The sequence below is a fragment of the Styela clava genome, chromosome 9, assembly GCF_964204865.1.
Source record: "Styela clava chromosome 9, kaStyClav1.hap1.2, whole genome shotgun sequence".
In the NCBI taxonomy this organism is placed as follows: domain Eukaryota; kingdom Metazoa; phylum Chordata; class Ascidiacea; order Stolidobranchia; family Styelidae; genus Styela; species Styela clava.
In genome coordinates this window covers 8,412,012-8,540,456 of record NC_135258.1, presented here as the reverse complement: position 1 = coordinate 8,540,456, position 128,445 = coordinate 8,412,012, and the positions used below count along the sequence as shown (strand labels likewise).

Here is a 128,445-nt window from a genome sequence, read left to right as displayed (position 1 = left end):
AATATCAAATGACTTTTCAATGTAAGTCTTGGTCATTATCTGAAAGAAAAAACGAGACCAAATAAAAATATGAAAAATCAAAAACCAAATTCTTCACTGAGAAATAACGAACTGATGGGAAATCACGATGGCTCTGATCCCAGTGCTATATCTGTATTTCAGTATATTCAAACTTTGGCTCTGGCGCCATTAACAGAATATTGTTTTCTAGTATGACTGCTACTATAAAACATCAGCTAAAATGCAGTTTTGTGAATGCGGGACATGCAACTACAATATACTGATAAAGTCATCAAATTTCAAAATTGGAATTACACTTTAAAATAAATTAAAATCTATATATAAAGCTGTAAGGTGAAAAGGATTGATTCTGAGATTTGGATGAAGTATTGGAAAATTATAGATCAGGAAACTTAAATAAATGGTTAGGAGCAGGAACTGAAAACACAAAAATTTTTGATAGCTTCTAACATCAGAACATGATGAGCTTGGTTCAAGATCAAACGAAACTGCAAAACGTCACTACTCCAGTTACTCCTTGGGCCAGACTGGATTCCATGGCAGATGCATGCCCGAGGACGCTAGCGCTCCACAAAAATGCACGCGAGCGAATTCAATTTTGCACGCCGAAAATTTGCAATTGCTCACCAATGTAAATCGGTTTAAATAGTTTTTAAATCAATAATCTAGTAATATAAAGATGCCAAAAAAATCACAATTGTCGACTAATACTAGCTTGCAAGATTTGGCCTGATCGAAAAATGCAAAGCAAAAGACACCATATCGTGTTGAATGATAGGAATCCCGTGAGAAGGATCGCCGACGCTGGCCAGTTATGGCTCTGATTCAGCGTATTTTTCATACAATAATTTTGCACGGATGTACTGAACAGTACCGGTATCTAAAGTCGCACAAAAACTCTCAAAATTAGTGACAAAATATAGAAATAATGTTTGGGGTCAAAGGTCAAACGTCCATTTTTGCTTTGACGTATTTTTCATTTAATAATTTTACGCGAATGTACTGAACTGTACTGGTAACCAAAGTCGCACAAACACTCTCAAAATTTGCAACAAACTGTAGAAAAATGTTTGGGGGTCAAAGGTCAAACGTCCATTTTTGCTATGATTCAACATATTTTTTATCCAATACCGGTAATTTTATGCAGATGTAGTCTATTGAGGTATCTTAGGTCGAAGTCAGTTTCACGCGGGCGCAGTTGTTTTGCACGCCGTGAGCTATAATTGCACGCCAGAAATTCTTATTGATTGCACGCCCGATTTCTCAATCAAAAAGGCCATGAAATCCAGACTGGTCCTTGGGTTCAACTACAAGTTGTTAACCTTGATTTCAACACAATTTTTAAACCCGGCTGCGGGATGAAAAAGCGAAGCATTGATAACCATTAGGAAGAAAATGAAAATGATGATCTGCACTGTTGTGACTGGTCTATTAGTGTCAGACTGTATTAGGATAAAAAAAGGTTCTTCAATAATACTAAAGTAAATAGTAAAGCTAGACTATGTTTACTGAAATTTTATAGATGAGCTGACTAAAATGAAGCGAACAATGAATGTGTTTTCATTGCCACACTCTTAAAATGAAATTTTTGTAGAAAACCAGGCTCACCGCTTCATGAAAATCATTGAAACACCTGTAATACAGCAACGCTTGACCGTTGACCACTGTAAATCTATCAGAAAATTATTCTACAGTTTTCAATTGATTTCCACGCGGAAGTGATTAATCCTACGCAGAATTAATTTTCCAAAATAATAAAACTCAAGCTTAAAAATATACAGTATTTGATCTCATTAAGCTGATACTGGTAAATGATTATCAGTACACATGTAATTAACATAATGTAGACGCTCGAAAGGATATAAGAATAGATCTGCACGATGTGGAAAATAAAAATACCCTATTACGGGGGAACACCCATGTCACTGAAAAAATACTTTTAGGACGGTAGTTATAGAATGTATATGTCCAATAGAAACCTACTGAAATGGCTATGTCCCTTCTAAAATCGCGATCCCGATATGTTTCCACTAAAACGACCATGTCCACACAAAAACAGCGATGTCCCTATTAATATGTCTTTACTAAAATGACTATGTCCGCTATGTCCCTACTAAAATGGCTATGTCTGATATGTCCTTACTAAAATATCTATGTCCCTTCTAAAATGGCGATCCCGATATGTTCTTACCAAAACGACTATGTCCGCTATGGCACTACTAAAAAGGTTATGTCCTTCTAAAATCGCGAACCTGATATGTTCCTACTAAAATAGCTATATCCCCACTGAAATAGCTATGCCACTACAAAGTACAAAAATGTTTTTGTCCGTATTAAAATGGCGATGTTCCAACTAAAATGACTATGTTCATACTAAAATGGCTATGTCCTTACTAAAATCGCGATCCCGAGTTGTCCCTTCTGAAAGGGCTATGTCCTTACTAAAATGACTATGTCCCTTCCAAAATCGCGATCCCCAATATGTTCCTACCTAAATGGCTATGTCCGTTATGTCACTGCTAAAATGGGACATAGCAACCATCGCTGGTTTAGTATGAGCATAACGGTCACGGCCATTTTATTAGCAACATATCAGTTTCCCGATTTTAAAAGAGACGTAGCCAATTTAATAGGGACATAGCCATTTTAGTAGGGACATAGCCATTTTAGTAGGAACATAGCCATTTTAGTAGGGACATAACCAATTCAGAAGGGATATATATAGCCATTTTCTAACTACCCTTTTTAAGATAGGACAGGATTTACATATTTATCCCGTGGTAGAGGAAAGTCGCTAAAACAGCTCATTCATATGATGAACCACGACCTCTCGTCCGGTTACCAGTTCATGTCAGGTGAGGAATTAGTTAGTCAGTTATTTGTTTTCGGAAGCATAGACTTGCTGGTGGAGGAAGCCGTATTATATTACCATATTATATTCACACTCGGAGGTTTGAGATGAAATTCATTCCGAATATGATCCGCAATGTGCCGACAACTTTTGACAATAGTTCTAATATGAACCTTCATATATCGATGAAAAATCAGATTTTCTCATATTTGATGTGAACTCAATGATTCGAGGCCAAATTGGAATATGATCCGCAAAATGCCGACCAATTTTATTAGTAATACTGAATAGTATTTGCAGCTGAAAGTCTCATATATAAGAATGGCAGGTAACAAAGCGAGTTTCTTATATTTGGTGCGAACTCGAGAATCAAAAGCCTTAGTCATGGCCAAGTTTATTTTTTCCGTCCAATAAAAAATTGCATACCAAATTGAGGGGAAAAAAATAAAATTCGACGCACTGTTCACTGGGGAGGGAAGCAGCGGGCATTCAAATCTGGCTAAAAATATTTGCGCTTGAGCCGTAGCGATAAGCCAAATAGATAACGTTGGTAATCTTTACAGCCCAAGTAGTGACTTCTACAACCCAGTGTCCAAAGCGGGGGCCTCCACCGGGATAATTTTACCATGTGGTGTAAAATTCATTCCACCAATTAACAAAAAGTTTTCACAGTAATTCTGATTAGTATACTTAGTCACGAGTGTGTTTTTATAAGTTATATATATTTTATTTGAATGGCCCTAGAATCAAAAGTCTTATTCATAGTCAAGTTTATTTTTTCCGTCCTGTAAAAATTTGCATACAAAATTGTGGAAAACTAAATAAAATTCAAAGCATACTATCATTAGGGAAGAAAACAGAAGGAAATCAAGCCTAGTTTAAAAAAATACCCGCGCTCAAGCCGTATCGATAAGCCAAATAATAACGTTGGTAATCTTTACAGTAGAAGTAGGACTTCTGGAGACTAGTATCTAAAGCAATGCCCTAGAGATAAATTGACCATATATATGGTGTAAATTTCATTCCCGTACATGACTGAATGTGGCCGTTAACCACATAGCGGATTGTGTCGTCACTGTCGTGCATTATATATATTGGTTATGCAATGGTAGGCCACAAATTTTTTAATATATATTGGATATATAGGAATGAATGATTTCAAATTCTATATTCAATCGCTTCAAACTATCGGAAAACTAAATCTAGATTAATCGTGTCTTGTAGGTAGAGTACGTTAGGGATTGCTCAGGTGAATTATGGAAAAAGTAAGTTTGCTGAAGTCTTATCGAAGAATTCTGAACTGCGCAAAAATACATGTTGCGAAATGGTCGTTTTGTTTTCAGACAAAACTAAAAATATGAAATTGAATCATGTCCGGACTTTAATTTCGATTTTTTAACTCTATGTCCTACATGACAAGGCATTTTATGATGAAATAACAATGAAGTCGATGATTCGTAAGATCGAGTTTGTGGCAATTAAAGCTAAAAATAGTTCATTGTTTCCGTAAATTGTCTTGTCATTATGAAAAAATGTCTTTCCTACCATAAAATCACGCAGCTCTATACTATATCGGGGACAACGTGAAATTATTCGCGTTTATAAAGCCTTTTTATTTTATTTATTTAGTACGCGTGTCCTGTTGTCACAAACCCGCAGTTGCTCTGTGCCTCTGATCTCATATGAGAAATATGCTACTTGAGATTCGGGGAGTGACCAAGCACTTTTAGAAACCAATTGAGTATCTGTGTACGAAAGCAATATGCTTTAAGTTCACGTTATTTCGATGATGATTCGAAGACGGAACAAAAAAAAAATTGCTAAAAAACGAAACTATGTAGTAGCTATTTGAGGTTATTTTCTGAAACATTCTAAGAAAAATTACTAGATTTAATAGATATTACTTACTACATAAATAATTTGATGAATGCATTTAATAAGTAATAAATTAGTTGTGATTTGGTAGAAATGCATTTTTTCCGAAACATTGCAACCAAATTTTGAATACAGAAATCGATTTCGTATCGTTGTTCAATGAAAAAGTAGATTTAAAAAAAAATCTTAGTATTGAAAAAAGTCAATGTTTTCAGACTTTAATCAAGATTTCCTGTAGGTGAAGTGTTCCCAATAATTTCCGAACTTGCTTTAAATTTTTGAGTGATGTCGAAAATGGAATAGAAATTGAAGTTTTGAATAAAAAATATGAAAACATATTTTGAATGACGTTAAAAAGGTGCATTAATTGAACGTCATATAAGTAGTTAAGAAAGAAAGACTGTTTGCAGTATTGTAGTTATCACACAAAGTAAAATAGCTCTACTTTAGCTGTTAGGCCATATTTTATCTTTTTTCACTATTACCAATGACTTCTTCTTGACGATAAAGCATCCTTTGGGTTAAGAAGTTGGTTTTGTGTAAATAAAAATGGTTTAATATCAATTAATACTAAACATAATACAAATATTTAAAAATTATAATATCCATTACTTGGGATATTCACCATCGCATTGTTTAACTTTCCACATGGCTAACGACTTTCGCTATGGAACCTATCTATACTGATAAAGAAATTTTTTAAATTTTTTGCTTAAACGTCACAAATGATGGCGTATGGTTAATTAATATCTTAAAAATTAGAAACCTGAGATAATGAGTTTGTAACATCAGTGGGACATTTTTATCTGTTATTTGCTTCAAGCATCAAGATGGGATCAATCAATCTAGACGCTGCATATTTGACAAGTTACAAATTCTTGTAAAAATATTTCCATTCAGCAAAATCTACGAATTTCGGCCACGCCATCGCGAAGTACCGGAAATTCGTCATATACCAAATCTTAAAATGTTTGTATCGTATAATAGAAGCTTTTTATCGCCATGTATACACAAAATAATGGGTTGACGTTGTCACGTACAGAAAATGTTCACTTAGCACAAATTCAAATATCAAATTTAGGTGACATGCTATGTTTTGGTAATTGGCGATCCGTGTGTAGCCAGGTGTCTATAAACAGGATACAAACCACTGAAACGATCTTATAATTCAAGACATTCTTTAACAAGAAGATATCGATCATGTTGCCCAGCTCGTGACCGTCATTTTGATGAATATATATATATATATATTATTTTTTGAGCGAGATAAATCGATTTGCTTGTTCTTTATAAACACAACTTCACTTTGAAAAATGTTATAATCCGTTATTTTATGATAATTGGCGATCCCTAACTAGACTAACGAAACGTCTGTAAGCAGGATGCAAGTGCCGCATACTAACCACTAAAATGATTTTGTCAAGTCATTCTTAAGTCGGGCTCGTGACCGCCATTTTGGTAATTGTGTATGATTTTCATTGTTATTATTGAGAAGAATAAAAAAAAATTTTTTTTCAAAACTCAACGTCACCGCAAAAAATATTTTTTACGTATTTGTCCAAAATACGTTTTCATCCAATATTCATATACAGAAAAATGCAGCATGAAAAGAATCAGATTCGGCACGGTTGGACTATTTATTACAATTATTTTTCAAAGAAATTTTAGTTACCGCTTGTCTGGAGCCATGAATCACAGTGACGAAATAAGACACACAGAATTCCAATTTTTTTTAGATTGACGTTTTTATAAATTTCCCCCCCATTTCATGACGTCACTATGCCAGTGCATTTTATAGTCCGACATTCACATGATGTCCCTGCGTTTTATTTATTCTTCATTTCACTTTCTAAACATTATCTTATTCTTTAAAGAACTGCAGGTCTTGTCACAAACAATAAGGGGTTTATATTGTTGCTCCTGAATGTGACTTTACTTTGTTTATTATTATTATTTATCAAATGATTGAAAAACAAAACCATACTTATTCAGAATCTCGGTAAAATTTCAACGAAAGAATCTACCAAAAGAAAATTGAAGAAATTTTATGAGCAAACCTGTCCTGATATATTTGCATCGATTTTTAGAACATGCAGAATAATATTATTCTCATTATATCCCGGCTTTTTCATTGTTTCAGCCACAAGTTACAAAATATTGCAGGTAATTCTACGGACGAAGTATTAGTGTTCAAATGCTTTCAGGTTATACCGATGGTGATAAGAGCGGAAAGGTGACATAATATTAGAAAAACGTAATTGTATTATTTATATTTGATAAAAATTGAAACAAAAAGATCAACGGGAAATATAGAAGTTCTGGGGAAAAGGTTTTCATCGTGTAATCAGTATTTCATATTCACCGTTTGACTCTTCCGGTAAGGCAACTTCCGGTAACGCAATGACGGGGATCTTTTCATTCAAATATTTTGATATAACACCCTACACTAGAATCACAAATTTAGGAATCCACGACTTTAGGAATCTAAAATTTTGACTTCAACTTCTGCATCAGCAAATTCCATTCCCAACAATCTAATCATAGATTACTAATATATCAACTTATGTAAATATAAATATCACGAAAGTGAGCAAAACCACGTCAGACAACGCGCTTACGTATAAAAATTTAGTTTACATAATAAACACAACTCCGCTATCGGCTTCAAATCTTCAAAATACGTTGCAGAAATTAGAAGTGAAAAACGTTTTGCAAAATCATGCAGAGTCAGGTAGAAATTATGATTGACTCGACGATAACAAAATACCTAGTCGACCATTTTGTTTCTAAGCGTATTCAACGAGTGGGTTTAGAACTGGATTCTAATCTTTTCGAACGCCAAACAAGTTTATCCGGATTGGTGTGTGTCACAAATAATTTTTAAAACTGCCAGTTTTTTAATGGACAAAAGAACATACCTGCGAACAATTTCGAACCATAAACTTAGTACATCCACCAACCGTAAAAAATTCACATCAGAGTTTTCAACGAAGAAGCTGGCTTTTAGTTTTTGTAAAAATAGAAAATTAACATCGTCCTATTTGCAATTGATGTATTCATATACTATTGCTTCTGTTTCAACGTGAATTCGCTCATCTTTGGCGATAGGGAGGCAGCCATGAAGCGATAAAGTCATTATACAGTTTGTTGTCGGCTGCAATTGAGTAGAAATAAGAGGTAAAGAAATATATTTCGCTTAGATTGAATGACTTATTATCTTCAATGATAAACCCTCTTCTGATGCAATATTACCAATTGATTCAGATTATGATTTCTCATAATTTTGACGTTGAAAACTCAAAACAACACGTAACTTCGTGATGTGAGACAGTATAGGTTGATATTGGATTTTAAATTAGACTTGAAATTTTTCTAAAATTCACGAACAAAATAAAAATGGAAATTATTTGTTAGAAAATTTTCTCCCGTTCAAGACATTTGTTTTCTGATCTTTTCATGAATGTTACAAGTATGACACGATCGTGCAAGTAAAATATTGCTCGGAGGCAAATATCTTACGCAATTGATAATTTGACATGTCATGGTATCGGTATTTATACCGGCGTAAACAATGAAAATGGCAGACAGATGATTTGGTCTTTGGTGCGTAGTTTCATCTTGAAAACCATAGAAACGTTTGCATTGAACTTCTTTCCCCATAAATGCAATGCTTGAAAATCTTACAAATGTAAAAGTTTGGTTCGAGGACAAATTTTGACTCAAAATCAGTCTTCATTTACGTTTTTATCCTAAAAAGCCTATAGCTATACCATTCAATCGAAATTTTTGAAAGTGAATTATCAAAAATATAATATTTCTGTAGTTGTATGTACCAAGGCTGAAATTATATTACAACTGTTGTTTTTCTTCAGATTTTTGAGTTGCTATTTAAATTTCACGACATAAACCACCTAAAATGGAAAACATTGTTAAAAACGACATGGACTTGCTGAGACCAAACGACGGAGACGTCTATCTTGTTGCTTATCCTAAAGCAGGTATGTTAATTTGCGCATTTCCCTTTTCTAAACATTGGAGCTACTCCATGGCTTGATCAAAAAAAGTAAAATATTAGATATCTGTCCAGCAATTGCCATTCAAATATGGAACCAGGCTTCGTGGAATATCTTCATACAGTGGTTGAATTATACTCAAACCGTATAATAAACTTTACAGCTTTTTACCCAGCGCTTGTATTTATTTCAGGTGTGACTTGGATGACTGAAATAGTGACAGCAATTTACCGAGAATACGCTCTCGAGAATCCCAACTGTGCTCCTGAATTTGACAACACTGTGAGAGCTCATGCTTTCTGTGAAGTCTGTCCAATGTCTCGACGCGTCTCAGGTGGCAAAAATAAAAAAGTGATTGGCTACGATGCCAATGGAAACGAAATATTTGAAAATGAAAATGAAAAGAGGCGACGTATTGTCAGTCTTCATTTTCCGGCCAAAAAAATGGAAAAAATGATGCCAGATGCTTTCAATAATGCTAACGTTAAGGTAGGTTGTTGATTGTTACTGAATACTGAAATGTTTCAGAATAGTGGCATTTGATAATTAATAGGTATGACAAAAAAAAATTCAGAAACGAAAAAAATTGATTTCGTTGCCGGAAATTCCTAAGAAATGAACAAAACAATTTGTGTATTTGGGCATGTTAGAGAAACACTTCTTTTTTTCAAAAATCGTTTTACCAATAATAGTTTTCTCATATTCAATCAGATGATATACATCGCTAGAAATCCGAAAGATATCGCCGTTTCTTATTATCACTTCCATTGTATGAATGATGCTTTACCAACACCCAACTCCTGGCAAGAATTTCTGGATGATTTTACAAATGGATCTGGTAAGTTATTCACCATGTAAAATTATTATAAATAGGCTTACAAAGATCTTTATCTGAGGAAAGCTATCTAAAAATGGAATACCGCGATAAAATGGACTGTTCAATCAAAATAATCACAACTGGACTCTGCAGCTTCGGCCATTCCTTTAATACGTAAATTTCGCAGAATCTTATTATTACTCAAACAGTGTTGACCATATATTGATTCAACTTTATATTTCACAGTGAGATGGGGATCCTGGTTCGATCACGTTCGTGGTTGGTGGAGAAAACACGAAGAAATGATTTCAGAAAATAAATCACAGTTACTTTGGCTAACGTTTGAATCTTTGAAGAAGGTAAATATTTGTTCAAAAATTAATAATCGTTGATTTATTTTTGAAAAGTCGAAAAAATTAGATTCACACGAACATAATTTTTTATTTTTTCCAGGATTTAAAAAGTGAAATGAAAAAAATTTGTAAACATCTCGGACTTGAGTTATCAGAGGAAGGATTGGATATGGCGGTTAAACGATGTACATTTGCATCTATGAAAGCAGATCCAAACAGAAATCACAGCAAAAACAAGATTTTCAAAGGAGATTTCTTGAGAAAAGGTTGGTTAAAACAGTATTGGTACGTTAGCTAAGTTCATTTCTGAAGGCGTAAAAAATAAATTAATTGTATGTTTCTTTCCATATTTGTGCTCGACCCACCATTGCACACACAGATCCTCTGTAATAAAATGACATTGCATTTCCATTGCTGATAACATTGTATTATTTAGGCAAAGTTGGTGATTGGAAAAGCAAGTTCACAGACGAACAAAACATGCAATTTAATTCAGCTTTGGTGGATCATTTGAAAGAGGATTTTTCAACATTAACCAGAAACTTTACTGTTGAGGAAAGAATTCAATAATTTCCAGGAATATTTGTTTTGTGAATGCAATTTTAAAAAGATTTACATTGTATTTTTACATGAATAATGTGTATATTATTTATTAGTTACAATACTGTGCTATTCACCTTGCTTTCATATTCATACTATGACGACGCAGATACATATGCCTGCTCATTTAGGATTTTACGCTGTTAAGCTTTAGTTTCTATATTCACAATTCTTATATTTGTTTGCAATAAATATTGATAAATATCTTATTATTTCGTATCGTTATACTAATTCGTTACAAACCTAATTTTTCAACGTTTTATAGAAAAATCGTTGGGTGCGCTGATGCATTGTTAGTCCTGAATATGTGGTCGTTTCCAGGAATTTATTTGAATTTGCAGATACAAACTTAGTGACGTGTAGTGTGTGACCTTGAGGCTTGAGCAGTCACGTTATAATTAAAAATTGCGTACCTTGTGGCGATTCCGTATTCCTTGGCGTAAGTTCAAATATGTTTCAGCTGTATCGTCTAAACCAGTGGTTCTCAACCTTTTTCTCGCGCGGCCCACTTGAGAACCAGTGGTCTAAACCAATCTGAATGAAATTTAGCAAATGATTACACTGTCACCTTAGTAATGTGCATTTCACGCATAGTCCGGATTTGTGTCTCGCAATGAAGCAAAAAAAGACACGGCGATCATGGGTGAATTTACAATCTAAATTTAGTCACCATTTGTTCCAATTTTTCGTTAACTGAGTCGAAAATTAGAGTTCCGAGAGTTATACCTCTCGCGGAAGAAAATACTTCTCCGAATCTATCTTTCACCTCGGTACTTCATAACCTGGAGAATCCGTAGGAATTTCAGTGAAAATGCTTATTAGCCACAGTAAAAGCGCTCCCTCTCGCGCAAGAATTCCGCAGGGTTCAAATGAACTGACACTTTCGGTAACCTCTGTGTCTGCTGCATGCTAATATTTTACTTACTTTATGCTTTTTAATTGACTGATTGTGATTTAAACTAAATTTTATATATCTCATGTTTGTCTTATCATTTATTGTCATTGGAAACACTGAGCCGAAAATTAAAGTTCCGAAAATACTCTCACTCGCGGAAGAAAAAAATCTTTCGAACGAGCTATCTTTGACCTCGGTACTCCATAACATGAGGAATCCGTCGGAATTTCAGTGAGAATGCTTATTCGCCACAGTAGAAAGCGCTACATGTCTCGCAAGAATGCCGAAGAGACGCGCAGCGTTAAAACGAACTGATAGTTTCGGTGGTTTCGGTAACCTCTGTGTTCCCTGCACACTGCGTTACAGTTCTGCAAATGTAGTAGCGGAATGTTGTAGTGGACTACACTTCACTACAGTATAGTGGAATCCGGCAATATTAGAAAGTTTCCTGTTTAAATCGCACGTTGATGAAAGTGAGGAGGATTGGATCAGGTTTGGATTTTTTATTTTGTCTTGACACGGGAGAATAAACTGTGTTCGTATTAGTAATATATACTACTGATTACGCTTCACCACGAACAATAAAATACGTATGGGATTGGGAGAAGCCTCGTCACTCGGGCCCCACCCCACAGCAATTTGTCAATTTCCGCTATTACCCGTTTGAAACCCTGAAATGGTGCGGGCCCCAAGCATTGGTGATTCTGGTGTGGACTATCTGACACTGAATTTTAAGTCACCCTGTCTCGTCTAGGAGGCTTTTACGCGTTTTAACTTGTTTTTTTCTTATGTAAAGTTATTTCGTATTTTATTCACATTAATATAATTTTCAGAATTTTACTAAAGTGCGCTCAAATCAAAATTCAATTGCGCATATTCATATTTGTTATTATTTTTTATTTCTCTCCAGGGTCGGCCAGTCGGTCTGGACTATACGTGAAAATCACGTTACCATGCAATTTACTTGCTATATATAACTGAATAGTTTCTAAAGCCAAAATTATGTCGCAACCGGGACCCCACGTAGCAATGAAAATTCAGAGCTCAAAACACGGTAATAACTTTAACCTGGCTTGTATTAAAACTATCGATTCCTAATAATTTCAGAAAAGGGTCTAAAACAGTGTTTCCCAACCCGAGTCCGCGGTCTCAAATGAGTCCGCGGAGCGTTTTAATAAGTCCGCAACGAGCCAGAAATTCACTGCGGGTCGCAAACGTTTTTGCGAAACTTAACCATCAGCCACGATTTACGTTAGAATTTACATAAAACATAAAAAGAAAGTTTATTCATATAACATTAATCGAGTCAATAATTTCTGGATACTGAATGAGTAGGGCTTGGCATATATTCAAATATTCAACTATTAGAATAGCAAGTTAATATTCGAGAATTTGGTAACAGGTGACGCGACAGGTCACTTGCGCATCGTTTAATCAAACGATTGGATTTAGTCGTTGTTGTTCGAGGAATAATTTTTAACATAATAATTAACCTAAATTTTCTAAATTGAAAAGCGGCAATACAAAATACTGAAAATAAAACTGAAAACACCCTAAGTTTTTTAAAAACGCTTTTTTAGACATGTTGCAAATGCAAAATTTGGGGAGCTACCGTAGTATTCGTATCAGGGCATTTCCCTCAGATTTCTTTGCTTTTCTGCTGGATCCGCAACCTACGGCCCGCGGAGCAATATAATCAGACCAGCGATGCTTCTCTGAATTATAGTAACAAAACAGCTGTTTTTACGATTATATTCTTTACGTGACAGAATTTATTTTGCGGCACGTTTAGACTAAATTATATCATAACCGATCAAGTATATAATTCACAATTACTCGTTGAATGAGCCTATAAATTAATTATAATTAGGCATTCAATGGCAACAAAACGCAGAAAAATTGAACGCTAAGTGCAATTGGTTCAATATTTAAATGGTCAGTCTTCGGGCGCTACTTAAAATTTAACTTCTGATCTGTATGAAAAAATGTGATTCATTGGCCATACGTCCGGCTTTTAACTTTCCAAAAATATGCGCGGCCAACCAATGACTTGCAACCTTTAATTTTGGCCTGCGAGCGACAAAATGTTGCCGACATCTGGCTTTGCTGTTGTACGAACAGCTCAGATTTGTCGAATTCACAAAAATACGAATCAAAACAAAATATAATCGGACACTTTACGACGCATTTTTGTGTCCACGGATTGTCATGATATTTTCGGGATAGTATTGCTTTTATTTCGTCAACACAACCGCAGATTGCAATGATCACAATTAAATTAATATTAAAGCAAGGAAATGAATATATTTTTTTTGATTTACCAATATACTAATTATATTTTTAATAAGTACTAAATCAAGTTGTACTCTCTAGAAATTTATAGCAGAAATTTAACTTCTGATCTGTGTGAAAAAATGTGATTCATTGGCCATACGCCCGGCTTTTAACTTTCTAAAAATATGCGCGGCCCACCAATGACTTGCAACCTTTAATTTTGGCCTGCGAGCGACAAAATGTTGCCGACTCCTGGCTTTACTGTTGTACGAACAGCTCATATTTGTCGAATTCACAAAAATATGAATCATAACAAAATATATTCGGGCACTTTACCACGCATTTTTGGGCCACGGATTGTCATAATATTTTCTGAATAGTATTGCTTTTATTTCGTCAACACAACCGCAGATTAAAATGACCACAATTAAATTAATATTAATACAAGACGATAAATATTTTTTTATTTCTATTTACTAATATACCAATTATATTTTTAATAAGTACTAAATCAAGTTGTACAACGGCGATAACAAATTCGCAAGATCGCAAATAATTTATATCAAAACTAAATATAACCGGGCAATATATTCTCACATTATTATGTTCGCAGATTGCCGTGGCATTTAAAAGAAGTAATGCTTTCATCTTGTCATAAGTCAACGCAACCGCGAGTGACCATGAACACAATTAAATTTAAAAAAGAACACATTTTAAATTATTGTCGTTGTCAAGGATTGAATATTGTGCGACAGAAAAGGCCATTTATACACTAAAGAAGTCGGCCCTTCTAACAAAGGCGTAGCATTTCCGAGTTTGAAATTCGGTAAAATTCTGTTGTGTTTGGTTTTATTCCTTCTTCACACAGAGTACGGTTGCAATAAACTCACGTTGAGTCCGCAGAGGTTTTCGCCAGTGAGAAAATAGTCCGCGACCAAAAAAAGGTTGGGAAACGCTGGTGTAAAACTTTATCTCGATGATCACAAAAATGCGATTTTCATAACAAGCGATAAGTCAAATTTCAATGTGTTGATTCAAATTATTCATGAAAACAACCATATCCGCTGGCTTCTTCCGCCATCAAGTCCATGCTTCCGAAAACAAATGACTGGCTAACTAAAACCATACCTGAATTGGACTGGTAACCGGACGAGAGACCGTGGTTCACCATACGATTAAGCCATATTATCGGCTTTCCTCTCTCCCCGGGATAAATATGTAAATCCTACCCATATTAAAAAAAAACAGCCTGTCTAACTATATATTACATAATGCATTGTAGGCTGAAATGGCAACAACTCAGTATAAAGATACGACAACATTATGATTTATCAACCTTTGATGCAGCCAATCACATGTATTTAGAAATATAGAAATGAAAGCTCGATAGCATAATATTCAAATTGAACAGGCACATATGTTCTGCGTCGTCAGTCGTACAAACATGAAAGCGAAATATACAACACAGCATTGTACCAAATAAATAACATATATATATATATGCATTATACGTGTATAAATTCAATGTAAATCTTTACAAAATGTTATTCACAAACAATATTCTTGCAAATTATTGAATTTTCTCTCCCCCAGTAAAGTTTCTGGTTAATGTTGAAAAATCTTCTTTCAAATGATCCACCACGGCTAAATTGAATTGCATGTTTTGTTCGTCTGTGAACTTGCTTTTCCAATCACCAACTTTGCCTGAATGATAAAATGTTATCAGCAATGAAAATGCAAAATTATTTTATCACAGAAGAATTGTGTGTATAATGGTGGGTCGAGCGCAACTATGGAAACATACCAATTAATTTATTTATTGCGCCTTCAAAATGAACAAAGAATACTGTTTTAACCAACCTTTTCTTAAGAAATCCCCTTGGAAAATCTTGTTTTTGCTGTGATTCCTGTTTGGATCTGCTTTCATAGATGCAAATGTACATCGTTTTACCGCCATTTTCAATCCTTCCTCTGATAACTCAAGTCCAAGATGTTCACAAATTTTTTTCATTTCACTTTTTAAATCCTGATAAAGATAAAACATCATGTTCATGTGAATTTATTTTTGCAACTTCTCGAATAAATGATTACACAAATATTTACCTTCTTCAAAGATTCAAACGTGAGCCAGAGTAACTGTGGTTTATTTTCTGAAATCATTTCTTCATGCTTTCTCCACCAACCACGAACGTGATCGAACCAGGATCCCCATCGCACTGTGAAATATGAAGTTAAATTATTATATGAATCCACCACTTCTTGGATAATAATAAGATTCTGCGAAATTTCGTATAAAATGAATGGCCAAGGCTGCAGAGTCCAGTTGTAATTATTTTTTAATTAATACGTGGTCGTCGTTGAAATAAATGATTTTTAAGATGGCATTCTCCGCGATTTTTGTAACCGTATTTATATTAACACTCACCAGATCCATTTGTAAAATCATCTAGAAATTCTTGCCAGGAATTGGGTGTTGGTAAAACATCATTCATACAATGGAAGTGGTAATAAGAAACGGCGATGTCTTTTGGATTTCTAGCGATGTATATCATCTGATTGAATACAAGAAAACAATGATGATAGAACGATATTTGAAAAAAGAACTATTTTTCTAACTTGCCTAAATACACAAATTGTTTCGTTCATTTCTTTGAAATATCTAATACCGAAATCAATTTTTCGTTTCTGAAATATTTTAATGATGGTCAAATACCAATATTTCGAAACATTTCAGTATTCAGTATCAATCAACAACCTACCTTAACGTTAGCATTATTGAAAGCATCTGGCATCATTTTTCCCATTCTTTCGGCCGGAAAATGGAGACTGACAATACGTCGCCTCTTTTCATATTCATTTTCAAATATTTCGTTTCCATTGGCATCGTAGCCAATAACTTTTTTATTTTTGTCACCTGAGACTCGTCGAGACATTGGACAGACTTCACAGAAAGCATGAGCTCTCACAGCGTTGTCAAATTCAGAAGCACAGTTGGGATTCTCGAGAGCGTATTCTCGGTAAATTGCTGTCACTATTTCAGTCATCCAAGTCACACCTGAAATAAATACAATCGCTTGGTTAAATAAAGTATATTATACTGATTGATTATTCAACCATTGCGTGAAGATATTTCATAAAGCCTGGTTCTATATTTGAATTGGAATTGCCGGATAGATCTCTAATCTTTTTACAACTTTTTCGTATCAAGACATGAAGTAGTTGTAGTGTTTAGAAACAGAAATACACTTATTAACATACCTGCTTTAGGATAAGCAACAAGATAAACGTCTCCGTCATTTGGTCTCAGCAAGTCCATGTCGTTTTTGACAATGTTTTCCATTTTAAGTGGTTTATGTGATAAAATGTAAATAGCAACCTGAATTTCTGTGTACAGAAATGATTGCAAAGTAAGTTTTAGTTTTGGAACAACTAAGCTTATTTCTTTAGCTTTTTATTATTTTTCTTTTTAACATCCATATTGTATATGTAGATAGATGGTGGTTCGCCTATAGCAACTAACCCCCAAATGTACCCCATTTCATGTTAAAAATATGAAAACAAAGTTAATTTTCCCCAAAATTCGAACAAAGACTTTCGTAGGAATCAAATTACACCAGGTTTAAGAACATAACAGGTTCCATCCAGTCATTATCAAATTAAAATCTATATTCTCAAGACCCAAGAATAATTATATCTAAGTTCCCATCCGTACGATGTACCTAATTACCCTTGTTGAGATAATAGGAATTTCTGTTTATAACGTGAATCACGAGCTCACGTTTACAGCATTTAATTGGATTTATGATCAACGTATAAATACGACTCCGATATCTTTCGATAGGGAGTAGAAGACGATGTAAACCATTCAAAGCTAGTAGGGATAAATGTTATGAGATTTTTGTGAACCAAAACGTGAATAGCAATGGATTATTTTGGTTTAAACCAAAACCATAATTTTACAATTGCCATATGTTCAAGCATTCACTTTTTAAAAAGGTTATTTCAAAATTTTCCATGCTTTCCAATGTTGTACCTACGTACCAAATCATCTGTCTGCCATCTTCGTTTTTCCCGCGGTATAAATACAGATACCATGACTCGTCAAATTGAAAATTGCGTAAGATATTTGCCTCCGAGCAATATTTCACTTGCACGATCGTAACATACTTGTAACATTCATGGAAAGATCAGAAAACAAATTTCATGAACGGGAGAAAATTTTCTAACAAGATTGTTTTTTTTTGTTCGTAAATAATAGAAAAATTTCAAGTTTAATGTAAAATCCAATATCACGTATCACATCACGAAGTTACGTGTTGTTTTGAGTTTTCAACGTCAAAATTACGAGAAATCATAATTTGGAATCAGTTAATTGATAATCGAGGTAATATTGCATCAGAAAAGCTTTATCATATCATTATTTCCTTGTTTGATGAAGCTACAAAGTCATTTGGTATACACTGTTTCCTACTCAGAGACCAAACTTTATATTAAATCCATACCTTCAGGTTAGCCCAAAATGAAAAACATGTATATTCAATCTGAAACATTTTATTCCAATGAACGAAAATGTATGAAAATATGATTTGCACATAAAGCGACAAATTTTCTCGAGTTTCCCAATTGTGCAAAACTAATCTGGCTCCCCTCAAAATTGGAGTGCAATCGTGTTAAAATGCCAACCCTGTAATTTATTTTTTACTGTTGAACATAGGACGATTACGTCGGAACACTGTACGCTCAAATTCTTTTGTCAATAAAAAATTGCAATTTCATAGAGTAAACTTGATGTGCAAGTGCAACCGTAATAAAATACTTAACAAAGGCTCTTTTTGGTATCGAATTTAACTATAATGTTCAACTCGATCATTGAGCATGCTAAGAAACAAAATGGCAACTAATGATTTTGTTGTCGTCGAGTGAATCGGAATTTCGACTGACTCTGCATGATTTTGCAAAACGTTTTTCACTTTTGATCTATTTGTCAATTTTGATGACGTGTATTCAGGATTAGATGGGCAATTAGATAAAGTTGTGTCGATTAAATAACAAATCCTTTTTGAAGCGTTTTTCTATGATGTGGTTTTACTTATTTCCGTACTAAATATAAGTTATCATTACTTTACTTGGAAAAGTCAAAATATTTGGAACGGAAAATTGCACATGATAACGCTATGTCCGTTTTTATTTACTTCCCATAAATTTGTTATGTTTAAATTTACTTAAATTACATTTTGGTGTAACAATGGAATGTATTTTATTTGTTCCCAAGTATAGTGAACAGGTTAATATAACTGTGATTGGCAAATTGTAGAAGTGTTTTGAGATTATTCTCCGCAAGTTGAAAACTTGTGTTTTCTGGTTTGTAAGCGAGTGTGTGGAAGAGTAAATGTTGATGTAAATCGATTTTGTTTTCTTATTTCTTTTTTTATGAGTAAAGAAGCACATTTCACAATCATACACAAAATAATTTGCTGGCAAGTTTTAAATTAATTATAGGTTTTGTTTGCTTTCCTGACGTCTTTAATAATCATGCTTTTATCCTTGTTTTTATTATTCATGTATCGCCTCCATCCTGATTACGGAATGAAAATGAACTACTTTACTAACTATAATCATATATCACATCGCATTTTCAAAAATTCCAGTTTGGATATTTCATGACAGTTAAAGTAATATGGAGTTTTCATTATTCTTTTGTTGAAATGTTATTGAGGTATTGAAAAAATATAGTTTGGTTTTTCAATCAATCAATTGGCTAATAGACATGAGTAAGTTGCATTAATGAAAAAACACTCAAACCCTGCTTTTGTTTGTGACAATATCATAGGCAGACTTGCCATAAAGTCGCGCACCAAGGTAAATATTATATATATTTCCAAAGATATAAAACCCTTGGAACCATTCGATCTAAGTAATGAAGTAATTTGAGAACAAGTGAGTATTGAGGAGATAGAAAAATGAAATAATGTTAAAATATATGAACACCAATGACGTGCATCGGTAGTGCTACTAAGGCAACAAGTTTTCTGAAAATTCCGACGGGGACGCCAAGCGTAACGCAGTAAAACGTGTTCTCTTTACTTAAAGTGAGACAGCAAATTTATGGGCCCCTTGGGAGCTGGAGGAAAGTTAGAAAACACCCTTTCAGCAACTTAAGCCATCTTCAATTGATGAACATTTGAAGTCGATTGGTCCAACAGTTGCAGGAAAAAGCTACCTTTTGCCAACAACGAGCACAAGAATAAAAACAACAACAATCGATTCATATGAACACATTGAATCGATTGAACACATTTCGTGTTCAATAAAGAGTGAACTAAATTCTGCATGATTTAGTGCTCTACTCTACACAAATTAAGTATCTACAATAAAATTAGCAAAATATAAAACCATTTTTTGTTTGAATAAATTCAAGTTTACATAATTTCAAAATTAAATTTTTTTCCCCCAGTGATAGCTAGGGCTGGGCATTTCGAATCGAATCGAATAGTGAATTATTCGAATAGGTTCAGAGCTTAATTTCGAATCGCCGCCATCTTGTTTTTTTCTTTCCGCCAATGGTCGAGGTGAATTCTCAAATTTTTTTTAATTGAAGCCGTATATTTTCAACGCGATTCTAACATATGACTATACTCTGTAGTGAGTTATTGATAAAACGTGTTTGTTATTAGGTGTGAACGCTCAGTAATCTATCTGAGTGACGTATTCTATTTCTTCAGTAATTCATTTGTTAAGAAGACCAATTACTATAAAAAAAAGTTGCTTACAATTATATATTTCCAAGTATTCGAGATTCGATTCGAAAAAATTATTCGATTCGATTCTGAAATCTCAAGATATTCGAAAATGCCCAGCCCTAGTGATAGCAATAAAAATCGAATTATCAAAATGGCGGACGAAAACCCGGCGGCATGATTGACATCTTAGCTTGTTAGGAATGACTTGACATGATTGTACTCGTGGTTAGTATGCGCATTTGCATCCTGTTTAAAGACATTTAGTTAGTCTAGTTAAGGATCGACAATTACCAAAAAATAACAGATCATGACAATTTTTGAAGTTAGCTCAGTAATAAAAATAAAATATATTTACCAAAATGACAGTCACGAGCTGGGCGGGATCGATATCTTCTTGTTAGGAATGTGTTGAATTATAAGATCGTTTCAGTGGTTTGCATCCTGTTTATAGACACCTGGCTACACACGGATCGCCAATTATCAATACATAACAAGTCATAACACTCTGATTTTTTAATTTGTGCTAATTGAACATTTTCTGTACGTGACGACGTCAGTTTATCACTTTGTGTATCCATGAGATTTAACTGGCGATAAAAAGATTGTACAATATGATATGAGCATAGATTTAAGATAGAATATGACTCAATTCCGTTATTCTGATATGAATACCATCCTCTGAATGACCATCCTCTCTTGGTGAGTATGACTAGTTACCTTTTATTTTATTTTTGCCTCAAAAAATGGCGAAATACATCTAGACAAATACTAATCGCAACGGCGTGGCTGAACTTCGATGTTTTTGCTGAATGGTGATATTTTAACAGGCGGTTGTAACTACCCCGTTTTCTCGTAAATAATACAGTGTCTTATTTCAATTTTCTTTCAAAATATAGCATCAGGGCTTATTTGGGGGGGGGGGAGTGTCAAAAACAAAATATTCGAGATTTTCAAATATACAAAATATGAAAACCGACTTTGCTTATAAGAACCATTTACTTATAAATAACGTGTTTTTAATCCAAATAACTGCTATACAGATAATTAATCTTTTGAACGAGTATGAAAGATTTCTTGCTATCGACTAGGTCAAAAAAAAAATTATTCCATCGACTAGGTCTTATTTCAGGGGAGGGCTATATTAAAATCATTTTTAAAATTCATGCTAGGTCTGATTTTTTCGGGGAAACACGGTAGTCACATCATATGTTGCGTCTATGCTGATTGATCTCTGATTGATGATTGAAGCAAATAACCGATAAAATGTCTTCATGTTACAAACACACCTGTATCGCACAGGGGAATTTTTTGAAACTTCCTACATTTTTACAGGTGTCACAACAGGTGTTTAATTAAAAAATAAATTAAGTAACTTCACGCATTAAGTATTCTTTAAATTAATGGCACGAGATTACTGAACGTTTTTAGTCACGCTGATCCGATGATACAAATGATGGAGCGATTACGTTGAAAGATTGGTTTCATGTTCGAGTTCGGATCCCCACCGAGCTTTTATAAGTATCACCCACCGAGTTTTTATGAACTTCAACCGAAAAACAAAATTCGCCAGTCACGTATTATATTATTTGATACTTAACTATTGCTGTATACATAAACCGATTTTTACAAGGTGCTATCGTTGATAACATATATATTTCCACGTACCGTATTATTAATTTTTTGAACTTCACTTTAGGTTTTTATTTCATTTAGTAAGATTGTACAAAAACTTTAAAATTGGATACAAGTTTGGAAATCATTAGAAATACTTTCTATACAGGAAATCTGCTAAGTTAATTCTGAAGTCATCCACATTTTTCGATACTAACAGAATTTTGGTACTGAAATACATTTTAATCAAATCTCTATTTTCATTGAATAACGATTCAGAAACATTTTTGCATCTGAAATTTTCCTAAAATCTGTTGGAAATGTGTTGCAATTTTTTGGAAAAAATGCATTTCCCCCAAATCACAATCGATTCAATAATGTTATATATTTACCTTGTAATAAATATTAAATGTAGTAATTTATAAAGAATGTATTAGGAATCTGACCAATGATTAAATATGTAGACGCTGAGACGAGAAGGAAATTTTTTATCAATAATCCCCCGAAAATCATAACATGAATGGAGCACGACCTGTGGAACAGCTACGGTAACCTGTACTGGACTGCCTTATCTTTTACCAGATTCTGTGACAATAACAGTTCATGCTTCCAGTTTCAACGTGAATACTTCCGACTTTCGCTAATCGCGATTCAAGAGACCCCCTGACATGCGGTCGCGAACCGCTACAATTAATTTTTAATTTTGTTGACGTCACCTCATAAAACGTCGAAGTGAAAAACGAATCCCATAGAGCCTACAGAAACCATCTAGCGACAACAACAATCTTTAACTACTTTCAAATTTCAAAGCAATTGGTCCGATGGTTAAAGAGAAAAGCGATTTTCCCAATTCAAATAATTTATGGAAACAACCATGAACCGTTGTCTTGCTGAAAAAATCAGCCTGTCTAACTGTATATGGCATAATGCTTTGCAGGCTAAAATGTATAAGAATACGAGAATATTATGATATTTATCAATATTTAATGTAGCCAATCACAAGTACTTAGAAATATAGAAATTAAAGCTCAATAGCATAAAACTCAAATTGAAAAGGCACATACGTTCTGCGTAGTCAAGCAGTAGTACAAACATGAAAGCAAAATATACAACACAGCATTGTACTTAATAAATACTATATGTATTATACGCGTGAAAATATAATGTAATTCTTTGCAAAATGTCATTCACAAACGAATATTCTGGCAAATTATTGAATTCTTTCCCCAACAGTAAAGTTTCTTGTTAATGTTGAAAAATCTTCTTTCAAATGATTCGCCAAGGCTAAATTGAATTGCATGTTTTGTTCGTCTGTGAACTTGCTTTTCCAATCACCAACTTTGCCTAAATAATAAAATGTAATCAGCAATGGGAAAGCAAAATCATTTTATCACAGAAGAACTGTGTGTGTAATGGTGGGTCGAGCACAAATACGGAAACCTAGCAATTAATTAGTTTATTACGCCTTCAAATATAAACTTAACTAACGCGACAATACTGTTTTAACCAACCTTTTCTTAGGAAATCCCCTTTGAAAATCTTGTTTTTGCTGTGATTTCTGTTTGGATCTGCTTTCATAGATGCAAATGTACATCGTTTTACCGCCATTTTCAATCCTTCCTCTGATAACTCAAGTCCAAGATGTTCACAAATTTTTTTCATTTCACTTTTTAAATCCTGATAAAGTTAAAACATCATGTTCATGTGAATTCATTTTTTCAACTTCTTGAATAAATGATTACACAAATATTTACCTTCTTCAAAGATTCAAACGTGAGCCAGAGTAACTGTGATTTATTTTCTGAAATCATTTCTTCATGCTTTCTCCACCAACCACGAACGTGATCGAACCAGGATCCCCATCTCACTGTGATGTATAAAGTTAAATTATTATATGAATCCACCACTGCTTGGATAATAATAGGATTCAGCGAAATTTATTAATAAATGAATGACCGAAGCTGCAGAGTCCAGTTGTAAATATTTTCATTCAATACGTGGTCGTCGTTGAAATAAATGATTTCAAGATGGGATTCTCCGCGATTTTTGTAACCGTATTTATATTAACACTCACCAGATCCATTTGTAAAATCATCTAGAAATTCTTGCCAGGAATTGGGTGTTGGTAAAACATCATTCATACAATGGAAGTGGTAATAAGAAACGGCGATGTCTTTTGGATTTCTAGCGATGTATATCATCTGATTGAATACAAGAAAACAATGATGATAGAACGATATTTGAAAAAAGAACTATTTTTCTAACTTGCCTAAATACACAAGTTGTTTCGTTCATTTCTTTGAAATATCTAATACCGAAATCAATTTTTCGTTACTGAAATATTTTAATGATGGTCAAATACCAATATTTCGAAGATTTCAGTATTCAGTAACAATCAACAACCTACCTTAACGTTATCATTATTGAAAGCATCTGGCATCATTTTTTCCATTCTTTTGGCCGGAAAATGAAGACTGACAATACGTCGCCTCTTTTCACTTTCATTTTCAAATATTTCGTTTCCATTGGCATCGTAGCCAATCACTTTTTTATTTTTGCCACCTGAGACTCGTCGAGACATTGGACAGACTTCACAGAAAGCATGAGCTCTCACAGCGTTGTCAAATTCAGGAGCACAGTTCGGATTCTCGAGAGCGTATTCTCGGTAAATTGCTGTCACTATTTCAGTCATCCAAGTCACACCTGAAATAAATACAATCGCTTGGTTAAATAAAGTATATTATACGGTTTGATTATTATTCAACCAGTGTGTGAAGATATTTCATAAAGTACGGTTCCATATCTGAATTGAAATTGCCCAACATATCTCAAATATTATACTTTTTTTTTTATCAAGCCATGGAGTAGCTTCAATGTTTAGAAAAGAGAAATGCGCTCATTAACGTACCTGCTTTAGGATAAGCAACAAGATAGACGTCTCCATCATTTGGTCTCAACAAGTCCATGTCGTTTTTGATAATGTTTTCCATTTTAATAGGTTTATGTGCTTAAATTTAAATAACAAATCGGATATCTGTTTACAAAAATAATTGCTATGTAACTTTCAGTTTTGGCACAGCTAAGCTTATTGTTTTAGCTTTTTATTATTTTGCTTTTTAACATCCATATTGAATATGTAAATGGAACCAAAACGTGAATAGCAATGGATTATTTTGATTTAAACTAAAACCCAAATTTCACAATTGCCGGATTTTGAAGCATTTACTTTTTAAGAAGGTTATTTCAAACTTTTTCATGCTTTCCAATGTTGTAACTACGTACCAAATCATCTGTCTGCCGTTTTCGTTTTTCACGTGGTATAAATACAGATACCGTGACTCGTCAAACTGCGTAAGATATTTGCCTCCGAGCAATATTTCACTTGCACGATCGTGTCATACTTGTAACATCCGTGGAAAGATCAGAAAACAAATTTCATAAACGGGAGAAAAATTCCTAACAAGATTGTTTTCATTTTATTTTGTTCGTATGTTAAAAAAAAAATTTTAAATTTAATTTGAAATTCAATAACAACTACTCTCTCACATCACGAAGTTACGTGTTGTTTTAAATTTTCAACGTCAAAATTACGAGATATCATAATTTGGAATCAATTAATTGGTAATCCAGGTAATATTGCATCAGAAAAGGTTTCATCGTATCACAATCTCGTTTGATGAAGATACAAAGTTATTGAGTAAATATTTTCGTCTTATACACTGTTTCCTACTCATCGACCGAACTTTATAATAAATTCATACCTTTTGGTTATAACAAAATCGAAAACATGTATATTCAATCAGAAACATTTATTCCAATGCATGTGAACAATATTGTATATATATGAAAATATGAGCTGTAAATAAAGGGAAAAATTTTCGAGTTTTCGAATTGTGCAAAACCACGCTGACTCTCTTTAGAATAGGAGTTCAATAGTGTTGTCAATGTTAATTTCGTAACCATTGTTAAACATAAGGCGATTATAGATGAACTCTGTGCACTCCAATTTTTTGCCAATCAAAAATGACAATTTTATAGAGTTACTTGCAATGAAACCTTAATAAAATACTTGAATGAAGCTGGTATTGAATTTAACTTTAATGTTCAACTCGCTCATTGAGCATGCTAAAAAACAAAATGGCAGCGACTAGTTATTTTGTTATCGCCGAGTAAATCGGAATTTCGACTGACTCTGCATGATTTTGCAAAACGTTTTTCGCTTTTGGGCTATTTGTCAATTTTGATGACGTATTTCTACGATTTGATGAGCGATTAGATGAAGTTGTGTTGATTAAATAACAAATCTCTTTTAAAGCCTTGTTCTAAGATGTGGTTTTACTCATTTCCGTACTAAATATAAGTTATCATTATCAATGTAACTTTGAAAAGTCAAAGTATTTGAAACAAAAAATCGCACATTCTTCTAATTTAAGGAAATTCTTAAGATTATAATTTTTTTTTTTTTTTTTTTTTTAATTTATAATTTTATAACAATGAAGTTTTCTTTTGTTCATATAGTGCGTTTTGGTGCAACAATGGAGGATATTTTATTCGTTTCCTAGTATACTGAATAGAAAAATAATAGTGTGATTGGCAAATTGTAAAATGGTTTTTAGATTATTTTCTATAAGTTAAATTCTTATATTTTCTGGTTTGTAAGTGAGTGTAAGTGAGTTTTTTCTTTCTTATTTCTTTCTTTCATTAGTAAGAAAAAAGTGCCTCTCGTATTTCACAATTATCCACAAAAATTTTGCTTGAACGTTCTAAACTCAATTATAGATTTTGTTTGCTGTCTTGACATCCTTCATTATGCTTTTATCTTTTTAATCATTCATGTATCGCCTCCATGCTGGAAATTACCTTACTTCACTAACTGAAACGATCGATCGAATTTAAGAAAAATTCAATTCAAATATTTCATAATTAATAGACAAGATTAAGTCGCATTGATGAAAAATCATTCAAACCCTCTTATTGTTTATGACAATATCATGTGCATAAAGTTGCGCACCAAGGTAAATATTATAATTTCTAAAACACAAAAACCTTGGAACCATTCGATCTACATGAAGTAATTTAAGAACAAGTGAATGATAAAGAGGTAAAAAAATGGAACAACGTTTTATTATATTAACAAAAATGTCGTGCATTGGTAGTGCTTTTCTAACGCTGAGCATTCTGATAATAGGCGATGAGGAGGCCAAGCATAACGCAATAAAAAGTGTTCCCTTTAATTAAAATGAGGCAGCAAAATTACGGGAGCTAGAGAAAAATTGAAAAATAGCCTTCGTATCAGCGACTTCAGCCATGATGAACAATTGTAGTCGATTGGTCAAACAGTTGCAGGGAGAAGCTACATCTTACGCAACATCAATAATCATCTCAACAACTACCACAAGAATAAAAACAACAATCGTTTTATAAGCGCACTTCGTGTACAATAACGAATGAACTAAATTCTGCACGGTTTAGTGCTCTACACAAATTAAGTATCTACAAGAAAAGTAACAAAAATATAAATCATTTTTTGTATAAATTCAAGTTTACAAAATTAAGAAAAACAGTTTACTTCCATCAGTGATGACAATAAAAATCAAATTACCAAAATGGCGGACAAGAACCCTGCGGCATGATTGGCATCTTAGCTTGTTAAGAATGACTTGACATGATTGTATCAGTGGTTAGTATGCGGTATTTGTGTCCTGTTTGGAGAAACCTGGCTACATACGGACCGCCAATTAACAAAAAATAACGGATCATTACATTTTCGAAGTTAAGTTGAGTTGAATACAAGACCCTCAATTTAGCCTGATCAGTAATATAAAAATAAATAAAAATAATAGCTATTTACCAGAATGACGGTCACGAGCTGGGTGGCATGATCGATATCTTCTTGTTAAAGAATGTCTTGAATTATAAGATCGTTTCAGTGGTTTGTATCCTGTTTATAGACACCTGGCTACGCACGGATCGCCAATTACCAATACATAACAAGTCATAACATATTGATGTTTAAATTTGTGCTTACTGGACATTTTCTATATATACGTGACGACGTCAATTCATCATTTTGTATATCCATGTGGATTTACTGGCGATAAAAAGCTTGTTAGTTTGGTATGAATACTATCCTATGAATGACCACATCCTTCGTGAATATTACTAGCTTACGTACATGTTAATTTTACCCTGAAAAAATGCGCTACGGCGAAATATATCCCGACAAACACTAATCGCGACGGCGTGGCTGAACTTCGACGTTTTTGCTGAATGGTGATATTTCAATCGACGGTTGTAACTAGTTACATCATATGCTGCGTATATTCTTATTGATCTCTAGTAAAGATGATGATTGAAGCAAATAACCGATAAAAATGTTCTATTGTTGGAGCAAATTACCTGCACCAGAACATGAGGCAATTAATCACAAACTAACTACATTTTACCTTATCACAACAGGTGTCTGATTGAAAAAAAAAATTAAGTAACTTTTCGCCATCAGTATCCTATTAACTAACGACACGAGATTACTGAACATTATTAGCCACGCCGATCCGATAAACAAATACAAATAATGAAGCGATTACTTGGAAAGATTGATTTCATGTTGAGTTCTGATCCCCGTCGAGCTTTTATAAGTATCACCCACCGAGTTTTTATGAACTTCGACCGAAAAATTGGAAACAAAATATAGATTTGTTGATTCTAACGGAATCGCTAGCCACGTGGAGTGCTAGGCAATTGGATTGTATTATTTGATACTGAACTATTGTCGCATACATAAACTGATTTTTCCAAGGTGCTATCGTTGAAAGCAAGTCCTCGGGTAGACAGGCTAGTCAAATTGAGTTGAAACGTTTTCGTTGACTTCTCATATTTTAAGTGATTATTATATTTAATAGCCAATTGCTTTGTCAGCTACGTTTGAGGAAGCACCCACTTCAACTTCATTATAAATATATTGGCGCTCCAGAAGTATGTGCACCAAGATGGCGGATAACTGAACGTCGTATGTGTACCAGATTGGGGTTAAGGCTTTAGGCCATAATTTTATTCCAATTTTCCTTATCTTAGTTCTATTATGAGTTCGGTGACTAGCCAAGTGACTCTCGTAGTATTTGTACCTAAAATTATGGCCTAACCATAACCTGGTAAACATACGACATTTCGGTGTCCGCCATCTTGGTGCACATACTTCTGGAGTACCAATATATTTCCACGTATTATTAAAATTTTCGAGTTCACTTTAGATTTTTATTCAATTTAGTAAGATTATTATTACAACAAAACTTTGAAATTGGATAAAAGTTTGGAATTCCTTGAAAATACTTTCATAGAGGAAATCTGCTAATGCTGATAATTTAATTCTAAAGTCAACTACTTTCATCAATACTAACAAAAACTTTGGTACAAACAAAGATTTTCAATCAAAGCTCCATTTTCATTGAATAACGATTCGGAAACGTTTTCTACATCTCAAATCGTCCTCAAAGAATTTGGAATTTCATTTGGAGAAAATGCCTTTTTAACAAATCACAACCGATTTATTACTTATTAATGCAGAAATTGGTCTGAGAAAGGCGATTTTTCACAATAACAAGAATACCGCCGCCAACAAAAACAACATATATATATATATATAATAAGAAAAAAAAATTACAGGTCCATTACGTGTCCAATAACCGTCATAGGACAGTTTTTGTTTGGTCAGTTTAATCAAAGTATGATTTACATGAACACAAAAGCATATTGCTTTTGCACATATAGAAATGCAATTGGTTTTTGAAAGCGCTTGGTCACTCACTGAAGCAGCATATTTTTCATATGAGATCAGAGCAAATGCGGGTTTGTGACAATAACACACGCGTTACATGAAGAGAGTGCTTCAATTAGATGGATAATTCCACGTTTTTCCCGATTTAATTTTAGCCACGTGGCTTTACGATATAGGAATGACATTGCTAATAATGATGAGGCAATTTACGGAAACAATAATCTATTTTTAGCTCCAGTGTTGCCGCGTACAAAACATCTATTGTTTGTAATTGAATGACGGGTATATATTTCATCATAAAATGCCTTGTCATGCAGGACATGACGTTGAAATATTGAAATTAAAGGTCGAACGTGATAATAGTTTTTGTTTGCAGTTTTTTTTAGTTCAGTTTTGTTTTTGAGAAAAGTATGCTGCAGTGAGATTCAGAAAATCTCCAAGAGACATCGGTTATTCTTAATTTTTCCACGTTCCGTCTGAACCATTCTAAACTTTCCCCGTCTACATTGTAAATTGAAAATCTACAAATTCACAATCATGATAAAATTGAGTTTATTTACAGTAAAATCAAAAGCATAAACTGCATATTAAATTATGCAATAATTATATTTATTCAGAAATTAGGCTTTAACCAACCTTTAACGCAAAATAATGTAGATTTTGTTTCATGGGTTGGTAGCACTAATTTCTAAAGTACAGTGAGTGGGGGCATGCATAATCAGTGTGAAAGGTACAGTCAAACAATGGAGTTTTGATCTTATGGATCGATTCAGAATAAAGTGCATACAATAGCCTTTAATTTGTTTTTTATCACTCTCAATCAAAATAAGTGAAAATGAGTTACAATGACCAACAGTGAATTAATTATAAGACAAACGGTATTCCTATAAAATATAATACGCTCAAAGAAGATGTACATGTTCGTTTTGTTGTACTGTTTCATACTGGGATGATACAAAGCATCTAAGAAGTGAATTTTTAATCGATCGTAATCTAATTCTCATGACGTGCAAAAAACGCGATAAAATTTTTATGATAAAATAATTACGGGATAAACACTGCTTTCTAATTACGCATGCCACAAATCGTCAGAAGACGATGAAACTCAAAACGAGAAGTACAAGAACAATAAAAATATTATTAGCTTGTAGTTTTGTTCCACTGCTTGGTAGTTTAACCGAGACAATTCTACCGCCCCTGGAGCCGTCCGCTGATCGAACTTGCAAGTAAGTCTCATTGGTATATTCGAATGGAACCGTATATTTTGACCATCGGTGTGGATTGTTGGATGTACTGTAGATAATATCAAGCCCAGGAAACTCAGAATTCATTTGAATGAGACTTCCTTCGATCCTAAAACGAAGAAATTTATCAATTGAGATTGGACTATTAATAGGATCTGTATAATGCTATATAGCAGTGGTTCCCAAACTTTTTAGAGTTGGGACCCACTATTTAAAACCACAACTTATGGCGACCCATTTAACTTTAATGAAACATTGATGAAGGAAACGAAAATAAGACCTGGCCTGAAAATAAGACCTAATTTGAATTTTAAAAAGGATTTTAATTAAACCCTACCCTTAAAATGAATTTAAAATGTGTGGGAGAGGAAATGTTCAATGACCTTCAAAGGTTCAATGAATGAGGTAAGGTGAAGATTACATTAGTAATTAGATAAGGAGAAAATAAGGAGACAAGCTGCTTACTTAGCCCCCGGTACAGGCACCCGATACAATATTCCATTTTGTTCAAGCCTACTGAATTCTTTGTATCCAACAGTGTTAGCAAACTCTTTCCAATCATCAGCGAAGCTGTTATCAGTCGAACTATCTTCCCAAGAAGCCTGCATGTAAGATGTTAATTTGCCTATATATATATATATATATATATGGATCTTGCGCAGTGATGGGACCCAAAAAGAACGGGTTTTCTTTTAGGCGCTCCAGAAGTGTGTGTACCAATATAGAGGTAAGTAATTTTGTTCGCCTACTTCACATCAAGTTGTGTAAAAGGACTGGGAACTATGGTCAGGGGGTATATTTATTTGGCTAACACAGACAGTCCCCGAACTCGTAATGGAAATAAAATAAGGAAAATTGGTATAAAATTATGGCCAAACCCTATCCTGGTACATACACTACTTACTTTCTTGTACATATAATATAGCCCTAAAAACAGGACGGGGTTCGAAAAAAACAGGACGTTCCAAAAACGCGTCCCATGAATTCCACCAGTGATCTTATGTTGGATTACTTTTTAGATTCACCGAAGTAATGGTAACAAACGGCAATGTAATATTCAGCTAAAAATTTTTGGTTTTCCCGCATTTTTACAACATAATGGCAAAGTGGAAACTGTGAATATAAATTAGAAAACTGTACCGCCGCTTAATAGAACATCTAATGAAAAAGATCATTTCTAGAATATAAAATAAGACAATGATTCAATTTACGATATTAATTTGTTAATCAACGAATTAAATTGTTCTACCTTATGCCAGGCTCGCTCTGCTAGTGCGATCAACCGAGGAAATACAGCTTCAAAAAATTCTTTCGAATTCCTCATCGTCTCTGTCCAGATCTGCCCCTGTATTCCAATGATATTTTCTGGGATTTCTAGCGGGGTACATTCACAGAAATCGCATTTACAGATATCGTCCTCTGCAGAATATAAAAAAAGATTTATTAAGTAAAAGATAGAAAGAAATTGTAACATCAGAAATACATGTGTTAATAATAATACCGGAGTGAATATGACAGCTTAAGAAACCACGAGAGCGATGTTCAAACATATGGACACGTAAGTCAAAACGAGGCAGGACGAGAATGTACGTCGTACGACGTAGTCTGATTACCCGGCACGAGTTCGCAAAATTAAAATGGAAGACTGTCGTCACGATGTCATAAAAACGTGATCCCATGAAAAAAAAATGCGAATGAAATATCAGATCTCATGGTGAAATTGGGAACAAATTAAAGTAATAACCTCCCGGCGAGAACAACAAGATTTCACCACTAAAAATTTCAAATCAATTGGTTCAGTAATTAAATATAAAAGCCTTTTTTCACAACAAGAAGAAGAAAAATAATAGTAGTAGATTACATGAATGGGAAATTACCGCCCACCGGCCTTCGGTTTCCGGCCCACTTGTGTGTGCTGAAGTTACAACTATAGTTTTTATGAATATAAATTTCTGTTGAAAATAACGTCCTATTGATTGTTATATTGTGCTTCTCTCATTATTACGGAGACTTTAATCCTCCACATCATAAATGGTTATTTCAAAACACATCTAACCCCTTTATACCCGATACTACGCCAGTGGCGATAACAGTTTTTGTGGTCATAAATGAGTCATACCTGTTAGAGGTTTCCCAGCCCTGGTCGTATCAACATTCGAATACAAATCATCTGGTTTAAAACCGAATGTCTTCTTTGTGCTAGCAAACCTTGTTGCCCAATAAAATCCTCTTTCTTCTGGATCTGGTTCTTCAGGATGATCAAAGTATAAGTGTGTGGCTTGTGACATCACTACCTAAAATTTTATAAGAAATGAATTAGGTTATTCTGCTTATTAAATTTTTATGCAAGTGTGCTCACAAACCATGGTCCTGAGTTATTGAAAAAGAAATGAATTAGAGTAATCTGCTCATTAGTTTTTAAGTAAGTTTGCTCAAAGCAAAGTCCCAAGTTCCCGACTAAAAGTTAAAATTACTGATATAATAGTGTCAAGCGATCACTGAGAAGGCGCTAAGATCTATTATGTAGCTTCAATACGAAGTGTAAACTACTTTGCTAGTAAGGACTGTCAGTGGGCCAAGGACATAGATATTCCACAAATCGAGAGCTCTCAAGGAAAACCGTCAGCAATTCACATTTTTTTCGTAACGCATCTTTTGAGATAGTACAGAAACAAAAGTTCATTTAATCTAATAAGTTTTTTCACGCGTTTTGACAGGGGTAAGGTGTAACAGCATTGCCTACTTAACTCAACAATAATAGAAAAAATATCATTTTTTCCCAATGCGAAAAGATTTGCTATTGCTTCCCGCACATTTGATAACGTACAAACTATTCCAATAAAGTCATTGAATGTTCATCGTTGACCGCAATATATTTTGTCTATTTCGTTGTCTTCCAAGATTCACGTCTTACGCACAAAAAACGCGTTATTTAGTTTTAATTAAGAATATAGGTTTGAATAAGACCACTACGCTATTTTATGTTCTGCTGTAATGAGTATGCTTTTTCTAGTACCTCATGAAATATTCAAAGTGATTCACATAAAGTAGAGACACTAACACAGTATACAAAACGAGAAACAGTCAAAACTTACTTTATATCCCGCATTGGCAAGTTTATAAGCTCTATCAGCCAGTCCCCATTCCCAAATATTTTGCCAGGCGTTAACCAAAACTTCTTTGGTGCCATTTTCCGTTCTATTGAAAGGCATTTCATTTTCGCTGCAAAAGGGAATCAATAAATACAGATTTTATTTTCGAATTTTTTTATATTATCTTGAAGTTAAACCCTGGGCATAGATCATAGATTTTACGTTCGACTTCAGGTCAATCCACTGTTTTTAGGGCATCTAAAATTGAGTAGCTAAATCCTAACTAAAAAGCTTCACGATTATCAAAATACAGCATAGTTTAAAGACATCGACAAAGTCCTGTTCGTAGAGATGGCACGATACATTCAATATTAAAAAAAAACAGTACAATAAACTCAGGCAACTATCATATAAATGTACATACTAAACAATGATATTAGCAATATTATTAAAATAATATAAGAAAAATTGCATTTATCCAATAATAATTTACTCACGTCATGGCCCCATCTTCCCACAATCCAAGAGTCAAATTTTCGTCGATATTTTTGACAATTTCACTGATTTTACGAACAAAATGTTCCTTCAGATCAAGTATTCTACAGGCAGTGAATACAAAAATGAAATTAGACGTGTGTGTGGTACCGCAGTACATAAAAGACAACAGAAATTTTAGAAAAGCCCTTTGTTAAAGATCATATTATTTATATAATGAAAATATAAGTAAGAGGCCTAAATTGACATATCTGTTTCAATTTGCGTTAACTTTATTAATTTTGAAAACGTCCTTTTCACCGCCATTTTTTGCCTATAGAAAAAGGATAGAAGAATAACAGCCTTTTGTATTTCTTCTTTTTGAAGAATATGTATCTGTAATCAATACTGTATAATTTCCTTCTTACCCGGAATTGATTAAATCTTGACAAGCGTTTGATTCAAGCCAAGCTCCTGAAGCTACCTCGTCACCACCAAGATGCATAACGCGGAGTGGCTGGATGTCGCGATGATAATCGATAAACGATTGCACAGTTTTTTCGACGAAACTGAAAAATGAATTTTAGAAAGTTTTAGTTTGATATATCACGTATATTCAGTATTATATATGATAAAAAGTTAAAAATTGATTTTGGAGATCCAAATCATCTCGAATCTTTTCGAAAATCGAATAGATTTTTTCAAAATATCAGTCAACACGGTCAAAACATTGATAATGTGATCTATATAAGAGCCCTTCCAATAAAATATAACCCGAATAGACTATTCCCAACCATGACAGTACAAAACGGGAAGGCTGCGACTAACCGAAAAGATTCTGTCCAAAACACAGTAAAATATCTATTTTATCTCGTTTTGGCGAATCCTTTCAAATATCCGTATTCAAAATCTCTTGGTTGGAGCGAGATTTTAGGCATGTAAAATCACTTAATCACTTAAGTAATTTTTAATTAGGAAACAAATACCTCAGCATCCCCAAGAATAAAGTGCTAAAATCAAATGTCAGAAATTCCTCACTTATATGTGGATTCCAGACATGGATTTATCGCATTGTCAGTGTACATTTGTACAGATATGTATTGAGAAGGATCATTCGGTTCCGATATTTGAATTTCTTCAGCTTCGGTAACAGAGACTTCGATTTCCTTGTCTCTTGCTGCCTGTAAACTAATAAAAATAATTATAAACGGCTTGAAATACATTCAGATATGTTTCCAAAACTTGGTGGCGACTCTTTAGTTGTTTAGATTTGTTGGGCCCGCACAGAATGGAATCTTAATTTATCCATCGATAAAATTTTTGCAAGGGCAAGAGGTCATGGCCATCGCTAAAGATTCTAGTCCGACCCTAACTAAACTTAATATATAAATATTTATATTATATGTATCAATAATATATAATTATGTCCAATAGCTATTCAAGAAAGAACGCAGAATTTGATGAGGTAAAACCGGTCTGATTATAATATTCTGCCATTCCGATTAACTATAGTACCTGCTAAAGATTATTGTTGCCTATTGACCGAGTAACGTTATTGTATTAATGTGTATTCTGGCGAAAGGTTTATTATGAAACCATCATGTTAACATATTGTACACAATTTTGTATTCCTTCACTCACTACGCTTGAGTCGCTTTAATTGCAGCTCTGGCGTGTCCTGGCATGTCAACTTCAGGAATAACTTCAATGTGATGACTATTTGCTAATCTCAATAAATCTTTGTATTGCTCAATCGTATAAAACCCAGAGCCTCGATCGGTTCCGTCTGGTCTTGAACCGAATTGTGGAATGATGCAGGATTGCTCTGTCGAGTCAAAACATCTGTAAAGATTTTAGGAGAACAATATTGAACCAATAGGATAAAAATTCACTACTCGTATTTAATTTTTACAGTTGAACATCAAAGATCTGGTGAATCTAATAGCAATCGTCACATTGATGTGTCGTTCGTTACGTACAATAGTTAATAAATTGTTTATAAAGTGGTTACCAGTCAACCAAATTGAAGACAATTTTAGCAACACCAAAAAGCACATAAACATCAGAATAGCAGGCATCTTGAATCACAGACGAATAAGAATTCTGGGTCGCAAGAGGGGACATAACTCATTATAGCAAAACAGTTCTTACTGTGTGGCTCCAACTGTGGTGAGGTACGAACACCATGACATCTCAACCCTCCAGCCTTCGTCATCAGTAAGATGGAAGTGAAGTTTGTTCAACTTATACATTCCCATCACCTTACAAAATTGAAACAATATTTAGAGACGAGTTTTAGAAGCGTGAATAATATAGAATTTTTGATCGTAGGACAGCTGATCGCTCTCAGCCAGTGGTTTTTCCCCTTTTTGGTAGAGCGGAATCCTAATGAAAGATTCCAGAAGCTCGAGAAAATACAAATACCTATTAATGACAAAAACGAGATAGCGATAGGAAACCGCCGACTTATCGATCTAGCAACGTGTATCCTTCGCTCTGACTCAATAGCGACACCGCGTGTCCCATCACTAATCAATTCGCTAATTATACGACGATAATTCATTCAAAATCAAGGCGATATGATGAATACACGTGTAAAATTTGGAGCAGGTTTAACCTCGCTTTCGTGAGATATCGCGTAACGTACGAAAGTGTCTAACAGACAAACAGGCAGACAAATACCCATCAACATACTTACCGATCGAGATCGATAAGTAATGAATAATCGTTAAAATTTAGCAAATTCAATAATAGTGGCAAACCTACAAGGTGTTCGATTTTATTTAAACAATATACATATATTAATATAGACTCTCGGATTTGAATGTAAACTTTGTAACGCCTTGCCTGTACTGGCAGAACCCCAGAGTGTCAGGGAACGAACCCAGGTTCCAAACTACTGCTTCAGTACGCCGTAAGGTGGGTTACTGAATTCTCTGCTCTGGCTGGTGGTGTGAGGGATTCACGTTTTCTCATTTCCACGCCACTGACGCAGAATTGGTTCGCTATCAGCATAGCCGACAATGATGTGGTTCAACATAAGTTTTGTCCGAATTAAATACGATCATATTTTCCTAACGGAGCTTTACCTGGGAATCCACTTCCGCATCTATGTTCGCAACAATGAGTTATTGGGGATTAGTTAACGATGACGTAACGATTAAGACTCAACCTGCAGCTCAGATATATTTTAAGAATGATAGAAATTTGGGCTTTTAAGTTTTATTCCCAGTATTTTGGCTGGAATTAAATAATTTTTACTTCGGAGGAGTTTTAGTTTAGCTGAAGTAATCGAAAATAATCTAAAAAAATATTAGTTGTGACGTAAGTAACGTATTAGAAAGTCGAAATCGCGAAAAAAAATTCATATTGAACGTCATCGCAGCATCTAAGCCCAAATTAAACCGTGTATTTTTTAATATCAAAATTAAATACAAATTAACATTACAGTACAAATGCTTAAGAATAAAGAAGCGTTTACTGCGTCCATCTACTATTACTATCATTACTACAAAATGATTTCTTTACAACAGTAAAAGAATTCCGACCTTGATCAGCTTGACCATATCATTGTAAGGGACAAAATGTCTGGCAACATCCACATGCATTCCACGGTGTTTGTAACGGGGAGAATCCTGAAAGCAAACTGGTACAATTGAGCAAACTGAAAGTACCCGGAATTGCTGGAGTATAAGTATACAAAGTAACGTTGTTTAGAATTAAAGGCTGTCTTTGTATGTATTTTCAAAGGCGCTCCAGAAGTGTGTGTACCAAACTAATGGAGGTAATTAATTTTGTTCGCCTACTTTACATCGAGTTGTGTAAAGGGACTGAAACCTATGGGCAGGAGGTATATTCACTTGGCTAACACAGACAGTCCCCGAATTTGTAATGAACTAAAATAGGAAAAATAGGAATACAATTGTGGCCTAACCCTAACCTGGTACACACACTACGAGAGTACTTTTTCAAATACTTGTTGTTTCTACTTTATATATTGGAAGATTCCATCTGATACCAAAATTTTCAGGTATATGTGTATCTGTGGTAATTGTAAAACTTGTCAAACTGTAATATGGCAATATGGCCAGAAAGTCGTTAAAAATGCATTACAGAATAAACAACTGGCGGAAGCGCCGAACACTGGGCAGATTTATTTCAGTCAATGCAACAAACGCTATTCAAAATGTTTATGGGCGAATAAATAAAATTTTCGTCTTTGCGTTCATTGTCTGCGTTAAATATGCGTTTGGAATCATATGAATTGCTCAGTTTATCGACCAGTGGGATATTGCCTATTTTTGAGAAGATAAAAATAAATTAAAATTATTGGACACGAAATTATTGAACAAAAGATCGTTTTGGTATTATGTTGTTGTTCGTATTAGAATTCTTTTTTTCTTTATTTTAAAAAATTGTCTTTCTCTTTAAATACTGGTTCAATTGCTTAGAATTTTCACTGGTTTGAGATTGTTGTTGTCGCTAGAAGGCAATTACTTTTATTTATTTTAAAAATGATTGTGTGCTCAATGGGATTCGTTATGTATGTGATGACGTCATCAAAATTAAATGCTGCGCCTCTTGTGGCGTTTCGAGTTGGTTGCGATGGGGTGGTCTGTCCAAATCGTGATGACTACCGTACCGGTATATTTTAATATTACATCCCCGTGCTACTTTGTTTTGGCTTTCGTGTCCATATATTTGAGCATTGCTCTCTTGTTACTTGAAATATTGGACGTCTACATACATAACAGCTCTATGTGTTAAAAATTATTACTGGGTACTCAGAGCATAGGAAAGTTAAAATAGTTGAAATAGTTTGTGAGTAACTTCATAGAATATATTTACAACGCGTAGGCTGAAACATAAACTCATGACTTCGCAAACAAAAGCCAAACCTCGATTCTCATTGAAGATATTTCTTTTTCGGAATTTGTTTCAACAACAGAAATCAATGTCTGGCATCCATAGTAAATTCCAGCAGGAGATTTTGCCGAAATTTCAATGGTTTTGCTGCAAATGAAACAATTAATTAATTTAGTTACAGGCTATACGTAAAAATCAAATTAGGATACAATAATGGAAAACTGTCAATAGCTATCCACAATTGTCGGATGCATGGAAGTGGATGGTAGAGGAATTAGTTATCAATGCAAAAATCAGTCGCCAATAAGCAGTCCTTCATAAGCTATGAGATTCGAACTTACTATTGCAGATTAGTGATTGATGCATTGACCATAATGTCATCAAATGTTCCGATTAATTAATTGATTCTAAATTTGCGGCAAAATGTCCAAATTAGGTATTTATAAGAAACGGCATATCGGTTCGTGCGCTGATTCTAAATTTAAAAATCCGTGTAGCGCATTTTCAATGAACAATAAAGAAAGCAACTTTTTACCTATCTCCGTCAATATTGAGAATATAAGATTCGTCATCTTCAATCGATGTCTTTATCACCAAAGTCACGTACATTTCGTTCGAGACAGGTAATGTATCTACAACTTCAAGATTCAATTTTTCTAAAAATTTAAAAATTAGTGTTATCCAAAAACAATGAGATCAAATAATTGATAATTGACAAGAAAGTACGTTAGGGGCAGATAAGTGCTTGGCGACGTAAAGGTCAGAAGTGTGAATGTCGAGATTCTTAGATCTCATAAAGAAGAGTTATGTTACAATAGTTTCCTATTGGACAGTGGAAAAATATTGAGAAGCAATACAAGTATAAAACACCAGAGTAAAAAACTCACCGCCCAGCATACTTGCTTCATTCAAAATACTGTTATTCAAATTGACAATCTGCCAACCAGAGAGAGGTTTTGGTATTTTAGCACCGCTGGTTGATGTTGTTGTTATCGGAGTTGGAATCACAGGCTTTTGTGGAGATCCTAGATCGGCAACGTTATTTCTAAAATAGAATTTGAAAATCAAAAGATAAATAAAAATCTTTTATGAAGTGCAATGGCATGAGTCACCTGTTTGTGCATATATATATATAATCAGAAATGACCTGGACCGTCTATGGAACTCCGCAGCCGCGAACGTTTGAAGAGCTGCATGTCTGAATCATTGTTTGGAGTGTAATTTCGAAAAACATTTCAAAAACTCTAGAACTAGATGCTCTCTTTCCAATATTTTTGGATTTTTTGAAAATTTAGTTATTTCCATTTCACTTTATGTAACATTAAATGACGTACAGTAAAAAAAAAGCACTGAATAAAGACAGCTACGATGGCCGATCTAAAGTGTGGATTCACCCGGATTTTTATTTAACCCCGAGTCGGAGTGGATTGTAAATGTCACCCGTCTCTGCAACACTAGCTTCACCAAGTTAAATACCCTAATCTGCATTGCAACGGCTTCGAATACGGTATAATACGTAATTATATATAAATAGAAGGCCTTGATAGTGTGATTTGTGGATACTCGACACATCTTTTGTATGCGTCGAGTCGCAAGAACAAAATTGCTATTTGTTACCTATCCCATCTTATGGAAGGAGTCCATGGATCAAATTGGTCTTCCTCGTATCTTTTCCATTGTTCCGGGGTCGTGAAATCACCCGTAAATGTTTCTAATTGTTCAGTCGCTGTTGATTCAATAGTTTTGTATTGTTCGCCATCGCTAGTAGCAACCCACCAATTTGGTAACATGTCAGTTCTTGCCACGCTCCAGTTTTGAATAACGAGGTTTATTACGGCAGAACTTTTTGCCGGGATACCTATAATATAACGTTGAGCTATAAATCGTATTCAGGTTTGCACACATCGCGCGCGGTATGGTATAATAAAATTCTTCTCTTTGATAAAGATAAAAGAAATAAAAGAGAGCTGACAAATGGTGAATTTGATATTGAATAATTGAACTATTTGTTCAATCATGCCAAACATTGAATTTCAACGAATCGACTAAACTACAAAGGAGTAATTCTGATCAGCGACGTTTAAATGAATCATTTTAAATCAGACAAAACTAATTTTGTTCCACTGAAATATCTCAAGAAAATCTACGTCTACAAGAGAACTCTTGAGGAAGTTAAGGATTCTCCATGGCTCACGTTTGGGTTTCATATAACAAAATATATATTGAATCTTAATCATGCTAAATCGTACTTTATGTGTGCCCAATGTAACGCAGAATCTAAAGCACATTTGAGGTGAATATGAAGTTACCAGCCAGTCCTGGGACTATACCAAACCGACACTATTTATTATGAGACTGCAGTCAAACATTAAAGTAAATTCGCACTCTACGAAAGCCATACGCGTTTTATAACAGGCAACCCAAATACTGTCAGTGCTCAGACATTGCTTTGTTTAACCATGGTTATAAAACCACCCCGATCTGTTTACAACCTTACGCATACATATCATATCACTCACCAGCAAAGTTCTGGGTAGGTACAAATTTAAACACGCAGCCATTGATGTGATAAACTCTAAAATTCGAATCTGGAATCTCATATCCGTCAGTTGTTTTCCAAAGCTCTTGATCTGGTTGAATCATGTAGATATTCATAAAGTATAATTCCCAGCCATTCTGCAATAAATATAATATATATGTAGATCAAAACCACTGAGAATGCGCATTGTTATAAAAAGCAATGCTTTGACAGGATTAACTTGATAGCTATATCATATATATACTGTAATTTCACTGGGGACTAGGCGAAAAGTTGTGGCTATTTGCAGAATCTATTCTAAAATTATTATCTTACAAATCTAATATTGTAGGAGCTAAATATGCCATAATTGCAACATTAATACTAGCGTAGGATAGTCTAAAATCGACCCACTCACTGAAGGTCGAACAGAAGTTTTTCAAAAACATTAAGAAATTTCAATATGAACGACAAATAGCTGCTAAGGAATACCAAGAAAATTTTGGTCTAATTTAATAGCACTCATTCATTAGTCTCTACATCGATGCTTACCGAGCTTATTTGTTGATTACCAAGGTTGGTTAATGAAATTCTGGCTGTAAAATTGCTGAACCCTCCCACCAGGTTCGATATAACTTCGTACTTGATTTCAAGGTTCGACGCCACATAGTCGATTACGGTTTGTGAAGAAACTCCGTTTGTAATCAACAGCAATAATGCTACTAAAAAATTTAAAAATATGTTTAAAATTCAAAGTAAATACCTCGAAATTATTTGGATTTCACAGCAATACTTTTTGATAAAATTGAAGGGGATGAATGAACTGTATTGCCTGCCTTATCTCCTTACAACTTCGATTTCTAACTTTTATGAAAGTTGTGTTTGAGCATGCAACGTAAAGGCACTAAAGTGACCTAAACAACATGTTGTTGAGAAATTGCTAAACTTCTATGAAAGTTGTGTTTGAGCATGCAACGTAAAGACACTAAAGTGACCTAAACAACATGTTGTTGAGAAATTGCTAAACTAAATCAAACAAACTTTGAGGACCAAATATTTCCCGCGAGTTTGGAAATATTGTTTCGAAAATGTAGAACTACAGTACTTTTTGTTGGCTAAGTCTTACTGATATATATATTATGAATTGGCGTGCCTTAGTTAGGTGACCGCCATCTAATTTAGATTTGAAATCATTGTTATATCAGACAACTAGGCAATAACATAAACGACCCAGCTAATTAGAAAACACAATTTTTATGCCATTGCAAGAAAATCAAACTGGAGAACTGACTTACCTACAGTACAAAACGCTCTTTTCATGTCCTGGTGTTAAAAACAAAACACTGCGAGTACAATTTAATTCCAATGTATGCTAAATATCAAATTTGCCTCAGGCAGTTATAATCGCAGTATTACAATAGCTTAAATATTAACAGGCGTTTACAACTTGCATAGATTGTAAATCTTGATTCGAAATCATACATGGCCGTGCTATAGGGCAAGTTAAATATGTCAAGAACCTTTGAATTTAATCGGTCTGGCCTATTTCGAGAGTCTTGTTTTTGCAAATTCATTTAGGACAATGAATCGTGAAAATGCATTTCGATAACGAACAATTGCGTAATATATACACTGTTAAAAATTTTTTTCCAAATTTACTAAAAAAAAATGGCAGCAAAAGTACTGGCCCATGTAAAAAAATTTACAGGCCCTATCAGTAGTATTATGAACAGTATTTTCAGTAAATTTACAGAGATTGATGGTAGCAAAAATTACTATAAAACTGTAAAAAATACTACTTTTTTGACGGCAGTAAACCTACCCACCAGTAGTAATATTTTTTACCTTAAAATAGTAAATAAAATTACTATCTCGATGGCAGCTACCTTACCCGACAGTAGTACCATACAATACTAGCATGATGGTAATTTCTCACTCGCGATGACCGAACCACTACGAGAGTAGCAAAGCTATTTACTAGCACGACACAACAGTAAACACACATATTACAGTTAAAATAAAAAAAACGAGATTCTGGAAACGAAAATCATTTTATTACAATTGATATTTTTATAAAACCATAAATACACACTGAATGCCTTTAAGGCTTGTAAAACAGTTTCGAAAGAAATTTCAGAAAATATATGGTCTACAGTCAAATTTAAACACCTATTAGGAGACGTTGAAGGCTATCCATGCAATAAAATGAGGGCACAAGTTCTTGTAGGACATAGGAATTCTGTATGTAATGGATCAAAATCGAGTTTCTATTGGCACTTGTTAGAAATCTGGTCTATACATTTCGAGGTCTATTTATTTATCTCAATAGATCCAAATAAAGTCAAACAAGAAAACGTTTTAGGACTGGGTTGTTTAGTTGACAAACTTATTTTAAAATCAAATTTCTGGATACCAGGCTATGAGACGCTGGCAAACGTGACATAATAACGAGACTATTGTAAGAATTTCACGATTTTTTGCACTTTACTCTAATTATAATGTTTCAAAATGAATATTTTGGGAAATATCATGCAACCTATTTTGTAGCTATGGCAAGAGTTTCAAAGATGACAAATTCTAAAGTTAATTATGCAAGATAATTTTCAAGATAAGATTTCAAGGGGCATGAAGTCGAAGAGCGGGAGTTTGAGGATTTTGGTAGGAGCATGAGTGGGAGTTCTAAATTTTGAAGCTTGCAGAGTCTATAGAGTTAATCATAGTCGGAGTTTATCCACACTTATGAATAGAGTTTGACTGGACATTTTTAAAGCTCATGAGCTAGGAGCAGAGTTTGCAGAAGTTGCAAATTCGAAAATGTTAAAATTGATAAAACTGGACAAAAAGTTACACTAAAGCAGCTAGCATAGCAGCAGTCAAATCTTATAAGATCAGGGAGTCAAGAGTTTTAATTCATATTTTGAAAGAGTCTTGAGCAGGAGACGGAGTCATATATTTGCAAATGTGGGAGTTGATAGTCATGAGTGGAAGCCAGAAATTTTGTGGTTGAAGAAGATTACGGAGCAGAGTTTGTTTAAAATTATCCAGACTTCACACCCAACACACAGCTAAATCATTTTTTATCAAATTAATCGATCAGCCAAAAGCAGGGCTGCGAACTCGAACTTCGAAAAACTCTATCAAATACATGAACTCAAACCCCTGACCATGGTAATGAACTCGAACTTGAGAAACTCAATCAAAGGCATGTGAAAATTTGATCGAGTTTTCACCCCTGGTCAAAAGTGATGTAAGCTGCAGTAACACCACCAAAGTTTACTTAAACATCAATTTCTAACAACGGCACATATAACGCCTGTGATAGATTCACTCTTCTTGCAAGGCCGATTACTTTTGCATGAACGTCTTTGCCTTTACTTTTTTTCGACTTAGTGCCTCTGGGGTTTATGTCACCGAAGAACCTGAAAAAAGACCGAACTTAAATGGCGAATAGGTTTCACATATGAAATTTGGAAAACGTCCTGTCATCTCACCACCAAAATAGTAAAAACACAAACACTGGACAAAAATAGTAAAAATGTCAGGTATTTATAATGTATCGTGCCTTGCCAAGGGATAAACAAAAAACTGCCAGTGGGCCAGGAATGCAATTGCTAAACCAGGAAGCACCAGATCCTCCTAGCCTCCAGTTGTCGCAAATCGCAATAGGCTCATCCGCTCGTTGACATTCGATTGCAAATGCAGCAATTGAAAAATATTGTATTAATTTCTGTCATTAGTAATGATTTTTTGCAAATATATCAAAAATTTCCTGCTACAAAATGGAGAGCACAGTGACATCGTTTGAAATTGAAGTTCACTAAAATAGGATTGTTGTGAGTTCATTTTTCACATATGGATGTAAAACATATTAGATTAGGAGGAAACATGTGTGGTACCGCCAGTCAGTCTATTATTAACCACCTAAAACTGTTTAACTAATTAAATTATTCTCAGCCCTACTTATGGCCCAGTCCCCAGGATATGGACACCATGAGTTTGTGCAAGTCCAGTCACATATTTCCTTTTCACAACCCATTTTTTGTATTGTATGTCATCAAATAACACTACATGACAGAAGAAACAGGTAATTCGTCAACAACGTGTACATTGTGCCAACAGCAAGAATTATATCAGCACTGTAGACTAGCACATTTTTTCTTACCTCTGAATAAAATCAAACGTCAGCAAGGCCTTCTTTGGATATTCTATGTTGAAAACATAGAACGAAGCAAACTGAAAAGCTACCGCTTCAAAAAACGATCTACAGGAACATACCACTTCTCGTTCAGCGATGACGTAAAAAGTCTCAGCAGTCGCTACCGTGTTACCTGAAACACAAGATTGTAAACTTTAGCTTCGAATCTATAGGCTTATGAATAAAGTGAAAGTCACTCGACAGGTTGATTAATCTTATTATCTCAACTTCTAAAGCCAACTAATAACAAATACACTTACTAGAGGTGGACGATAAGTGATTTTTTTGATAATATGCAATTACACAATTATTAATTGTATAATAGTACGATCATCTCCAAATTGGCTTTGGCTATATATCTAACATAGCAGACATGGATTTGTTCTTATTTTCACTCACCGTTGATAGCAAGCGCAACACTGATAAAACGAAGGGAGAACTTATTACATTGATGAGGCTTAGGATGCGCATTACGTTCTTTCAGAAATATTATATTTCATATTTCAAGCAATGCATACTGTGACGCAACAGTTAAAGCAGGTTGCATGACAGAAGCTGGTGATATTATTTTATAATAATCACAACTGAGAAGTATATGGCGACACAAAATGGTCTTTGAAAAAGTTGCGCAGAATTAATCACAGGAAAACAGCTATCATATCATTTTTCGAAATTGTTCCCGATATTCACAATTACATCGCTCACCTCTAACACTTACCTATGCAAGCAATAAATGGAGATTTTGGAATATCTTTTAATATCTGGGAAAAAGTGGTTTCTTTCTGAAAATAGGCAAAGTAGTGAATGTATATGCAAAAAAATTCCGTTAACCACTATCATGCAGTTAGTTTCCAATTAATTTGCAGTCGGCTCACAAAACTTTATACGAACAGTGTTGTGCAGAAGTTACATTACTCTTGATGCAAAAACTTTCAAAAAAAAGTACTTTACACAAAAAAAGCATAGAACATACCTGGAAACACTTAAATATTTGGTTTAGGTTCTCTCCGAAATAATAGGCAATCAACGTGACCACCCCAGTCGATTTTGGTAATTCAGTTTTCAGACTCTTTGATTCCGATTTTGAAGAACTTATAAATTCAGAAATTTTCTTATTGGTTGAATATTTCAATGTTCTAAATAATAATGCCTGCTAAAACGCTTAAAAACAGTGAAAAATCGTCAAAAAACACCCAGAACCCTGCTAAAACGCTTAAAAACAGTGAACAACCGTCAAAAAACACCAAGAACCCTGCTAAAACGCTTAAAAACAGTGAAAAACCGTCAGAAAAACACCAAGAACCCTGCTAAAACGCCTAAAAACAATGAAAAACCGTCAAAAAACACCAAGAATCCTGCTAAAACGCTTAAAAACAGTGAACAACCGTAAAAAAACACCAAGAACCCTGCTATAACCCTTAAAAACAGTGAAAAACCGTCAAAAAACACCAAGAACCCTGCTAAAACGCTTAAAAACAGTCAAATAATACAGTGTAAATTGTGAAATCGCCAAATACGTTCCGAACAAGATGGCCGCCTTGTAGACTTTGTAGGTATAGTTGAATTCATCTGTCTGTTACCGGTACCGTACCTATTGTTGCCACTGACTTGTAACGTTTGAACGTATCATATCACCATAGGCTACCGGTAAGTTAGGGTCCGAAACAAATACTGAAATAGCCAATTCAGATTTTTACTCTTGGTCGTCGATATATACCGGTACCGGTAAGACGGCGAAACTAACGCAGTGTGTAAGCATGTCGCTGTATACAGGTACGGTACCGGTACCATTAGATGCTGATGTACACGGTATTTAAAGAATATATTGGTCTACCAACTACAAGTCTGCTACTGTAACACAAACATGCTCAATTAACGCATGAAAAGCTACAAAAACCAACCGCCTAAAATAAACATCCACTAACGACAAAGAGCCTCGCTTACCGAACCAGAAAAAGCGCGGGCTACAGGCACGTGACATTTGAGTGATGTCATAATTGGCACATTACCGGTACTAAATGACCTATGACGGTAAAGAGAAGGATTAAAATATAGGACACTTTGATCTCTGCAAAAAGTACCAGTACCGGTACCTCAATATTCAGACCACTACCCGTGGTAAATTCGCAGCTACCGTACAGACCGTTGCTAACACAATCATCAAACTCAGACTCACGCTATTGCATACTTAACATACGTACCGCATTCAGTTTTCATACGCACGCAACCGATGCTGAGCTCCCAAACAGCTTAGCGTCCCAGCCTAGATGGGCAAGGAAACTCGAAATCAAAAATGCTGCGCACGCAACCTGCCTCGTGGAGTTTTTGCGGATGAATTTTTGGACGAATAGGTCCGCTTACTTCCGGAAAAATAATATATAAAAACAATATCTTATCTTGTCTAATGCAATAGCAAAACAATCAGAATTTTTGGGTGATGAACCAAAATAATTTTAGAATAAAATTAATTCAAATTAATACCCAGAGCAAAATTTAGATGAAATTCTAAAGGAGTATTTAAATTTGCTTCGTGACTATATCGCATGCGTAGGTAGATAAATTCGTTTATTGGAAAGAATAGTTACTCGTAAATTAGAGGATCTTAGATTTTTTTACTTTTCCAAGTATACTAATCTTTTTACTATTTTTCTGTTATATTAATTACTAACTGATCAGTGAAATTACTATTCATTAGTAAACTATTAACAAACAAGCACCCTGATTGGCTCAGCTAAGCAAGTCACGTGATTTCAATAAAATACTCTTGTAGAAAGTAAAATTCAACGAAAAATTAGTAAAAATTTACTAGAAAAATTAGTATATTTACTAATTTTTTTAACAGTGTATGTGAACATTAGCTACCTCATTATATAACGAATCTGAATTTTTAAGGAGTTTGAACAAATCTAAGCTGGTTCCAAAATGACCGTACGTTTTCATCAACACTATTACTCGGGGACTCGAGTTGGAATAAAATAGCAAATATTTGGTTAATATTTTATATCGTCGAAAACAACACCCTAGTTTGCTTTCATTGCGTTTGTTTGCTTGCATAAATTTACTATGCTATGCGGTGTTGTATCCGATATTATAACAATATTTGCCTGCGCATCGCACGTTTTTCATTTAGGGATCACAATATACTCATTTTCCGGAAAAAAAAGTTTCTGCAGTGTTCAAGTTTAGTGGATTCAATTTCATTTAGTTGATTCAATCTAACCACCGATATCAAAAGAATAGATACATTCCAAAACATTGGAAAATAGTAATATATATAATCCTTTGCGTTCTTTTCTGATACAAATTGAAAAAAATCGGGGTTGCGACACGATTCATTAAGTTTTAATGAGGGAACAAGTGAGTTAAAGAAATAAATTGAAAGAACAAAAAAGACAAGCTGCTTAAACTTCTACTGATTCGCTGGGGTTCAAGTTTGAATTCAAATAAAATATATATAGAGAGAGATTTTTAATTTCGTCAACCAAAAAAGACAGTCATCAATAAAATAGCAACAGCAATAAAATTGTTTTGGTATGTACAGGAGGGAACGATACGACCATACGGTCATCGAGGTCAGCTCCCACAAATATATGTCTACTCTTCTCCACTTTCAAATAACATTGACTGCATTTAGCATGAAAGACCGCATAAATGCGCAATACATGAAGATAGCGTAGCCATCTCTAAACCAATCCTTGAACTTCGCCCTCCAGCAATCTTGTATATATAACTGTTTATACATGTGGCCACATATACATATAATATATTATACTGGTTTGTTCAATATAGATTAGACGGGGTGACATTAGAAATGTTGAACATTTTCGTGTTATAGGCCATCATAGCATTTTGCGTAAACCCGTCTCGTGCGTGAATTCTTCAAACTCGTTTGTTTATAAACCTCTGATTGACAAGGTAATATGCAGCAGAAAAAGGGCAGATCGATTTACTTCTGATCTCAGCCTGGAATGCGCTGATGGCCTGGTCTACTTCATTTTCGCCTCCGCAAGCAGTGGGAATCACTTGGGATACTATTGTACCTATGGAAATTTGCACCTACGGATATTTGAACCCATACTAACCCTGACCTATGGATTTTAGCACCCTCATATACATTGAACCCGCGAAAATACGGGTGCAAATGTATGGGTTCAAATGTGCTGTCACCACAAAGAGACATGCGAAACATTCAATTTCTTTGATTTTGTTAACTTTTAAAATTCAGAACTATTATATAACTAACAAAAACTATGCTCAAATATATGGACACGAAATTCATAACGGAATGTTTTACCATCAATTCCCCGTAAATCACAAGGTATCCTGAACAAACCTGAACCGCCACGGTAACTTACCAGTACTTGAATCACGGTACCGGTTACGGTACGCCGACTGTCCCAACTTTTCCAGGTCCTGTGAAGATGATCTATGCTGCATGATTCAGTTTTCAAAACCGTGTTCCCATAGATTAGAAATAATACAGTGAAATTTTGGATGAAATATCAGATCTCATAGGATTCATAGAAAATTTAGGAATAAATAAAAGTTAACACAATGATAATTATGTTGACGCACAAAACGTAATCCTATATAAAAATTCCCAAGCCTGCAAATAGGCCTAAGGTTGATTCGACGGATGTTTCTGAATTTCACGAATATGTCATGTAGCTAATACATGTATTCACACACGACATGTTATTAGAATGAACCTGCTAAACGGCCTTTAGGCGTTTGTTCTGGCATCTTGAAATGAATGATTTGCTGGTCAGAAGAGAAAATGTTTGATAAATGTCAAATACTTCATCAGAAATAATTTAAATATCAAAAGAGTAATTTCAATTTTTGTCTGTCTTCAGCCCATAATCATACAAAATATTAAAATTCGGGATTTTTCAAATACTCTAATTGAAAACGAACAACTATTTTCAGCTTTTCTATGAGACACGAATACCACATGACATTACCGAATTTACACTCAATTCTACATTAGCTACAAAAGTATTTTGCAACAAGGCTAACCAGAGGTGGGATTCTATTTTTTAAACACGAGTTCTCCTTCGTATCGAACTCACTAAAAAGTTTTCTTATTTCGGGAAATGTACCTACGTCACTGCGTAATCTACATCAACACGATGCGCTTTAAATAAATATATATAATACATAACTTTCTGAACGTCAAATATAAATAACGCTAGTCTACAGAGAACGCCTAACGTCTGAAACAGGTTCGCTGATATCAGGACATTCCAAGAACAGGAAACCCTGAAAGTTGCATATTCTCTACCACCCACCAAATTCGACAAATGAAAAGCTGGGGAACACACTTGGAGGAACATAATGTTGTAAATTATAGAATTTGTGTGCGTAAAACGTGGAGTGATATTGGGGGAATTATCCGGGGTCCAATGCGCGGCGCGAAAGTGTTGTTTTTGATCCCCTATTTTCGTTCATTTAAATAGAAAAATTGTGCAAAATAGTACTGTGTATTACATGAGAACATGACCCTTGCAAAATATCTGCAGCTACAGGACCGTTAAGGTAGCTTCAGTTTGATGGATATTTTACCTGTTTCGGTAAAGATAGACTCGTCTATTGTCGCATCGCGCATTGTTGAGAAACGTGTATTTGTCTATGGGCCGAAACGTCTGTGATCTGTGTATTACCGTACCGGTACGCGAGACAGAACTGCGGCGTTCTGTTGTATCAGACAGTCAGATATCGAGTCTACGTCGTCACAATCAATCTGCTCACTGGAAGTTATTGCAGTACCGTATTGTGGTACGAATTTGCGCGCTATTACTGCATTAATGCTATAAATTTAAATTAATAATGTTGATATTCCATTGATTAGCATAATTCGGTACCGGTAATTATAGAATACGGTAGCGTATTTGGGTATGGTATAGTACGGTGTATACGTTATAGTACGGTAGTATAGTATGGTATAATACGGCGCGGCGGTGAGGCTCAACGGGCTAAGCGTTAGGAATACGCTCGCCACCGCACCTCTAATTACTCTGCGTGGGTTCGCAGGTTCGAATCCCATGCAGGGATGGTTATGTGCGAGAGGATTGCTGGACTCCTCGCCGTCGTTGGGTGGTTCACGTAACCGCTGGTCGGTTACGGCTTCCTCCACCACCAGGTCCATGCTTCCGAAAAACAAACAATATAACTAATCCCATACCCGACTTGGAATGGTAACCGGACGAGAGGCCGTGGTTCGCCAAATGGATAAGCCGTCTTATCGGCTTTCCTTTCCCCCCAGGATAAATATATAAATCCTATCCTAATCCTATCCTAGTTTAGTACCACATCCCCTTCTAGTTGGCCTGGCTCAACAATTTTTGCATATGTCAATCCTAACCACCACCTGACTACGTCATCGAAAAATTACGTCATTCCGACGTCACAGTGGCGTAATAAGGCCCACCGAAGTATGCGGATGGTCGTCTAAAATGCGCAGACGATAACCCGAAATCGAGCAAGCTATTTCTCTCGTCGCAACGATCACGATAGGAGAGAGATCGCCGGCTTTAACAAGTTCTTATCGGCGGCGCAGATGCCATTTCGGGCGATCGTAATTATACTTTGGCAACCCCTTTGACGTGATGGTGACGTCGAAGTGACCTTATTTTTTGGATGGCATAGTCAGGTAAGGGTTAGGAATAACATATGCAAAAATTGTTTTACTACCCCAACTGGAAGTTCTTGTGGTACTAAACTATACTAGACCCGCGTATTCTTCTTGGCAAAACCTTCCATCTTTTATACATTCTGTACGTTTTAAACCTATCTAAGGTTTTGTTTGCTCTCCTGATTTCATAATCGGTTTTTATTTATTTTTTTTACAAATCATTTTATTGTTATGCTGATTATGGAGTCAAATAAACTTATACTTATTCTAGTACTGCAGTAAGCTAGGGTACCGTGCCGTACCTAATCCCTGACATTTTTTCGATGATTGTCTGATTCCTGCCTTTCACCTACTGTATCACAATACAGAAAAGATGAGCCTTTGGTTGAAGTGTTCTACCTTATCTAAAGGTTTTCAACAGGCACGTCTATCTTTACTCACAAACAGACAGTATTCAGCTTTTCGAAAAAATCAGGTGGGTTTCGATTTAAAAAATTAATGAAAACAATTGGTTTTGATTCTGTTATAAGTTTTATTCTAGATCTTGCATCTCATTATTTATTGTTTTGATAATATGGTGTTAGAAAATTTAAAAAGCAGTCAGCACTCTATCATAGAACTAAGCTACAATACTATAAATACAAAAATAGCCTATAATGACGCTTTCTTGTAGCGTAATATTCAATCCATAATACGGTAACTTTGGGAGTTCAAACTGTCTTTAAATTTTAATCTAACTATGTTCAACTCGCAATTGAGTCCACCATAAAAAAACAATATCTAATACATAATAAGGCGACACCAAAAAAATCAAAATTACCATACTCGCCTAATAAGACGACCACCCCAAAATCAGGCCAAAAATTTGGGTCTAGAAAAGCGACTTATTCGCCGGGATATACGGTAAATGCTGAAATGAGGAACATTATATATTTTTTATACATTGCTTTTGCTTTGCCCTATACAAGAGAATAAATCACTTGACTTTTTGAATACAGGATCTCTAGTTGGATTACTGATTTGCTGCATTCAAGTCCATGCTTCCAAAAACAAATAACTGGTTAACTAATCCCATACCCGACATAGACTTGTAACCTGACGAGAAGTTGTGGTTCACCATATGATTAAGCCGTCTTATCTCCTTTCCTCTCCCCCAGGATAAATATGTAAATCCTATTCATTCATAAACTTTTTTTTCAGCGATCGGCTGTATTCAAATGGGTTTCACCTTTGCGTAAGTCTGCAGATATTGCAAAACAACTCCCAATTCATCAGCCTGGTCAAAAAATAATCGGATGGTGGCTTGCTGGATGTTGTGGCCTGGTTTGTTTATTTCTTACATTTCTCAGTTAGTAAAGAAAGGCTGACATGACAGTCTTATGATTCAAATCATTTCGTACTCATTTCAGAATGGGTAGATAGTATGCCTTAACTTGAGTTAATTGATGAGTTTATATGTGAATTTGCATAAAAACACTGTCATGAGTCCTCAATTATAAATGGGAAGATTATTGACAGAAGAGTGAGTGAGTCACTCATGATGAGATGGTATTTTTATAACATATCATCATGCAATACAATACTGTTAACCGAAGGGAATTCGACAAATTGGGAGTCTTGAAAAAAAAATGTTGTAGACAAGCAATGTATGAATAGGAAAAATATTAAGTTTAGATTGTTATAAAATGCTGCGCAACTGAATAACTTTTCTGACTATGGAGGACAGTAAAATGGCCCAAGGTGGCCAAAAATTTGTCCTTTGATATATAATTTATGATCTTGAAGGTCTGTATTCTGACTGTATAATATGTCTGTGTTTTTATAGATATCAATTCAAAAATGTTCCTGGTGATTGCCACTGATTTATTTTTCTTTTTGTCAGGGTAGGTGGTTGGTGCTGTCGTTTTGGGTGGTGTGACTCGACTAACAGAATCTGGGTTATCTATGGTTGATTGGCATCTTATCAAAGGTATGAAACCACCAACTTCACAAGAGGATTGGGAGAATGAGTTCAACAAATATAAACAATTTCCTGAGTTCCGAATGTAAGTGTTTGATAAATATTCTGATAAAATATAAATACTGTGAATAAAATGAAAATGCAATGAATTCAAAATAGGAAAAATTTAGGAAAAATACTAAAAATATAAGTCAAGTTATAAAGTTGTGTCTGTTTAAAAATCGAATATTAATAATCAAGATGAAGCGAAGTAACACTAAAATCCTAGATCACTTCATTAATGGTTAACTCTGGTTATCAAATACTTGAAGAGATTCGAGTACTCTAAATAAAATTACTTAACTAACCACGACTGCGATTCGAAAGACCTGTGACTTGACTTGTGACTCGGTTTTAAGGATTTCTACCCAACAATGATTAAGCTGACCTGAGGCTAGAAATGACTTGCTCTCAGCCTGTGAGATACCCAACCAAACATTCCTCACTTGACTAACATTAGGTTAGTTTAATATTAAAAATCAAGTTTTTACATTTTCAGATTGAATCATGATATGACATTGAAAGAATTTAAATTTATCTGGTACATGGAATACAGTCATAGAATGTGGGGAAGATTAATTGGTGTCGTCTATCTTCTACCACTTGCTTACTTCTGGAAGAAAGGTTGGTTAAATCGAGGAATGAAAATCAAGTCAGGATTACTGGGAACTCTTCTTGTTTCACAGGTAGTATTTTTTAGAAGGGAATCTGGAACCAGGTCTCTGAAATTAGGAAAATTTACAATTGAAAAACAATTGATGGGGGGCCAGATGCTTCCAGTCACTTCTTGGCTCCTGCTTTTTTATTGACCTTCGCTGCTGCCTTGGTTTTTTTCACATTCCCGGTCTTTTTGGTAGTTTCCTTGATGACTCCAACAGCAACAGTCTGTCGCATGTCGCGGACGGCGAAACGACCAAGCGGAGCATAATTCTTGAACGCTTCGACACACATTGGTTTGCTTGGAACAAGTCTGACCATAGCTGCGTCACCAGATTTCAAAAATTTTGGTTCAGCTTCCAGTACTTTACCAGATCTTCTGTTCATTTACAATTGGCTTCAAAATATCTCCATATCGTAAAAAATTTCACTCTGACCCTTGCTCAGGGAAAATCAAATATTTATAACAAAACTTTCGCTAACCTTCTTTAATAGACATTTAAGAACACTTTATATCTAAGTAAACTTTATATCTTCTTTAATTTCTGTAGAAAATTTGCGTCCTTTATACCCAATGAAAGCTTGCAGTTCCGACTTCATTTTCGCAAAATTTGAAAATAAGACTCCAGCTCCACTCCACTCTGACTCTAAATTAAGTGTTTGTCGGTCCTTAACTAGATTTTCTCTTTTTCAAGGGACTTATCGGTTGGTTCATGGTTAAGAGTGGACTCGAAGAGAGGTTTGCAGATTCAGATGTACCGAGGGTCAGCCAGTACAGACTCGCTACACACTTGGGTTCAGCATTTCTACTTTATACTGGGATGCTATGGATGTCATTAACGCAATTACTTTCCAAAAAGTCTTTAAATTTATCAACAACGCGAAAATTGGTGCTTCGATATCATGCATATGGCTTAATGAGCCTTGTTTTTGTTACTGCTCTATCAGGTTGGAATTTTTAGTTTTTGAAGTTTTTTTTATTATTGAAGTTGAGGCCAATAGCATCTCCAGAAGTGTGTGTACGAGTATGGAGGTAACTAATTTTATTTGCCTACTTTACATCAAGTTGTGGGACTGAAGCCTATGGGCAAGGGGTATATTCACTTGCCTAACACAGACAGTCCCCAAACTCATAATAGAACTGAAATAAGGAAATTCAGAAAAAAATTATGGCCTGTCTCGGTACACACATGACGGGAGTACCCTTTTGCTTGCATATCGATGTTTGATAGCTGCCTGATTGGGATACACTAGATATCTTCGATTATTGTTTGATTTCTTCTGAACACATGTTTTGTTCTCCAGGTGCATTTGTGGCTGGTCTAGATGCAGGACTTGTATATAATTCATATCCCAAGATGGCAGACAGGTGGATACCAAGTGACCTAACAGCGTTCACCCCGAAATGGCTTAATATATTTGAAAATCCTACCACTGTGCAGTTCGATCATAGAATATTAGTAAGTCCATTTCATTCAAAACTAATTCAGTTATGGATTTTTTGAGAACATGCTTGCCACTGCACCACCGATACCTGTGCAGCTTTGCATCCTATGGGGATAAGGCAGGAGTGGGCATATTACTATCCGTGGAAATGGCCCACTGAGGTGTTTCATCTGGCCCATTTGTGTCTGTTGAATTTCTGTTGAATATGTCGATAAAAATAATGTCATAATGACCCGAATTGTTACTTAGTGCTTCTTATTATTATATAACCATTAGCCCAGCTGTTGTAAATAAACTGTTTTTTATTCATAGTTTTTCATATCGAGTTCTAGCCCTCCGTCGCAGTAACCAAGTCTTTTATATGAATGTAATAGGCCCACTCAAAAAAGTAATTGCCTACCCCTGGGATGGGATTGTTGGACTCCTCGATACAGTTTCACCGGTATTATTTTATCTTGCAGGGTCATCTTAGTTTAGCATCAGTCATGAGTATGTGGTATATGGTACGAAGATCTTCAGGTGTCCATTCACGCGCCATACTTGCATCTAATTTTATGCTGGGAATGGCTTTTATTCAGGTGAGTTGTTGTTAAATTAAATCTTATAAATTGTATAATAATTTTTCATGAGGAAATTTCCCCAAATCAAGGTGAAGTGCCCCCACTCAGTGATTCGTCTCCAAGAGATGTTATGGGTGGCTACTAGAGTGCCAAAGAGCTGCCGAGACTATAAATCATTATAATGTGGAATTGCCTAAAAAAATTTGTTTATCCTTGGAAAGAGCAAAGTGTGTAAAACTGCAAATTATGGCCGCTTATTTGATTTTGGAGAAATTTATGCGGGTAGATGGCCGCTTATTTGATTTTGGAGAAATTTATGCGGGTAGTTATATCACTAAATGGTCCATATCCCCGCACACTTAAGGTAAACAGAGGTGCTTGCCTCTTGCCTTCAGCAATTAGTGCTGGTGCGCCTTGTTCAGTAATGAAGATCTGGTTACAGTTTTCTAACATATCTCTAGGTACTGTTGGGAGTAACAACTTTGCTGACTTATGTTCCAACATCTACAGCGGCCATGCATCAATCAGGGTCTCTTACTCTCCTATCATTCACGACATGGCTGGCTCATGAGCTGAGACGTGTACCTAAGTAAGCAAAACTGACTATTCCACCGCAGAGACTATGCACAGATGAAGAAACAAAAGAATGGCAGAATTCTACAAATAATATTGAATTTAATAAATATCAGCATTTTTTTACAGCTTGCAAATATAAATACAATTATGTCATTTCCTAATGTACCATTGAAAGCACCATATACACTTTTAGGCAGGTTATGTCGATAAATTTAAAAAGCAAGACGTACAGAAAGGAGGTTTGTTGCTATAAACTAGCAAATACTTAGAAATATTCGGTCTGATAAAGAACCAAGATATATATGCACAATGAGCACAAACGATGTACAGATTTTACAAAACGCAGTGATGGTGGAGAACTAGGGATGCCACTGGCTGGATTGAACCTGAAGTCCCATTTTACAATTAAACAAAAAGCACAAGGTTGTTCACTTTTTCTTGTGTTTAGTAACATTCTTCATCACCCATTCCATGCCATCCTATGAGAATAAGTTAAGAAAAAATATATTCACTCGTGCGACGCTAGGGATGAAATCTTACTTTGTATTCTGGTGTAGTATTCATGCACACGTTTGGACGATACAAAAGCCAGAGTGCGAGTTATGCTTAAATTCTCATATTGGAGTTTCAATATAGGCAAAGAGAAACTAGTGGAAGCCACCTACAACCAATCACTTGAATACTAATATGTTGTTAAGTAGAGAATAACTTTCCCAAGGCCCACACACCATCTGGCATGGTTGCAATCAATGGTTACTGTAGTTGTTGAAACTTAATATTTATTGCTCCATCTCAATTTACTTATGCTGTGTCAGTTTGCGTATCAATGAATAAATAATATATAAGGTAACAAATAATTCATAGCACTGTCACAGTTCGGCAAACACAATGTCTATTTTGTCGTACCTGAAGACCTTCTCCGCTTAATGCTGAACATCCTTGTATATTCCAATTTCTATCTCGTAATTTAGCCAGTCCGAGTCCCTCTGCTACTTCTGACGCCTTGGCTGAGTGTAATAAGTCCTGCTTGTTGGCATAGACAAGAACTGGAACTCCCAACAACTTATCTTCATTGAATAACTCCTCCAATTCCTTAGGGTATTGAAAATGTTACAAAATTAATTCCTAAATGTCAAAATCGTTTTTTTGTATTCAGCCGGTTCGCTAATTTTACGAGATCAGCGAACATTTTGTAACAGAACCGGGTGAAAAGAACCGGCTGACAAAAAAATTGAATTGAATTCCACCACTGTATATAGCCATTTGATAACTCATATGCTGGAAAAGCCTAAGCCATTTTTAATCAATTTCCTAAGGGATGTATTAAACAAAGTCTAAAATTTTGTTACAATTTTGGCTATAAAGATGAACACCTCAAACTGATGGTGGAACAACATCTCCATATTTTAATAAATAAAGGGACCCTAAGAAAAATCTTCAAAAATTTGGTTTTGCATCACTAATAGTTGATAAAATGCTACATGTATCCATAGATCAGTTAAGATTGTAGAAGTCCTATTGCTACAAAATATATTACTCACTAAATTTGTTTCCTCTAATCGAGTTCTATCAGCACTATCCACAACATAAATCAGCACATCCGTGTTTTCGAAATAATTTCTCCAATATGGTCTGATTTTCCTTTGACCACCAATATCCCACACATTCAATTTGAATCCTTTTGTTTGAACACTTTTTATGTTGAAACCCTGCAAAAGTTTTTTATAACATAACTCACTTGGTTCATATATTTTAGGCGAGGATATATCTGTATATTATGGTACATTATTAAGTGCATCTAGTACCAACAAATAAATATCTACTGTCTTCATTAAAATGATTATTAAATTCATCACAACTGGTTAACCCATATAATAGTACTCTTTAGACAGATAGGTTTAAAAGCTTTCCTGACAGCTAGGTAAAATTAGACCGGTTGAGTATGTAAATATGTGTGTATTTTTCCATGGATATTTATTCAGCCCATCTATGGCCAAATGTCTTATAGGTCCACATGAATTTGTGAATTATTATTTTCAAACAAGGCTACAGTAAATCAAAACTCAGTCTTGTGTTCGGGAATTTATTAGAATCATTATTACTACGTAGCCTACTATTAGATAAACTAAGAAGAAAGGTGCCTATCCGCTGTGATATTACCAATAAAATTTAATACCTGTGTGGGGGTAATGTGTGTGACATCTTCTGAAGCTAGACTCTTCAAAATTGTTGTTTTACCGGCATTATCAAGACCAAGCAAAAGTATCCGCATCTCTTTGACACTGTCAGATTTAAGTTTCCTCAAATAACTCAATAACCCCTGAAAGTTGTAGCAAAATATGGATACATAGTAAATTAAATAAATAGTAAAATATATAACTTGTAAAAGCGATAACGCTCTAATGTCTCACCATTGTATTCCAAGATCTTCTACAGTATCACAAAAGTTTAGAAATTGTTGTCAAAAATCATGCAGAAAAATTGTAAATTAATCTTCAATTTGCAGTCCAAAATTTCTGTCGAAGATTAAGAAGTAATGAACAAAATTCTCGTCTCAGTCACAATTTATCAATTTCGTTTCCAATCTATTCCAAGAAGAACGTCAGCCACAGCGGTACGGACCCTTTTTCTGTTTCTGTCTTTTCCTTGAATACTGGTTATGTTGAATATTAGTGAATGTAAATATATCAGATCTGCAGAATAAACATGAAATAAAGCTATAGTTGAAGTATATAATCAAAAAAGCTCGATCCCATAAGAAAAACGCCGTTCTAATTCAGTAGAAGTCCTAAACACCTGCTATACTTCAAAAAATGGCGTTGTTAGCGACAGAAAGCTAGAAAACAAATAAACAAACCATCTGATTTGTCACGCACAGCTGACCAATAGCATCACGTGATCGATTATTGTGGTGGTGTGCCGGATTATGCGATAGATTAATTTTAAATTCTATCAATCAAAGATTAAATCTCTCGAGGTGTTGTAAAATACAGTTATTACTGGTTATTATTTCGTTTTAAAATTACATATAAAAACTGAGGTTAAAAAATTAGAAACCTATATATTACATTTACAGTATTGCCATATCATTGTGGGGAGTCGGGAACCTCCAGAAGCGCATGTCAAGATAATTTTTGCAAAAGTATATTATGTATTAATCACATAACTAACAATGCTATAAAATACACAACTTATTAAATTAGTACACGTCGGACACAATACTGTATTTCAATAAATTCTGTTTGCTCGATAGCTTTATGCTAAGATTACTATTCGCCGCCATGTCGCTTATTTCACAGTGCTGAAATGATCGTTCGCCTTAGGCCGCGAGACGAAGCCGTTTATCTTTCAGTTTCGTAGCGCACATAGGAGGACTACTTGGAAATAATATCAAAATGTTCCTTAGAAATTTAGTAACAAATAATATCTTGTTCCCATTTCCAAAAGTTGCACGTTTTACAAAAAAGACGCCTTTACTGAAAGAAATATGTGCTACCCCTTGGGTTATATCATTGAGGTGTATATATACACCTCAATGGGTTATATACACCTCAATGGTGCTACCATCTGTCCTATATTCTCTGGGCAACATTGGCCAATGATCGGTGACTTCTGCATGACGGAACAATTAAAATTTGATCAGCCGATGGCGGCTTTTAGGTATTAGTTAAGTTATGCTAAGACGCTATTAAAAACTATGAGTAAGTTATTAAACACCCTTAGATCCTAATAGCAATTTTAGTTCATCACTAGCTCATATAACGTTTTTAAATAAGTACTGTGCGGCGAAAGGTTATACTATACCTTGAAAGATATGCCACAAACAACGATACGGTATTTTTATGATTGTATGAAAGGTACATGATTAATTTAATGACGATTCTTGAATATTCAGCAGACTTATACTACTATATAGGCTACTACAGCATATTTGCTTCGGAAAATAATGACCGTTTTTGTAATGCACGTTTGCGAGGAAGAAAGAAAATAACCAATTTTACTGATGTTAGGCCGTCTTGAAGATATTAAGCGATTGAGAGGTGAGAAATAATGTATCAAGTTGTAGGCTGACAGTTGATGTTTTAAAAAATACAAGACATTTCAAACTGTGCGATTCATCTAGATCAGTGTAGATATAGTCTAGCATGAAAACACTGCAGGACTGTAGTACATCAGATGAAATTCCATGTGCAGTATAAGAAGTATTTAATGGTATTTTTATGTTGTGTCAAATATGATTTTATTCGTCATTTCAGATACTGCACTACAAAGAAAACGCCACCAATGTTCTACCAATCCAACCTAACGCAGGCTATCGTCGCTGCTGCGATCAGCGCTATACCTGTAAGAATAAAATGGATCGAAAAAGGTATATGAAAATCATAACAGTTGCAAACAGCTTAGATGGCTATTCATATTGAAATTCTTTGGCATTCTTCTAAACTTGAAACTTCCCATCGCACTGATGTTGGAAGACTTGAAACTCATTAAGCTTTTTTCTCAACTATGAAGATCTTTTGAGTTTAACGGGGCATCTATAAATAAAACTGAAGAATTTGTTCTATCACTGTATAAAGAGGATATAAAAAATGTAAATGATACAAGGGCACGCCTTTCCAAAACCGGCAAACATATGGATTATACTCTCACACCCAACAATGATTCACTACAGAAGCATGTTCTGAGGGCAAATTACTGTTGTCTAGAACCGAAGCCAATTATTCCCCCACCTATTGGCCATGAATGGGGTTTTGATGATGGTGTTTTGCGGATTAACTTGATGGATCCAAATCAGTTATGGAGTTGGCAAACTGCAAGTGTAAGAAATATAGGTGTCAAAATAATTTATGCATATGTGTCAAAAATAACCAAAATTGCACAGAATTTTTGTTTTGTGTCGACTGCAAAAACCACAGTATACGTATAGACATAAGGGAAAAGTTGATTTTCGAGAATGAGGATGTCGAAAGCAATTCATAGGAAAGTGAATTATATATAGATATGCGTTCGTGGCACCGCCACAATATGCGCAAATTTTGATGACGTCATACAAAAAACTAATCCCATGTAGCTCACAGAAATATTTAAAATAGATAAAAGTAATAGCCTTCTAGCAAAAAATACAATCTTTACCACTGAAAATTTCAAAGCAATCGGTCCAGGGTCCTGTAGCCTAATTAAAGGGAAATGCGATTTTTTCACAACTATAAGAAGGAAAATTCTAACATAAAAAACGAGAACAACAAAATAATAAAACGACTTTGTCCAACAACATATTAACAAAACGATTTATGGGTGCACTTCTTCTCCAATTATCAGGTCTTATCACCGTCATTCTTGGCAATCCCGGACGAAATTAATTACGCGATATCGCGTTGATTCGAGGCACGGCATGCACGAATGAATGAAGGTGGTTCAACAGGGACCGCCGAAATTAATCATTAATCTAATTACACCTAGGAGTTTACATTTAAAAATAGCCTTTAAGTTACATTGCATTTGGAATACATCATCATATTTGACACTATTCCTCAATTCCCATATGGCCGATTTTCCACATTGAATGATTGATTCCTCTTCACTATGAATATTATTAGAAATAATTACCTCACAATTGATTTCCCTTATATTGCACCACTGCCAAAAGTCTAATATCCAATCAAAATACCAAAAGAAATGCATGCAGGTTTCTTCATTTTCATTACAAAATATATATATACACATTTTCCATTTTCATCATCGAACCAATATTTTAATTTGTCTCCTGTGGGTAGAATAGGCAAAATTTTCCAACTTAGAATTTTGTACTTATTTGGGAGTTCATATTTGATTTTTGAATGAAGTTTTCTGGCATAATTTCCTAATTGGCAATGTGCCACACCTAAGACAACATTGATGATTCGACAATAATAATTTTTACTATCATCAATGAATTTCGCCCCTGCCACAAATTTACTACAATTTGAATAGAGTTAATGATTTTCAACCAGTTTTTATCCCGCGATACAATACTGTTTCCTACAAAGTCTCCTAAAATATTCAGCTCATTCTCAATTTGAATACCCCTGTATGATGGCCCTATGTTTAGCCGTTTTGCTGATCCGCACAACGTTATGTTGCATTTTGGAATATTTATTCTTGAGCCTGTAGCTTTCTATTTTAATATCTCGTCTATAGAGGATAAACTTTTTAATGTGACAATAGTGTCATCCGCAAAACCTTTATATTTTACCCTAGTACCTGTACGATTTCGAAAACCTATAATTGCATCGAATGTTGGATGCTAACAATTCGGACGTTATTTATATATAAAGGTGGGGCAAGGGGACAACCTTGTCTAACTCGTGGTATACTGAATTATTTCGATAAATATCCATTTGTTATTATTTTTGCATTGGCGTTACCCATCTAATCAAATAATTGCCAAATTTCAAGTTTTTTTTTAATATTTTGAGATTTATTATTATTATATTATTTTAATTTATTTAATTTATATTCGAAATTAAGTAGCGTAATAAGTGTCCATTTTTCATTTTATTTTTATATCCTTTTTTATATATTAAAGTTATTAAACCAAGACTTGTGTTCTGAGACAGCCACGATTGTTTAAGATAACTATTATAAATTAGCACAAGTATTGGGCGAAATTGTTTCCAAACTTTTGTTAGACCATCCAGACCAAGGGATTTATTTGACTTCATTTGTTTGAAAGCTTATTCTAATTCTTCTTCTGTTAATTCGCTTAGCAGTTCTTGTTTTTGCTCGTTTGACACTTTTTGCTGATTTGAATTATTTAACAAAAGATTTTGACAATAAATGTTCGAATTTTCATCACTCTGATAAAGCTTTTTATAAAATTTTACTTGCTTTTCCTGAAATCCATCACATGTGTAAACTAAAGTATTGTCAGGCTTTCTTGAAAATTTTTGCTTTATACCTTTGGACTTCTCTAAATTTAACAAATATTCAACATTTAACTCTTGCCCTAATTATTGCCCCTTCGATTTATGTTTATAATACTCAGTATGTTCCCCAGCTTTTCTTTTTAGGGGGGGTGTTTAAAAATTTAGGGGGTGGTAAATAATTTGCTGTTAGATATAAAACTAGGCTATTTGTATTCTTAAAAAAATGGTATGTATTTAAGAAACGATGTAGGCTACATGGGGGCCCCCCAAGTTGATTGACGCGAGCAAAAATCCACAGCAGAATGTAATTGTAGGGCCAGAAAAAGGGAGCGAGGAAAAGTGCGGGACGACACGCTCAAGCGCCCTGAGAAAATTTTGAGAAATAGGCACCAAAATAGGCTCTAAGCTTGATTTTAGATACACCTAACATCGCAGTTTGTTATGTAATGAAATCAATAAATATAATATTTAGCTGATAGAATTCCCGGGGAATAGATAACAAGCACGGCTTTCAACCGTAAATATATATTACTACGTTTCAACAAGTAATTTGCAAGTTGCAACTGATAGTGACTAATGAAGTTACTTGCTCATCTGGCATTGTATGAATGGCTAGTTATGGCTTGTTTTGTTACACATTTCTAATTTTTTTGAACATGTTTGTTTGACTTTTGTATGAATTAAATTTTGGAATAAGCTCGTCAACTGATCATAATGTTGTATTCCTTCAGAACCGAAATATTTTGTTGGTAAGAAGACAAATCGCTGAAGTTTGATTCTTTTCAATAAAGAAATAAACAACGCTGTCATTCATCTAAAAAAAGTCTGTTTTCAGTGCCTAGTTTTCGTTTTGTGACATCTTTAAGCTTTCTTAAAATACGGCTGATATCTAAAATACTGCAGTGTGTAATCCTAATACCCATACGTATACATAAGATACCGGAATAATTCAATTGTTACGAAATAAACGTGCTTAAACTGTGATAATGATGTAACAATAGACGGTATCTAAAACTCAAAAGGTACCACATGAAGGGTTAAACTATTTCACTCAAGTTCGGCGGGCCATTTTAAATCGTCACGCGGGCCGTAATTGGCCCGCAGACTGCGGTTTAGAACCCCTCAGTGTGGAATCGCACCTCAAAATTAGGGGGGGTGTTTGAAATTTTAGGGGGGGTGTTCACCCCCTATAGGGGGGGGGGGGGGGGGGGTGTAGGGAAATCACTGAATTAATACTTCATAATTTCTAATTCTGTGTCACGTATTGTTTGAAGAGTCTCTTCGTTTTCTATCTTGCATTTCCCTGTATTTTCTCTGTATTTTACTAGTAATTAATCTTCCCATTGATAACTGTTTCTTTTTTTATTTTACTACAATGAGTTGCCCATATTCTTATTTTGGATATACATGTGTTCCAAAAAGCTCCTTCTTCAGCATTATCAAAGTTACTTAGTTTAATTGCCATGCCTTAAATATTGATTCAATTCTCTGGATAAAATCCAATCAGTCGTTTATTAAATTTCCAATAACCCGGTCCTCATTTTATGAGGACTTCGTTTTGATTCCGACATCTTTGTCCGTAAGATGTTCATCTTTTCTTGATGAGTTTTCATTACTAAAACAGTATTGCAGTATTGATACAATACAAAAAATGTGGATCGTCGTCTTAAACCGGGATGGGGAAAACTACAGCAAAGCTTCGCGTCGCCCACTGGCGACGTAAAAGGATTTCGCAGCTGAGAGCATTAATGAAGTCACGTGACCTGTCGAAAAACAAGTTCGCAGTGGAAACCAAAGTTCCTCCGCTCCATTCTGCATTTAAGAATCACGTATTATAACTGACACTGTCAGAACTAACCGCATTTTGTGTGCTTGTCATACATTTCTAAAGCCGTGAGTACGTCTTTATTCCTGAGCATCCGTACCGGTATACTATATCCGCAGGTCGCGGATAATAATTAATAAATAAACAGCTAAGTCGCCGAGAATAGAAAAAGGCGATCTTCGCCGAGTTCGTTGCTTTTGTTATGTGCGTTCGGGAAATGGCCATCGGGCAGCGTGGTGTGTTCACTTGTGACGTAAGCAAGTGGAGGACTTATCTATTATTTCTTTATTACTGTAGCACAAAAACAAAAGGAATTTTTAGTCTAAAATTTCGAACGATTATATCTAAAGTTGAGCTGTTTTGTTGAAACTTTGTAACGGTACGCCAGTATGCCGAATACTTAAATAGCCTCGCGGTATGTCAGTATGTCGACTTTGTACAAATAAGATAGAATAAATTATTAGACTGTTATCAGGTTTTGAATGGGACGAGGCATGTTAAAGCCCTCACAAACCACAAACTGGGAGAACGCCTCCTAGTACTGCATTAACCCAGCTAGGATATTTTGTGTTTAGACTACCGGTACCTGACTCTGTTCAGCTCTGTCAGTCTGTTTCATTAAAATACTATCGGTATCTTTTAACGATATGGTAGGCTATGTTTGATAGATACGGTAGAAAGATGTGGCGTACATTGTGAAGAATAAGCATCATTCTGCAGTTATTTGTGTATTTTTCTACATATCTGGGGGTTGCTAATTCAGTAATTCAGTAATTACTGGAATATGAAAAACACAAACTGACATAAGCAGTTAGTGCTTTAGTGAAACATAAAAACTGTTAAAGGGCAAAACAGGTTATTTTTTATCATAAAGTCCTGAAGTCTGTGTCTTACTTTAGCAGTTTTTGAGCTATTTTTATATTATGTAAACCAACATCAAGCAGACATACATGAGGTTAAAATTTGTGAGTTTTCTTTTTTGAAATTGTGGGAGTTTGGAAATCTCTGGATTAAATGATTTTCGATTTTCTTCTCCCCTAGCAATGTGACACATTTCTCTGATTCTGCGATTATCTCGATATATGTAAAATACAAGTTAAATAAGGTGCATCGTCTGGGCGTGGTGTCATAATGCTGTAATGTCCTCTGTTTATTAAAAGTTCACGTTCTGCTAATTGTTTTTTGCTCATTACTCCCTAATGCTGTAGTGAAATATTTTCCTTTGGTATATCGGATTACTTTTTATGATTATTCCAATAGAGACATTTTTAGATTGTGCTTTTTTTCAGTTTAATAATGTGCAGCTCTGTATAGACACGAGAAAGCGAACCATGTCATGAATAAGTCATATGATTTCTGTTATATGATCAGATTGTGTCCGTACTACTTGTTTTTGAAAAACTAGTCATTTGACGACCATAATATGCCCTTTGTTAAAAATAAAAAATAAAAACTTATGCCGAGATACAGCTTTCCCACAATCTGACAATGTGTCAAATTTCATATAGTAGAATGATATTTACATTGGAATTACCGGTACATACATTAGCCTCATTTATAATCTTCCATATATCAGAAACAATCCATTGTAAACAACGATTATTGTTTTTAAAAATATCAGAACACACGCAATAAACGGTTTAATGAGTTTTTTGTGTTATGATTATTATTTAAATCAATTCACATGAAGTATTAACTATAGTACAAGGCCAACCAAGTTAAGCAATCTAAGTAAAATACAATCTAAAGAACAAGAACGAAACAGTTAAAACATGCAATGAAATATAATGTAATGTTCATCTCCACCCTCCGGCAGAGGCGCAGAGTCTTTTAAATTAAGAAATGTTTTGTCCAGTTCAGTTAACATTATAGTTCTCCTCAAGTCGTCCTGGCTTGTTGTAGGGCTGTAACCTCTGAAGCGCCCTAGGCAATCTTGGAGCTCTGCTGGTTAGCGATGGGCTCACATGATGACTTGGTTGTATTTCCACCGGAGTGTCTTGAGTAGTTCCTGCATTATGACTCCCAGAGTTTCCAATGTCTTCATCTCTCTCTCCGCTGGGGGGAATTGTTGGTGAGAATGGCATGATCGGCGGAGGTTGAATGATGATGCAAGGTCGTATAAATCGTCTGTTTTGTATAGTCACTCTTCCCGAGCCATCTACTCTGATTTTGTATTGTCTGTAAGGTAGGATTTCTACAATTCGACCAGTCCTGTTCCAGTGTCGTGGCTTGTTTGGGACTTGTGATTGTATAACGACTGTTGTCCCAACTGACAGTGGAGGGAGTTGTCTCGATGTGTTGTTATATTTGTCGATAATGATGTGATGGCGGTTAGCTAGTTTCTGCTCACGTTCCCCTGCAGATATAATCCATTGTGGATGGGGACGGTAATGCTGTGGATTTGTAGGAACGTGATCCCGCAGTTGTCTATGCAGAAGTATCTGAGCTGGGCTGAGATCAATGTCTTGCAGAGGAGTGTTCCTGTATTGTAGGATTGCCTGTGCTGCCTTATTATTATTCAGAGAACCGTCAGGTGATGTGCTATCACGAATGATCCTCTTGGCAGTTTTAACTCCGAGCTCTGCCCGTCCATTAGATTGTGGGTAAGATGCTGAGGACTTTCGATGCTTTATTCCCCAATCAGTTAAAAAGTTCTGGAATTCGGATGAGGTGAATTGAGGTCCACCGTCTGAGTCAAATTCTTCTGGTGCTCCATAGGATGTGAATAACCCACGACATGAGTTGATGAGCTCTTTAGTGATTGATCGATGTGGTGGGTAATGAAAAATACTGATCCAACCACTGAATCTGTCTACAACAGATAGGTAGCAGTGGTTCCCTAGTACAAAGTAGTCGGCGCATATGTGTTGAAAGGGATACTGTGGCGCCGGGCTCGATATCATTGGCTCTTTAGTTTGAGATGGAGCGTATTTCGTGCATGTGAGGCATCCAAATCGAAAGTTTCGGATCATGGCGTTCATGCCCGGCCAATAGACTGATTGGTTTGCTCTTGCTTTCATGCCTGTGATCCCTTGATGCGCAGAGTGTAGTGACCTCAGTATGGTCTTGCGAAGGGGAGTGGGAATAACTATGCGAGAGTCCATTAGTATTACATTGTCTTTAGTTGATAGGCGATCTCTCACACCCCAATAATCCCGGATTTCAGGCGGTGTCCCATGTCTTGTGTTAGGGAATCCATTCTCAATTGTTTTGATGAGTATGTTGTAGCTTTTGTCAGACTTTCCATGGCTTCTAATGTGATCCAGGGTCACAAGCGCATCGTCATCATTTATTGAGTTGATGACAGATTGTTGAATTGCGTGAACACGAGCTTCGCACTGCTCTGTTGTTGTTACTTCATCAGATGATGGGTCATTTCGTGCTATGTCCATCACTGCATTTTTCGTATCTGTTATTTCCAAGGCTGTGGGATTGCGTGATAAAGCATCGGGTGCTTTGTGCCATTTCCCTGGGCAATGCTGCATTGTGAATCTATATCGCAGGGTGTGTTCTTTCAAGTTTTGTATTCGAGGATTTTTAATACTATCCAGGTCTCGATCTTTAAAGATTCCCAATAAGGGTTTGTGGTCAGTGGACACAATGAGGTTTTGGCAACCTAAGGTAAACATTCGTGCGTGTTGTAAGGCCCAGGATACTGCTAATGCTTCTCCTTCAGTGGGTGAGTATCGACTTTCTGTTGGCGTGGTGAACCTGGAGTTGGCATAAACCAAATGCCAACCATCTTTGCAGCAAATAGGAACTTTATCGATCGAGCAATCACAGTATTTTTGAAGAAGAACGTATCCGATCCCATCTTTGCTCCAGTCACATTGGAGGCAAGTTGCACGTTTTGTGTCAAAGGAACGTATGCCCTGTTTAACTGTCTCACACAGTAATTGTTTTGATGTTTCAAATATTTTTCCCAAAGCTTCATCCCAGTAAAATTTTGAGTTTGGCTTTATGAGTTCACGAAAAGGTAACATTATTTCACTTATTGAATAAGCCCATGAAACTTGATTAACTAAACCAAACCAAGATCTGGCTCCAGTGATGTCTTTAGGGACTGGGAAATCTCTAATTGCTTTGAGAAGTTCTGCTGATGGTGTTATGCCATCTGGTGTTATGTTGTATCCTGCGAATGAGATTGTGTCTCTGCAAAATTTAAATTTCTTTGAATTCAGTACAATGCCATTTGTTGCGCATGTTGCTAGGTAATCCCAAGTGTGGAAGAAGGCTTCTTCTATATTTGTATCATATAGTAGCGTGTCGTCAACGCATTTTACTTTGCGAGGTGTATTGTTTATAATATCATCATAACGTCTTGTGTATGCATCTCCAGCTGCAATGAATCCTTGAGGCATTCGTTTGTACATGTATCTTCCCCATTCAGTTATGAAAGTCGTTAAATGCTGACTTTCCTCATCCAGTTCTATGGCGTGATATCCATCTACAGCATCCAGTACGGTCTTTTTAGTTTTAGGAGGTATCTGACATGCCAGTTGAAATGGTGTCTGACAATGATGAGTTTCTCTCAATGACTGGGAGTTTAGGTGCTGGAGGTCTATAGTACGTCTGGGTGTGCCATCCTTCTTTGCAATTGTTACCATTCTGCTGCACCATTCAACTGGTTGCCCTACAGGGACAGGTTCTATAATACCCCTTTCTACATCTCTGTCTAGACTGGATTTCACTGCTTCTTTCCAGTGGTATGGTACTGGAATAGGAGTATGATGTGCAAATGGTTGAGCATCAGACTTTAGGTCAATGTGGGCTGGGGGTGCATTCATTTTTGGAAATGGTGTGACATTGTTAAATGCAGTGTTTGCAAATTCCGCCAATAAGTACTTTTCCAGTCGGGGGACGTTCGTGTCCATTGGTGGGAATGGCAAATTTCTTGGTCGTTTTGGTAATTGGCCCAATGAATTCTCACTAGTGGGGATGTCTGCTGTGCTAATTTTTGCCACGTTTGCTTCCATTTCCATAGGGTAAGGAAATGCTTTAGAAAGGATCCTGGTATCAATGCAGCCTTGGCGACTGAAGTACATACGATCCACTTTGTTACAAATGTAAACTTGTTGTGTGGTAGAGTGTCCACCAATTACAAATTTGACCGGCAGCCAGCCGAAGCAAGTCAGTGTTGATCCTCCAACTGCCGTCACTATCTTATGACATTTAAGCAACTGATTTTGTTTGATTTGCATGCTCTGCAAATGCTTTGGGCCAGCTAAGCAAATGTTTGCTCCACTATCTGGGAATATTAGTTCCGTGCATGGTTTCGAGTTGCGATTCTGAGGAAATGGATGTACTGTTGCTTGAATTTCATCCATTCCATGTTGTCCTGTAGTAAAGCAGTGACGTTTTTTGTTATAACGTACATGAGCTAGTAGGGCATTAGCTTCTGCTTGTGGTTGGTTTTTCTGGGGCTGATTCACCTGTCGGCAAACTCGAGCAAAGTGATTGAGCTGTTTACAGTTGGTGCAAGTTTTCCCCCAGGCAGGACATTTTGTTGAACGGTTCCTTGAACCTGGAAATCCGTGAGATAGACTTCCACAACCTGCGCATGGCCTTTGCGATTCGCGGGTGTTTGGTGTTTGTTTGTTGTAAGTTTGTGCCGCATATACTTCTGCGGTTTTCTGAAGTTTTGATTGGTCTCTTACAGCGGTTTCAAAGGCTTCTGAATGTTTGATAACATCTTCTAAAGTCTTAAATTGGTTGGCCTTGGCGAGCAATTCAGTCTGGAGGCTTGTGCTATGGACACCTCTGATGAATTGATCTCGAACGTGGTGTGACGATAGGTTGTGTTTGCATTGAGGACAAGAAAATTCACAGTCCACTGCTACTGACTTCAGTCTGGTGATGAATTCCTGAATAGATTCTGTTTCTGTTTGAATTATTGCACCAAAGTTCATGCGATGAACTGTGGGGTTTGAACGTTGTGTAACAATTGTTTCAATTGCTTTAAGAATATCCTCTTCATCGAGACTGAAAAAGTCCGTTACTGTGTTGATTATGCTTGTTTGAACTGCTTCATCGCACATGTTGTATAACTGGGAACTGTATTGTTCATCAGAAAGTCTTGTCATTTTCTTAAACACTTCCCAATCTGTTTTGAATTTTCGAAATTGAGGTCGTGTCATGTTTATTTCTATCCGCGGCATTCTGGGTGGAGGAGGCTTTATGATATTAGAGTCATTTCTTGGCGCATCTATTGTTTGTTGTGTGTGGGCTTCGAGTGTCATTTTTGCTTTGCTGTGGCTGAGGATGGCTAAAATATCCCCAACAGCTTGGATACCCAAATCAGACAAATCTGTTTTAGATAGATTAGGAAGTGTGACTTCAGTTATGCGGTTTTCCATGAATTTTCTAGAATATATTGATGCTTCCTCCGCAGGTATTTCAGCTGATATGAAAAAATCTCTCCAACTGTCTTCTGTTCGCAGCGCCATATTTAAATCAATTCACATGAAGTATTAACTATAGTACAAGGCCAACCAAGTTAAGCAATCTAAGTAAAATACAATCTAAAGAACAAGAACGAAACAGTTAAAACATGCAATGAAATATAATGTAATGTTCAATTATAGTAATATTCTGTTTAATGGTACATATCTGACCTTCTAGACCAGTGGTTCACAAACCATCGTCCCCCTACAGTAATATATACAACTTCATCGTCCCCCAGTTTAACATAAAAAATGAAGTCAGAAACGAATATAATACAGACCAAATAAACAAGACAAATTATAGTTCATAGTGTTTGTAATGAGATAGATTGGCTTGGTAGTCTTCCAGAGAGTTTTTTTTTAATTTTTGGTAACATTTTCATCAGGCACAATCTCAAATCACCTCCTTTACTAAACAAATGGCGATTTCGTTGTTTTGATAGCAATAGTTTCATTATTAAAAACCCCTTTTCCACCATATAAGAAGTCGGAAATGAAAGAATCCAGAGTTATGCCTTCCCCAAAATCGCCGGGTATACTTGCCCGATGGTAGAATTTGTCCTCGATTCCTCATTATGTGTGTTTCCATTTGTCTAAATATATTCAAATTGAAGGCTCGTTAAACGAGTTCACTAAATTATTAGGTTATAATATAATAATTTAGTCTAAACATGTTTCACAATAAATCCTGTTACGTAAAAAATATCTACTCCTCGAGCATAGATTAAAAAAATAATTCATTGTCTAACCCGCCATTTGTCCCTATAATTCAGTGCAGCGTCGCGAGCCGGATTATTTTACCCCGCGGGTCGGGTCTGGCCCGCGGGCCGTTGCTTGCCGACCCTTGGACTATGCAATATACGTGGAAGGAGTCAAGAAATCCTCTTGCATGTGATTATCGACCACAAAATTCAAACCTGCAAACACACGCAGAGTACAGTAATCAAATGCACAGTGCGGCGAACAAAAACAGGTCCCACGAAATCGCCCCCTTCTGTGTCGATTTCACCCACCGGGGGGCGATATTGCCCACTTTGGGAATCGCTGTTCTAGACTACAGAATTTATTTTGCTTCGAGTGTTAGGTTATGTTTTCATTCAAAATCACAGTTTTTTAATTGACCACAAAGCATACAATTATGACTAACTTAGTGGCACCTAAAATGTTTTGGGGGTATTTTTGCTACAAACAGTTGGAAATTGTATATTCAAATGGGAAGAATTACGGTAAAACTGTTACTTCATATTTTTGTGTGTAGTTTCAAAAAATAAGTTTTGCATTCATCGACATTGGTTCAAGTTTAATTTCATCATGCACTCTTTAATTTTTTTAAATTACAAAGACTGATCTAATGTTATGTTTTGAGTTATGAATTGCAAAATTGTAAATGCAAAATCACGATAGGTCATATTTTTGCATCAACTATTTAAAAAAAATTGTTTCCGGATGAATTCAGCAGATTCAGGAGGCGGAATTTATTACTGTAATTTTAATTGTAAGCAACTGGTACTGTCAGCATATTGTGCACACTAATTTAGTGTATAGCATTGTTACCTATTTGGCATGTCGGTGTTGTATGCTATTTTTGTATACATAGAAATTCTATCAATTGTCTCTATTTGTGTTACTAGTTTTCAGTTTTTCATAATTTGTTATCTCAGGGTTCTTAGTAGTGTGTGCAGCAAGGCTCTTGAATGACATAGAATAGTGATCTTTACCTTTTCTGGAGGATCCTGTAATTTATGTATTGGGATTCACCACCATAAAATCGTAAAGGAAAGGTTAGGTTTTTAGGGTTCACTAGCCTTAACTGGCAATGACAGTCAAATTCTAAATCAGTTATCTATTTTTTAGCATGGATAATATTATATTATTATAGCATTCAATATTATAGCATGGACGCTTGCCTTATTAAAACAGATGCAATATACAATACATTAGTAAAAGTTTGGACGATATAAAGTAAGATAAGTGGGTGAAATAAAAGATTATATTTAGAATATTGATAGTCATAATGATTAAGATTGTTAGTCGATTGTATGAAAAATCCTGCTACAATACCCACAGGGACGGATTATTGGATCTAAAAAATCTGTTAAATTGTAGATATGGGCGCTCGTGATTAAGAGAGATTTGTGAATCAGATTTTTTCTATTTTGGTGATAATTAGTTTGAGAAATTTTGTAAATTCATACAGTTTACAATAATTTTTTAAAATTCATTATGGGTAGAAAATTTCAGAAGATTTCTTAAGGTTTAGGACTGAAGTTGTCGACAGTAATATACAAATGCTGTACAGTCATGTTGACACTTTTCACTGTTGTGATGTCTGGATTTAGCTTTTCAGATTGTTTACAAACGTATATGTGACATAAATTTATTTCCTCCTAATGCATCTTATGATTGATACACAGTGATTGATTAATGCCAAATTGTGTATTAGGATAATTATAAATGTTGATCTGTGCTATAAAGAAAGATTATTTTGTAAATATTTAACCAGGGATGACTACAATGAATCGTGGTGGTTGTTTAGTAAATTCTTGATCGAAGAAATGTTTTTAAATTTAGATGTCTGATGATCTGATTAAAAAGAGACTCTGATCTAACTTCTTGCCATAAAAATAGAAAAAGGCCAAAAAAAATTTTTTTTAAACATTCTGCATCACCAGACTAAATTTTTACAAATTTACAATAATTTGTTCAAAAATTTCTGTATCGAATACGACCCAATTGGTGATATACTCGATATTCCATTCCTAAGAATATTTTTAGTATGTTCCAAAATGGTACATGATTTGGTATTTGTCATCTCTTGATAACATTGAATTCAAACAGATGCTAGGTACAACAAGTTATTTTATCACATTATTTTATGCGAATTTCACTATTTATTATTTATTGATAAGTCCGTAGCTAGCTATAGCTGAAAAGCAGTTTGAAATCATATCTGTTTACTGTATATTAGAGAGCTAGAACAATGTCACGAATTTTTGTTGGTATATCCAAGTGATTATTTTCCTATTTTATTATACTTATTATATATTCTAATAAAACTCCACAATCTTATGGCTTAGAATCTGAAACTAAAATATAAACCACTAAGCTGATATCTAGAAAATATACCGAGGTTTGCTACATGCTTGAACCGCCACAATAAGTATCATCTTTCCTCTTCTGGCATCAAAGATGTGATACCTTGTTTTTATACCATTTTTACACTAGAGAGTGTTACTGGCTGGATGCTAAGTCACACTCTATTGGTTACAGAGATATGGTGTCAGTAAATCTTACCAATGTTACAAATCCTATACTATTGAATTATCACAGCATATTGGATGTGATTGTACTTATTTAATTCCAAAAGTCTGCTTGAACTCTTTATTTTGACATGAAGTTTATTTGTATATATGAGTGAGTGAATTCCAAGCATAGGTTATTGAAAATTACTAATGGAATGTATATTCCCTAATTTCATGAATTTATATCATTCCAGGTTATAGAATAAGATACAGGTTACATTTTGATCAGTTAAATTCATTACCACGACAAATGTTTGGAAGTAAATGAAAACTGATAAGGGAGCAGTAATCAACTCATCTGACCAACTAGTTTACATAAATATTAGGATAGCAAAGGGATGCCAATCTCTGTCGATAGTTCCTCCAGCAACCTTGTGGAAACAGGTACAATACTGAACTATAGATATAATAAAAACAATGTTTACTGTATTTTTTCAACAAGTTTAACACAAGGTCAAGAAAGTACTTGGATAAAAATCGTTGAAGTGGCTAATTCAGATCTTGGTGTCATGAAATAATAATGATTTCTGTGACATAGTTTATCATACTATGTTCAGTCTTTTCATTTTGCTGACCTGAGGTTTGACTGAAGAATTTTGATTTGTCGAATATTTCATGATGTTCTAATCTAATGATACCCAAGACGAATGTTGTTTCATTGCATTCAAAAATTTGTTCATTTGATGTAGTTGAGTCTTGATTTTAGGTTTAATTTATACTAATATTATTTCAAAAATTTGTCAATCCAATATTTTTGACACTGTAAAAGATCATCATAGCTCTGTTCTTCCTAAGCATTCAAATATTCAGCTCTATCAATTTCGGAGATCGAAAATATCTCGTCTCGAAGGTCAAGGGCAGGGCTACTCAACTGGCGGACCGCGGTCCGAATCCGGACCTTTCGACTATTCAATTTGGACCTTCTGCTTATTTTTTTTGGCAGCATAAGCCTCGTTTAGAGATGTAAGTTTCAGAATTTCGAATCGATTCGAATCAACATCAATTCGAATCGATTCGAAGCAATTTAAGAAAAAGGGGCTTGATTTTATTTAAAAAAAAATTAATAGATAACACAAGGCAATTGCACGATACAGCGGCGCTGCCTTTATATCGACCAAGAGCGTTTATTATCCTTACGTTTACAGCATTCCACAGCCGTGACAGTCGTTATTACTTATCGATCTTAAGATCGGTGAGTATGTTGATAGGTATTTGTCTGTCTGTGTGTTTGTTTGTCTGTTAGATACACGCGATATCTCAAGGAAGCGAGGTTGAATCTGCTCCAAATTTTGCATGTGCATTCATCATAGTTCGGAACAAAAGCCTATTGATTTTCGATGAATTATGTTGTATAATTAGCGAGTTATTAATTAATTAGTGATGGGACACACAGTGTCACTATGGAGTAAGAGTGCTGTTTTGGGGGATCCCCTAACCTCCGATCGATAAGTCTTCGGTCTCCGACCGATATTCTCGTATTTCTTATTGACGAATTGACGAATATTTTAAACGTTTTTTCAAATTATCTGCGTAATAATATTATAATAAAACATCATTGCTTTATACCTCATTAAAAACATGTCTACGATGCTTCCCTCGATATTATTGCCTCTTAAAATCATGGCGCATACGGTACTAACTAGCGCTTATCATTTGGATGAATTTTGAAGGTCAATTTTTGAAGAAACAATCGCTATATACCCGGTATTATATTCAAACATAATTGTATGTAAGTAAATATGAAAGTTGAAACTGAGTATACCTTTATGTAACAAAAAATAAATCTCAGCCGTAATATATTTGGTAGTTGATACCTCCATGCAGTGTGTTTTTCTAGTAACTTTCTCAATTCTTTAATAATCTCATTATTGCTATTTTATCAAAATTCATACTATATTTCTTCCAAATTTGAAGAAAGTTAACGATAATATACTAAATAGAATCAGATTCGGAAATATTCGAATCGGAACATTGTAGCCTCGTTTTATAGTTTTAGATGATATTTGATACCATTTTCATACACAACTATACATTTTGTCGTACTGGTACCGATGTGCGACATTTGTATCCAAATTTGTGAGTTATTCATTCATTACATTTATAGTTTTGTTTATTTAATGAAATAAATTTGCTGTAATGTCTGGACCCAAGTAAGTTCGAAGTTTTCTAAATGGACCTTTAGTAAAAATAGTTGAGTAGCCCTGGTATAGGGTGCCCATAAAGTCCTAAAAAATTTTAAAATAGCAAAGGGAATTTATCGTTTTGGCTGACTTCATAGCAAAATTAAAATTGTGAAGGGATTTTATGGACACCTTGTATATTCAATAGTTAAAAAAAATGCATTTCTAATAGTAAATTAATTTTATATTGGTTATTTGTACGTGCCAACCTTCATGTAGACGTCATATTATGTTCTTATATAAAATATAATTGTTCAACTTGTATAACGCAGCATTTTAATATTATTGACGTAATTATTTTTACTCCTTTATATGGAAATACTTATCAAAGAAAGGTGGCAGAAGTTTTTGTTAATATATGATATATATCTGTAGCGAATCCTGATTTCAGTGTTTTTGATAAATTATTTTCAGGGGAATATTCTGTTTCTACACCTGTGGCAGCTAATGGAAGACAAGTACAAAATGATGGCTGTACTTTAACAATGAATAGTAAAGATGTGAAGCAGTTGTATAATTTTGAAACGGTATTTTTGATTTAATCATATTTGAGAATTCGAATATTCAGTCACAAGTCCATATAAATGTGTTCCTTTTCTGTAATTTTATGTTGATGCATTGCTGTCACTGAGAGACCAATAGAATGTGATGTGATGACGATTTTGGTGATGTCAAAAAAGATATTGAGTATCGTTCATTAGAAAGCAGTTTAGTTAATTGAAAATTCTTGTTGGTAATGATTCATGCTCAATTGTATAATGTACATCTCGAGTTCTCTTTGAAATTAAAGAAGCCTTGATACATGATCTATGTAATTTTATATTTAATTGATTTATTTTAAAAGAAAAAATGGTGTAATGGACGGTACATGCTTTGCTGTTTTGTAACAGAATTTTATGTTCTGATTGATGACAGCAAAGAATTTGTTCTGTTTCCCTTGTGCCATATATTAGCTTTGTTCATAAATGTAACACATCAATAAGTTATACCAATTTCATCTTTCAGAAGCTTTCATATTTAATTTGTCGAGATATGTCATCTTTTGGTAAAAGTATAATTAGTCAGTAATTGACTATGTATAAGGTACTTCTAATCACCTATATGTTACCAAATTACAAACAGTTTACATACCAATAGAGCATGTAAGGATAAAGTAGTTCTATTATTCATTATGCTTAAAAAACATCGTTTTTGCTTGTTGTTCAATGAAATGAAATTTCCACAATGAAATTCCTCTCTGACAAGTTGTGGTTGAGAAACGTTGTCATAAAAAATAAATTTTTGTGAATTATATCGATTTTATATATTTTAATTTTCCTGAGCGCATTCTTATAATCTAGTGATTTTATTCAATATTTTACATACAGTTTGATGATGAACCTCAAGCGTCTGTTTATTTCCCTCCAACGAGTCAGTCCCCACCTATTCTTGTTCATCTTCCTTCAACAACAAGTCCAGAATCGTCATCTGCTAGATATAGTCCGACAACGAGACGTTCACCTAGTTATGAGTATCGGGACGGATTGAGGCGAAGACCAGGTATGTTAAAAATTTCTATCTTGATTGAAGGGTTCAAATCAGATGGGCATATGTTGAATTTTTGAAAAATAATTTATTTGAAAATATTGATAAAAGACGGTTCTTTTTAAGCTGGTCTTTAATCAAAGTTTGAAGCAATTTTCACCTTATTTTCTTGAAACAGCTCTTTTTAAATTGTTGTTCATGTGTTTCTGTTTCCTTGTTTATTATGTCATAGACTCTCAAATAAATTTTTTTCACTGAGACACTGAGATAAATCACAAAAACCATGTTCTGCCTCTATTCTGTTATAAACTTATTATTTAAAGCATACATGCTAAAACTGAATTTTTCATAAAATTATAGCAAATAAATTCTATATATTTATACAGAAAATTGGGTACTCCCTAAGTATGTGTACCGGTTTAGGGTTGGGCCATAATTTTATTCCTATTTTCCTTATTATCGTTCGATTACAAGCTTGGGGACTGTCTGTGTTAGCCAAGTGAATATCCCTCTGCCCCTAGGTTTCAGTTCCCATTATACAACTTGATGTAAAATGGGCGAACAAAATAAGTAACCTCCATATTGGTACACATACTTCTGGAGCGCCGAAAATTGCAATTTGTATTTTTTTTATCATCTATTCAGAAAAGTTAAAAACTAGAGGCCAATCATGCATAATTAAACTAACATATATCTAATTTAATTAATGGACAGTACAATACTAAAAACTAGAAAAAATATTAAAATATTTTTCATTTTATTTTTTATAAATATTTTAATCTTACAGGAATCGATGTGCCGACTGATTTGACCCAATTCTCAAGTGCTAGAAAGGTGAGCTGATTTTTGTTACGGTTCATTAACTGTGAAAAAAATCGTACTGATCAATTTCCCTATCAAAATCATCTCGCTTTATGCTGTTAGTATTTTCAAGAAAACATGACCACATCGTTGAAAAACGTTAATTCAGATGTTACATGCTTCTTGCTGTAATGAACTCAACGGCACGCATCATATTGTCTGACGTTCGTCATATTTACCTCACCAGGAAGTAATATTCTCTAAAGATTGATATCTTCGAATTTGATCTATTATTGCTTTTCAGTCATGTTTCCTTTTTTATTAATATATATTATTCTCATATTTACTTTACATTAAATTTTGCTTTTTTTTACAGTCTGAAAGCCCAATTCGAAAACGGGCTCGGACCATGTCTGAAGATCGTCATATATGTGACAACAACGGAGCTTCATGCAGTGAATCGACTGTCTATCATTGTGCTCCTCCGTACCAGGCATTAGAATGTCCTGCTAGTCCTGTGTCACCTATTGATTCGGATTTAGACCAATCGGAATATCCGTTTCATCCCTCCAGTGCTCACAATAGAATCAAGATGCATGAATATGAGGTATGTTTGTTACCAGTTGAATAACATTATAGTGTTTTGGATGAAATAATATGCATAATTGTTGTTGTGTGGAAATAATTTTCCTTCGCAACTATTGGACCAATTGATTTTATTCATCATCATCAAATCCGACAGGGCCTGTATCTCACTCCAAACTTTCTGTTTTTATGTTATTCATAGACACGTCAATTTTGATGGTACCTTGTGTCATTATTGTTCTCCTGTTATATCTGTTTAATAATGTTTTGTAATATTGTTTTTTCTTACTTTTTATTCCCTTGGTAGGGCTATGTTACAAGTTTAAATTATTAAATAAGCTACCTGGTGCTCGGTGTTAGAGTTGCATCTATTGACTTCAATATACGGTGCTCTCGAAGTATTGGTACCAAGATGGCGCACAACCTGAACATAGTATGTTGTGTGAGGTTGTTCAGGTTGTGCATCATCTTGGTACGAATACTTCGGGAGCCTCCAATATACAGACTTCTTTTTGAATCATTATTCTTTGTTCTACCAATTTTGGATATTTTATATAATAGAATGTCGTACATCATTATTTTGTGTTTGTGCATTTTTTATTCAAAAATTTGGTACACTAGTTCATTTCACTTCACATTTCAACAAATTCAGCGATGAGAAATAGCATTTACAATTATTTGCTTATATAAAATATTTTAATTGGCCCAATTTCAAAACAGTCCATACTCAAAACAGGATATTGGGCTACCTTTTTATTCATGCATGATCGAATTTGGTTCATCTTTGGCCTTTGGGTGCTCCAGAAGTGTGTGTACCAATATGGAGGTAACTAATTTTGTTCGCCTACTTTACATCAAGTTATGTAAAGGGACTGAAACCTATGGGCAGGGGGTATATTCACTTGGCTAACACAGACAGTCCTCGAACTCGTAATAGAACGAAAATACGGAATAGGCTATCAGAATAAAATTATGGCCTCACTCTAACCTAGTACACACATTACATGAGTACCCATCTTTGGTATTAAGTTAAGTTACAAACTTTGTTCTTTCTAATCTAATCATTTCTAATTGACAGACTCATTGTCATTCCCCGTTGCAACAAAGAGATGAGGCTGCTTCTCTATTTAGTCGACATCGACCTACTGGTTTAGCGGAAGAAATATATGTTCATGAGATCGAGTAAGCATCTGCATTTTTTTTCTTTGAAGCAAACATTATGATATTCTGGAATATTTCCCATCATTTGTCTGCTCATGCTCAGGTTCAAGCTTCAGACTCACCTTCTCACCCAAGGTCTAATAAATTTGATAGGCGATACTAGATTGGGGAAATTATAGTACTTCAAGAAGAGTGGCTCATTACATGTCAGTAGAAGAACCTTCAGAGTTAAAATACCTACTTTTAAATTTTCAGATTTTGAAGAAATTTTGAGCACATAATATAGAATTATTAGAACAGAAAAACTATAAAAAAAAAATGATCTGGATTGTTTATGTTCCAGCAGATATATTCAATGTGAATTTGTTCATGATAATAAATATTAATTTGATAATGCAAATGGATTTTTTTTTGACTGTGAGAAGTTTAGCAAATTCTTTTTTTTTCTGAGCAGCAGAAATTTTAATGTTGAATGACAAATGACAGAATGACAAATTTTTAAATGAGCTATGCTACATTATTTCTGACTAAAGATTATCGAATATATTTCAAAATACTAATATACTAAGACATTCGATTCATTGGGGAATCCTTGGCTGACAACTTAATGTTTATTGTACAAACATACCGACTTATTTCTGTCTTCAATTTTCACAGTGAAAGAACAATCACAGACCGTGTCCCACCCCCTCATTCCCCCCCTCTTCCTCCACATCACCCAGCAGTTGTTGCAGAAACTTATACGCCAGAGGATTCACACTCACCAACACCTCGTCGACCCTCATTGAGTGGGATTCATGGAAATTATTCGGAAGATGAGATTCCTCCGTTATTAGATGCTGTCACAGATGTTCCTAGTCGAGCTGAAGAGCAAGCAACAAACCAATACACGAGAGGTCGACTTAATGGCATGAGTGGTACGTTTTATATTTAATTTAAACCAGGGGTATGCAACCTGTGGCCAACGGGCCAAAAGCGGTCGTTAAGGAAAAATTTTGCCAATTCTGAATGATGTGCGGCCCGCGAGACTACTTTTTTAATTTAATTTTGTGAGTCTGAGTAATTCTAATCCCTTTGCGTTGTGAAGCCTATACCCAGGTCTCACTTTATTATCTATACTTATGACTTTACAATGCCTTAACAGCTAGATTGTGTAAACAACGCATGTCGCAAAATCAATAACCAAAATTTTTGGCTGCTAGATAGACTATGTTAAGGTTCGGCCGACGGTTTTACCCAGTTATTTCTATCTAGTACTCCTGTATTAAAGGTTGCACAACCCTGATTTAAACTGTAATATGTTATAGGAGAATTGGCCCAAAACAAAGGCATACGCTCGCTCATACAGAAGTATATGTAACTTCCATGAGAACGAAGCCACAGATGACCGCTAATATGCTGAGATAATTGAATTATGGCACAAAGTCTAAATTATGATGTGCAGTACTTGGGCAGTTTGGGTTTATATGCTTAGGTAAACAAGTATATTGTAATGCATTTCTCATAATTGACTAAGTTAGTTGTATCCCTGTTATGTTTGAAATTCAGGGGATTGATCCAATTGGGAACGAAGTTATTGTGAATTGAAATTGTACAATACATTTCCCAACTCCGTTATTTGAAATATCACAAAATCACAATTTCTATCTACAATCTACCAAATATGTAAAAAAACAGAAATAACGATGGAATAATACTCAAATATATGGAAACAAGTCTCACGTTACCTTAAAAATAACTAGCTAACAATGAGCTACAAATAACAGATAGTAAAAAAAAGTATGTAGTGAAAGTATGTTTCATTCAAAAAACAGGTTGAAAATACAGGGATGGAACGTAAATAACTGAATAAATGAAAAATTATGCCCGTTAAAAACAAATAAGGCGGACGAGATCAAATCTACCAAATATTTTTATTTTTAACTAGCTTCACAGCCCCTCAAAATGTTGTCATCGGCCCCCTTGGGGGGCGCGTCCCATCGTTCGAGAACCTCTGCCATAATAGATACAAACCACTTATTTTGGCTAAAAAAATTTTTATCTATATTCTACATATTTCTATTTCTTGGATCTATCGTTACTATATTTTTACACAGCGAGCTCCTTCCAATAACAAAAATTTAGTATTTCAAATATCTTGAATTTTCGAATTTTTTTTTCAGAAAGCGTTGTGTCATCAGTCATTCGTCATACGAATAATACCAGATCGTCCCATCCTGTTTCAATTCCACGACAAAACTACAGACAAGAGCATCGAGCACCAGTATACCCTCGTGATCCAAACACATCACAACGCCACACTAGCAGCTTTCACACTCCTAATTCTACAAGGCAGATGTCTCAGGTACCGGTAACTGGTTATCACATTTATATTAATTTGACGTTGCACCCAATGCGTTATTGCTCCACCAATTTAGATTTAGAAGTTTTTGACATGAAAGTATGTTCTGTTTTCAAATATGCTGTATTAATTTTTCATTTTAAAAATAATATAACACGGTTATTATGTTTGAAAGGGTAATTTAAACAATGCTTCTCAATGTTAAGCTCATGAGGGATAAGGAATTGAAACACACTGCTATTTATACCTTTCGAGATTTATTTTACCTTATTTTTGTTTCCAACGTTCAAACATTTTTATTTCTCTTCCAGTACACAATGCAGTCTCCTTCATTTTCTGTTGGATCTCCAGGATACACTTGCACATCAAATCCAAGGATTGGAGGTATTAGACTCGAACCATTTCTAAATTATTTGTTAAACTATAGCAAATAATAACGTACAAGTATCTCAATTCAACAACAGTCATTAAAAATTATCATTTAATGATAAAGGGAGTGCATTTTTATTAAATCTTGTGCTATAATATGGGTACCATTTTATGCAGATGCGCCACTTTATCATAATCCTCGTCACATTATAAAATTATCTAAATTTTGTTCAGGTGCGCCCACGTCATTGCACAGCAATATGTCCCGACATCGACCGATACCGTCTTATTCAGAGTACAGAAGCCATCCGTCCGTGAGTTCGACTCCACCTTCGCGTCACCCGAGAACGTCCAGGCCACCGAGACATAGTAGACATATGGCCAACGGTAAGAGCCTGGAGGACTTTAGCTGAATAGTTCAATATTCTGAATACATTCTAAAACAATGTTTTTAATTTTTGAATAAATTCACATTGCGTTATGTGAAAATGATAAATAAATACAAATAATGCTAATTTATGGTAATACACAAAGATTTAATTTTTTATACTTGAATATTCAGAAGTTGGAATAATCTTTTTCTATTGTAAGATGCCAAATACTTGAAATAGCAAATTTTTATTGAAAAGTATTCTTAATTATTACTTTTGATCGAATGTATTCAAATATTTTATCGGGTGGTTATCTATGGGTAATAGCGATTAAATCGAGTCAATGTTTCAAAATGTTACAGTTCAAAGGCCAGGCAACACCATACCTTCTACTACATTGTGTGCAGCAGTTCCCGTCCCATACTTGAGTTCAGCTCAGCCTTTTCCATCAGGTTTATATGGACCACAACCCCAGCATACACCTTCTATATATCATCATCAGGTGGGTGGATAATTTCAATTTACATTCTACACCAGTGTTTCCCAGACTTTTTGAGCCGCGCCCCTTTTTAGAATTTGTCAAGTCTCGCACGCCACCTCAAAAATAACTAGCTAACAATAACCTATAAATGACAGATACCAAGGAGAAAGTATGTTTTATTCAAAAAACACATCTGAAATATGTGGATGGAACGTGAATAATGAAATAAATGAAAAGTTTTGAAACGTAAATATCCAAAATAAGGCGGGCAAGATGAAATCAACAATTATTTTTAATTAGCTTCACAGCCCTCAAAAAATAGTCTACGTCCCCCTTATGGGGTGCACCCTGCTATTTGAGAACCAAGAATGTTTTTTAGATTTATTTATATTTATCATCGAATTCATATTTACCGGTTCACCGCAATTGTGTAATTTTTAGTAAGTGTAAGATTTTTGATAACAGTTTGTGATAAGTTGTTTCTACCATTTTTTTCAGGCAATGCAACCACAAGTTGTAACGAGGCCTCATCCATTCTCAATGGCAGTTGCAGCTGCTAATCATTATGTGCAGGCGCAGATGGTAAGTTCTCTCCGGCGGCAACATGACATGACATCGGCTGATCTTAATTTTTTTTTTCTATCTTCACCTTAGTTCTATGGCATCGATATTTCAGCCAAGATTTTGCTGTTTTACTTCAAGAGATGGAACACTTTGTTATGACATTTGTGTCCATGAATTTGAGCAATGCCAAATTATTTACTACATTAAGGTGTTTTTAAACATTCACATGAAACAGGCCTCTGTAACATCAACCACTGATATCTATTATGTATTTATTGCACACTGGTTGAGAATTTGAAACTGATTCAAACACCTTAAAAACCACACCATCGCGTCGGAAAAATTACTCCAAGAACTGAATTTCGGTTCATACATTAGTGTTAACTTCTTATACTTGAGCTTGGATAATTAAATATGGCCATATAGTTATTGTATATAATTTATTATTCTTTATTTTTCAGCATCATCAGTCTCTAACTGGTTACACTCAACACATGAGACAACCACAGATCAATCAGATGGATAGAAGACCTACTGTTGTCACTGCCAGTGGAGCCGTACAACAATCTGCCGGTCCACATATGCCAACTGCACCTTTCCCAATGCCTGTGGCGGCTGCTGCTTATTTACAGGTACCTTATTTGCTCGTTTTGTAGCCCGGGCCCATATTTTTTCAACCAAACTGACTAACCGGGCCCTTATTCAAGCACGGGCGCTTGTTATTTTTAAAGTAAAATTATACACAAAAATATATATATATATATAGATGAGATTGGTCGTTACAATAATTAATATATTGTCATTTCCAGTTCTCAAGTATGATTTAAACGCAAAAAAGGAAAATTTTGACTTTTTCTACGCACCGCGAGTACGAATCCGCCAAAGAATAAAGTTTTGCGACGCCCTATCAATATTGAAACAACGCACTTGGGCGTCGCAACGCCCAGTTTGAGAACCACGGTGTTACGTAATCAATGCCATCTGTTATGTAATTGGACGCAAAGGTGTGAGTGTTATCTACCAGCGCTTAAAATTCAACACCATTGTGACAAAAGCGCTTCCCATTGTTCTCTACCACTGAAAAATCAGCTTTTACATCGGGCGGGTATTCAAGCACCGGCCCTTATTTATTTTTATGTTCTGTTCACACGGGCCGCTATTCAAACGGGCCTTTAATCAAGATCGGGCGATATACGGTAAGTAACAAGAAATTGAATTTGCATGACAAATGGGATGGCCAAAATCGCATAATCTAGTACAGGGTCCCAATCCTGGGGGACGTGGACACCCGAGGGTCTGTCATGACTGCACAGGAGATCCGCAACGATATGAAAGAGTCTGAAACATTCTCTTGAATTGTCGTTAGCCTTCCAGTATTTAACGTTAGTATGTATTGATTCAGATTTTTAGGAGTTTTATTTTGTCAGGAAATGTAGGAAAATCAACATAAACTATGATTTTTTGGGATCTCGATTTTTACAGTTTTCAGAAATAAAGGCTTTTCGGTCATACTGTGAGACTTCAATTAACGAAAATGTCAATCTTACAAATGATTTTATTGTGAAATCATGAATTTAAAATATCAAATCTAAATATTTATTAGTCAACATATATATTAGATAAATTTTGAACTTTATTATCTTACATTATATATATATAATCAAAAGTGAGTCTATTGTTCTGGAATATCTCTTATTACAATTTAAAATGTTGTGAATAATATTTAGTAAACTTGTTATGCAAGGTGTATTGGCATGTAATATTTTGAAACACAATAATTTTGCTCCATATAACCAATGTCTCCTAACTATCTTAATTAGATATTTTATTTGAAAAAAAAATTTATTCTTCAAGGTCATTGATACTCAAAGTAAAGGTTCACAAATCTATTTGCAAGGGTGATTCTTTTGTATATTTATCTTATTTCATATGATTATTTATTTTCGTTTAGGCTGTTGCCCCACCTCACCCACACCCCCATGCTCATCCAGCATTACATCCTGCTGCTCATCTTGCAATGGAGAGACGTTACATGGCCAGTCTGGAGAACCATATACAACAGGTTAATATTACTGATACTCAGTATTCTAGTGGTGTGGTTTTCAGCCTTCCTGGAAGAAGAACCCCAATGAAACTTTCTAAGCGCTCAAAGAGCCCTTGTGTGATTGATTATATGTATATTTAGTTGTATAATTCCATGTGTCATTACAGAACACTAAGGAAAAACATTTATTATATGATTATATTATTTCTGTGTTATTATTTCGATTAGATTTAAACAGCACGCATATAATATTATACACACTTGGTTTTCAATGTATAATTGCATACTTTAGGTTGAAAACCACCAATCTAATCAATAGGATACTTAGTTTGCTATTTTTGCCCCAACTTTTTTTAGAATTGCTCCCTTGGGGATAATGGAAATTTCAGATGTATCAATATTTAGTTGTAACATAATTACTTCAAACCATTTTTTGATTAAATATTTATTTTCATTTTAGCTCAACTCTCTCAACCATGATCGACGAATACCAAGCCAACCAAGTCGTGCTGCTCAGGCTGCCGTTGCAGCAGCTGCCATCCAGGCTCCATTACTGGCACATTGGCACATGCATTCAGCTCCGTCCCTGCCTCGGATTATTGCATTCCAACCGTACGTTGTTTTTGTTTAATATGAGTCGTTCATAAAGAATAGTAAAGTTTTAATACTGGAAAGATGATTGTTACTTGAGACTAAGAATAATTATCAACAAAATGGCATATGAGAGGTGTTTTCAGGTCGTTAGCCTAGTAAGGTGGTTCTCAACCTTTTTAGTGCCATTGATCCTTCCAGTAATTTGTATTAAATTTTAGATCTTTGGCTAATTTGAGTGAGCAAAATTTACCCCGAAACTATGTATACTTAAACTGTCTTTTCCATTGTGCTGTGTCACATATGAAAAAGTGTGCAAGTGACATGCGCTGTAATAATTCATCGTGCAACAGAGGATATGCAATCCCAACATTGTCGCAACCTTTTCTGTGATTCACAAGATTTAAACCCTGTAAACCAGGGTGGGCAAACTTTTTGGATCAGTAGCCAAGAATATTGTCCACCTAGACTGGCGGGCCATGTATATGTGTAAAATGTGAAAAGTTACATTCTTTGAACAATATTTACAGTGTTACAAAAGCAAAAGTGGGAAACAACGAGTCTAGTGAAAACTAAATTTGATTACAATCTCAACAAATTCCTTATTATAGCTATTTTTTAGCTAAAATTTCATTTGGTATTGGTTTGGTTGTGGCAGCATCGGGCGGGCCAGATTGAATTACTCAGCGGATTGTAGTTTGCCCATGTGAGCTATAATAAACTAACCATGAATTATATTTCAAAATGTTTAGGCCTCCAATAACACCTGGATACATATTCAATCCTTTTCCTGCAAGATTTCCCGTTCTACCTGACGATGGAATTGGTGAAAACTACGAGGTTTGTTTCAAAATATCATGCTTTAATTTTATTTCCCCTTCATGGAAATCAGGACATTTAATTTACTGAAGCTCAAAAGATGATAAAATACTACTTTATGGCAAAAATTGTCAGCCTGATTTAAAATAAGTATGAATAAAACTAAACCATACCTATATTGGTCTTATTTGTAATTAAATGTTTTGCAGATATACTATTTAATAACTTTCTTTCCTTTTTAAAATCAGTATTGGCTTTTAGAGTTATTATGTCATAGATTCAATTTTCATTGTTTTATCCATAAATAAAGCAGTATTGTTTGTTTCAGGCGCTCTTCAGTCTCACAGAGCATCTTGGTGATGGAAAACCACAAGGATTATCCAAGAATCAAATTGAACATTTATTATCGTATCGATATAAACCAGATAATCATCAAGGAGACCAAACTATGTAAGTCTTTGCTACTTGTATCATCATACTTATTTCATCGATTGTTGATCACATTAGACTAGTCCACTATCTTTCAAAAATCGAAGCAAAAGTAAATATTGTCGATGTGATTTCAAATAACGCTGATTTAACGCAAGAGGGAGATTTTAAAGTCCTGGCGTCACTGTGACTTATATCTGACTCAACAACAACACAAACAACATTAATGGGATGGGGGAGGTCGCTTTTCACTGCACAATTTATCTATTCTCTGAGCAATTTGTGACAAGCAAACATGTCACAAGGTCCCCCACTCTACAACAAGGATCACCCTGTATTTTTTTTATCATAACCAAGAAGATGCAATGGCTTTTCGATTGAAATCAATCGTTAAAGATCGATCAGACTCTTTTCATATCGTTGCGAATCCGCTGTGCGGTCATCACTGACCTCCGAGGGTCCGCAGACCCCAGTTTGGGAAACCCTGGGTTAGGACATTAACTGAGTGTTTAGATGTGCCTTGGGAACATTGGGTGGTCATTGATATTAGTGCATTATTATTTACAGCTGTGTCGTATGTATGTGTGACTGGGAACCAAAACAACTGATGCGTGTCCTCCCGTGCAATCATGAATTTCATGCAAAATGTGTCGATAAATGGTTAAAGGTAAGGTTTTTCATTACACAGCATGTATTTGCAATTCACCTTAAAATTTGGAATTTACGCTAAGGAACGTTCTCACTTATCCATCATAGTTAATGTTAACAAAATTGCACATTAAGAGGATGTGTGTATCATTTTGCTAAATTAATGGGAAAATCAATTTTAAATTCATTTTTTTAATTCTAGAATATCTATTTTTTTTCCAATTCTTACTGGGTACTGCAGTGAACCACACTGCTTATAATTGACACTAGATGGAGCCCTTTACATGCTGTCTTTCGGTTAAAATTTACTCCTTTCCTTTCATTTAACAGAGCAATCGTACTTGCCCGATATGTCGTGCAGATGCAAGCAAACTGCAACGACATAATCGAAGGGAGAAAGCAGCAGCACATGTTGCATAGCAGGAGACAGAAAACGAAACTTTTCTTTTATTTGTAACTCTGGCCGGAGAAGAATGATACTATTGGATTACGATTGGCCGAAAATGAGTAGAGTTTATATTGACATTATCTCAGCGGAGGATATTATGGTGATGATTGTATACTAAATGGAAGTCACAAGGCAGCATTTTTTTTGTGTTAATCAGCGTCAACTTCTGATCGCTTTGCCAAATATTTGCATTTGTGTATAATTTTTATTTAAAAGGGAATTGAAATTGTATAATTCTTTCAATGTAAAACTACTCGGAAACATGAAATATCATAGGTGAAAATGTAAAAAATGAAGAAGAAAAAATCAACAAAAAAATTCAAGTATAATGAACTTATCAATGTTCAACTCATGTGTATTTTCATTGTCATATCATGCTTGTTTTAGTGTGTGCCGTGTATATTTGCTATGTCACATGCTTGATTAGACATGATTTGATAATGTCTGAATTACCCTGGATAGCTTATACCAACTTATTAATTGAAAATGAATTGAATTTTTGGAATTATTTGTGAATCTAATGTAGTCGATTCTGTTATTAGCACCAGTATTTTTTTCAAGTTCACATATGTGATGAATTTATTCTTTAAATATTCTTTAAATAACTTGCTACAGTGTTGCCCAAAATACAACTTTTGACTAGGTAATGAATGTTTTTACATGAATTTCCGATTTGTGAAGACTATAAACCAGACAAAGTTGATACTAAATGAAAAAAAATGACATTTTGTAGGAATTTTGGCAAAAAATGAACTTTTTTTTCAAATATTCTCAAAAAAATTTGCTGTACACCAGTGTTGCTCAAATACAACTTTTGATTACTTATTTCAATTCTATTTTGGTGGGGTGCATTTTATATTAATATGGAATGAATTCATTGTTGGTTTATGCTTAATCTTATACAAATTCAACTTTCTGATTGCATATAACTCAAAATTTGGCTCAAATTGTTAGCGACTCTAGGTTTATTACTGTAAATTGCAAGTATATTTGCTCTGATTTTATAGCATTGTACATTCATATGAATTATTGTTCATTAAAGTAGTAGAGCAGGCGTTTGATTGGTTGCGGTGGTAGTTGATTGTGTTCCGCCTTTGTATTTTCTCAGCTTCGGCCGATTTGAGTCGATACTGTATTTTTTTGTGTTAGATTGGATGATTTTGTGTTTGACGTGTTCTCGTTTATTTTTTGTGCTTTAATTACTATTGTTTTAATTAATATTCACGTAATGCTAGCTAACAACTATATGTTTGTGTTACTAACAATTTTGTGTTAACTTGATAGCGATTGCCCCCTATCGCAGCGGGAAAGCAAAAGCAACTTTTTTATCGAACCAGAAACCACTTTAATTTTTAGTTTGTTCTTTTTTAGTTTTATCCATGCTACCGTACTACTAGCAGCGTGTTTGTATACGCATGTAATTGATTTTTGTTTCACTGCTTCTCTTTTTCATTTCGGTTTGTTCGAAAGCGCCTTACTTCGATTTTTGTTATTATCATTTCATGTCCGAGCACTCTACAGATTTTTTCAAAATCAGCTTTGTGCTGGATATGGTTTACAACACGTTCTTGTGTCACTACTCGTTTGAACTATTTTTGATTTAATCTAACTGCACGGGATTAAAGCATTGGTTATGTTAATATAGTTAGGGCTGGGTGAATCCGCAGGGTTCAAAATGATAAAGATAATTCACACAAACTTATTGTACACAAATTAAAATGATTTCAACAAAAAATACATCACAGTATTAAAACTCTAACAACTTGAGCTTTTTTGTAATCTATGAATAAAATTAAGTTTATGAATTGATTGTTTGATTTTGCCCGGCCCTAGCTTTTGTCCGAATCGATTTTGCACTTATGTTTCACAATACTTATAAGGGAAATGATAGTCACATGAGACTCTACCACTTTTTATATCACACCTCAGTCTTCAATTGCATTTAAAAGTACAATATGATTTTTTCCCTAATCAAAATTTAACCAATCTTATGACGAAGTGTCTTTAAGCTCATGATCATCTCAATGTTATCCAGGTTGTTAGACAATTATTAATGGAAAAATACCCTGTCAGATTCCACTTTCTTATTTAAACAACATTATTCAAATGTGCAAATTTGGAGAATATTCTTCCATTGCATTGATTACTAGAACGCTTGAATATTTAATGCATTAAGATTCAATTCATTTTTAAATTGTTTTCGTAAACGGCCAACCTGACTGAGCTAGACAGTGGGAATAACTTGCCTGTTTTGAAGATAAAGTGTACTTACGTTGTTGTGTTGAAATGTCAGGTTTTATCTATATTATGCATCAAAAAAAGGATTCTGATGTAAAAAATCTAGTTATGAGTGTTAATTAATATTAATAATTATTAATACTAAGCGGTGATTTATATTATTTGCACGAAAATTTTTTTTCACTCAATGTTTTAGTTGACAAATTTAAGACACAATATTTTGTTTGCGTTTCTGATGCCATAATTTTAAGATCCATCCATATATAATATTATTTACTTGTAATCCCATTTGATTGTTTTCTAATATTAGGTTTGATTTGGATTCTGTGAGTTAACATAACCAAATTTTGATTATAATGTTAATGCTGTGATATATGTTTTGAGCAAATAGGAAAATTGCTTGAAACGCTATGATTTGTATTTACCGTAGTCTAAATCCGGCATCTGACTAAAATAGAATCTTTTACTGAAGTTAGATTTCAGATAAAATGCCAGTAAAAACAGATTTTCAGGTGAAATGATCTGTCTCATATCTTTTATGGAAACCAACTTGCCAATTATATACCTGTTGTAACAAAACAAAAAATTTAAAGTGTTCCGTGTATTTGTTTTCAATATTTTTTTGTTCATTTTCATTCCACACTGAGCAGTTACTCGCTTTTTGATTCCTTTTTGCCTTTTTTCACTTTTTTCTTTGGTTTGAAATTCTTACTGATCGTGTTGGAGTTCGTTAATTTTCCTCGATTATTGCACCTTTTCATTTCTTTATGAATTTCTTCCTTTCACTTGGTTATCGCTTTGTTCATTAATCTGATTTAAACACATACTTGCGATTATTGGCTGGTTATATTGCATAGCAGATTTCAATAATAACCGGATATTTGAATTATCCAGTGGGCCGTGCTGTGCTTTTTTTTCTTTTTGTGATGTTTGCTCCACCACCATCTTTTTTCATAAAAATATGGATTCAAATCTCAAGCACAAATTAAAAAAAAATATTAAACCAAATTTTTTTATGCTGTTAAAGAGTATCCAGTGAAGTTTGTCAATCAATCATTATCATCAAAATTTTCTTGTAGTTTTGTATTTTTGTTAATATTCATTTTTTTGTATGGATTGCAGTTCTTTTGGTGATTATTTGCAGTGATAATAGGTATAGTCCGTGTTACTTTTTTGTGTAATTTTCTTTCGGTATCCAGAAAACCATTGTCATACGTTATCAAAGTCTTTCAAATGCCAAGATCTTAAGGCTTTTCGTGTGTGACAAATTCAACATCTTTAAGTCATGCATAATCAAGTTACCTAAGATCTTTGGTATCTGTATGAAAAATTTGACTCAGATAATTCAGTGATTTGCTGATTGAATGTGATGCATAATTTTTGATTATTTTCACATATCAGTCTGTCATTTGAGTTAACTCCATTGTTTGTTTATATTTGTTTGTATACTCACGGCATGACAATTGTCATTAGCACTACCATCATTAATATTGTATTAGAATAACCCTGTGACCAGATGAAAAAATATACTAAATCCGTGTAATTTTGAGGGAAATAAAAATACTTACATGGTTAATGGTGTTGTTTGTTTTTCTATTGAAATATGAAGGAAGGTACATATTATTCCAGACTGGGACGAAACTTCGTAAATTCATTTACAAAGAGACAACGCTAATATGTGGGTTCAGTACAAATACGTCATAATTTTGTCAAAATAAGCATGCGTGTGTTGGTATGCTCAATAATAGCTTCATAGTTTTGCCCCATTGGGCAGGCGAACATGGGTTGGTGAGTGCAGGAAATACTCTCTAAATCGAAATATTTTGATTGGTAAATCGATAAATCTGAATTGAAGGTGTATCTACTATCTATCCTACTGGTCATGAAATTCTGTTTTGTTAGGACAAATCGCTAATCCCACGTAGGATTTGCAATCGACTGCGGACTATTTTCAATTTTGACTTCTTTTATCCCCATTGGAACTTCAAAAGTCTGAATTTTCGACTCCATTGAATTTAGAATTTTGACTCCAGGTCCTGAGAATTTTGCAAATAGGACTCCGACAAGAACATGCCGAACTCCAAGTACGCGCCGCGGGTTAAGAGTTTTACCACCTTTGTATCTTCAAGAACCCGACATGCTAAAATGGCCGAACCCGAGATGGCGCTGCGGTGTTAAAATAAATCCCTGTCAAAACTTGGCGCCAGTTTCGCTTCCACTGAAGATGAGAGATTGTTAGATATAGGATTTACACAGTTATCCCGGTGGAGAGGAAAGTAGTTATGTCGGTGGAGTGGAAAGTCGATGAGAGGGCTTAACCACGGCCTCCCATGGGTCTCCATCCGTTTACCAGTCCGCCCTTGAGCAATTATTACAGAGAGAAAGTTTATCATTCTATATTTTTGTCCATAGTCTTTTCGCCCCTCGTTGCTTTTTCTATCCCCAGGTTGCATACGACTGTACCTGGTCTAAATTATGACTTTGACTTTCAATCGCCATGGGAGTTGCTTAATAATAATGATAGACTATATAAATTTGTCTACCGATATTTATTTACCACAGTAGCGACTTATGCTGGTAAACTGCGGTTTCGGTACAACCTGACGCTGTTACACCCTGACTATGGTACTGGACTACATAACTATGTCCAAATGTCTTTTAATTCCACATATTTATGCTCTTATATTTTCCCAATTTCCAAAGTGATTGATTGTAAAGCAAAATCATAACTAAAACTATCTTTTGATCACAAAACCACCATCACTGCTGCACTACTATAAGATAGACATTTTATTTCGAACTCCATTTAGTAAATGTTATAGATGAAGACAATGCGAAATGAGTAAACAAACATTGGAACACCCATAATTCAGCAATTCCTAGGTCTGTACATGCAAAAATTAGAATTTCAAAACAAAATCAAACTGCTGCTAGTTAGAATTTCATTTATACATTAGAACATTCAAGTTTTTTTTATTATGTCAGGCATCTATTATACCGTATCTGTAGTCTATATGCATGGTTGTGGTATAGTATAGTACGGTACCAAAATTGTTGAGGCATGCCAACTAGAAGTACTTGTGGTCCATGGTACTATACCAGACCTAAATTTGTGAATGAATAAGTGTCAGTCTAACTTGCTCATTGTAGTTGATTTTATAGTTTTAATTCCATTCTTTTGAGAATTTTGTTGCTGTTAAGTGATAATAATTATTTTTATACAGATTCATATAAACTAGTTAGAGTTTAAAATGGATTATTTTAAATAAGAACAAAAAATCAGAAAACTTTGCCTCTGAATTGTCAAGTCTTTTGGCTAATTCAAGTCTTCCGTTCACCATGCCTACTTTCAAACTGCGGGATGTGGAAATTGAATTTCCCTTCAAGCCGTATTTAGTACAAATTAAATATATGGAAAGTGTGATTAAGTCATTACAAACCGGGAAGAATGCGTTACTGGAATCACCAACAGGGACAGGAAAAACTTTGTGCCTCTTGTGCGCAACCATGGCATGGCGAAGATTAGAAATCAAAAAGCGTACAGTGGAAAAGTCTTTGATTCCTGATAGTAAAGAGCCTGATTACCCCTTAGGATGGGGCTCTAGCGATGCAGTTCCCGGGGAAGAGCCCGAACAAAGCATCCCAACGGCCCCAAAAATTATATATGCTTCCAGAACCCATTCACAATTAGCTCAAGTCGTCAAAGAACTGAAACGAACTGCGTATGCCAAGGATGCTAAAATCAGTATTTTAGGATCCCGGGAGCAAATGTGTATTCACCCAGAAGTGTCAAAGCAAACCAACAATACTGCAATGATTCATTCGTGTCGTAATAAAGTTAATAAACATCTCTGTCATTTCTACAACAATGTTGAAAATGTGAGAAAAGCAGGATCATTCACAAATGAAGTTTTGGATATTGAAGAATTGGTTGCGTTGGGGAAGAAGAGGAGTGCCTGCCCTTATTATGCAGCAAGGTTATATACAGATTTCTCTATTTGATATCATAAGTTGAAATAATGAGTTGGTATATAAATAATATCCATTTACCGTACGTAGCAAAAGTTATATCTGGACTTGTAAGGGGTTATAGGACCTTTACCATACATTTTTATATCAATTTGGTTTATGTATTTGTCTTTTCTTTTCAATATCTGCTATACTCTCCATTGTAATTGACCATAATTCGTGCCAAATGATATTGTAGAGAAAATTTTACTAAAATTAAATTATGGAAAGGAAATAATTTATCATTTATGCACATTTAACCAATGGCGTACTTGAGCTTGTTTTTGTGTATTTAATCATATTTATTAACATTAATTTTATTAGTTTCGATCAATTAATATAAAGTTATAAACACAAACATATGACTAATAAATCTTTATAAAAAGGATCCAAAAATTTGTCACACAGTCAAAATTTGAGAGTCATTGGTGTGGTAGATTGGTATGTGATCACAGATTAGAATGTGGATAAAATTGAATTGAACTTGAAAAAAAAAAATCATTTTCATCTTCTAGAGAGCAATCAAAAGAGGCAGACTGTGGCATCATTTTCACGCCTTATAATTATTTATTGGATCGGAAAGCACGTCGTTCTCATAATCTTGAAGTATCTGGCAATGTGATTATATTTGACGAAGCTCATAATCTGGAGAAGATGTGCGAAGAATCGGCTTCATTTGATTTAACATCAATGGATATTGCAAAATGTATTCAAGAAACTGGAGAACTATTAAAAGCTGCAGTAAATCTTTCTGAGACTGGGACTGTACCTGATGGTTATGAGGCTGGTATGTTATTATGTTTATGTGTGTGTGGGCGCTCAGGTAGTACATGGTAGTTTCATGTTTCATTCATACATTTGACTCTCTCCATTCAACTAGTTGTCTGATAGTTCAGCTTGATGCCAGCTTTTATTTAATCGTTTAAGTTTGATTTTTGGTTGATAATTGTGTACCACCATATATTTTCAGGAGAGTCATCAGCACTTGGTGAATTCAATCTTCAGGAATTAGCAACGTTAAAAGCATTATTCGTCCATCTTGAATCACATCTTCAAGCCATACCACTTTCTGGTGTAGAAAAGAGTTTGACAAAAAAGGGAAGGTATGATGATATGGAATATTTTTATTCAAAAATGTAGCCCTAGCGCACTCCAGCAGATTTTTATTTCTCTTTCTACGCAGATGCGCTTATTTAGTCCTTAATTAGTCCAGGAGTCCTTTCAAAAAAAGTAGTTTTCACTCAGAAGTGCCTTGTTTGGAGTCTTAGTAACTCTTTGAAAACACCTCGTGTAAAAGTTACAATGTTTTCTTATTTTTACAGATACATGTTTGAGTTTTTGGCCGCTCTGAGTGTGAACTTTACAACACATGAGACAATCATTGATCTTGTCGACAAGGTGGTGACTTATCTTTCCACCCTGAGTAACTCATTTCAAACTAGAGGAACAGCTTTACAAAAGTTTTCGGAGATCCTGAAAATCATATTCAGTGCAGCGGGAGGACAAAATCCTACCCTACCATCCACTCTTTTAAACTCCAATGTAGCAACCGAGATGATGATGAGTGAATTATCAAAATTTTATCGCGTACATATTCGAGAAGACGAAGTAAAATCTAAAAACTCTTGGGGAGGGAAACAAACTTTTCAAACTACGACTACAGAATCTACGGGTACACAAAGAACGCTGAGTTATTGGTGCTTCAGCCCGGGATACGCAATGAGAGATTTACTAGCTTGCGGAGTAAAAAATTTAATTTTGACAAGCGGAACTTTATCGCCGATTGAATCCTTTACCTGCGAACTTCAAGTTGATTTCCCGATCACGTTACAAAACACTCACGTCATTGATAATCATCAAGTTTTCGTTGCTTCTTTAACGAAAGGACTCACAGGAAGACGTTTAGAATCAACGTACAAAACTAGAGGAGATTACAGACTGGCACAAGATATTGGAAATATTCTTATTAGAATGTCTAGAATATGTCCTGGTGGATTGCTAGTGTTTTTCCCATCTTACTTGGCCATGGAAATTTACACCAAGACATGGAGGGAGTTAGCTCCTGATATTATGAGGTACATAGATCTGTAATAAGTAGAAAATGCCCCACGTCTTTCACAATATCAAAATCCAGTAAAAATGTAAGCTTTCTCATCATAAGAGGTACTCAGAAAATTCAGCATAATAATCAAATTTAAGATAATCCAATCAAAAAAGTCGTATCTTGAAAATTTACTTAGTCAAATACTGGTACTGTTTTAAAATGACAGTATTATTTATAGTTGATACATACCTTTATTTTGCTGAACATCAATTTGGAATATTCAGAACATCAGGTAAAAATTCGAAAATTTCGCATCATTTTGTACTATCAGTATGTCATGTTTATGTCACTTTTTTCATCAGGCAGATCGACTTGATTAAACCTTGCACAATTGAGACGAGAAATAAAAATGGTTTGAAAGAAGCCATGGAAAAATATTACTCAGATGTTGCCAAACCTGAGGGTGGGACATTCTTTGCCATATGTCGTGGCAAAGTCTCAGAAGGTTTGGATTTCTCTAATGAAAATGGAAGAGCCGTTGTCATCATTGGTCTACCTTATCCACCATCAAAGGTAACGCTGATGTACATTTTGTTGGGCGCTCCAGAAGTGTGTGTACCGATATGGAGGTAACTAATTTTGTTCGCCTACTTTACATCAAGTAGTGTAAAGGAATGAAACCTATGGGCAGGGGTTGTATTTACTTGGCTATCACAAACAGTCCCCAAACTCATAATAGCCCTAATATTAGGAAAAATTAGAATAAAATTATGACCTAACCCTAACCTGGTACACACACTACAAGAGTGCCTTTTATTGTAATATAGCTCGAGTGCAATCGTTAGGTGTAGTTTAAGTAACCACCTTTGATAATCCAGTTGACGTGGGGAATACCTGACTGGCGCGAATCTTAATTTGTGTACGGTGGATTTCTATTGCTTAGAAAAAATAAATTATACTTGATTCGTATATGTTGGAAACTGTAATTGACCGACATTTACTTGACATCACTCAAGCTTTAGCAAATCTAGTTGTCACACAAAGTTTTAGTTGTGCAAGTGTAGCTGTTTGAGTTTAGTATACTACATTCTTTCCAAACTCAAAAATGAAATCTTATTTTGAAAATGTTCAAAAAATTTAGTATATCTGAAAGTTCTATTACTTGTTTATTTCAGGATCCAAAAGTTCGTCTAAAAATGGAATTTCTTGAAGACTTGCGAATAGGAGGAGCAAATAAAGTTATTAGCGGTCAGGAATGGTACAGATTACAAGCATTGCGTGCTGTTAATCAGGTAATATACTCAATGCATTGGAGAAGATTATTAATATTATTAGACACATTATAATATTTCTACATTAGTAGTAGAAACATCTTACTTTGAGTAGATATGCTTTCCAGCCTTTGAGATCAGTCCATTTGAAAATAAGCTGTACTCAGCTTCTAAAAATGTAAAAGTCAAGAGAAAAGCAATGAAACAAAATTTGTTTCGAGTATTCGCCATCATCGAATTCAGTTTTCAAGAATAAATTTGAATTGTGTAAATTTCTATGTTAAACCTGACCCAATTTTGATTGTATTTTTAAAAATATTTTCTAAATATATCTGGAATAGCAAATAATGTGGTATTGACCATTAGTGTAACTTTTTTAGTGACGACACTGCCCCTTCCTAAATTGTATTATATTTTATACTTTGTATTTTGACTCAGGCTATCGGACGTGTTATCAGGCACAGATATGATTACGGTGCAATATTATTGATGGATTATAGATATACGAAGAAAGACAATCATTCCGAACTTCCCAAATGGATTCAGCCCAGGGTTAACCAATTTGATGATGCAGAAAAGGCTTTGAGAAGGTATAGGTAATTTTGTAATTTAGTTTGTTCCCTTGTAGGCTTCTTATTCTTAGATTTTTCACTGGTATTTTTTCATTTTCCTTGATTTGTCACTCAAATTTTGGACTAGCTTGCCTCAAGGATTCTGTCAAACAATATTTCTTGAAGACTACATCAAAAAATACCTATTTACTTAACATCTCCGTATTAGTAACTTGCAACTCTTTCTATCAGTGGTATTCCTACCTATCATAATGAATGTAGTTTACTATAAATACAAATCATTTATTTTCAGAATTTCATTTTTGATGCAATACTTCGATAGGGTACATCAGACATGGGCAAACTACGGCCCCCGGGCCAAATCTGGCCTGTTTGGTTATTCAATCTGGCCCGCCTGATGCTGCCACAACCGAACCAAAACCAAATTTTGATGTTTTAGCTAAAAATAACCAACGGAATTTGTTGGGATTGCGATTAAATTGATTTTGGGCATGAGGCTTATGGTTTCCCACTTTCGCTTTGGTAACACTGTAAATATTTTCCATAAAATGTAACTTTTACTTCATACTTAAATGGCCCGCAAGTCCAGATGGGCAAAATTTTTGGCCCTCGGTCCGAAAACCCACCCCTGGTCTACACACATTACTTTCAAATTTGATTTTTCTTCATTTACAGGGTGAAATCATTTTTCTGCTCAATCCTAGAAAAAGAAAAGTTGCGTCTCAAACAGCTTTCAGGCGATAAAAACTATGATAAAGAAAATAATGAATGTGGGGAAGGCACAAGTGGCGTTACTGAGGCTAAAAAAGAAACTATATTTTTTGGGGGGCAACAGAAAAAAACAGACAACATTAGCCAATATTTCGCAAAATCGAATGATAAAATTTCTAAAACCAAAAACAAGACTTTTTTATCAATACCGAAGTCAAATGATTTGTCGAATCATATTCCATCGTCGGTCATAGCAGATTCCTGTTCTTTACCTCAAACTACTCCTAATGGCTCTTGCACAGGTTGTCCGACAAGTTCAAAGAGAAGAAGAGTATCTGAAGACGATGATACAGCCGGCCTCGTTCCTATTAAAAATTTTAAGAAAAAAACAAAAGGCCCCATGCTTCTAGATGCCTTGGATAAAGATGTGGTGCAACGCCCACAAGAAGAACCAATCATCGTTGAGGAAGAAGCGACCAATCGTGTGGCAAGAACTTTGCTCGTTATGGATAAAATATTAGATGATCAAAGAAGAGGATTACCAAAAAAGAAAATTAAAATTGTGGAGAGAAAGAAAATATCTGAACCACCAAATTTGAATGTACAAAAGCAAAGGCTTGGTAATCCAGAGGAAGGAGTTGGAGAACGAACGCAAAACTCAGGCAATCATAAGGAAGTTGAGAAATGTATTTCTAATGACAATACTAGCAAATCTTCCACTTCAGTTCGAAACAAACAGCCTTCTGCTGAAGATTGTGATATCGACTTGAATGATTTTTCTAATTGGGATGAAAAACGATTTATACAAGGAAGTAATATGCTTTACCTAAAAGCAACTCGCTTCCTGTTGAAAGGCGAATCATATGCTTTGTTTAAAAGTGCGTTAATTAATTTCAAAAAGGATTCTAGTACTCTTGTTCCTACTTTGAGTAAAATATTTTTAGATGATGAAAGAGGTAAAATTCTGTTTCGGGCTTTTGTTAAATTTTTACCGAAGAAAAATACAGAAGTCATCAACTCTTTTGTGAAAAGTTGTCAAGAAATAACTGGTAGACGTCCTGAGGGTTTTTGAATGAAGATCTGAATTACTAATACCCAATTACCTGTAATTTTACAACGGGATGCCATAAAAATTCTTAAGTTCAAACTTTAACTATCAGGGCGAAGAGGTATGGGAAATCTGAAATCATTTAATTTCAAGTGGTTTAAAATTCTAACTCTATAAAGTTTGAAAATAAGATATTAAAATATACTCTGATTCCAATAAAAATCGGGGTTTCCTCAGCCCTAGTTCACATCCAAACAGTTATTATGTTATACAGTATTTGTGGTCGAGAAATTTCAATAATCATTTTATTGCACCCTGAGTTGGAAGATAGCCGTAAATTAATTGATAACCACCGTAAAAATCGAGATTCAATCAAAGCTATAAACGTTGGTTGCATCGTTTTTTGCATCTTTACCAAAATGCAGCAAATCTGTAAACTTTAGTTTAGTTTCTTTGGATTATTTTTTTTGTAACTTTTTCCAGCTGCCAATCAGGAAATTTTTTCTTATAAAAATCATGTGCATATCTTACCAAATAATTTTATACTGTATTTATTCTGTTATTGACTTACCGTAATCAATATTAATTTCTTTAGACTTAATAAATTTTGATTATGTACTGGTTTTAAAATATGAAAGTCATGTACAAATTGTCTGACACCATGATTCTGCTTAATGAGGCCAAACACATTGAAACACATTTTGTACTAGAATATTCATATAATAAGCTATTTTTATAACTGTCCAATTTCATTCTTGTAAATTGCAATTTCTTGAAAAAAATAAGGTATACGAATTCAATATACCAAATCAGCAACATATTTTTTTTCATTTTCCATTCCACATACTTTCTTCATTTTGTTTCCAACACACTAATAATTTTTTGATATTTGATTCCAACGAATTAAATCAATTTCTTTGTTCCTGTTGAAGCAAATACAAATTACGTATAAATTGTATTGTGTCAATTTCCATTTTATGACTACATAATTGCTTGCTCCACTATTTGCAGCTAGCTTCATTAAAAAATGTGAGGAATATGTCACTTAGCGGTATCGCGTTTTGAAATTCCGCTGATTTGCCAGAATCAGTAATATTTCTTGTTTCTTCCGAAGTTGCACACGTGACTGTAGCATGATTGTTATAAATCTCGAAACGATACTGGGTAATATAGATGAAATATATATTCATTAGTCACCGAGCGCTAATGTGTTAACGGCTATTTTCAATTGGACGCGTTCCACTCGTGGTAGCATAGGCGTCGGTAAGTAAGTTATGAAAATGCGGTTGGCCTATACGGAAATGCGGCTGTCATGGCGTCATATATGACAATGATCGATCTGCTGTTGGATCTTATAGGAAAAGAAAAGATCTCAAATTAGGAAAGGGGACTCCAATGCAATGAGGTCGGAAAGTATGAACTTGATATAATATTATATGCGTAGGACTATTATCCTAATAGATTGAGTTAACTGAAGACATTTGTTGTTCGGATAAAGATGAAAAATTACGAATATGTGCAAACAAAATAGGAGACCAAAAACCGTGAATTCCTCAGCCCTAGTTCACATCTGAAATGAACAGTTATTATGTTAGACGGTATTTGTGGTTAGGAAATTTCGATAGTCATTTCGTTGCACCCTAGTTGGAAGATAGTCGTTAATTGATTGATTGCTAACCACCGGAGAAATCGCAATTCAACCAAAACTATAAACTTTGGTTTCAACATTTTTTTTTTTGCATCTTCACTAAAATACGGCAAATCTGTAAACTTTTGTTTAGTTTATTTAGATTAATTTTTTTTGTAACTTTTTCTGGCTGCCAATCAGGCACTTTCCCAATAAAAATCGTGTGCATATCTTACCAAATAATGTCATACTGTATTTATTCTATCATTGACTTGATCCACGTTGTTTGTATTTAACTTACTGAATTTTGATTATGTACTGGAGTTGAGATATGAGAGTTATGTACAAATTGTCTCATACCATTATTGAGACCAAACTTTAAAAAAATGGTTGACACACATTTTGTACGAGAATATCCTAAGTTATAACTGCCGATTTCATCCTTGTAGATTGCAATTTCTTGAAAAAATAAGGCATACAAATTTAGTATACCCATTGAAAAGTTTGTTTTTTAAATTTCCATTCCACATACCTTCTCCATTTTGTTTCCATCGTGCTAAGATTCCTTTGATATTTGATTCTAACAAATCAAACCAATTTCTTTGCGCTTAGTGATGTCAAATGCAAATTACGTATAAATTGTATTGTGTAGCCAATTTTTATTTTATAACTACTTCACTATTTGCAGCTGGTTTAATCAAGGAAATGTGAAAAATATGTCGCGTAGCAGCCTCGCGTTTTGAAATTCAGCTGATTTGCGAGAATAAGTAATGAGCAGCTGATATTCAGGAAATCAGTTGTTATGATCAATTCGTTTTTTCTTATTTCAAAGAACCTCAGCTGAACTCGCTTTTTAATCGATCGAAATTTAATGACAGTGTACCTTTACCTATTTACGCTTGAGTTCAGTACTACTGAACGCCCGAAGCCGATTTATTTAAGTGTTCATTATCCTTATACTGACGGCAACCACATGAGAAAATGTGAAATTATTTTTCGTTTTGTTCTTCTGCCGTTTTGCGACACCGTTTCGTCAGCGAATGCTGTGCAATCGTTGCGTAACTTTTGTTTTGATTGATGTTTTACGCATGGCTGACATGATTGCGCAATGCCGACGGAACAAAAACAAACGAGCTAGTGTGCTTGCTGACCACAAAGTCTGAATTGACCTTGTGTAGGGCGACTTTGGTATAAGCCTCGTGGCTCGTGTATTAAATGACTCAGCTATAAGTCAGTAAGTGGATTCGTCCATTGCGGGGACTGGCACAGGTAGGTGGGCGAGAGGCAGGAGTTCACTATATGATTGAGACGTCTTATCACTGTATCAGCTTTCATATCCTCGGAAAAATATGTATATTAATCCTACTAGAAACCTACCGGTATCAAGTTATGATTATAGCAAGTCGACAGGTAGAAAAACAGCAATTCCTGAAATCCAAGCTTTATGCGTCAGTTTGTGCAGTGAAGCTGATTGTTCATGTTCGATCTCAATTTTGCAGATGTTGGTAAGAGTAATGTGTAATGAAATAGTAAGAGGTTTTGGAGTCTAAATAAATAATTGGTTTCTGAATTCCCATGACGTTTCCAAAGTGAGTGCTGGACTGACTGCAAAAAACGCGTAACAACCATGGGCCAGCTATCCGAATCCGAAATGGATGAATCCAATAATAATATTGGATCAAAAATCTTGGCTGAATCGTCTGAAAATAAATCAAAGAGAAGAATAAAGATACCACATATTGGAATTCTGTATGGACTCCTGAGCAGTGTCTTCTTTTCATTCAATGCATTGCTTGCGAAACTACTTTCATTGAACGCTGTTCAAATTGCATCATCTCGTTGTTTCATACAATACATTTTTCTGTTTCCCTACCTAATTTACAAGGAAAAAATGGATGGAATCCTGGGATCACCAAAGATACGACCTTTTCTGTGGCTCCGGGGTTTCTGCGGATCAGTTTCAGGAATGTTATTTTACCTGGCTGTTAGAAATCTTTCTGTTGGCAATGCAGTCACGTTAGCTTTTTTAGACTGTGTGCTGTGTCCTATTCTGGGCAGAATATTTCTTAAGGAAAGTCTCACTGTTATGGATTATGTTTTTGCACTCATTGCTTTTTCTGGAGTTATACTGATAGCCCAACCTCCTTTCATATTTCCACATTTGTCCAGCACAACCACAGAAAGTGCATTTGGAGTCATTTGCGCTCTTGTAAGTGCTTTGATGGCGTCATCCTCGTATCTCTCGATTCGAAAGATTGGGACCCAAACACACTATCTCATTGTGACGTGGTATTACTCTATAGTAGGGTGTATCCTTGATCCTGTTATTTTAATAATTTCTGGGCAGTATCAACCTCCTTGTCTCTCTCAAATACCTATCATACTTCTTTTGACGGCTTCTGGATTCTTGGGACAAGTGACACTCACTCTTGCACTACAGCATGAAAGAGCAGGAACAGTTGCAGTTCTCCTCACACTACAGATCATTGTTGTATATTTTGTACAGGTACCGTATTTATTTTTTTTCACAATTTTGACGTTGTTTTTGCTGCTTATGCCAAGGCTGTCGATTCGGAGGCTGGAATTGTGTTTTCAAACTCAGGGGGAATAATTTAGTGTGAGAGCATTGTTGGACACCTCGCCGCCGCTTCTCGTAATATGATGAAATGATGTGGTTCGCCATATGGTTAAGCCATCTTATCAGTTTTCCTCTTCCCCGGGATAGATATGTAAATCCTATCCTACCTACCGGTATTTTTAATATCATATAGGACAATTTAGACAATGAACAGCATCAATTGGTTAAAAATTCGTAAAACTCTGTTTTTCATGACTCTCATTGTACTGCAAGTCTGCAATAAAGATATATTCAATAATTACGATTAGGTTTTTGTCAGATTGTAAATAACTCCCTGTAAATTCTTCATTGTTCTTGCAATTGTGATAATGTGAGAACATTCGAGTTTTATTTGGATTCTGATATTTCAACTGATAAGAGATTCATTTTTATTTTGGTCCATATTGTTTGAACAAATAATATTCAAGAAAGATTATTCATTGTGAAATTTCTGCTGACTAACTATTTCATATTCAATATCCATTCATCAACTTTTGTTTGATAAAGTTTATTCAGAATTGATTAAACACGCTTTATTCAGCCTTCTTTCATTCGAACTCAGAATGCTTTCTGCTGACCAGAAGAATCTAAAGAATAATATTTGTTTAACTCTTTAAATTTACTTTGGTTGCAAATTAAGATTTAAATTTTTATTCTAGACAATATGGACAGCGAGTCTAGTACTCAAATAGACTTATAATAAATGGCTTGAGTTTATTTTCATATTTTAATGTACCAATGGGACAATGGAAAATTAAGTTGTCTAAAACCAATTCAAACAAAAACCATCTCCCAGGCTGATATTCAGCTGCTACTTATATGGATGAGTACATGGTTAGAGTACATAAGGTAGAAACATACCACATATTGCAATGGCCATACAAGGGGCATATATGATCATTATGGACATGATTCAAAATCATTATTTGTGAAGGCAAGTTTTTTGGGCCAATGAATAGGGAATTTATTCAGATGTATGTTGTAAGCACTTCCGATTTTTAAATCCACGGTCATAATCTATGTGCTTCTTATTATACACCATCAATTTTGTAGTTCCAAAATCTCTTTTCACTGTTAGTTTTTTGCATTATATATGGTATGAGAAACGCCAGAAACCTGCATGGATGAGCGAATTGAACTCCTGATATAAACATCAGATAATAACAATTGGAATGTTTTTCATCATTTACTATACAACTAATTTTTTATTATCTCGCCAAGAAGGTCCACTCCAAAGTCGAGATAACCATTTGAAATCAGAATATCCAGGCGCAATTTTACCACCTAATGCTTAACTCAATTTACGGTATGCTTCAATTTAAAATGTTAAAAATACCAGTGATGTTGTTATACTTATAGACTTGTCCTTACATGCCTACAAAAATTTATACTTTTCATATTCGAAAGTAATGAAGTTCAATTTGTTGACTTATACACTTGTCCTTACATGCCTACAAAGATTTATACTTTTCATATTCGAAAGTAATGAAGTTCAATTTGTTGACAGGTTGTTTTTCTAAATGACATTCCTTCCATGCTCAGCATTATTGGAACCGTTCTAATATTTTGCACAAGTATCGGAATCGGAGCAAGAAAAATTATAAATGAAAGAAGGCGGCGAGTGAAGAAGTGACTATGAAGACATTACGGTACTCCCGTAGTATGTGTACCAGGTTATGGTTGGGTCATAATTTTATTCTGATTTTTTAGTTCCATTTCGAGTTCGATATTAGAGTATTTGTTTTCAACTTTTATATTTTCAGGGTGTATTTTAAACTTCTATTATTTTTTGATTAATGAGCCAGTGTAGTGTTTTATAAATTGTCGGAGAATCGTTGCTGTTACGATGTTACCTGTTTGAAATTGATTCTTCCAGTGTACGGTACCGCCCGCATATGGGACAAATTTATTGAATATTTACTAAAATCATTACCTACCTAAAAAAATACTAAAAAACGTCTTATGATTGCAGGGTAACTGTTTTTTTTGTGATTATGTAGTGAAGTTCGTAATTGTTTTATATATTTGCCATTGAGATTTTTATCAGTAATATAATTCCAGATCAGTGTGATATGATTAATTTTTGAATCTGTGATTTTTTATTAATATAAAAGTGCTTTATATATCACACTGCTGCTTTTTTGAGCAATGAAATTTTATATATTTTGATCAGCATATTTATACCGTTTACTTAGTTTTTTACATAGTTTGAAAACTTATAGAAAAAATTTAAAATTTAGCTTTTCTATTGCGCAGAGTGCTTTTGTCTAGCGATACCCTTGATGAGCTGATAAATGAAGAAAAAAAATTTGGTTGCTATGAATCTGTGTAGATATTTGCGTCACTGTTCAGTGGCAACTGCTATCATTTGCTGCTATCGCCTTTTTTGTGAAATCCCGCTTTCCACTATAGTGTTAATCAATTTTCGACTAATGTACTATAAATTTTAAGCTACCGTATATCATTTGATTTAATCTATATCATTTGATAAAACAAAACTAATTTATATATTAAAGCTATAATATACTGATCTGACATTAGTATATTTAGCTCCCACTTTTGAGCAAATTTTTATTGAAAGAGGTGCAACTGTAACTGCTATAAAGATTGTTTATTTATTTGTTTAACAAGAAAGAGTGTTTCAAAGTTTTGAATGATTCCTCGTGTTCACATTTAACAAATTTAATTTTTAAATTGCAATTTTTTAATCAAGGATAAACTGTTATCATTCTCTATATTTCTTTCACTATTCTAGATTATATTAGTAAAGTATTAGCTGAATATCATGCTATTGTTTGTAGAATACTTTTGATGTTGTTTTAACTGACCTGAGCTAAAAGCAAGTAAGTTTTCTTACTTTGAAACTGTTGTCACAAGAAGAATGTTTACTAAAACACTCAACACAAAACCAAAGGTCAATATAACGTCGACATATTGTGGTATCATCAGAACAAAATATAATTATATTGAGTGGACAGAACACCGGACCAAATTATGTCACTTTCATCTATTGGAACAGGCATTGAAAATTCTGCCAACGATTCACAGAAAGTAATGATTGATTCGAAGGTTGTGAGTCAAAAAAAAAAAAGAGGATGCAAAAGATGGGGCTTGATGTCAATCCCAGGAATAGGCATATTGTTTTCATTATGCTCGGCTTTCTTTTTCTCAATCAATTCCACTGTTGTGAAATCACTCGACTTACATCCCGTGCAACTCAGTTTGTCTCGATGTTCAGTTCAATTTCTAATCCTGCTACCAATTGTACAATACAAGCATAAAGAAGTGGATATTATGGGTCCAGAAGGGCTAAAACTCATCTTATGGGCTCGTGGATTTGTTGGATCAACAGCAATGATATTTTTGTATTATGCAATTGATGAACTTTCCGTTGGAAATGCCGTTACTATAACCTACATCAGCGTCATTTTAGTACCCTTCATGGCAAGATTCTTACTCAAAGAAAGTCTCACTATTTTTGATTTGATTTTCGGAGTGATTACTTTAATTGGTGTGATTTTCATAGCGCAACCGACTTTTCTCTTTCCTTTACCGGAAGGTGAAAAGCCACAAAGTGCCCTTGGAGTATTGTTTGGAACAATGAGTGCAACTTGTATGTCTCTCTCTGTTATTATCATAAGAAAATTAGGACGTCAGACATATCCACCATTAAATGTCATGTATTATTCATTTTGTGGATCAATAACAACCACTATTGTCTTGATTGCTGTTGGGAAATTTCAATATCCATGCCTGAGTGATACTCCTCGAATTTTTTCCCTTGGAGTAGTCGGAGTGCTTGCACAGTTTTTCCTCACGCTTGCTTTACAAACAGAACGTGCTGGCACTGTTGGAGTATTAAGGTCTTTTCAGATCATATTGATCTATATTCTACAGGTAAATGTTGCTATTTTACTGTTCTTGTTTATGTATCTTATGATTACATTGTAGAAGCAGGAATGATAAGTGGCTTTGTACCCACAGATGACTTAAGGCGTCTTCCATCATTTAAGAATTTTAAGTCACCTGGAATGATTTATGGTCTAAATCTAATCACCTAAATGCAGGAAGTCTTGTCATATGTTTTATGGAAGTGTTTTCTATCCATGGAAATCTTCTACCTTTTTAAAGCATTTATTGGTTCTATATCTCTCTTGGTTTATTCGTGTGTTCCATAACTCTTTTATTTCCCAGGTCACTGTTTTGGGTGATATCCCATCGTATCTAAGTTTGATTGGAGCTGCACTGATCTTCTCTAGCAGTATTGGAATCGGAATTCGAAAAATTATCAATGAGGGAAAACGGAGGCGAAGCGTTGTGAAGTCGCGGTTGATTGAATCCAATTGAAGTAATTACTTGTGTCTACTTCTCGTGTCATCATTAAAAAACACCAATGAATTAACTGCATATATAGAATTCAAAATTGGCATATTTAACAGGATTACTATCCATGTTAAATTTGACCGTAGATGATAAATGAATCAAGAAAACTAGTTTATAGTTTGTAAATATGTAATCAAGTATATGACCTCATTTGTAGTCACCATTCCATTTTGTGCTTGGCTAACTTCAATGACCATTGGCAGCGTTGCCATCCAGTATATTCTCAAACTAAACTGCATAGAATTACACTTATTTATTAATTAATACGCTTTTTTATTCTGACTCAAAAATAATAAACTCTCTCTGTGCCATATGAGCTTTATTTTATCAGAGACACGAAGTTTTTCGATTTTAGTGATGTACATAGTGTATATGTGTACTTAGTTTGGTATTGCTAACTCCTGTTTCAAGCATTACATTGATGTTGAATTTCTTGCATATTATGTTTATACTCACTGTTCATCACCCTTGTTTGGTTCTTCTTGTTTTGGTGTCTACTTTTTTCTTTCTCTATAAATTGTTATCTTTCATGACATTCTTTTCATGAGATGCAATATTCAACTTTTTATCTGTACATATTTTAATGCCTCTTGTGGTGCCATTGTACTTTGTTCCTGGTAAAAATTCCACCCAATTGTGTGGTGCAACAACCTATTTTAAACAATATATTTGTTAATTTGTTTTCATTTCTCAAAAAATGACTGTGTGCTAATGTGCCGGTAAGGATCAGGTAGTGCTTTATTGCCTTCACTCAAAACCAGTGCCAGTTGTGTCTCATAGTCTGGTGATGTATGGACAACCCCCCCCCCCCCCCAATCTAGGCGATTTATTGTAAGTTTGCCTAATAACCCGGTGCACCTTATGGCCGTAAAATACTGCACTTCAATTATGTCAGGTTTCCATATTCAAGTAATATTATTGTCTCATTAGAAACTGTTGTTTGTTTTATTCTTTGTACTATATACACGTATGAATCTTAGATTTTTCTATTTTTTTTCTTATTCGAGTTGATTAATTTGGTTATACTAGATGTTTTCAACAGGGCTCCACGGCACCCTAGTATTCCACCAGTACAGTCGGGGTTTTCGCAATTGAACTGGTTATATTATGATAGAGCCTTTCACTCAATATTCTTAACTGTCCAGGACTCTAGGTACACATTATACACTCCCACACTATGAAATATATAAACAGATCATATACACTTGATTTTATTTTTTTTTTATTATTATCCTAATGAATATGTGTTTTGTATATATAACTGCTCTTGAGAATTTTTTTTTCTGAATTTTGTGATTCCAAATGTTTTGAGAAATGAGCTTCTACAAAGTATTCTTATCAGCACATCGAATAGATTATGCATACTGTTATAAATAACCTTATTTTGTTTAATACGTCATGCATAATAACATAATATGGATTTTTTGAATTTCAAATCCGAATATACTTTATGTAAATGATTGCCGCCATCCATGCCCAATGTCATTTTGGGCATCTATTCTTGAAAGATTTTTCATATTTAAGGAGAAGGCCGACGAGATTACCACGGCTTCAATACAGCCCCCAGTCCAGATCTGGCATGGGGATAGTTGACTTATATTGATCTTACGCACTAAATTGGAAGGTAGATGCAGTGAATGATCGGCCGCGTTCGGCCTCCTTTGAGCCTCATCGCGGTTAGCGCATTGTCTAACCAGGGGTTCTCAAACTTTTGGTATTGTGGAGCCTGTGAAGATTGAATATTCTTTACGGAGCGCCACAATAAATTTATAAAACCAATAAATTTGACGCTTGGCAAACATAATATAAAGTAGTGGCGGCAATTGAAATATGACCTCTATTAGAACTTGATAGATGTCATGTTTGAATTACCACCGCCTTATTGTCACATTTCGACGCTACTGTTTTCAAATTTTATTAATGTCGTTATTGTCTCATTGGACAGTTATAAAATTAGCCAAGTCCGTATTTTATTAAATAAATGAATAGCTCGCGGAGCCTCCAAGTTTCTCGCTGTCGTAGGCAGTGGCGTATCCCGGTTGTGACAGCCGTGGGCGTCGGCTGGACAGTAGCGCAAAAAAGGGCAAAAAGCTTTCGTCGTAAAATGCTTAAGTAAAATAATTTGAAAATAAAAATAACTGAGACTGGTATTCGATAGGAACGTACAGGTATCTCATTTCAATAATAGTCAATATAAATTTTCAACCAACTATCAAGGGGTTGTATTTTTAAGCTTTGCCATGGGCGCCATTTTACCTAGAAACGCCTTTGGTCGTATGGTGGTTTTTAGCAACCGCTGGTCGGAGTTGCGCAAACCGACACCGACAGAATCGGCGTTGCTACTATTGTTCAGCTGGATCGCCATGCCCGTGTTCTGGGGTGCCTTGGGTCTTAATTTTCCGACCACCCCTTCCGCCTAATTAGACATAATACCGACGGCTCCACTCTGATAGAACCGGTACTCATATTTGGATTCGTCATCAACTAAGCTCGGTGACCTGTGACTCAAGGTTTAATGACTTCCAAAAAACACTGGTAAGTAGGAGAATTAATGATTTGAAATGGTGAAAAATGAAAACAATGTCTCAATTGATTACTAACGGTACGTTGAATGTGGAGTCACTTCATTTTCAACGTCGGAACAAACGACGATGCTTTCATCATCATATTGGTTGGGATTAGGCATAAATTACTTCGAGATATCAAATTCCAATATATTCAATGCAACCTAAAATAATACCACGGCTATCATGACGTATTGCAACTACGTTTTGATTTATCTTTCGCATTATTAAAATGACGTATACATATTTCCAGGTATTGCAAAGTCTTTAGAGGACACTAGTACAGTGATTATCCGTCTTCAACATATTTATCCGGAAAGATTTCCTTAACAACTTTTGGTAAATAGTAAGCTTTTTATACTTGTATCAAAGGCATTAATTCCGGAGTCAATATTTTCCGTGTGGAATAGAATTATTACATATATATGGCGCTGAAACTATAAACCAGAAATGAAATACTATATAAATATACGTTGAACACCATTTGCATATAAAATAAAGTAACATAATATGATAATGTTACGGTAACAAAATGACATTAATAGGGTAAAAGTAACACTGAACGTATTTTGCATATATATTTCTGGGAATTTGTTTTTTGATATCATTTTCTTCGCAGCAAAAATTAACCTTCAATCTTGTTTTTTTTTGAGCCTCTTCAGTAAGGCATAGCTTACGAAGTTGGTCACGAAACCATCTTTTTCTTTCGACTGTTAATAACTTTCCTGAGGCCGATTCCTATACTTGTTGAAAGCACAAAAGCGGCGCCGATCAAACTCAGGTAAGATGGAATGTCTTCGAGAATCGTAACCTAAAGCAAAATGAATTGGAGTAAAAATATTATTGCGAATATTAACTGTATAAGGCGCACCCAGATATAAGACGGTTTTAAGGAGTATATATCGGTCACCGTTAAAAGCTCATTAAACAAAACAAAAAAACTCAATATTTTTAATGGATTTGTATGGAAATAACATCGGTTTGATATAAAATAATAGTACACTTTTGAATGTACGCAATACGTACGCACTACCTGATCCATACATTAGGCGCACCATCGATTTTTGAGAAGAAAAAAAATTTAAAGTACGCCTTATGGTCCGTAAAATACAGTATTACAAAATTGTTTTATATCAGAGTAATCTTTATTTATATTCATTGGATTCATCTATAAGCTTAGTGCCACATTTACCAACGGGGAAGTTCTCCCGATTGAGGAATTTTGCTTTGTATTTGCTGTAGTATTACAAATTTCCGTTAGTTTATTATTACTACATTAATATATATATATGCACATTAGAAAGTATTTGAATTGTACAAAAGTCGTACTGCAACCCGCGCTTCACAGCAGCTGAGGATGCACGGAAGATTGAATCAATAAAGTAGTTTTTATTCATAGTGCGGGAGGAATAAAAAATCCCCAAATTGGCGAAGGCAGGAATTTAACGAAAAAGGCTTGGAATCAGCGGCTCAGAGAGTAAAAGTTGAAATATTAGTTTCATTTTATTTCGACCGGATATGCACAGATTTCTTTTGAAATATACAAGAAAAGGATGCGACGCCGCATTCACACTGTGAAATGAAAGATTATATTATTGTTTAAAAAAATTAACTTTTAGCAACACCGTTAGAATACGATCAAGGTTATGGAGTACAGATATTAGTAAAGCAAACTACCATGAGACTAACAGGGAGAGTATTACTATTTTATGTGTTTTTTTACAGCATGGTCACAAACAAGATTACACAGGCAGATGAATTAGCTGGTTAGTTCCGAATGACATGACAACTTTTTTCGTAAAATTAAATAAGTGACTAAGCTGGAATCCAGCTGCTTTAGAATGTCAGCGGGTGATATTCAAAGAGCCCAAAAACTTGATATTTGTCCACAACGGGAATGAGAACTCTGCCATTTATTTATGCCGTTGTTTGATCTTTGAAAAATGTATGAGCTCTGAAAAGTTTCAATAAGTGGTTATTACCTGTAATATATACACCATTATTATTTGTGCCGATCTCAAGACAACCACAGTTCCCGCACGCTCGTAATGAAGGGCAACAGTCACGAAATATTGTCCCAAATTACCCAACAGTCCAACAGAAAAAAGCATCGGTAGATCCTTCCAACATGGATATTGGAATTCTCCTAGAGCCATCAATACTATTGTTGTCGTTATTGATCCACAAAATGCATAGTACAATACATGGAGCATTGGATATGTTTGGCGACCAAGCTTCCTTATGATGATTACAGAGAGAGAGGTTAAAGATGCTGCCGATATTCCATATAACACTCCGATGACGTTTTCATCTTCTTGCTCATTTTCATCATAAAAAAGAAAACTAGGTTTTGCTATCAAGACTACTCCAATCATCGACAAAATAGCAAAAAATCCATCAAATATAGTCAAACTTTCTTTGAGCAAAATTCTAGCAAGAAAGGGCACCATGATCAAACGAAGATAAGATATGGTGACGGCGTTACCAGCAGATAATTTGCCAATTGAAATAAACAAAAGTATCATTCCACCGGAGCCTACGAAACCTCTGGCCCACAACAAATGTTTGAGTTTTTTTGGTCCAGTAATATCGACTTCATTGCTCTTGTATTGCAACAGTGGTAGAAGTGTAAGAAACTGTACGTAACATCGCGAAAGACTAATCTGAGTTGGATGTAAGTCCGAAGATAATATTTTTGTGAATATAGCAATGAAAGATAAAAATAACCCAGAGAGCAGCGCACATATAATCCCAATTCCTGGTATTCTTTCAATCCACGTTCTTTTTTTATTTTGATTGCTGTCTGTCATGACAAATTATATTTTATAAATTTTGATATTTTTATCGATCGATATTTTTATCGATTAAGTTATCTAAAACAAAGACATGCAGACATTCAACCCTTTAATCTTAATATATATAAGATTTTTGTTAACTCTCAGGGTTTAGGATAGCATACTCGATCTCAAAAATGCTTTCGGAAAATATGACCACTGGGTTTGCGTAACTGAAATTCCTGAATAGGACAATTGTTCTTTTCAAAAAAGTGTCAAAGTGGGCGGGGGATAATTTATCCATATCGAAATCTCCAGAGTTCATATGCAAAAATAAAGAGCCCGATTACAGGGGAGAATGAGGTTGCACACTAGTGCAACTTATAGAGCAGAGGTGGGCAACCTTTTTCGGCTCGCGTGCCAAAATCAGCTAAATTCAACGGCAAAATTATTCCACGTGCCGACCAAAATTAAAAATATTGCTTTGCTATTTTTCAAAGCAAAAATACACAATAATTACCTTTTCAGCATGTACAGAGTGATTGACTATTCGCTCCCGTGTCGAATAAATGGGCTCGCTTGCCAAGTTTGGCACGCGTGCCAGGGCTTGCCCACCCCTGGTATAGAGAGTTACAAGCTTATGCAGGGCCCGAATAATCTTACCGTGAGCATCAGATATAGACCGACCGACCAGTGGCGTTTCTACGTAAAATGGCGCCCATGGCAATGTTTAAAAATTGCCCCCCTTTTAAATATTTGGTTGAAATTTTATATGGACTGTTATTAAAAATGAGATACTTGTGCCTTTGAGTAAAATACGAGTTTCAGTTATTTTTATTTCGAAATTTTTTCATAAAAAAAACGATTAAAACTTTTAGTCGTTATTGCGCTTTTCAAACGGCGCACATGCCATTAGCCATGGCTGCCGCACCCCAGATACGCCAGTACGCCACTGAGACTGACTGATCAAGGTTCACTGATCACGGTTTGAATTGCTATCTCAACTGTGTGAGGCTAATACGCGGAATAGACGAACTTTCCATGATGGGTAATTTTAAGCTTTATATATTTAACTGTAATTTTCCCTCCATACCATGTTGGTCGACCTCAACCAATGTATATATATATATTTTATATCTATATATAGGCTAATATATATATGTAAAAACAAACTAATGTCAACAAACCTCCGCTCAAGTGCGATAGGCATCACTTCCTGATCAATGTGGAGTCGTTATTGATACTTGTGCATATGTGCCAGGCCTTGTGCATATTCAAACATATTGGCACAGAAATTGTCTACAAATGAACCGCCTTGTAACCGCGGCCGCTGTTGACTTGCATGAAGGAAAATCTGCGAACATGTTACAATACAGTACATTGAATTCGGAATGGAGCGTGCCTGACTGCATGGATACAATAAAGCTGGCATGACATCACTAAAACGGGCATTACATCATGTATCCCAGTCAACCCATCGTTGCGACCAGATTATTTGTTGCAAATGAGATACAGTATCTTCAAATTATCGAAAATGGCTTGGAATTCAGATGAGCGCCGTGCCGACACCAACACGCCCAAGCTCTGTTTGTTAGCAGTCACAAATATAACTGACATCCTGACACAAATGACCAATTATTGTAAATAAAAAAGGCAAATTGTTGCCTTATTATATAGGATGCTCTCCAAAAACGAAACCCAGTCCATTTGGAACACATGGTATGGATTTCGTTTTTAGGGTCACCCTGTATTACTATAACGGTCGTACAACATCTAAATGTCTAATCTCAATACATTCTTTCACTATTTAACCGTGTTTCGTCGTTAAACCTTTCAACAAACTACGTACTACAAGCGCGGGTAAATATTACACAACAGCACGTTTGCAATGCCGTGTGTGGTCTGCGTCAGGGGAATAATACACCGTGCTTCGTAAAGCAAAGTCAACAATATCTTCAAATATGTATGAATTGATATTGCAACATAACAGTCTACTAGAGGAGAAAGTAACGTATGCATGGCGCGAAATATCAAACATAACATATTCTTGCAAAGTAACTTCTAACTTTCTAATTCACCATATTAGGTTGGTATGAGATCCCAGCGTCATGACCTACTCTGGTGCGTGATCTTATCTGCTGAACGTGATATCCATTGCACTAAGACACTCTTATAGAATTCAATTCCAAACCCCTGTTATAATTTTGTTAGAGTTAATACTAAAATCACTGAGATTACATACCTAACGTGGCACCCAATTATGTATCTTATAGTGTGCAATCACTGGTTGGCCTAACCTGACCTGGGTACCATTTATTTATGTCATTGCAAGAGAAGTTATTGCCAAACGTACACGACGACCAAATATTGATAATTTCTTCCTCAATGAGGCGTGCGGAAAGCCATGTTGATTTCTGTAACTTCATCGATAGGTTTCCATGCATGACCAGCAGCGAGCAAAATCAAAAATTGAAGAACCAACGACTAATATGCTTGAGGCGTGTTATTTATTTCAGTGAGCTTGTTGCAACAAGTTATTTCGATACGAATGCTGTCTTGATCTTTCTAAGACAAGTTGAGTCGATCTCGAGAGTTTCATAACTATTGTTAGCATTTGAATTAGTTTAAATTATTGTAGGAATTGGCACGTAAAGTTTTACTGTCCTTACTAATTATTGTAAATACCGGTGTGAAATATGAACCTGGTAGAATTTCGACACAATACAGGCCGTCCACACAAAATTCTGATCTGAAACGCACACAAATTTATCTTCATTTCCATATAACTGCAGTCTACTGAATTAACCACAATACATTACATGAACAAGGCGTGGGCTTTCAGTGGTCAAATTTTGTCTCAAATTTCTAAGAGCTCAAGTCGTGGTCAAAATCTTTGTCAATAGTGAGAAATTGATGCCTGAGTCGTTTTTGAACAAATAACATCGGTTGTGACTTCATTACAATGTAACACGAAGCTGTTCAGGCAATCTTTAATAAGGGCCGATATATCGGTTGAGCTCTAATCCTGAGGCACTTATGTGGTATATTGTTTTTATAATTTAATCACACATGAGGGGGCACCAAAGTCTTCAGTGCTTAGGGCACCAAAGAGGCTTAATCCGCCCCTGCCTATGGGTATATTCACTTGGCTAACACAGACAGTCCCCGAACTGGTAATAGAACTAAAATAATGAAAATCGGAATGAAATTATGTACACACTACGTGAGTACCGAATTTTCAGCAAATCTCCCCTCTTAGTTGTAACTCAAAACTTTATTATTTATTTTGTTTGACGGAAAAGACGAAAATAAAGCTAGGTAGCCAATATTTTTTTGGATCACTTCTTGAACAACTTTCATTACAACATTGCAGTTTCCCGTGCATTTCTCAATGGTCTCACGAAGCATACCATGTTATTTGCAAATTACTTACCCTATACAAAGACGCGAGACTCTTATATATATATATATACCATTTTTGTCGTGTCAAATTAAATTTTGTTTATCGAAATGGACATAAATGTGTTTCAAAAGTCCACACCAATGGATAATATTAATTTTGAACTGCAGTAGTATACCGATGTGGTTATCCTTGGCGGTTGCAAAAATTTAAGAATTTCAGTAAGTGTAGTGAGAATATTTCACAAAAAACTTCAACGCGATGGATGTTTATGATTTATTGTGGTGATAGTGATTCTTAAAGTTTCCTTAAAATTGGATGGAATTATTTTTATAGCAATATGCAAGTTAAATGATGAGAGGTATTGAGAATTGTTTAAACATTTCGAAACTTGAACTAGAAAAATCCAATTACTTTCAAGTCACCAAAATAATTGCCGTAAACGAACAAAATCTCTTTTTTTCCAATCTTACCTAAAACCTCCCTCAGTTTCACTTTGATTCTCAATTAAATTGACAATTTGAATTTGCATAGTAAACAACAGCAACTATTATCATTTTTGAAATTCAAAATTACTTTCATGGCGTTTAAACTTAACGTCCAAAAATCAGAATTTTATTTTCGTCTGACATACAATATTTCAACCGCAATTCAAGAAAGGGTCCGCATTTCTCTCCAGAAATCGAGTCTGTGACACCGATTTTGCCGAAAAGAGCAGCAGATGACGTCAAATAATATTTAATATGGAATTGCATTATTTTGAATGATTGATACATAGGGAATTATGATTTTAGTTTCCTGGTTTATGAATATATCAATAAAAACTAGTGTAAAAATATCTATATATATATTGAAACTTCAATCGAAAAAATAACAAATTAACAATAAGCTACAATTTACAGATAATAAGGGGGAAGTGTGTTTTGTGTTTTGTTTCAAAAAACACGTGAAATACGTGGATGGAACGTAAATATCCAAAATGAAGAAAAGTGAATATCCAAAATAAACGGGCAGGATCAAATCTAACTAATCTATTAACTAGTTTCACGCGCCCTCGAAAAATTGTCTACGCCCTACAGTTTGAGAACCACTGGTTTAGAGATGATATTCATTCAGCAATCTAAAAGAGAAATAAGTCGTCCCTTATATGCGATACGGAGGTGAATGCCTCCATACATTTCACTATTCAAGTTAATCTTCAGGCCTCCAAATTTCAAAATTACCAATCACGCCTTCTTCTGTACTGTAAATAAATATTTAACGATCCCAAAACACACTCGGTGATTGATATATTCAGTAGAACGCAATTACCCGTTAAGATCTGTTCCGTTGTTTTGAGTCTTTTTAAAATGATTTTTCGAATTTTGATAAAAAGCTGGCCCACAGTACATATATGATAATATAATTGGGTAATCATACATCCGAGCTCTTATTCGGAAATCTTGCAACAATAAACGTATCCGACATGCGGCAATGCAGACCCGTCGGTTCCGGTTCCGGGTCACCCGACTATCTTGGTGATGTTGTTCACATCTTATTATAGCTTTACGTTTTGTTTAATTTTTTGTACTTTTTAACGCAGTCAATGCCGCATTGCGGATGTATTTGCATGGCGAACTGATGGCAGCAGGGCGGCAGGGAGTATGCACGAAAGAACTTTATCACGACCCAATTGATGCATATATTTCATATATATTTATTCAATCCGATGATAAAAATTAAAAGCCAACTTACCGTGACTACTCTTTGTTTGGAACTATCTGGCCCATCGTTGAAATGAAATTTCACAGTAATGTCAGCTATTAAAAATGGTATTTGATATTTATTGATTTCGTGGTATATGCTGTAGATGGCTAACAGCGGTAATATCACAATAGAATAAAGTTGCAAAACATAATTAAAATGTAATACAATTTTTATATTTCACATTTTGAGTTTTTGTGTAATTTGTATCTGTGCGACCAACTGCACATAATTCAAGTTATTATTTGTTGTTTTACATATAATTTTGTTTGTATATATATTAACATTAGAGTCCAATTCTTTAGGATTGTATCCTTCTCGATATACAATGGCCGAAGATTTTCTGTTTTGAAAACCAGCCTTGTTTTTGAGTGGTATTTTTCACGTAGGCTATAGCATAGCATTATAACTGCTTTTGAGTCAGCCCTTTGAAATTTGAAATAATAAAGAATACAAATAAATAGCCTACCTGAGGTTATGACTCCAAAACATACTAGCAATGTGAACGTATACGAAAACATGTGATGATTCATAATATTTATCAATGTATCCCAATGTAATACCAATCTCAAGTGAAAATACAATAAATAATCGTCAATTTATAACCTTTTAGGTGATATAAGAGGGTTGATGCACACTAACACAAATATTTTGCTGTAACGTTTCGTCGGACCAAAGTAGACATACACATAGCGTAAGGGTGCAGCAAGACTGCACAGCACTTTGAATAGGAAATTTTATTCTTGCTAACATCCTTGTACCATATGCATACGGATCCGTCAAGACACAAAGGCTTAGAAGAAGGATAAGTAGTTAGTCCCGCAGAAACCAAACCAATAGCGCAATTATATCTTTTTTTATTCGATAATAGGTAACATAACTTCTGTCTAATTGCGTACGTTGTAATCAGGAAGTTAAACAATGCGTATATATGAACTAATTTCACCTACCTACTGCAAATCGAACTGGTATGACATTTGTTGACTGTAAATTAGTTCACGAAGTAGGAAACCATCGTTGAACTCTTTTAAATCATTTCCTGACCTCTGACCCCAGAAATTATCTTCTATATCTCTGTATCGTGATTTTGAGAATGTGTTTGTAATTTGGCGTGGAAAAACTAAATTGTCTCATTAAAATCGCCCATTTTATTTTGTACTGAACGAGTCATAAAAAGAAAGCTATGGACGATTTGTACGCTAATTTAGAAGTATTACTAAAAATTCCCAACAAAATTAACAACAAAAATTCGACGATGGTCGCAGCGAGGAGATGGCCACGTACGTACGTATCGCATAGACACAGGTATACGCTTTCATGTCTTTCTAAAAAAGAGGGTGAACGTCCATATTCGAGACGACTTGGCTTTTCCTCCCAGTTTATGTCTGTTTTCTTAAAAAGGCCTAATAAACGTTTTAAGTGGACAATTTGACATCTGGTAGAAGTGTTAGCTCGTAAAATGCAAATAAACGTATTGACCTGTAAGTTTTAAATTTTTAGAATTTTTCTCAGCTATTTTTCGAATATGAAGTGAGAAGGTGTGATTTACTCTGGAATTGGGTTTTAATTGTAAATAAAATTCTCATTTTCGCATGATTTTGCTTACTGTCGAAAAAATTATCACTCGAATTTTCATAAACAAGCATATTGTATTTGGAAATTGTATTTCAAAATATCTTTCAAAATTATGATTAAATTCACATTGTTATTTGATAAAATGAAATTCAATTTCAATCGGAAATTTTATTTTAAAGTGTATCACTAATATAAAATAGTACAGTTACATAAATTTAGATTGCAGTTCCCAAGTTTAAAAATAGCAATTCACATTGTATAATATAAACAAAAAGTTACAGATATTTATTCAGAATTTAGGCAACATAAAACATATCCAACATGCTCAACAAAAGATCCGTCGGTTCGATTTCCCCACGGTGGAGCACCATAACGAACTCCGTGAATCCAGCAAGTCCGACCTAAAAATACAATGAGCTCAATATATCATGCCGAATATATATTCCAGCTGAAAAAAGTTGATAAAATTCGTTACAAAGCCAACAGTTTTACGCGAATCGCGTATTTGAAAAATAAGTAATCTTATAGGCCCACCGATAATGATTTTTCTTTACTATCATTTCAGAATATGATTCATGTTAAATACAAAGCACTAGGAAATAGCATACAATGGCAGCTCGAATGTGAAAAAATAGCTTTTCACGACTACAAGAAGAAAAATACTAACAACAAAAACAACAACATAATAACAAACAACATACAGTACAGCTGTGTCTAATAACTACAATAATGATTGTATTCTATCGGATCTGCACTTGTTTATAATGTTGTTGTTTGTACTTTTCTATTTGTTAGTTTTCTCGTTAGCTACTGGACACAGTGCTTTAAAATTTCTAGTAGTTTAAAGATTATTGTCGTCGCTAGATATTTTCATTTTATCTTAATTTCCTATGAATCATGGAGGATCCGATTTTTGGATCCAAAATTTCGTTGTTGTATTTTTATCCATTGAACACCGTTTGAGTTGCGTAATCTACCGACTCGGCGGTTAGAAATTGAACATTCGTGTCCACATATTTGAGCTTTTTTCTCTTGTTAAAATGATCATCCTTACCACCGGAATCTCCAATCTCTATCCATTCGTTTGTTCTATCTTGAACTGCCACCCACATATCTCCGTTGATAACACCAGAAACTGGTACGTTCTTCGGACAGACCTCTGAAGAATAACATAATCTTCTTTCTTGCTCTGAGCAATGTTGTTTTGAAGTTTTATAGGTCGCTGCTTTTCCGATGTATTGATATTTCATTCCTATAAATTTATTAATAGATAGTCTTTAGAAAAGCAACAGAATGAACAAAATTTGATGAAGAAATTATATTCTGTATAAAACCAACGAAACAAAACTGTGATCGCTACGCTCTTGGTTCAGAGTAACAAATACTGTGTTCGGGGACTAGCCAAGTGACTCCCGTAGTATTTGTACTTAAAATTATGGCCTAACCCTAACCTGGTACAAATACTACGTTCCGGTGCCCGCCATCTTGGTTCACATACTTCGGGAGTAGTGTATTACATGCTGTTGTTTGACAGACGACAACGTTTGTTTTCACTTGCATAAAATAACTCAACAACTACCTAGACTCTAGGTCTACTTCGTGACTACGAGGACAGCAGAAGACAAATCCTTTGTGTGCATGAGCTGCAGCGGATATTCCCCACGATGGCGGACTCCCAAGATCGCGATGATGCAAAAAGCAAGATATATATAATAGCAGTCATAATAAAATTGTATATTAATACTTTTTTTAATAGTGGAGCTTTCAGTTGTGGAGGATGCAACTTCGTGATTACTTTGCTGAGTTGAATGTGTTTCCTCGTCTTGATAAACCTGGGTTGAGATGGTCACAGCGTCATGAGGATTTTCTAGCAAATACCATTCAAGGAGTTGCTCCAATTGTTTTCTTAATTCTGTAATAACAATGCAGGAATATTTTAACACGATAGTATTGAAGTTTTTTGTACAAGATGACGTATGACTCAGCAAATAGGCAACGTATACCACAGCTGGCGACGACAAGCGTTATACATGGCGTTCCAATCCATGTAAAGAAGGGGTGTGCAACCGTTAATGGAGGAGGGCCACATTCAAACATAGGCACGTCTCCTCGGGCCGCACATGTTTCCCTTGTAGGTCGTATTTTGCCCGCGGGCCGAAGGTTTCACATCTCTGAAAAGCATGCTATTTTAATTCAGGTTACGTATAGTGACATACGTATAGTTTCTGAAATTTGGTATCTGTTGTTGGTGAGTTCGATACAAAGGTGAACCAATTCTCACAGTTTTGAATCCCACCACTGCCTACATATGAGTAAATTTCTATCGTGCATTCAACTAATGGCTATTTTCCTATTTGATTGAAGGGTATTCAGATATGTTGTAATGGTTTATACGTAGGGAAGAGCGTATACGTATTTGAAGGAAGGTCAAATATGTTCTCGATGATTTATAAAATTAATCAATTTCTCACCTTCCTCGTTTGATGCCTGTAAAATATAATATGGGTGTTACCGTATGAATCACATTGCTTAGACTTTTGCAAGTTGTGGGGAGGGTAATAGAACAGATGAAATAAAAAGAGAAATTGTTTCACTAATGTTAAAAAAATAAATGAGGGCAGATGATTACAGTACGTCTCAGATTCCCAGTTTAGCATAACTACAACAAGATTAATAGGGAATCTTGAGGATGTTCTTAACATTTCACTATAGCTTTTAGTTTAGTTCAATTTTATACTTTTTAACGCAGCATTGTGGATGTGTTTGCGCGACAAATTGATGGTAGCAAGCAGAAGGGGGGAGTATTCACGAATGAATTTTATAACAAACCAATTGATGCAGAAATTTCATTTTTCACCATCCGACAGTAAAAATTAAAAGCTAACTTACCGTGACTACTCTTTGTTTGGAATTATCTGACCCATCGTTGAAATGAAATTTCACAGTAATGTCAGCTAACAAAAAAAATGATTTGTTATACGGCTAATATAGGTGGTGGCACAATAGAATAAACTTGCAACATGTAATCAAAATATAATGCCAGTTTTATATTTCGTGTTTTGATAATTTGTATAAGTTGTATCTGTGCGATACTTCAAGATAGTATTTGTTGTTGTTCGTAATTTTTTATATATATAAATTTGAATAGTGTTCAACATTAGAGTCCAATTCTTTCGGATTATATCTCTATCGATATATAAGTGCCAACGATTTCTAACTGTTTTCAAAACCGGCCTTGTTTTGAATGGTATTTTTATGCCCATAACATTGCATTATGACTGCTATTGAGCAAGAATTCAGTAAAGTTAGAATAAAAATGAATTCAAACAAATGACCTACCTGAGATTATGACTCCAAAACACACCAGCAATGTTAACGTATCCGAAAACATATAGTAGTACATAATAATTATCAATGTAGCCCAGTATAATACCAAGCTCAAATGAAAATAGAAAAATTAACGTCAGTTTATATCTTTTTTAAGTGATTTAAGATTTATGCTGCGCTCTAACACAAATATATATATATATCTGTAAAATTCCGTCTAACCAAGGTCAGACTCCCTCAGACATACATTATTCAACTCGGTAGCAAGGCTACTCTTGAAACACTTTGAATAGTTATCTTCAATCTTGCTATAGCATTCTCGTAACAAAAGAATAGAAGACAGATGATTAGTTTTAGTCCTGCAGAAACCAAATCAATAGGTCAATTGTAACTTTTTTATTTGATGATACCTTTTGTGTAATTGCAAACGTCACAATCAGGAAGTTAAACTGTGCGTCATATGAACCAATTTCACCGACCTTCTGCAAAAAGAACTGGTTTGAACGTTGACCACTGAAGTAGGCAACCATCGCCTGCGCAAGGATGACACGCACAATCGTGAAGCGTTCCACTGTTTATAAAATAAAAAAATAAAATAAAAACTTTTGTAAATCATTTTCCGACCTC

General features: G+C 34.8%; 12 protein-coding genes and 2 long non-coding RNA genes across 17 annotated transcripts; 7 read left to right on the top strand and 7 right to left on the bottom strand.

The window, feature by feature from the left end:
- The first annotated feature begins 8,643 nt into the window (after positions 1-8,643).
- On the top strand, positions 8,644-9,969 carry LOC120340214 (sulfotransferase 1B1-like). The gene is made up of 4 exons (XM_039408506.2): positions 8,644-8,745; positions 8,954-9,249; positions 9,472-9,598; positions 9,824-9,969. The coding sequence occupies exons 1-4, from the start codon at positions 8,664-8,666 to the stop codon at positions 9,967-9,969; spliced, it is 651 nt and encodes a 216-aa protein (XP_039264440.2). The 5' UTR covers positions 8,644-8,663.
- Positions 9,970-10,067: 98 nt separating this feature from the next.
- Positions 10,068-10,567, top strand: LOC144427189 (uncharacterized). The gene is made up of 2 exons (XR_013477808.1): positions 10,068-10,196; positions 10,367-10,567. It is a non-coding gene; the product is annotated as an uncharacterized LOC144427189 (long non-coding RNA).
- A 4,702-nt stretch (positions 10,568-15,269) lies between these two features.
- Positions 15,270-17,075, bottom strand: LOC120339560 (sulfotransferase 1B1-like). The gene is made up of 6 exons (XM_039407717.2): positions 16,958-17,075; positions 16,459-16,754; positions 16,125-16,251; positions 15,803-15,915; positions 15,560-15,725; positions 15,270-15,403 (listed from the first exon to the last, which is right to left on the bottom strand). The coding sequence occupies exons 1-6, from the start codon at positions 17,037-17,039 to the stop codon at positions 15,270-15,272; spliced, it is 918 nt and encodes a 305-aa protein (XP_039263651.2). The 5' UTR covers positions 17,040-17,075.
- Positions 17,076-23,260: 6,185 nt separating this feature from the next.
- Positions 23,261-25,203, bottom strand: LOC120339559 (sulfotransferase 1B1-like). The gene is made up of 6 exons (XM_039407715.2): positions 24,959-25,203; positions 24,458-24,753; positions 24,125-24,251; positions 23,805-23,917; positions 23,562-23,727; positions 23,261-23,394 (listed from the first exon to the last, which is right to left on the bottom strand). The coding sequence occupies exons 1-6, from the start codon at positions 25,038-25,040 to the stop codon at positions 23,261-23,263; spliced, it is 918 nt and encodes a 305-aa protein (XP_039263649.2). The 5' UTR covers positions 25,041-25,203.
- Positions 25,204-30,359: 5,156 nt separating this feature from the next.
- Positions 30,360-43,467, bottom strand: LOC120339875 (beta-hexosaminidase-like). 2 transcript variants are annotated; one of them, XM_039408103.2, is made up of 18 exons: positions 43,314-43,467; positions 42,571-42,740; positions 42,020-42,176; positions 41,118-41,358; positions 40,388-40,545; positions 40,036-40,156; positions 39,533-39,647; positions 38,183-38,269; positions 36,786-36,895; positions 36,276-36,476; positions 35,673-35,822; positions 35,063-35,203; positions 34,658-34,759; positions 34,164-34,290; positions 33,188-33,362; positions 32,318-32,487; positions 31,534-31,670; positions 30,360-31,177 (listed from the first exon to the last, which is right to left on the bottom strand). In XM_039408103.2, exons 1-18 carry the CDS (start codon positions 43,336-43,338, stop codon positions 30,913-30,915), a joined length of 2,652 nt encoding a protein of 883 aa, XP_039264037.2. In that variant the 5' UTR covers positions 43,339-43,467; the 3' UTR covers positions 30,360-30,912. The 2 variants fall into 2 exon arrangements, with proteins under 2 accessions (XP_039264037.2, XP_039264038.2); XM_039408104.2 differs by having other exon boundaries at positions 42,571-42,737; positions 43,314-43,449.
- A 297-nt stretch (positions 43,468-43,764) lies between these two features.
- On the bottom strand, positions 43,765-47,484 carry LOC120343039 (uncharacterized). Of its 3 annotated transcripts, XR_013477918.1 has the most exons (4): positions 47,187-47,484; positions 46,932-46,995; positions 46,181-46,346; positions 43,765-45,437 (listed from the first exon to the last, which is right to left on the bottom strand). It is a non-coding gene; the product is annotated as an uncharacterized LOC120343039 (long non-coding RNA). The 3 variants fall into 3 exon arrangements; XR_013477919.1 differs by lacking the exon at positions 46,932-46,995 and having other exon boundaries at positions 47,187-47,414; XR_013477917.1 differs by having other exon boundaries at positions 46,932-47,413.
- Positions 47,485-53,100: 5,616 nt separating this feature from the next.
- Positions 53,101-58,246, top strand: LOC120339617 (heme A synthase COX15-like). The gene is made up of 8 exons (XM_078116223.1): positions 53,101-53,322; positions 54,048-54,170; positions 54,735-54,892; positions 55,346-55,532; positions 56,199-56,451; positions 56,809-56,963; positions 57,411-57,527; positions 57,971-58,246. The coding sequence occupies exons 1-8, from the start codon at positions 53,221-53,223 to the stop codon at positions 58,100-58,102; spliced, it is 1,227 nt and encodes a 408-aa protein (XP_077972349.1). The 5' UTR covers positions 53,101-53,220; the 3' UTR covers positions 58,103-58,246.
- Positions 58,157-60,781, bottom strand: LOC120339618 (ADP-ribosylation factor-like protein 3). Its single transcript, XM_039407781.2, has 5 exons — positions 60,497-60,781; positions 60,262-60,405; positions 59,627-59,794; positions 58,992-59,177; positions 58,157-58,564 (listed from the first exon to the last, which is right to left on the bottom strand). The coding sequence occupies exons 1-5, from the start codon at positions 60,497-60,499 to the stop codon at positions 58,514-58,516; spliced, it is 552 nt and encodes a 183-aa protein (XP_039263715.1). The 5' UTR covers positions 60,500-60,781; the 3' UTR covers positions 58,157-58,513.
- A 15,960-nt stretch (positions 60,782-76,741) lies between these two features.
- Positions 76,742-95,730, top strand: LOC120338835 (uncharacterized). Its single transcript, XM_039406800.2, has 19 exons — positions 76,742-76,944; positions 79,155-79,267; positions 80,108-80,279; positions 81,052-81,098; positions 81,442-81,672; positions 82,729-82,832; positions 83,469-83,728; positions 84,974-85,155; positions 85,464-85,536; positions 85,756-85,908; positions 86,255-86,394; positions 86,872-86,955; positions 87,399-87,569; positions 88,889-88,999; positions 89,442-89,593; positions 90,325-90,412; positions 90,720-90,841; positions 91,388-91,487; positions 91,799-95,730. The coding sequence occupies exons 1-19, from the start codon at positions 76,899-76,901 to the stop codon at positions 91,886-91,888; spliced, it is 2,439 nt and encodes an 812-aa protein (XP_039262734.2). The 5' UTR covers positions 76,742-76,898; the 3' UTR covers positions 91,889-95,730.
- A 1,664-nt stretch (positions 95,731-97,394) lies between these two features.
- Positions 97,395-104,764, top strand: LOC120339973 (regulator of telomere elongation helicase 1-like). Its single transcript, XM_039408220.2, has 8 exons — positions 97,395-98,131; positions 98,678-98,949; positions 99,133-99,265; positions 99,485-100,237; positions 100,569-100,779; positions 101,382-101,498; positions 101,916-102,067; positions 102,725-104,764. Exons 1-8 carry the CDS (start codon positions 97,494-97,496, stop codon positions 103,830-103,832), a joined length of 3,384 nt encoding a protein of 1,127 aa, XP_039264154.2. The 5' UTR covers positions 97,395-97,493; the 3' UTR covers positions 103,833-104,764.
- Positions 104,765-106,875: 2,111 nt separating this feature from the next.
- Positions 106,876-109,988, top strand: LOC120339975 (solute carrier family 35 member G1-like). Its single transcript, XM_039408223.2, has 2 exons — positions 106,876-107,941; positions 109,560-109,988. The coding sequence occupies exons 1-2, from the start codon at positions 107,063-107,065 to the stop codon at positions 109,683-109,685; spliced, it is 1,005 nt and encodes a 334-aa protein (XP_039264157.2). The 5' UTR covers positions 106,876-107,062; the 3' UTR covers positions 109,686-109,988.
- Positions 109,989-110,806: 818 nt separating this feature from the next.
- On the top strand, positions 110,807-114,438 carry LOC120339974 (solute carrier family 35 member G1-like). Its single transcript, XM_039408221.2, has 2 exons — positions 110,807-111,949; positions 112,247-114,438. Exons 1-2 carry the CDS (start codon positions 111,047-111,049, stop codon positions 112,397-112,399), a joined length of 1,056 nt encoding a protein of 351 aa, XP_039264155.2. The 5' UTR covers positions 110,807-111,046; the 3' UTR covers positions 112,400-114,438.
- Positions 114,439-115,350: 912 nt separating this feature from the next.
- On the bottom strand, positions 115,351-118,033 carry LOC120339976 (solute carrier family 35 member G1-like). The gene is made up of 2 exons (XM_039408224.2): positions 116,982-118,033; positions 115,351-115,810 (listed from the first exon to the last, which is right to left on the bottom strand). Exons 1-2 carry the CDS (start codon positions 117,807-117,809, stop codon positions 115,685-115,687), a joined length of 954 nt encoding a protein of 317 aa, XP_039264158.2. The 5' UTR covers positions 117,810-118,033; the 3' UTR covers positions 115,351-115,684.
- Positions 118,034-124,605: 6,572 nt separating this feature from the next.
- LOC120339884 (uncharacterized) lies at positions 124,606-128,302 on the bottom strand. The gene is made up of 6 exons (XM_039408116.2): positions 127,831-128,302; positions 127,381-127,445; positions 126,963-126,978; positions 126,236-126,403; positions 125,546-125,743; positions 124,606-124,892 (listed from the first exon to the last, which is right to left on the bottom strand). Exons 1-6 carry the CDS (start codon positions 127,892-127,894, stop codon positions 124,777-124,779), a joined length of 627 nt encoding a protein of 208 aa, XP_039264050.2. The 5' UTR covers positions 127,895-128,302; the 3' UTR covers positions 124,606-124,776.
- Positions 128,303-128,445: the final 143 nt, after the last annotated feature.

Coding starts and splice junctions, on each gene's coding strand:
- LOC120340214 (XM_039408506.2), top strand. CDS start 8,664: ATGGAAAACATTGTTAAAAACGACATGGACTTGCTGAGACCAAACGAC. Junction 9,250..9,471: donor TCAATAATGCTAACGTTAAG/GTAGGTTGTTGA, acceptor ATATTCAATCAG/ATGATATACATCGCTAGAAA. Junction 9,599..9,823: donor TGATTTTACAAATGGATCTG/GTAAGTTATTCA, acceptor TATATTTCACAG/TGAGATGGGGATCCTGGTTC.
- LOC120339560 (XM_039407717.2), bottom strand. CDS start 17,039: ATGGAAAACATTGTCAAAAACGACATGGACTTGCTGAGACCAAATGAC. Junction 16,252..16,458: donor TCAATAATGCTAACGTTAAG/GTAGGTTGTTGA, acceptor GTATTCAATCAG/ATGATATACATCGCTAGAAA. Junction 15,726..15,802: donor CGTTTGAATCTTTGAAGAAG/GTAAATATTTGT, acceptor TATCTTTATCAG/GATTTAAAAAGTGAAATGAA.
- LOC120339559 (XM_039407715.2), bottom strand. CDS start 25,040: ATGGAAAACATTATCAAAAACGACATGGACTTGTTGAGACCAAATGAT. Junction 24,754..24,958: donor TGTTGCTTATCCTAAAGCAG/GTACGTTAATGA, acceptor TATTTATTTCAG/GTGTGACTTGGATGACTGAA. Junction 24,252..24,457: donor TCAATAATGATAACGTTAAG/GTAGGTTGTTGA, acceptor GTATTCAATCAG/ATGATATACATCGCTAGAAA.
- LOC120339875 (XM_039408103.2), bottom strand. CDS start 43,338: ATGAAAAGAGCGTTTTGTACTGTAG. Junction 39,648..40,035: donor CTCAATATTGACGGAGATAG/GTAAAAAGTTGC, acceptor TTTCATTTGCAG/CAAAACCATTGAAATTTCGG. Junction 35,823..36,275: donor ATTAAAGCGACTCAAGCGTA/GTGAGTGAAGGA, acceptor TATTTTTATTAG/TTTACAGGCAGCAAGAGACA.
- LOC120339617 (XM_078116223.1), top strand. CDS start 53,221: ATGAGCCTTTGGTTGAAGTGTTCTACCTTATCTAAAGGTTTTCAACAG. Junction 53,323..54,047: donor CAGCTTTTCGAAAAAATCAG/GTGGGTTTCGAT, acceptor CTTTTTTTTCAG/CGATCGGCTGTATTCAAATG. Junction 54,893..55,345: donor CAATTTCCTGAGTTCCGAAT/GTAAGTGTTTGA, acceptor TTACATTTTCAG/ATTGAATCATGATATGACAT.
- LOC120339618 (XM_039407781.2), bottom strand. Junction 59,795..60,261: donor CACACATTACCCCCACACAG/GTATTAAATTTT, acceptor AAACTTTTGCAG/GGTTTCAACATAAAAAGTGT. Junction 59,178..59,626: donor GATTAGAGGAAACAAATTTA/GTGAGTAATATA, acceptor CAATACCCTAAG/GAATTGGAGGAGTTATTCAA.
- LOC120338835 (XM_039406800.2), top strand. CDS start 76,899: ATGCCAATCTCTGTCGATAGTTCCTCCAGCAACCTTGTGGAAACAG. Junction 76,945..79,154: donor CAGCAACCTTGTGGAAACAG/GTACAATACTGA, acceptor AATTATTTTCAG/GGGAATATTCTGTTTCTACA. Junction 89,000..89,441: donor TGGAGAACCATATACAACAG/GTTAATATTACT, acceptor TTTTCATTTTAG/CTCAACTCTCTCAACCATGA.
- LOC120339973 (XM_039408220.2), top strand. CDS start 97,494: ATGCCTACTTTCAAACTGCGGGATGTGGAAATTGAATTTCCCTTCAAG. Junction 99,266..99,484: donor AGTTTGACAAAAAAGGGAAG/GTATGATGATAT, acceptor TTATTTTTACAG/ATACATGTTTGAGTTTTTGG. Junction 100,238..100,568: donor TTAGCTCCTGATATTATGAG/GTACATAGATCT, acceptor TTTTTTCATCAG/GCAGATCGACTTGATTAAAC.
- LOC120339975 (XM_039408223.2), top strand. CDS start 107,063: ATGGGCCAGCTATCCGAATCCGAAATGGATGAATCCAATAATAATATT. Junction 107,942..109,559: donor TTGTTGTATATTTTGTACAG/GTACCGTATTTA, acceptor ATTTGTTGACAG/GTTGTTTTTCTAAATGACAT.
- LOC120339974 (XM_039408221.2), top strand. CDS start 111,047: ATGTCACTTTCATCTATTGGAACAGGCATTGAAAATTCTGCCAACGAT. Junction 111,950..112,246: donor TATTGATCTATATTCTACAG/GTAAATGTTGCT, acceptor TTTATTTCCCAG/GTCACTGTTTTGGGTGATAT.
- LOC120339976 (XM_039408224.2), bottom strand. CDS start 117,809: ATGACAGACAGCAATCAAAATAAAAAAAGAACGTGGATTGAAAGAATA. Junction 115,811..116,981: donor TAATGGTGTATATATTACAG/GTAATAACCACT, acceptor ATTTTGCTTTAG/GTTACGATTCTCGAAGACAT.
- LOC120339884 (XM_039408116.2), bottom strand. CDS start 127,894: ATGTACTACTATATGTTTTCGGATACGTTAACATTGCTGGTGTGTTTT. Junction 127,446..127,830: donor TTTTGGAGTCATAATCTCAG/GTAGGTCATTTG, acceptor TTTTTTTGTTAG/CTGACATTACTGTGAAATTT. Junction 124,893..125,545: donor AGAGATTGGAGATTCCGGTG/GTAAGGATGATC, acceptor TTGTATTTTTAG/GTCGGACTTGCTGGATTCAC.